The sequence below is a fragment of the Coregonus lavaretus genome (genome assembly GCF_964263955.1).
Source record: "Coregonus lavaretus genome assembly, chromosome: 36".
In the NCBI taxonomy this organism is placed as follows: Eukaryota; Metazoa; Chordata; class Actinopteri; order Salmoniformes; family Salmonidae; genus Coregonus; species Coregonus lavaretus.
In genome coordinates this window covers 12,357,560-12,501,738 of record NC_140023.1, presented here as the reverse complement: position 1 = coordinate 12,501,738, position 144,179 = coordinate 12,357,560, and the positions used below count along the sequence as shown (strand labels likewise).

At 43.8% G+C, this 144,179-nt stretch overlaps 2 protein-coding genes across 2 annotated transcripts; one reads left to right on the top strand and one right to left on the bottom strand.

Annotated features, from left to right (window-relative positions):
* Window positions 1-32,053: 32,053 nt before the first annotated feature.
* Window positions 32,054-123,276, top strand: pcsk2 (proprotein convertase subtilisin/kexin type 2). Its single transcript, XM_084153288.1, has 12 exons — window positions 32,054-32,511; window positions 35,726-35,830; window positions 47,141-47,254; window positions 47,672-47,780; window positions 53,709-53,746; window positions 64,232-64,308; window positions 65,602-65,690; window positions 69,659-69,834; window positions 98,545-98,760; window positions 102,561-102,661; window positions 106,007-106,234; window positions 122,099-123,276. Exons 1-12 carry the CDS (start codon window positions 32,326-32,328, stop codon window positions 122,583-122,585), a joined length of 1,926 nt encoding a protein of 641 aa, XP_084009414.1. The 5' UTR covers window positions 32,054-32,325; the 3' UTR covers window positions 122,586-123,276.
* A 3,027-nt stretch (window positions 123,277-126,303) lies between these two features.
* LOC311110645 (filensin-like) lies at window positions 126,304-140,576 on the bottom strand (the record flags this gene model as incomplete). The annotated part of the gene is made up of 8 exons (XM_084153186.1): window positions 126,304-127,250; window positions 127,593-127,684; window positions 128,154-128,374; window positions 129,274-129,387; window positions 130,082-130,174; window positions 138,451-138,546; window positions 139,448-139,508; window positions 140,206-140,576. 8 exons carry the CDS (start codon window positions 140,574-140,576, stop codon window positions 126,304-126,306), a joined length of 1,995 nt encoding a protein of 664 aa, XP_084009312.1.
* Window positions 140,577-144,179: the final 3,603 nt, after the last annotated feature.

The following is a 144,179-nucleotide window of genomic DNA, read 5'->3' as shown; positions in this document are numbered from 1 at the left end:
TCTCCTGTTAGTGCACCTTCTGTCTCTCGTTTCCATCAGAGCCATGGACAGATGGACAGAGGGCGGTGACTGGAGGCTAAACCCACAATGGGACCATGAGGAATCAGAGAAAGCCAGGGGACACCCCACCATGGAAAAACACACAGGTGCACACACACACACACACACACACACACACACACACACACACACCACACACACACACCTACAGTAACGCAAGATCTTTCAAGGCGTGTATGAAAACAAAGTGGTGACAGCTCCTCAGATGTAGCTACGTGAGGCACAATGTTTGACTGGTGGCACATACATTATGACATTGTATTAGAATTTATCTCACAGCTGAAATGCAAATGGGATGTTATTTACCTTCCTCACGTCTTTCTTGCCTCTATCCACGTTCTAACTTTCCATCATTTCACCTTTCTATTCCCTCCATCCACATGTTTATCAGTGGTGCTAAAAGCCTGTTTTATCATCATACCTACAGCACCATCACAGACTGTATCCCAGGAGCCTGCTTTAGCCATGTTTACCCTCGATTCTTACCTATGAAAAATACCTGCTGTTTACTTTCCTAATGGACTGTGCTCTGTGGCTGCCTGGCTACTGTACATGTGGCGGTACTGGAGAGAAGATGGAAAGCTTGGAGATACCATTACCATCAGGTCTAATGTCCTTTTAAAATGGAAAGACCATCAGGGCCCACACACACACATGCTGCTCTGCGTGCTGCTTTGTGGCGGTTGCGCGATGTGGTACCATCGTCATCTCCTTTTGTACAAGGTCAGCTGCCCTCCCGGTTCCTACCTTCGTCAAAGCTCTCTCACATGAGCAATTAGCCACTTGGCAGAATGTACACTGTGTACTGTATATAAGCTTATGATGAGGCGTTGGGTAATGTAAATAGAACATTCCAGACCCAGTGTTTATTTGCCTTTGTTTAGCTGTGTAATCATTCTATTAGCCCACGGATAATATGTCTTTGTGGACTAAGTTAAGCAGGTGTCGCTTGCTTTGTGGCTTAGGCTGAAAAGCACACACATGCAAACATATACCTACACACGCGCACACAAACACCTACCTAACCGTCAGGTATTGACAGGTGGTGTTCAGCTGGTCATGTGGCCTGAGTGGAAAAGTTCACACCCATCTGGGAGTGACAGACAGATGTAGCAGTAGCCTCCCCAATCTGCCATTAAAATACAGATACAATGGGTATCATAAGTATTCACCACCTTGTATTTTTTCAAATTCTGTTGAAATATATTTAATTGTGATTGTTTTTGTCATTAATTAACACAAAATACTAATGAAATTGAATAACTAAAATATAGTCGTTGCATAAGTATTCAATCACCCCCTTGTTTAGGCAAGCCTAAATTAGTTCAGGAGTAAAATGTGGCTTAACAAATCACATAATACGTTACATGGACTCACTCCATGTGAAATAATAGGGGTTGACATGATTTTTTAATGACTACCCCTTCCTCTGTCCCCCATACATACAACATTTATAAGGTCCCTCAGTAAAGTATTGAACGCCTAATAAAGAAGGGCAGTGATTGGTAGACGGGTATCAATAACAAATCAGACATTGAATATTTCTTTAAGCATGGTCAAGTTAATAATTATGCGGTGGATGATGCATTAAACCACTCAGACACATCAGATACAGTCGTCCTTCTGAACTGAGCTGCAGGACAGGAAGGAAACTGCTCAGGGATGTCATCATGAGGCCATTGGTGATTTTCAAACAGCTACAGAGTTTAATGGCTGTGATAGGAGAAAACTGAGGATGGATCAACAACATTGTAGTGACTCCACAATAGTGACCTAAAAATACACAGAACAAAAATATTCCAAAACATGCATCCTGTATCCAACAAGGCACTAAAGTAATACTGGGGGAAAAAACACGGCAAAGGAATACACGTTTTGGCCTAAATGCAAAGTGTTATGTTTGGGGCCAATCCAAAATAACACAACTGCCTCGTTATTTTCAAGCATGGTGGTGGCTGCATCATGGTATGGGTATGCTTGACATCGGCAAAGACTGGGGGGTTTATCAGGATAAAAAGAAATGGGATGGAGTTAAGCACGGCAAATTCCTAGAGGAAACCTGCTTCAGTCTGCTTTCCACAAGACACTGGGAGAGGAATTCACCTTTCAGTAGGACAATAACCACGAACACAAGGCCAAATCTACACTGGAGTTGTTTACCAAGAAGCCAGTGGATGTTCCTGAGTGGCCAAGTTCATGCCCAACACTTTGAGAGCTTGAAGAATTTTGAAAATAATAATGGACAAATTTTGCACAATCCAGGGGTGCAAAGCTCTTAAGCTTTGTTCACATTGGCAGTTTGAAGTGACTCAAATCCTATTTGTTTGCATATCTGATTCAAATATTTTTCCTGCAGTCTGAACAGCCAAAAAGCACATAGAATCAGATACTTCAAGCCTCATTTCATACAAATCCGATTCCTGGCCATGCGACTTGTGTCGAAACGGTCAAATCTGATTTATTTGCCCTCAAGTGGTTTTTAGATTGTTATTTCGCATATCTTGTTGCTTCCAATCTACTGTGTTGACAGTTTGACAATAACATGTGGTAGCTAACTATCTTGTTAATTGTTTACAAACAAATTAATGAATGTGCTAGAAAGCTAAACAGCTACCGAGCTAGCTAGTTGACGGCTGTGGCTGCCCAAAAAGGACTTGTTTTGAAAGTTGGGTCATCTTACCCTTTGAGGCTTTAAAAGTGTTCTTCCACTATGATTTTGAACATTCAAAGCAACTAGGAAACATCCATGGCAGGCATTGTTATCACCTTAGCTTGCTACATAACTTCTGAGTGCTAGGAAGCACCCCCACCAATCAGCCTACACCTATGCACACACACCCGTCATTACTATGACAACTAGCATAGCCATGTCAGCAAATTACTGCTGTCTGAACACACAAATTCGATTTGGTCACTTGTAACTTGCTGTTTGGACAGTCAGTATTCCAAAAATGATTTAAAACAACAAAAATGATTTGAGCATTAAGGCCTGCAGTGTGATCAAGGCTTTAGAGACTTGCCCAAGAAGCCTCACAGCTGTAAACGCTGTCAAAGGTGTTTCTAACATGTATTGATTCAGGAGGGTGAGTAGATTGATCTAATCAAGGTATATTAGTGTTTTATTTTTCATTAATCTTTTTACAATTATGATTTTTCTTCCACTTTGACATTACAGAGTATTCAGTGTAGATCGATCAATTTTAATCCCGCTTTGTAACAATAAAATGTGAAGATATCCAAGGGGGGTGAATACTTATGATAGGCGCTGTAGAAGAAAATTAAATATACCTTTCTCACTGACAGTAATTCCTGATTTTGTCAATTGTCAAGCGGCTGATGTGGATGTGGTGTAGGAATCAAGCGCAGGACACAGAAGCTTCGTCCAACAGACTTTACTAGACAACAAAAATAACGAAATGGGCCTCAACAAACCCGGAGGCGAACGATTACGCAGCAGTGCGTAAAACACCAAAATACTAACCGCGCACGAAAACAGTGCGACGGTCCTAAACATACAATAGGCAAAAAGAGCAGCACCAAAAGACAGGCGGAACAATTACACACAACTCACGACAAACAAAACGAGAAACTTATAGGAGACATAATTAACACTAAAAGGAAACAGGTGTACAAGGAAGACAAAACCAAACAAACATCGATAACATACAACGGTGGCAGCTAGTACTCCGGGGACGACGAACGTCGAAGCCTGCCCGAGCAAGGAGGAGGAGCAGCCTCGGCCGAAACCGTGACAGTACCCCCCCCCTTGACGCGCAGCTCCAGCCGTGCGCCGACCCCGGCCTCGGGGACGACCAGGAGGACGCGGAGCAGGGCGCGTGGGATGACCACGGTGGAACTCAGTCAGGAGAGATGGGTCTAAGATGTCCCTCCTCGGCACCCAGCACCGTTCCTCCGGGCCGTACCCCTCCCACTCCACGAGATATTGGAGACCCCCCATCCGACGTCTCGAATCCAAGATGGACCGAACTGTGTACGCCGGAGCTCCCTCGATGTCCAGTGGGGGCGGAGGAGTCTCTCCTATCTCACAGTCCTGGAGTGTACCAGCTACCACCGGCCTGAGAAGAGACACATGGAACGAGGGGTTAACGTGATAATCAATAGGCAGTTGTAACCTGAAACACACCTCGTTCAGTCTCCTCAGGACTTTAAAAGGCCCCACAAACCGCCGACCCAGCTTCCGGCAGGGCAGGCGGAGGGGCAGGTTTCGAGTCGAGAGCCAGACTCGATCTCCAGGTGCGTACACCGGACCCTCACTACGGTGGAGATCGGCGCTCGCCTTTTGTCGACGGATGGCCCGCTGCAGATGGACGTGTGCAGCGTTCCACGTCTCCTCCGAGCGCCGCACCCACTCATCCACCGCAGGAGCCTCGATCTGGCTCTGATGCCATGGTGCCCACATTGGAAAGGGGTTAGGTTGGTGGAGGAGTGGCGGAGAGAGTTCTGTGCCATCTCTGCCCAGGGGATATACCTCGCCCACTCCTCCGGCCGGCCCTGGCAATACGATCTCAGAAACCTACCCACATCCTGGTTCACTCTTTCTACCTGCCCATTGCTCTCCGGGTGGTACCCCAAGGTAAGGCTCACCAAGACCCCCAAGCGCTCCATGAACGCCCTCCAGACTCTGGAGGTGAACTGGGGACCTCGATCAGACACTATATCCTCGGGTACCCCATAGTGCCGAAAGACGTGGGTGAATAGTGCCTCAGCGGTCTGTAGGGCAGTAGGGAGACCCGGCATTGGGAGGAGATGACAGGCTTTAGAGAACCGATCCACAACGACCAGTATAGTGGTATTCCCCTGAGAGGGGGGAAGGTCTGTAACGAAATCCACCGAGAGGTGAGACCAGGGTCATTGTGGAACGGGCAGGGGTTGTAACTTCCCCCTGGGCAGGTGTCTAGGCGCCTTACACTGGGCGCACACCGAGCAGGAGGAGACATAAACCCTCACATCCCTGGCTAACGTTGGCCACCAGTACCTAGCGCTAAGGCAGTGCACTGTCCGGCCAATACCTGGATGTCCAGAGGAGGGGGACGTGTGAGCCCAATAAATCGGTCGATCCCGAACCTCGAGCGGAACGTACGTCCGACCCACAGGACACTGTGGGGGACTAGGGTCGGTATGCAACGCCCGCTCGATTTCCGCATCGACCTCCCATACTACCGGTGCCACCAGACAAGATTCCGGCAGTATGGGAGTGGGCTCAATGGACCTCTCCTCTGTGTCATACCGCCGGGACAGGGCATCTGCCTTACCGTTCTGGGACCCAGGGATGTACGTGATTTTAAATACGAACCGGGCTAGAAACATGTTCCACCAGGCCTGACGAGGGTTCAATCTCCTAGCTGCCCGGATGTACTCCAGGTTACGGTGGTCAGTCAAAATGAGAAAAGGGTGTTGAGCCCCCTCAAGCCAATGCCTCCACACCTTTAGGGCCTGTACCACGGCTAACAGCTCCCTGTCCCCTACGTCATAATTTCGCTCCGCTGGGCTGAGCTTCTTGGAGTAAAAAGCACAGGGGCGGAGTTTAGGTGGCGTGCCGGACCGTTGCGATAGTACGGCCCCAATACCGGCCTCTGACGCGTCCACCTCTACCTGAAATGGTAAAGCGGGGTCCGGATGCGCCAGCACCGGAGCCGAAGTAAACAGGTCCTTCAGTCTCCCAAATGCCCTGTCCTGTTCAGAAGGGACGTTATGGGAGCTGCCACCTGTCCAAAACCCCGGATAAACCTCCGGTAGTAATTTGCAAAACCCAAGAACTGCTGCACCTCTTTAACCGTGGTTGGGGTTTGCCAATTACGCACGGCTGACACAGGGTCAACCTCCATCTTCACCCCTGACGCGGACAACTGATAACCCAAAAAGGAGACAGACTCCTGGAAAAACAGACATTTCTCTGCCTTGACATACAAGTCGTGCTCCAACAGCCTCCTCAACACTCGGCGCACCAGGGCTACATGCTCGGCTCGGGTAGAAGAGTACACTAGAATGTCATCAATGTACACGACCACACCTTGCCCCTGCATGTCCCGGAAGATCTCGTCCACAAAGGATTGGAAGACTGAAGGAGCATTCATCAACCCGTATGGCATGACGAGATACTCGTAATGACCCGAGGTGGTACTAAATGCTGTCTTCCATTCATCGCCCTCCCTAATGCGCACCAAGTTGTAGGCGCTCCTGAGATCCAGTTTTGTGAAGAAACGCGCTCCGTGTAATGATTCCGTCATAGTCGCAATCAGAGGGAGTGGATAACTGTATTTCACAGTGATCTGATTGAGACTACGGTAATCAATACATGGGCGCAACCCTCCATCCTTCTTCTTCACAAAAAAGAAGCTCGAGGACGCAGGGGAAGTGGAGGGCCGTATGTATCCTTGTCTCAGAGACTCGGCTATGTATGTCTCCATAGCCCCCTTCTCCTCTTGAGACAGAGGATACACATGGCTCCGCGGAAGCGCTGCTCCTGCCTGGAGGTCTATCGCACAATCCCCCTGTCTATGAGGAGGCAACCACATCGCTCTCGTCTTGCTAAACACGAGTGCTACTTCCTCATACTCAGGGGGAATGTGCATTGCGGGCACCTGGTTCGGACTCTCCACCGAGGTCGCCCCCACGGAAACACCTAGACATCGCCCCACACACTGGGCAGACCACTCCTTGAGAGCTCTCTGTTGCCACGAAATGGAGGGATTATGGGTAATCAACCAGGGAAGCCCCAGCACCACTGGATACGCAGGAGAGTCGATCAGATATAACTGAATAGTTTCCTCATGACCTCCCTGCGTACTCATCCTAAGTGGTGCTGTGACCTCTCTAATCAACCCCGATCCCAACGGGTGGCTGTCCAGTGCATGGACAGGGAAGGGAGCATCAACAGGAAGGAGGGGAATCCCTAACTCTACACAAAAATTCAGATCAACAAAATTCCCAGCTGCGCCTGAATCTACTAGCGCCTTATGCTGAGAATGAGGTGCAACCTGTGGAAAACCTACAGGTATACATAAGTGCACAACAGAGAGCTCTGGGTAAGTGGGGCGCATACTCACCTGGAAGGACTCCCCAGTGCGTGGCCTGTTGTCCCGTCCCCCTGGAGACCCTCCCCAGCACCTAGCCGCAGTGTGCCCTCCACGGCCACAGTTGGTGCAGGGGACGGCCCCCCTCGGGCTCCTTCTCCTCCTATCTCTAGCGCCAGCACCCCCGAGCTCCATAGGGCTCGGCTCGGAGGTGCTGGAGGATGGAATGGACGGCCCCCACTCGGGACGTCCGCGGGTGGCCAGCAGGGTGTCGAGAGGGATGGACATGTCCACCAACTGGTCGAACGAGAGGTTGGTGTCCCTGCAGGCCAGCTCTCGGCGAACGTCCTCCCGTAGACTGCATCGATAGTGGTCGATGAGGGCCCGCTCATTCCACCCTGCATCCGCCGCTAGAGTCCGGAATTCCAGGGCGAACTCCTGTGCGCTCCTCTTCCCCTGTCGAAGGTGGAATAGACGCTCCCCCGCCGCTTTCCCCTCAGGTGGATGGTCGAACACTGCCCTGAAGCGGCAGGAGAACTCCGCGTAGGTGATGGTGGCGGCGTCTAATCCCCTCCATTCGGCGTTGGCCCACTCCAACGCCTTGCCGGTGAGACAGGAGATGAGGGCGGAAACGCTCTCGTGTCCCGAGGGCGACGGGTGTACGGTGGCCAGGTAGAGTTCCACCTGCAGGAGGAACCCCTGACACCCGGCAGCGGTGCCATCATACGCCCTCGGGAGCGAGAGCCGAATCCCACTGGATTCCGGAGCTTGGATGGGAGGACTGACCGATGGTGGTGGTAAGGTAGGTGGAGGTGTGGGTACCCCTCTGGTCTCCCATCGGTGCAGAGTATTGATCACGTCCTGCAGGGCGGTCCCGAGTTGTAGGATCCTGTCGTCCTGCCCGCGGACGTGCTCCTCCAATGACTCGGGTGCTGCTGCTGCTCCTGCTGACTCCATTAGTTGGTGTGTAATTCTGTCAAGCGGCTGATGTGGATGTGGTGTAGGACTCAAGCGCAGGACACAGAAGCTTCGTCCAACAGACTTTACTAGACGACAAAAATAACGAAATGGGCCTCAACAAACCCGGAGGCGAACGATTACGCAGCAGTGCGTAAAACACCAAAATACTAACCGCGCACGAAAACAGTGCGACGGTCCTAAACATACAATAGGCAAAAAGAGCAGCACCAAAAGACAGGCGGAACAATTACACACAACTTAAAACTAACAAAACAAGAAACTTATAGGAGACATAATTAACACTAAAAGGAAACAGGTGTACAAGGAAGACAAAACCAAACAAACATCGATAACATACAACGGTGGCAGCTAGTACTCCGGGGACGAAGAACGCCGAAGCCTGCCCGAGCAAGGAGGAGGAGCAGCCTCGGCCGAAACCGTGACATCAATTGACCTGAAGGGTAAATTAAAGTAATATCTACATTTACTGTCATCATCATGATTCTACATTTTGTCCATGTCAAGCAAGTCAGTGGGAAAAGGCAGAACAAGACTCACACCAGAGACCCCGCAATCGTAGGTCAAGTGCACTCTATGTGCCATATAGGTCGAGACCTCTTCTCGGAAGCCACATACATACAGGAAGGCTACACATTATGACACCTTTCAGCTCGTCTGGTAATTGGCCATAAGGCCTAGGATTGGTGCGGTTGACCTATGCGTTAACTAGGCAGGTGCTGGAATGGGTGCGTTGGCATGAGAGTGCCTATTTCAGTATCAGAGGACCTCATCCAGCTCATAGAGTTAATTAGGAGAAAAATGCTTAGCTAATTAGAGCTGGGCCAGGTATTCAGACTCTGAGGTGCTTGAGCTTGGCAAGCAGGGACATTCGGTATTTTCCACTGGTAATGGCAATTAAAACAGACCACTAATGACCCCGACGAACTCCCTGCCTGATGACAATGGGTAGCAACACATTCCACGGTCATTTTAAAATGCTTTTATAGTGATTGAATAACATGATAGACATTGATTAAATATGAGTGCCAAGGATATAGAGCATTACTGCCCAAACAAGGTGGGTGACAAGCATAATTATCCTATTGCATATTAGGGATCCCCTGTCAAACACTGTAGGCTATATGGAAGCCTCTCCACAAGGTTCAGTACATCAACTGTCTGTCTTCATGAGGTTACTGTCACGATCGTCATACATAGAGGAGGAGGACCAAGGCGCAGCGTTGAATGTGAACATAATATTTATTTGAATGATCACCCGATCAAAACAACGACGTGACAGTCGACGGTCAATACACAACCAAACACGAACAAAAACCCACAACACCCACAGGAAAACATACAGATTAAATATGGCTCCCAATCAGAGATAACGAGCCGACAGCTGACACTCGTTACCTCCGATTGGGAGTCATTGGCCAAACATAGAAATGAACCCAACAGAAATACAAACATAGAAATACACCCAAATAATGAACACACCCTGGCTCAATATACAGAGTCCCGGAGCCAGAGCGTGACAGTACCCCCCCCTAAAGGCGCGGACTGCGACCGCGCCTCAATACGGGCTAAACAAGGGAGGGCTGGGTGGGCATACCTCCTCGGCGGTGGCTCTGGCTCCGTCCTTGATCCCCACCTCCTCTCCAACCCCCCAAAGTACCCCTGGTCCTGTCTAGCCCCGTTGGCCGGAGCCGGACTGACGACACGCGCCCCTGGCCTGATGCGTGGAGGAGGAACGGGCCGGACCGGGCTGACGACGCGCACCACTGACCTGGTGCGGGGAGCTTGGATGGGCCGAACTGGGCTGGCGACGCGCACCACAGACTTGGTGCGGAGAGCAGGAACGGGCCGGACAGGGCTGACGAAACGCACCACAGACTTGGTGCGGAGAACAGGCACGGGCCGTGCCGGACTGACGCCGCACCCCACTGGCTTGGTGTGGGGAGCAGGAGCGGACCGAGCCGGGCTGTCGAAGCGCACCCCTGACTTTGTGCGGGGAGCAGGAACGGGACGAGCCGGGCTGGCGACGCGCACCACAGACCTGGTGCGGAGAGCAGGAACGGGCAGAGCCGGGCTGACAAGACGCACCACAGACTTGATGCGGGGAGCAGGAATGGGCCGGACTGGGCTGGCGACGCGCACCACAGACCTGGTGCGGAGAGCAGGAACGGGCAGAGCCGGGCTGACGAGACGTACCACAGACTTGATGCGGGGAGCAGGAATGGGCCGGACTGGACTGACGACGCACACCACTGGCTTGGTGCGGGAAGCTTGGATGGGCCGGACTGTACTGGGGACACACACCACTGGCCCTACACCGGGATCTGGAACGGGCCGGACCGGACTGGCAACACACGCCAGTACCTCTCGCCGTGCCTCTACTTCTTCCATCCCCTCTTCGACCAGTGGCCCCCGTAACCCGGCGGCCTTCTCCGGCAACCCACTGGGCCGCTCTATCGCGGCCTCCTGCTGGTCCGCCGTCGTGAGCCCCCCCCTAAAAAATTTCGGGGCGTCTCTCCTACCCGTGGCCCAGGTCTCCATGTCCCTCGCCAGCTTCTCGCCCTTCTGCCATAAATTCAAGCCCCTCTCTTCCTCACTCGGCTTGACCCAGTCCAGGAGGCGAAGGAGATCTGTGAGGGATCTCCCCGGCGATGGCTCCTGGACACGCTGCTTGGTCCCATCTTGGTGGGTTTTTCTGTCACGATCGTCATACATAGAGGAGGAGGACCAAGGCGCAGCGTTGAATGTGAACATAATATTTATTTGAATGATCACCCGATCAAAACAACGACGTGACAGTCGACGGTCAATACACAACCAAACACGAACAAAAACCCACAACACCCACAGGAAAACATACAGATTAAATATGGCTCCCAATCAGAGATAACGAGCCGACAGCTGACACTCGTTACCTCCGATTGGGAGTCATTGACCAAACATAGAAATGAACCCAACAGAAATACAAACATAGAAATACACCCAAATAATGAACACACCCTGGCTCAATATACAGAGTCCCGGAGCCAGAGCGTGACAGTTACATGATGCTTCCTCTTGAAGGTACACGCCAAAGTCACAGTGAGTCAGCCAAAGTTAATAAAATCTGACGATTAAATGTCTTTAATTGTCTACCTATAGTAATTTTATTATATCTTAATTGTAATTCTTCCAATTCCTCTCTCTTCTTTATCTCTGCCTGCGCTGTCTTTCTCCCTCTCTCTCTCTCTCTTCTTTATCGCTTTCTGTCTAATCCATCTCTCTCTCAGTCTCTCTCTCTCTCTCTCTCTCTCTCTCTCTCTCTCTCTCTCTCTCTCTCTCTCTCTCTCCAGATTCAACGTCTATTCCAAATCATTTAATTGACATGACGTGAAAACAACGTTGATTCAACCAGTGTGTGCCCAGTGGGATGACTGATTCATTCCCTCTCTTGATTTGCATCTCAAGGTTTTTTCGGAGGCAGTTAATTCATTAAGGGACACAACGTACTCACCTCTCCCGCTTGTTTTTCCCTTTTCAATTATCCTACATTCGTACTGAGAGTGTGTGTGGAATAACAATGGCAGGATTATATCTCTGTCTCTGTCTTTTTCTTGCTCCCACCTGTCTTCTTCCTAACTTCCTCTATTTATCTTTTCTCTCCCTCCTCCACACTCTCTCCTGTGTCTTTCCTGTCTTCCTCCTAGCTCCATCTTTCTCGCTATATCTCCTTTCTTCCTACTCAAACCTCTCCTTTTCTCCCTCTCTTTCTCTCCCATTTGTCTTTCTTTGTCTACCTCTATATCTCCTCTCTCTCTCTCTCTCTCTCTCTCTCTCTCTCTCTCTCTCTCTCTCTCTCTCTCTCTCTCTCTCTCTCTCTCTCTCTCTCTCTCTCTCTCTCTCTCTCTCTCATTCTTTGCCTCTCTCTCTCTCTGTCGGGGGAGAGAGGTTGGGTGAGAACATTACTGCTGCTGGGATGCGTTGGCGGTTGTATGCCAGAGATCATTAATAATGGAAATTGTATGTGAGACAGAGGAGGTTTTCATTCCCGACGCAGGGCTGTATTGATGCAAAGCCTTGGCACAGGGAAAGCAGTTTACATTTCATTTATACTCTGATTTATAGGAAGGCAGGTTAGAATGAAGAAACCAATGCGGTGGAGGAGTTTTTTCAATCCCAAAAAGGAAAACAGAAGTCATAGAGTTGATCTTGCTACCCACTGGGGAAAATAAGGCACAGGCATGTCAGGTGCCTCATATACACTGAGCGTACAAAACATTAGGAATACCTTCCTAATATTGAGTTCTACTCCCCCTTTTGCCCTCAGAATAGTCTCAATTTGTCAGGGCATGGACTCTACGAGGTGTTGAAAGCGTTTCACAGGGATACTGGCCCATGTTGACTCCAATGCTTCCCACAGTTGTGTCAAGTTGGCTGGATGTCCTGTGGGTGGTGGACCATTCTTGATACACACGGGAAACTGTTCAAAGTGGAAAAACCCAGCAGCGTTGCAGTTCTTTACACACTCAAACCAGTGCGCCTCATCTATACTGTTTAAAGTGGATTTAACAGGTGACATCAATAAGGGATCACAGCTTTCACCTGGATTCACCTGGTCAGTCTATGTCATGGAAAGAGCAAGTATTCCTACTGTTTTGTACACTCAGTGAATAGAAAGCCCATTTACACAGTATTGTACTCCTTCGGTATCACAATTACATTCAACACTCATTATTAATATACTTGTAAAAACAGCAAAATATGTGTATTTTGTTGCAAAAATATACGTGTTTTGAAGTTTATGTGAAATCGTACATGATATATTGAACAAATAATTCACATCAACAGATTTGGTGACAGAGGGTTTTAGACCGACATTGACTAGATTACTGCTTTATATGGTAAGAGTCAGAGGTCTTCATTGTGAATACAGTAACATGACATGTCTGTTTAATCCTCACACTAAGGCAAATGAAAACATCTCAGCAGAGGTGAACATCACAAATTAGGTCCCAGCAGGCTATGACAACAAACCAGCGACTCACCCGCTGGACAAAGGAATCTCCCGGCACTCAGTCTGTCTCTGACCTGCAGTGAGGAATATAAATAGCACTGACATTATAGAACAATAATTTACTTTCCAAAGAAGGGAGAAAGAAGTGGAAAGAGAGAATAAGAAGAATGAAGATAAAGAGAGAGAGTGAGAAAAGGGAGAGGAAGAATAAAGAGAGAGAGACAGTCAGAGAGAGAGAGAGAGAGAGAGAGAGAGAGAGAGAGAGAGAGAGAGAGAGAGAGAGAGAGAGAGAGAGAGAGAGAGAGTGATGGGTTCACTTTAATCTAGTTCAGTGCCTCGCTGTGTTCCATTTCAACCATTTAAAAGCACAGCAAAGTTCAAATGGGAGTACAATGTCATATATTGTTTTTATTTATAAAACAGACTAATGTGTTTTCACTGCACTTCATCTAATAGCAGAGACAAATGACCTGGATTGCAGTTGAGAATACAAAAAAAGTACACTGAACAAAAATATAAACGCAACATGTAAAGTGTTGGTCCCATGTTTCATGAGCTGAAATAAAAAATCCCATACATTTTCCATGCGCACAAAAAGCAGATTTCTCACAAATGTTGTGCACAAATTTGTTTACATCCCTGTTAGTGAGCATTTCTCTTTTGCCAAGATAATCCATCCACCTGACAGGTGTGGCATATCAAGAAGCTAATTAAACAGCATGATCATTACACAGGTGCATCTTGTGATGGGGACAATAAAAGGCCACTTTAAAATGTGCATCTTTGTCACACAACAAACACAATGCTGCAGATGTCTCTTGAGGGAGCATGCAATTGGCATGCTGACTGCAGGAATGTTCACAAGAGCTGTTGCCAGAGAACTAAATGTTAATTTCTCTACCATAAGCTGCCTCCAACATTGTTTTTGGATAATTTGGCAGTACGTCCAACCGGCCTCACATCCGCAGACCACGTGTAACCACGCCAGCCCATGACCTCCACTTCCAGCTTCTTCGCCTGCGGGATCTTTTGAGGGGGGGTCGGGGTGGTGCTGAGGAGTATTTTTGTCTGTAATAAAGCCATTTTGTGGGGGAAAACTATTTCTGATTGGTTGGGCCTGGCACCCCAGTGGGTGGGCTTGGCTGCCAAGTGTGTGGGCCTATGCCCTCCCAGGCCCACCCATGGCTGCACCACTGCCCAGTCATGTGAAATCCATGGATTAGGGGCTAATGAAATTATTTCAAATGATCGATTTCCTTATATGAACTGTAACTCAGTAGAATCTTTGAAATTGTTGCATGTTGCGTTTATATTTTTGTTCAGTATACATGGTCTAAGTGATCAATGCTGTTCAAGATTCTGCACAGATTATTACAGCAATTGTGAAGATCTCCTCAGACCTGTGATGACCTATGCATTCTATCTTGAACATGCATGCTTTATATGATTACGTAATAAGAAATGTACAGTTATAGTAACCTCAAAATGTGGCCATGGATGTATTGCTCATTGTAGGGTTGAATGTTACATTAGTTTGTAAGATAGCCTTAACTTCAGGTTATTTACTGTATTAAAAAAGTAATATTGATTGTGTTTGGTTGACAACGCAGCCAAATATCAACATTTAAAGGATAGGCTACTGCTTGGATAGTTTTGTCTGAGCCAATGGCTTTATCCCATTATTTAACTTTTATTTTTGGTTGAGTTGGAGACGTGAATCCAACATATAATTTAATAACTTCTCGACAAGTTAATATGCTATTTATTATATTTCAAACGTGATATTGAATTGTGTTTGGTTGTCAATATCAATGGTTGTCAATATTTCAAAGATATGTATCTTCTGCTTGGAGAGTTCCATCTGTGCCACTGACAGTCTGGAAAAAAATAGGACTAAATAAAATAAAATAAAACTTTAAATGCAATTTAAAAAATAAAGTTTGATTTGATTTAGTCCTATTCTTTAACTTGGATTTTTAGTTGAGATGGAGATGTGAATCCAACATATAAATTATTAATTTGTAGACAAACTGCAATTATACCAGACTAAGTCAGTAGCACAGACATAACTATCCAAGCAGAAGATACTCCTTCAAATGTTGATATTTGGTTGAAATGACAACATCACTTAATATCATTATATTTGAAATCAACCAGAGCTTGAAACCCTAGGTCTATTGTATTGCCTATTATATACACTTTTTTTGGTTACATCTAAGTTTGGACACACCTACTCATTCAATGGTTTTTCTTAATTTTTACTATTTTCTACATTGTATAATAATAGTGAAGACATCAAAACTATGAAATAACACCAATGGAATCATGTAGTAACCAAAAACGTGTTAAACAAATCAAAATATATTTGAGATTTGAGATTCTTCAAATAGCCACCCTTTGCCTTGATGACAGCTTTGCACACACTTGGCATTCTCTCAACCAGCTTCATGAGGTAGTCACCTGGAATGCATTTCAATTAACAGGTGTGCCTTCTTAAAAGTTAATTTGTGGAATTTATTTCCTTCTTAATACGTTTGAGCCAATCAGTTGTGTTGTGACAAGATAGGGGGGATATACAGTTTATTTGGTAAAAGACCAAGTCCATATTATGGCAAGAACAGCTCAAATAAGCAAAGAGAAACGACAGTCCATCATTACTTTAAGACATGAAGGTCAGTCAATACAGAACTTTGAAAGTTTCTTCAAGTGCAGTCGCAAAATCCATCAAGCGCTATGATGAAACTGGATCTCATGAGGACCGTCACAGGAATGGAAGACCCAGAGTTACCTCTGCTGCAGAGGATAAGTTCATTAGAGTTACCAGCCTCAGAAATTGCAGCCCAAATAAATGCTTCACAGAGTTCAAGTAACAGACACATCTTAACAACTGTTCAGAGGATACTTTGTGAATCAGGCCTTCATGGTCAAATTTCAGCAAAGAAACCACTACTAAAAGACACCAATAAGAAGAAAATACCTGCTTGGGCCAAGAAACACGAGCAATGGACATTAGACCGGTAGAAATGTGTCCTTTGGTCTGGAATCCAAGTTGGAGAGTTTTGGTTCCAACCACCGTGTGTTTGTAAGACTCGGTGTGGGTGAACAGATTATCTCCACATGTGTATTTCCCACCGTAAAGCATGGAGGAGGAGGTGTTATGGTGTGGGGGTGCTTTGCTGGTGACACTGTCTGTGATTTATTTCAAGGCACAGAGTTCAAGGCACAGTTAACCAGCATGGCTACCACAGCATTCTACAGCGATACACCATCCCATCTGGTTTGGGCTTAGTGGGACTATAATTTGTGTTTCAACAGGACAATGACCCAACACACCTCCAGGCTGTGTAAGGGCTATTTTACCAAGAAGGAGAGTGATGGAGTGCTGCATCAGATGACCTAGTCTCCACAATCCCCTGACCTCAACCCAATTGAGATGGTTTGGGATGAGTCAGATGGCAGAGTGAAGGAAAAGCAGCCAACAAGTGCTCAGCAGGGGCCTCCCCAGTGGCGCAGTGGTCTAAGGCACTGTATCGCAGTGCTAGCTGTGGCACTAGAGATTCTGTTTCGAGTCCAGGCTCTGTTGCAGCCAGCTGCGACCGGGAGACCCATGGGGCGGCGCACAATTGGCCCAGCGTCGTCCAGGTCAGGGGAGGGTTTGGCCGGCAGGGATGTTCTTGTCCCATCGCGCACTAGCGACTCCTGTGGCGGGCCGGGCGCAGTGCACGCAGACACGGTCGCCAGGTGTACGGTGTTTCCTCCGATGGCTGGCTTCCGGGTTAAGCGGGCATTGTGTCAAGAAACAGTGCGGCTCGTTGTGTTTCGGAGGACGCACGCCTCTCCCGAGTCCATGCAGGAGTTGAAGCAATGGGACAAGACTTTGGATACCATGAAATTGGGGAGAAAAAGGGGTATAAAAATAAAAGAAACAAGTGCTCAGCATATGTGGGAACTCCTTCAAGACTGTTGGAAAAGCATTCCAGGTGAAGCTGGTTGAGAGAATGCCAAGAGTGTGCATTAGCTGTCATCAAGGCAAAGGGTGGCGACTTTGAAGAATATAAAATATATTTTGAACACTTTTTTGGTTACTACATGATTCCATATGTGTTATTTCATAGTTTTGATGTTGTCACTATTACTCTCCAATGTAAAAAATAGTACAAATACAGAAAAACCCTTTAATGAGTAGGTGTGTCCAAACTTTTGACTGGTAGTGTATGTCACACATGCAGTTAACAAAAATATATGGAAATGTCTGCTCTATCTAAATTTACAACCAACTGATTGCAGCATTACCACAAAAAATGTCAATAGGAAAGGGGAGAAGGTAAGGAACTTGGCTGTCAGCTCTGCATTAAAAAACAAATTGGTTAAAGATAATTGTGATAAATAAAAAAGTTTACCAGTTTAATTTAAGGACCAAAAAAGTCACTGTCAATCGATCAATAATATAATAATAATCTTAGCAAAGGTGTTTATCTTTCATTTACAATCTGTAGAAACTATGAGAATAGAAAGGTTCAGAACTTTGTGAAATATCACAGCATAGTGGAAAAATATATGGCAGCTAGAAATCAAAACTGTGTGGTCTTCAGAGATATTTGGGAGTGGTCGAGGTTAGCTGAAAGCTGGGACTAAAAACAAACAAAAGATAACTAATGTAAAATACACTGTCCGTGAAATGTATGTTGTATGTATAAGCTGGAAATGGAAGCCTAAGTAATGAAGTCCGAGTCAATATCACTATGAGGTGCCTTTGGTGTCCTCATCAGACTCACTCAGTCATCATGAAAATGTAGCAGAATAATGAAAGTCTGAGGTCTTATTATAAGTGGCCAAACATTTGCACACATATCAGTAGAATGATAAGTCTCTAAAAAAGTGTTTCCTTCATTTTATAAATTTTTTTTCATTGGATGTACGTGATTTTGGCATGTCCCACACACTGCTCTGCTAACTACAGTGTGTGTAAAAGTGGTTAAATGATACTAAATCCAATTTTTTTTACATGGTTTTACTGTCCACAATAAGTTATTTGATAAAACAAGTAATTTTGATCATGTATATTGTATTTTCATAATCATATTGAACATTTTGCATGTGTCCCTGAAATTGCTGTCCACCCTGTCATTATGGGGTAACTGCCACTTTAAGAAACCCACTGATAATTTCAGTGACATCACTACGAGCATTTTGTCTTTCTTCAATGAAGGCTGAAGCAGTGTCTAGTTGCAGAGTAAGTATTTACACTTATGTTTCATAATTTTCATCATATTATGTGTGTAGTTGGATGTTGTCAACCTTAACATTTCCACTCTGTCATAGTGAAATATCAATTGATAGAAAAACCTATCAGAACTTTGAAATATATTTGTAAAACAGTACACAGTCAGCTTGCTAACTGTAGTATGTTGCTAAGTGAAGGTCCACCATGTGCTCATTAAATGCTAACATTAGCCAAAAATGTCCACCCTGTCATTGTCCACCCTGTCAGCAAGCCTTCCATGACAGGGTGGACATGGTTCATGACAGGAAGGACATGTGCATAGTTTAGGCCACATACTGATAATGTTACACATATTACAACAGCTATTACACACATTTTATAACAGTACATGCTATACATAGTAAGAATGGACAATATGAACAATTTTTTTGGCGATATCGGTATCAGCAAACCTAGTTAGATAATGCAAGCCTAGTTTACCGGGACTGCCAATTAAAGTGTGTAAGGGAACATTTTGAATCGTCTTTTTCAAGGAATGAGATCAAAAGGAGCTGAGATAGCAAGGAGATATCGGAACGTCGTGATGCTGACCCAGACAGAAGAAGAAAGTACCTTGAGAAAGAAAGGGTCAAATGGAAAAAAGACAGAGAGACTGGAAAGAAGAAGGGTGTCAATGAGCTCAGTGAGAGAGAGAGGAGGGCAAAAAGAAAGAAATGGAGAGAGGCAAAAAGTCAAGCCAGAGCCAGAAACAGGGCCAGTGCTTTGCTACAGTCAGAGACACCACCCAACTCCCCTGCTGAAACTCCTGAAAATCAGCATGAGCCAGGGCCCTCCAGGTTAGATCATTGGAAGTTTAGCTGATGAGACTTATTAGAAAGTTTAGATTTATTTGAAGGACAATTATCAACTGTTTATGTCCCCATAAAATGACATATTGATAACTAACTTGCTAAAAAAAATCCTTACAAATATTTTGTGTTTCAGGCAACGGCATCAAGGGGAAAGCATTCGAAGGAGTTCGAAGAGAAAACTGAAAAAACAGATCGAAATATTAGAGGCACAGCTCACAAAAGAGAAAAGTAAAACTGAGAAATATAAGAAGAGGTACTATCGGGCCAAGAAAGAAAGTGCGTCCAAATCACCACGTACAAAAGTCAATGCTTTGTTGGCACATCAAAAAGTGAATTCACCCATCAAAAGAGCTCTTCTTTTCCATACATCCCTGATTGAAGATATTAGAAGAAAATATGAACATGCAAAAACAAACCGAGAGAAGCAGCTGATAGCAAAAGTGGTCAGTGGAAACATTCTTAAGAAGTATAAGTATAAAAAATGCAAAAGAGGTTGCTTACTGATACAATGAAGAACTTGCATAGGAGGTTTCTCTCTGAGCACATTGGCCAAATGTCATACACCTCCTTTTGCCATCTCAGACCCTTTTGGGTGGTAACCCCTTCTTCCTCTGACCGTGACACATGTCTCTGCAAAAAACATGAGAACTTGCAATTCATTGCCAATGCCTTGCAGAGCCAAGGGTTACTGTCCTCAAGAAATATTGAGGAAATGTCTGAAGCAACCATGTGTGACCCGAAAGCCAAGGTCTGTGCTTATGGTGAGTGCAGTGAATGCCTCCTAACTTGTCACCCGATGCTGAAAACCCCTGGGGAAGAGAACATTCGTTTATCTCAGTGGATGACAGAGAAGATCAAGAAGGATGAGAAGGTGTCAACAATAACAGTGAAAAGGGAGATAACAACAACAGAGCATGAGCTTAACACAGATTTCCAGGAGAGGCTTCTCCATTTTAGGAGCCATGTCTTCAACATTAAATGGCAGTTTGATGCCTACAGGGAGCTCAGGAGGAGTCTGAAGCACAATGAGTCCCTCTTGCATATAGATTTTAGCGAAAATTACTCATGTAAGTACAGCGAAGAAATACAATCTGTGCATTTTGGAGGCTCACACAAGCAGGCCAGTCTGCACACTGGAGTGCTCTACACCACTGGTGAACAAGCGCCACACACCTTCTGCTCCATATCACCCTCCAGAAGACACGACCCTGTGGCCATCTGGGCCCACCTTGATCCAGTTCTGAAGGTAGTGAGAGAACGACACCCTCAAGTCAGCACACTTCATTTTTTCAGCGATGGGCCTGCAACGCAGTATCGACAAAAGGAACCTCTCAACGGAACCCTACAAGTATGGCTTCAAATAAATAACGTGGAATGTCTTTGAGGCTAATCATTGGAAGGGGGCACCAGACGGTGTGTGTGGGGCCCTCAAGAGGTCAGCAGACCGGATTGTAGCCCATGGAGGAGACATTCCTGATGCCCAGAGCTTGTATAACAAGCTGAAAAGCCTGGACACATCTGTCGAGCTGTTCTTCATCCCAGAGAGGGATATTGAATCAAAGCCTGAGGTACCTGCAATAGCTGCCATAAAAGGCACTATGAGAATCCACCAAGCTATCAGTCTGACACCCGGCCAAATGAAATACAGAGACATTTCATGTCTGTGTAAAAGGGAGGAAGGTGTTTTGGACTGCCCCTGCTTTAACCTTCAAGAGGTCACTGTAGTTAATGTTCCTGTTTCATCTGACAAGTCCCCAGCATGTGGAAAGACACCAGATAATCCTAGGAGACCAGAAATGATTGAGGTAAAGCACATTGGAGAGTGGTGCGTCGTTAATTATGACAATGAAGCGTACCCAGGTATCATCATGGATGCAGAAGGGCACAGTGTGAAAGTTAAGTGTATGCAACGCCATGGCATAAACAAGTTCAAATGGCCAAGTCTTCGGGACGACATCTGTTGGTACCATGACTGGCAGGTACTTTGCCTAATACCAGAACCACAGGCTCTGAACAAGCGCTCTGTACAGATTGAAGTGTCTGCATGGAAGTATGTGGAACAGCAACTGCAGAACTGAGCCATGTCTCTGCAGAAAGGGAGAGACTGTTTGGAGATGCGTCCAAGTGATCTTTCTGTAATATTCTGTTTTTTCAAATCAACTGTTCTCCACTTAAAAAACATTTTTCTTCTTGTTCTACAGTTGAATGTTTGACTTTCACTGTGCAGAATGATGTACAGAGTTTAACGCTAGAAGGCCACATTAATGTCTCATTTTGGGCATCTTTATTCAGTGGCTGCATGCAGGTAGAGTGGATCAAAAACAGTCTGTTCAACTTGTAATTTCCCCCTACATGGGAAAAATTTTCTTGCATTGTTCCTTGCATTTATGAGGCCATTCAATGACATTTCACAACGTGTCCACCCTGTCATGCCCAGGGTCCACCCTGTCATGTCACTGTCCACCCTGTTATTTTCATGTTCTATGAAAATAAACAAATTATTTTCACAAGTTAGCAAAATCTTTTGTGTGATTCCTTTATAAACAAACGAGGGCCAAATAGTATTGTTTGAAAGTTTGACCAGATATCTTTTTTGTTTAGAAAAGAAAGTGCAACTCTCGCAGATTTTATAGAGAAACAAATAGTTTGCCATAATTTCATTATTATCCAAATACTTTTCCCATAAACTAAAATATATTGTTGAGAAAGTGACTAAATAGTTTTCTGAAAATGTACGTTTTATAATCACTATGTAATTACAATGTATTTATTCTGCTTTGAAATTGTCCATGACAGGGTGGACATATTTTGCTGTTTGCATGTAAATTGTCTGCTTGCAGTTAATTTATAAAAAGTGTGGGAGCTTGACCAATATGCATTTCTAACAGCATAACATATACTTAATACAATGAATATGAAGTTCAATGGAAAATCTCAGCTTTTTTGGGGGGAAATGGGGAAGTCTCAAAGGCACCTTATGGTGATATTGACCCGTCCATTAGTTTACTCCAATTAGGGGTGGTAGGGTTAGGGGAAAATAATAAAGAAGGAAAATATATTACAAAAACATATGTTTAAAATAATATATTGACCAAAAAAGTTTTATGGGGGATTGGAAATGATGCAGACAATTACATTAATAGAAGGCACAATCTATCTGCAATATTAAAGCTGATCTACCCACTAAAAAAATAAAAATAAAAATAATAAAAAAGAACAGTCTTGGAGAGCTGCAGGCTAGGCAATCAGTTAATCAAGGTCTTTTTGATTTAGTTGAATGAGGTGAACACTAATCTAAAGGCTCCAGTTCTGTTGTTGCTCCAGGATACTTTAGTAGTTAATGACTATGTCATTGTCAGATGCAATCTGAGGGGCTTACCTTCCCACCCTGAAGACTTGTATTGAAATCTCTGACTTTTCCCTACGTCCACAAACCACCGCAGACATCAGAAATCCAATCTCACAGAGTCTGAGGCAGTGGTTTCCAAGAGAGAGAAAGGGAGAGAGACAGAGCAAGAGAGAGTGAGAGAGAGCAAGACACCATCGGAAGTGCACTTCCTGTGGCACTTGGGGACCAGTAATCAATGCAGATGGGATATCCATGATCATCCCCTCTACCCTAACACCCCCTCGTCTGCCCTCACTACCCAACAGATACAAAGACCAGTTCATACGGTGAAAGCTTAATAACTAGAAGCAACTGAATTCCCATTGTTTTTTGTTAATCTCTGTGTATGCCTTCTCTCTACCCGACCGTCATAATGCACTTTCATCTGGATACTTTTATTTTCGGAGGGTTACTCATGGTTTCTCCGGCAACAGAAATTGAATAGTTAGATTATTTTGACTTCTCTTTGGTGTGTTGGGTTCTTTTCATTAGGAGTTCAAACAGCAGTCCGTTATGTCTCCTATGAAAAGCAGAGAAGCAGAAAACTCATACTATGGGTTGCAGAAGCTATTGGTAAATTCCCATATAAAAAGATATATCCTTTGGGGAATCTTAGTGAGATCTTGTAGATAGGTAACATTTGGGAGTTATTTGTGATATTGAAACAATATTTTAAGTGTTTGAGGTAATAATGTCTGCTTTCGTCTTTGTTGAATCATTTTAAATCACCCATTCAAACTTAAAGTGGCAGTCTGCAGTTCAAACAACAACAAAAACACTGAGGGATGGGGTTGGAGAAATGTAACCACTGTCAGATTCATAGACAAAGCTAAATATGTGAGGACTGACCATCCATGATATCAAAATTATAGTTTCAACCACATTTTGAGGCTATACATGGTTTGTTTACAATTACATTGTTTACAAACATATTTGGGGTTCTGATGAGTTACGGCAGTTGAACTGAGGCATTTATTTTACATTTACATTTACGTCATTTAGCAGACGCTCGTATCCAGAGCGACTTACAAATTGGTGCATTCACCTTATAGCCAGTGGGATAACCACTTTACAATATGTATATATATATATATTATTATTTTTTGGAGGGGGGGGGGGGGGGGGGGCAAGGGGGGGGAGAAGGATTACTTTATCCTATCCCAGGTATTCCTTAAAGAGGTGGGGTTTCAAGTGTCTCCGGAAGGTGGTGAGTGACTCCGCTGTCCTGTCGTCGTGAGGGAGCTTGTTCCACCATTGGGGTGCCAGAGCAGTGAACAGTTTTGACTGGGCTGAGCGGGAACTGTGCTTCCGCAGAGGTAGGGGGGCCAGCAGGCCAGAGGTGGATGAACGCAATGCCCTCGTTTGGGTGTAGGGACTGATCAGAGCCTGAAGGTACGGAGGTGCAGTTCCCCTCACAGCTCCGTAGGCAAGCACCATGGTCTTGTAGCAGATGCGAGCTTCAACTGGAAGCCAGTGGAGTGTGCGGAGGAGCGGGGTGACATGAGAGAACTTGGGAAGGTTGAACACCAGAAGGGCTGTGGCATTCTGGATGAGTTGTAGGGGTTTAATGGCACAGGCAGGGAGCCCAGCCAACAGCGAGTTGCAGTAATCCAGACGGGAGATGACAAGTGCCTGGATTAGGACCTGTGCCGCTTCCTGTGTAAGGCAGGGTCGTACTCTCCGAATGTTGTAGAGCATGAACCTACAGGATCGGGTCACCGCCTTGATGTTAGCGGAGAACGACAGGGTGTTGTCCAGGGTCACGCCAAGGCTCTTTGCACTCTGGGAGGAGGACACAACGGAGTTGTCAACCGTGATGGTGAGATCATGGAACAGGCAGTCCTTCCCCGGGAGGAAGAGCAGCTCCGTCTTTCCGAGGTTCAGCTTGAGGTGGTGATCCGTCATCCACACTGATATGTCTGCCAGACATGCAGAGATGCGATTCGCCACCTGGTTATCAGAAGGGGGAAAGGAGAAGATTAGTTGTGTGTCGTCTGCGTAGCAATGATAGGAGAGGCCATGTGAGGATATGACAGAGCCAAGTGACTTGGTGTATAGCGAGAATAGGAGAGGGCCTAGAACTGAGCCCTGGGGGACACCAGTGGTGAGAGCACGTGGTGCGGAGACAGATTCTCGCCACGCCACTTGGTAGGAGCGACCTGTCAGGTAGGAAGCAATCCAAGAGTGAGCCGCGCCGGAGATGCCCAACTCGGAGAGGGTGAAGAGGAGGATCTGATGGTTCACAGTATCAAAGGCAGCAGACAGGTCTAGAAGGACAAGAGCAGAGGAGAGAGAGTTAGCTTTAGCAGTGCGTTGAGCCTCTGTGACACAGAGAAGAGCAGTCTCAGTTGAATGACCAGTCTTGAAACCTGACTGGTTTGGATCAAGAAGGTCATTCTGAGAGCGATAGCAAGAGAGTTGGCTAAAGACGGCACGCTCAAGAGTTTTGGAGAGAAAATAAAGAAGGGATACTGGTCTGTAGTTGTTGACATCGGAGGGATCGAGTGTAGGTTTTTTAAGAAGGGGTGCAACTCTCGCTCTCTTGAAGATGGAAGGGACATAGCCAGCGGTCAAGGATGAGTTGATGAGCGAGGTGAGGTAAGGGAGAAGGTCTCCGGAAATGGTCTGGAGAAGAGAGGAGGGGATAGGGTCAAGTGGGCAGGTTGTTGGGCGGCCGGCCGTCACAAGTCACAAGATTTCATCTGGAGAGAGAGGGGAGAAAGAAGTCAAAGCATAGGGTAGGGCAGTGTGAGCAGGACCAGCAGTGTCATTTGACTTAACAAACGAGGATCGGATGTCGTCAACCTTCTTTTCAAAATGGTTGACGAAGTCATCCACAGAGAGGGAGGAGGGGGGGAGGGGGAGGAGGATTCAGCAGGGAGGAGAAGGTGGCAAAGAGCTTCCTAGGGTTAGAGGCAGATGCTTGGAATTTAGAGTGGTAGAAAGTGGCTTTAGCAGCAGAAACAGAGGAAGAAAATGTAGAGAGGAGGGAGTGAAAAGATGCCAATTCCGCAGGGAGTCTAGTTTTCCTCAATTTCCGCTCGGCTGCCCGGAGTCCTGTTCTGTGAGCTCGCAATGAGTCGTCAAGCCACGGAGCAGGAGGGGAGGACCGAGCCGGCCGGGAGGATAGGGGACATAGAGAGTCAAAGGATGCAGAAAGGGAGGAGAGGAGGGTTGAGGAGGCAGAATCAGGAGATTGGAGGGAGAAGGATTGAGCAGAGGGAAGAGATGATAGGATGGAAGAGGAGAGAGTAGCGGGAGAGAGAGAGAAAAGGTTGTGATGGCACATTACCATCTGAGTAGGGGCAGAGTGAGTAGTGTTGGAGAAGAGCGAGAGTGAAAAGGATATAAAGTAGTGGTCGGAGACTTGGAGGGGTGTTGCAGTGAGATTAGTAGAAGAACAGCATCTAGTAAAGATGAGGTCAAGCGTATTGCCTGCCTTGTGAGTAGGGGGGGACGGTGAGAGGGTGAGGTCAAAAGAGGGGAGGAGTGGAAAGAAGGAGGTAGAGAGAAATGAGTCAAAGGTAGACGTAGGGAGGTTAAAGTCACCCAGAACTGTGAGGGGTGAGCCATCCTCAGGAAAATAACTTATCAAGGCGTCAAGCTCATTGATGAACTCTCCAAGGGAACCTGGAGGGCGATAAATGATAAGGATGTTAAGCTTGAATGGGCTAGTGACTGTGACAGCATGGAATTCAAATGAGGAGATAGACAGATGGGTCAGGGGAAAAAGAGGGAATGTCCACTTGGGAGAGATGAGGATTCCTGTGCCACCACCCCGCTGACTAGATGCTCTCGGGTTATGCGAGAACACATGGTCAGACGAGGAGAGAGCAGTAGGAGTAGCAGTGTTTTCAGTGGTAATCCATGTTTCCGTCAGCGCCAAAAAGTTTGAGGGACTGGAGGGTAGCATAGGCTGAGATGAATCTGCCTTGTTGGCTGCAGAACGGCAGTTCCAGAGGCTGCTGGAGACCTGAAACTCCACGTGGGTCGTTCGCGCAGGGACCACCAGGTTAAAGTGGCAGCAGCCACGCAGTGTGAGGCATTTGTATAGCCTGTGCGGAGAGGAGAGAACAGGGATAGACAGACGCATAGTTGACAGGCTACAGAAAATGGCTACAATAATGCAAAGGAGATCGGAATGAAATGAACTAAACATCTGGGAAAGCGAGAGAGCGGGGCCTCCCTCACTTACGTTTCACTGAAACACCCAAATATAACTCTCCCAACTTCCATCTCAGAAACTATAATTGTTGTAAACTACAGCGGTTCAATGTTTTCTAGGAATAGACTAACTTAGTTTATTCAGCTAGCTAACTTGGTACAGTATTCTTCCGTGAAAACCGTCCAGGGCACCGAATCCTATGACGCCACAGCCAACTAGCATGCCATTTATTAGTTATCTTCTTCACGAGTCAATTGTTATATACTACCGTTCAAAAGTTTGGGGTCACTTAGAAATGTCCTTGTTTTCGAAAGAAAATCATTATTTTTGTCCATTAAAATAACATAAAATTGATCAGAAATACAGTGTAGACATTGTTAATGTTGTAAATGGCTATTGTAGCTGGAAACAGCTGATTTTTTATGGAATATCTACATAGACGCCTCACATGTCCTCAACTGGCAGATTGATTAAATAGTACCCGCAAAACACCAGTCTCAACGTCAACAGTGAAGAGGCGATTCCGGGATGCTGACCTTCTAGGCAGAGTTGCAAAGAAAAAGTCCAGTGTCTGTGTTCTTTTTCCCATCTTAATCTTTTCTTTATATAGGCCAGTCTGAGATATGGCTTTTTCTTTGCAACTCTGAAGGTCAGCATCGCCCCTTCACTGTTGATGTTGAGACTGGTGTTTTGCGGGTACTATTTAATGAAGCTGCCAGTTGAGGACCTGTGAGGCGTCTGTTTCTCAAACTAGACACTCTAATGTATTTGTCCTCTTGCTCAGTTGTGCACCGGGGCCTCCCACTCCTCTTTCTATTCTGGTTAGAGCCAGTTTGCGCTGTTCTGTGAAGGGAGTAGTACACAGCGTTGTATGAGATCTTCAGTTTCTTGGCAATTTCTCGCATGGAATAGCCTTCATTTTTCAGAAGAAGAATAGACTGACGAGTTTCAGAAGAAAGTTATTTGTTTCTGGTTATTTTGAGCCTGTAATCGAACCCACAATTGCTGATGCTCCAGATACTCAACTAGTCTCAAGACGGCCAGTTTTATTGCTTCTTTAATCAGCACAACAGTTTTCAGCTTTGCTAACATAATTGCAAAAGGGTTTTCTAATGATCAATTAGCCTTTTAAAATGATAAACTTGGATTAGCAAACACAACGTGCCATTGGAACACAGGACTGATGGTTGCTGATAATGGGCCTCTGGTATGCCTATGTAGATATTCCATTAAAAATCAGCCGTTTCCAGCTACAATAGCCATTTACAACATTAACAATGTCTACACTGTATTTCTGATCAATTTGATGTTATTTTAATGGACAAAAAATTTGCTTTTCTTTTGAAAACAAGGACATTTCTAAGTGACCCCAAACTTTGGAACGGTAGTGTATATTGTTGTGGTTTTACTATAGAGTTATGTAGGCTACAGCTAGCATCCGATTTAGATGACAATTAATACTCACAGGAGGCGCAATATCACACAACAACGTAATATACTGACATGATTCTCCGGTTTATTGCATACCTTTACTTGTACAGGCATGTGCTCTAGCTCTAGCACAAAGGGACATTATCCACCATCATGCACTGCCTTGCGAGCATCATTTTACCTTCATTCAGCCGGATAACAACTCTCTCAGACAGGATACAGTACACAGATAGCACACATGAACACATGTGACCTATGACTGTAACAATATCATTCATTTAAAAGTCAAAAAATGTGTGTACCAATTCCAGATTGCTCCTTTAAAAACAATCTATAGTCTGTCTGTCTGAAAGGTCAACCCTGGAGGGTTCTAGTCTTGAAAACAACAGCAGGGGTTTTGGTGTGTGTGTAGTGTGTGTAGTGTGTGTAGTGTGTGTTGTGTGTGTGTGTGTGTGTGTGTGTGTGTGTGTGTGTGTGTGTGTGTGTGTTTGTGTGTGTGTGTGTGGTGCAGGTCTGGGGCTCTGCTCTTCCTTACGATCGATAGCCAGGATTGCCAGGGTGAGATTCCCCCCCCCCACACACACACACACACACACACACCACAGACACACGTACAAACACACACACATTATCACACATTATCACACACACACAAACACAAACACACACACACAGCTACACCCAATACAGCCATGACCCAGAGCTAGTATTTGAAGGATTGTTGTGAGGGAAGCCATGCATTTCAATGACCTCATACAAGTTGTATGATCTTTTTGGAATGACTTGCTCCGTGCTGAGGTTACACCCAGTTAATAGGCTAGGGTTATAACCTTGCAATGTTCAGACAATGCTCTCTAATGGAACAGTAAAAGTTGATGACTCGGTCATTAGATAGCATTATATGTTATGCATTATCTTCTCTATGGCGACATCGTTGGCATGTTTTATGCATGTTTCAGTATGCATAAAACATCTCTTTGAGGTGGTGAGTTTATTCACAGGACTGAGTTCTCTGGGGAAGGCTACATTAGTACCCCAGCTCAGCTGGTCTATGAGAAACTATAGCATCTGTAGAGCTGATGTTCAGCATTATAGTGCGATTGAAATGTAACAGTTGAGCTGACATATGCACTGTTTTTTCCCGTGAACGCATTCTCCGCTAATGCGGGAAGCCGGGAATATTGCCTTTACATTTCTATCGCGCTGTAGTGCAGCTTTTCAGCGCTACGGATTGAATCGAGCCCTTATAGTATATGAAACCATCACACAGAGTAAGAGAAAAGCCATTTGGTCTACCTAGAGAAGAGGTCATGGTATACTCAAGTCATCCTCAGAAACAAATGTATTTGCTGAGGTGACATAAGAGAAGATTTGAGAAAGATGAGAGAACTAGGCTGTCATGTGTTATGTGACTGAGGCTTTGCTTCCATGGGGATGACGTCTTATCTTCACCTGGATTAGACATGAATGAACACCCCCACACAATGTTAATTGAACTCTGTATTGTTGTGTCATTATTATCAAATAGCTTTTTTAATGAATGGATTAAGGGATCTCAGTCTTTTAATGAGAAACAGACTGACATTTTGTGAGACAAAAGAGTCAAAGAGTTGCTATTTCAGACCTCCAAAACAGAATGTACTGTACACTCCCTGGCAGGTTTGTCAACACTGGTTTGCAGCTGCCTTGTGTGCCTAGTGTGTGACCAACAGTACCAGAGGATGTGCCAATCAAAATGGGAGTGAGCATCAATCACTGAGGAAACCAAGCAGGAGTTTTTTTACCGCAGGAAGAATAAGGAGGCGTATCTTGCCTGGCTAAATAAATCATCGACTCACCAATGTAAAAAGGCAGGTGTGTGGGAGGGAGTCTGCAAGGGTGATGGAAACACTGATTACTGGAGATGATCCTATACTGTATATTTAAACAAAGTCATTAGTAGGATCTATGTCTTTCTCTATGATGATATCAGGCCAGTGTAGGACAATACCACATACATATTCCCTTGCATGATCCATCTTGCCAAACCTTTATGTGGTATGTTGTTTTTTAATGTTATCTACTGTAATTGCCACAGAGTTACTTTAAGTGATCGATAGAACACCTGTGTGATGTTATAATAGAAAAGTCAAAGAAATAAGGAAATTATAGCAGTCCGAGATGACTCATGTCTGGTTTCCTCTGTACTGATTCTCAGATAACCTACACCTTCGTGATTAGGTCACTGTACCTGAGAGAAATACTGCTACAGATATCATGGAATCATTCAATTGAGAATCATGACACACATTTCGGCTTGTCCTTATTTAAGATTGTGTCTGCGAATTGTAATGAGAGAAGTAATCATCGAATAAGCTTGTAGAGCATGAAAACCAATCGCCATTCGGCATGCGCTCAACTCCAAATATCCCCAAACATGCTCAGCAGATAATGCTCTCTCTTTGAGAAAATCGACATTTCAGGGGCAGTCACAATGTGACATGTGGCCTATTATAAAGCAGTGTGGGATGTCATTGATCTACGGCATGTCGTGTACAACACAGCTCTGGAATAATGTGCAAGATATGGTGAAATGATTGCTTTGACTGTTGTTGTGTTGTTGCAAGCTCCTTACATTGTCTCCATTCTCCTGTTGATTCCAGTGCAAGGCCTAAAGAGCACCATTGAGTCTGCCCTTGGCTATAAAGAGTCAAAGACCTGCAAAGATATGCTCTATCGACCGACAAGTGTCCTTTCAATTACGTAATGAAAACAACCGAATTTTCATGGCTGGTTTTAGATGATTCACACCATCTTGTCATTGCAATGAATCGTCTACATGGCATTGTGTTATGGACTCAAAGACCTGTACCCTGGTTTGTTTTGGGTTCAGACGTCCAATCAATGCCCACTTTAGAGAGCTGAGTGGCCAGATGCGGTTCATTTCACACAGCAGAAGATATAGCCTCAGACCCATCACACAGCAAAATATAATCTGTATGTATCTGGGAGCCCAATCCCAAACACACATTCACAAATCTCCTCCACACACACTTGCACCAATATCTACAAAGGACTTGGGTACCAGATAGGCTTTTTTTCTTTGTTTCATTTTACTTCTCATTACAGTCTTCTCTTCTCTGTTTCACCTTTTTCATTCCTCCCTCTCTGGTGCTCAGCTGCAGGAGAAGCTGTCATGTTCCCCTGTTTCTGAGAGCCAGCTGCCCACATAGAGACCACAGCCCTTCTCAGTAATACCACCAGTAAAATATGTTGTCCATTCAAGTATAGGCTACAGTCTACATCCTTGTGCCTAAGATAAATAATTGAGGCACTACTTTTTCTATACCCAAGGCTACAAAGTCTATATGGGCTGGGAGGTAGCCTAGCAGTTAAGAGTGTTGGGACAGTAACTGAAAGGTCACTGATTCGAATCCCTGAGCCAACTAGAGGTGAAAAATCTGTCGATGTGCCCTTGAGCAAGACACTGAACTGTAATTGCTGCTGCAAGTCGCTCTGGATAAGAGCGTCTGCCAAATGACTAAAATGCAGCCAATGTTTATGCCTGGCACTGTACTTGGACACTGATGTAATTTTCTGCACACCAGGAGGTCTAACAAAGCAAGGAATCATACACAAAGTTATTTGAGGAGCACAATGTAGGCCTAGTTGCTGTAGGTGTTTCTATTCAGGGCTTTCCTACCGGGCTTTTCCTACTTAGGTATTCAGCACCAAATCTGACCAGAGAAGGAATTCTCCAGGGTCCTGAAAGTGTCCTCGTGCGCGTGAAAGCGCGGGCACTCCTCTCCACCAAGGCTCGCCAGAGCTCAGAGAGAGAGAGAGAGAGAGAGAGAGAGAGAGAGAGAGAGAGAGAGAGAGAGAGAGAGAGAGAGAGAGAGAGAGAGAGAGAGACACACCCGCCAGCGCCGATTGGTGGAACGTCACGAGGAGAGAACCCGAACGGAGGAGCTGATAAATGATAGATGAAGGAGGAGAGAGAGCTGAGGATGCAGGTTTGGTCCCAAACACAACCACCCATCGACTGGTATCGTAGCATCGCCCACACAGCAAAGAGACGCTAAAACCCGAAGGACGGTCCAACTTCCACTAGCCCTCAGCAGCAGAGGAGATGTATCACCAAAAGGTCTGATTCCGACATTTCTTCAGAGGAGCATCCCGCCCGCAGAATTCACTCCGACAGGCACCCTGATACAAGCCAGACATGATGCTCGGATCTCTCAGATATGGGACAGCAGTTGGATTGATATTACTAAACTTGCTGGTTCTTGCAACACAAGCCACGGAGGAAGGGATCTTTACAAATCATCTCTTGGTTCAGTTGCATGAAGGTGCACACGATGAAGCACACCAACTTGCAACGGAGCACGGGTTTCAAAGCGCCCGGAAGGTAAGACATAGGACATTATGTGCAGAAAATTAGCATCATGTAGGCTAATGGGTTGTTGATTCGATATTCTTATCAAGCCTAAAGCTTGATTTGCATTGATGAACATGCCCAGATTTTATTGCTAAACTCCACTTGAAAAACATTATATTCCCATTTTTCATTTCGAAACGGCCTAGAATATTATAAATATTATTTTGGCTATTATTTTAGAAACATAAATACTTGTTTTGACTTCAATTAAAACATTTAAATAGATTGCATATTATTTGAAATATGCCTAGGCCTATTTGCTTTGTTTTTCAGACGACCATCAATTAAGTTGATCTCCATCATTTATTTTGTTACATAATATCTCGGTTTATGTGGCATTAGCCTAAACTTCATATTCGATACATAAATATGACGTCAGCCTTAATTTATGCTATATTCTAACATTTTCTTCGAATGCTATCACTGAAACTGTCAAACAGTTAAATTTGGTCCAAAACTGCCACCATATTGCCACTACATTTCTTGGCCCCCAGTCATTTTGGAAATTATAAATGTGGCCTTAATAGATTATGTGAATTAGGGCCGGCTAATAGCAGCCTAACATCAGTTCCACCGGGATCATCCTTGAGGACTCTGCCCACTCAAGACATAATTGAAAACTCATTTAGTTAGTTGATGACCTGTAGGGGTGGTAATGCCTCAGCCTAAAAAATAGTTGTTGTCAGTTCATAAATATAGGTCTATGTCAAACACTATACCTACTGAATGCTACATATCTCCAATGGCTTGAAATGAGAAGGCCTTATCTAAGGAATAGTAAAACACATGAGGGAAAAGAGATTCCTAGTCAGTTGCACAACTGAACGCATTTAACAGAAATGTGTCTTCTGCATTTAGACCAACCCATCTGAATCAGAGAGGTGTGAACCAGCAACCTTTTGATTACGGGCCCCACTCTTAACCGCTAGGCTACCTGAGCTGACGCACACCCAAAACATGTAGAGGTGCTGACTAACGGAGGGTAAACTATGAAAAGAAAGAAAGAAAGTTGCACACTCTGAAAATGCTCCCAACAATTTAATGGGTACACCTAACCAACGTATTGGCACAGAGTGCCTTCTTCAGGATTGAATAAATATACGGATATAATCTAAGGAATAAACATACATAAAGATTCTGATGAGGTCACTATGTTTTCACACACACACACACACCTGGTAACAGCTCTACAGACTATCTATAGACTATCAGTAACATTTCAACTATCTACTAACCCTAACCTTAACCCTTGTCCTAACCCTAAACAGAACCCTTACCCTAACCCTAGCCCTAACCCTAACCTTAACCCTTACCCTTATTCTAAACCTAACCCTAACCGTAACCTTAGCAAGCAGTTGCTTATCAAAATATAGTTTGTTGATAGTATGACCATCTGTAGGGCATCTACGGATGGAAAGTCTGGAATATCCAAATAAAGTGTGACCATAGAAGATCCTTTCACTTGCTATGTGAAAGCCTGAGTAAATTCTTATCCTTGAGCCCATTCATTGAGCTTATTTTGCACACACATGTTCAATTGCTAGAGCACTGGTGCTTTGTTTTGGAGTACATGCCAAGGTGTCAAGTAAGCCTACACTGCATTTGTGTGTTTGTTCCATACACTTAGACTGAGCATTTTCCGGGTCAGCAAGATTATCTAAGTATTATTCAGTTGATAATGTGTGCATGCTCTTCATACACTTTATCATAGATCAATTCAATGAATTCTCAATGTAGAAAACCATTTTATCAGAAACCAGCAGAGTACTTTGTCTTCAGATGTGGCAGTTTATAATTTACAGAATAGTCATTTAGCAGACACTCTTATCCAGAGCGACTTACAGGAGCAACTAGGGTTAAGTGCCTTGCTCAAGGGCACATTTTCCACCTAGTCAGCTCAGGGATTCAAACCAGCGACCTTTCAGTTACTGGCCCAATGCTCTTAAACAGCCCAGTGAATGCAGACCTTGTCATCACACATCAAACACCTTAAGCAGCCATTGATGTCTCAACAGGAAAAATTATTCCCCTGACTGAACTGCCTTGTCAGATGTCAGAAGAAGAGGGTGGGTGCAATTGGCTGGGGAGCAAGGCACTGAGGCGAAGCAAAAAATCGAGGGTATTGTGGTGTTGTGAATTAAGATTTTCACTTCGGCATTCAAAACAATGGCATGTCTCTCTTGGCTACTGAAGATTTGATGTGTAGTTTGACATGGATGATTAAATACTGAATGTGTGTTGTTTTGACTGAGGTTTAATGGCAGCATCTCTAACTGGTTTCTGAAAGTGTCTACTTGCTAGTCTTTTTCCTTGTAGATTCTATCATACAGTAGGCTACCCCCCTCCATCCACTCCTTCACTGCTTCACACATACATCTTCTCTAGATTATGTCATCTCCAGCTATATTTGTCTCCATAGCACACACGCCATTAAACAATATCTGTACAGTGACACACACACACATTAAGCCAATTCCCTAATGTTTACTTTGAATCACCAGCATTTACTGTACGTAACACCCTATGAAAAGGGAATCCAGGATATATTCTTGAACATCCTCTCATATCGGCTATTTACTGCCAGTCTTACTGGCTGAGTGGAGGGGAGCCTGGTAAACATACATTACCATAGCTGCATAAGCATACTGATTCACATAGATCCGACAGGCACATTAGACTGTGTTTCATTGAAAACTGTGACCTGGCACCACAGCCTTTATTACAGCGTATGGAGGTCTTTAATCTGACTAAGGAGCCTTAGGCACCGCTCGTACCATGCATCTAATTTCTTCCCTCTGTGATTTATTGTAGTTCATTCAAGCAGTGCACACTTTCTTAAAATAGACCCTGTGATTCCACAGAATGGAGTGGTGCTGACCTCCCCCCCCCCCCCCCCTCGCTCTGTCTCTCTCTCTCTCTCCATCTCTCTCTCTCTCTCTCTCTCTCTCTCCCCTTCCTCCTTTTTCCATTCTGTCATTCACTCCATTACTTTCTATATATATATATATATTTCTGTCCATTGCTTACTCTTTCCTCTCTCACCTGTCTCCTTCCTCCATCACTCTCTGTGCCTCCATCAACCCCTCTCTCTCATTCCCCCATTTTCCTTTCCATCCCTTCATCTCTTTCCTCTCCCTCTCTCTTTCTTTCCTTCTCTCACGCCATTCTTCTCTCTCTTTCCCAGCTCCCCTTTGGAGAGGGCCTTTTTCACTTCTACCCCCAGGACACCCCTCAGAGGAGGAGCAAACGCAGCCTTCGCCACAGACAGCGTCTGGAGAAAGACCGCAGGGTAAGTAAAACGCACTCGCATGCATGCATGCATACACACGCTCACATGCACACACACACACACACAGAGTGGTTCCCATGGAAACGGGCCCGGTTCCCCCGCCACTGCGAAAAAATGATTACAATTTGAGGCTAGCTCGTCAAGGGACATACTAGCCCCTAACAAGCGTATCTATCAAAGGTATCATCTTGTCTTTGCATACAGTTGTATTTTTTAAATCACTCATTCTTGTGCAGTATGAATATGCTGATTAGGAGAGTCTTGGGCTGTAGCAAGCTATGATTAAAACCAATGTTAGTCATGCCACTTGTGTGTTTAGTGCTGAAGTCCATGTGATTTCTTATAGTAGCATACATAATCACTTCAGAAAGCTTCACGGTATTGTTCCATCCAACCCGTGCCGCGAGGAAAGTATTAATTCTTAAATTAAATATTACACTTTTTAATCTCATGTTTCATGTCAAACTGAGAAATTGGTTTTGACACCATACTTTCAATCTAGCCAAGTTTATTCACATCGATATAAAGGTGAAAAAGGCATCGACAGCCCCTGGTTACTGGCTTGGATATAATGCCTACAGAAAATAGGCACCAAAAGTAGGTTATACCAAGTACATGGTAATGGCCTCAAAACTACTGCAGATTTCATTCAGAAATTGAAAAGAATATCAGAATATCAATACTTCTTCATGAATGAGTTGCTTTTAATCTAACCACCGAGTTTCTAAACCCAGAGGCGCAACATCGCAAGACTTCCGGGAACGCTTGCGAAACAGACCAAGCAGCTTCAGACGAGTCCCAAGACGCTTGTGGGGGTCGTAGAGCAAAACGGATGGTTTTCGTGAGAGTCTCATCTTTCCATAATAGGGGTCATAATAGTTTGGCCAAACTGTTGGGACGCTACAGATGATTTTGTGAGAAGACCGATTTTCGGGATGTCTCATGGTCTGACAAACACCACTCAAGCTCTGTCATCTTTCACCGCAGATGCGGAAGTGCTTAAACTGACGGATTTATATGGGACTTTTTATTGTTATGCTAATTAGATTTCCGCGGGGGCGTGGACATCGACTCTATAAATACATTTCCATATAGTGTCAAACCAGTAAGGTCTATATCTGGGATGCTCTCTGCTTGGCATGCTCATATGAAGTCCTGCAGTTATTGATTTCAGCTTTCTGTGGTTCTGAAATGGTGGGAGAGGTTAGCTGCACATTGTTGCTGCCTCCGTCTCTTTTACTAGCTGGTTCTCCTGTTGTCCTTTGCATGTTTCTCCTAGGACAATGGGTTGTATTGTGGAGGATGACCCAGATAGAATCCCCTTCGATTACTTTGAAAGCAATTTTCCATAACGTTCCTTTTTGCCACTCTTGTGCTAGGGAAGACCACATTCAATTATTTTAGGTTCTAGTCATTCATCTGAATTACAAAAAATCTATACCGAAGAAGGTGCAATTTTGTTGCATTTATGAGCGTCTGAAAATACATTTACGCAGACATAAGGAGTCATCATGATCTTCCAGGTTCCTTAGAAAACCAACAGATTGTCAAGTGGCCCTATTGACTGAAGTAGAGTATTGATTAGATTCTGTTTACGTCCTCGGGTAAAAAGTGGGGTTTGGTTTATACATACAGCTCTTTTATCTCTCAGTTTTCCCTAACCACTGATACAGGATCAGATATTTTTCCATCCCTCTAATAGAAATTATTAGGATTGGGGGTAGGACAATGTTATCCTAGATCTGTGGTTAAGGGCAACTCCTTCTTCAAGCTAACTACAGACAGGTCTGTGACACATGTCTGCTTGTGTCTTCATTTTGATATTATCTCTCTTCCCTGTTCGTTCATGTCTTGGTATAAACCTCTCATTTGTTCCAATAGGTGAACATGACCTTTCAGTTATAATCCATAGGGCTACATTTCTGACTACAAATGTAAAAGGTACTCTATCTTTGTACTTTATACCATCTTTGATGTCAAAAGCCATTAAAAAAAACACTCCATTGTTAAGACAGAGTACCATGTTGGAAGGGAATTAATCCATCTAAATGTGCTGTATCTTGGTGCTATGAAATAGAGATCATTTAGAGAGAGAGGGAGGGAGAGAAAGATAGAGAAAGATGGAGGACAGCTCAGCCCTTTGAAATGAGGTGGCGTTTGAAGCCTGGCTTGGTGGTGCTTCTAGCAGGCAGGCAGGAACAGGGAGCAGGCGGAGACTAGGTGGGGAGCGGAGAGCGGGGAGGGTGATGGTGCGCGGGCTCCTTCTGATGATGTGAGTGGGCGATATGACACACTGGGTTGAGGGCTGTCTCGAGGGGAAACACCAGTGCCAGAATCATATAATGGAGGGTATGGATGGAGGGATATGGAGGGAGGAAGGAGGAAGGAAGATAAAGGGAGGGAGGGAGGGAGGAAGGAAGGAAGATGGACGGAGATAGGCGATAGAAGGAGAAAGGGAAAGATGAAGGAAGATGCATGGCTCTTTTACGTTCTCCTTTATGTCACCAGGTATAGATGTTCTATGTGGCACCATAAAATGGCTATACAGCGCACATGAGTCCATTTTCCATCTATGTTGGACAGTTTAGCAAAAGGAAAAGGTATACAGTATAGAAAACATACAATGCTCTGAGTCTGAAAATTATTTTGTGACAAAATGCAAAACGTTTTGCTCGCAACTATCTGTAACATAGGCTCGTCAGGGGCCCAAACTGACTGCTATATCTATCGCAGGTACTTAGGCAGTGAAAGAAGAGATGTGTTTTATGGGCTTGGTCCCTTTTAAAGCCAACAATAAGTGTCTTCTAGCCTTGTAAAGCGAATGCTTAACGGCTGATCCCTTATCTATGGTGGTAAAACACATCGGACAATGCCTAGTCCGCTCTCCACCATGTGTGTTTGCACATGTAAGCACAGGGACGAATTTCTTTCATTGCATATCTGACTCTATTCAACAAGCATGCAGTTGAAAACAAATATTGACTCAATATTATGAACTTAACATCATTGAGAGTTGAGAATGGCGCCGGAGAAGATGGCTGACGTTTTACAGCCCTCTAACCAATTGTACTATTATGTGTGTTTTTTCGTGTTATTTGTAATTTATTCTTCACATAATGTTTCTGCCATCGTCACTTATAACCAAAAAGAGCTTCTGGATATCAGGACAGCGATTACTCACCTCGTATTGGACGAAGATTTTTTCTTCAAAGAGTCGGACGCGAAGGATATTCTACAGACACCCGACAAGGCCCAAATCCCTGTCATTCGCAGGAGAAAGAGACTGAGATATCGTGGACGTAGGTCGGGGTGCCTTGTAAGGATCCGATGGCGAGCGAGTAAACTGCCTCTTCCATCAATCCTATTAGCCAATGTTCAATCATTCGAAAATAAATTAGATGACCTAATATTACGGTTATCCTACCAACGGGACATAAAAAAACTGTAATATCTTATGTTTCACCGAGTCGTGGCTGAACGACGACATGGGCAACATACAGCTGACGGGATATATGCTACATCGGCAGGATAGAACGGCTGACTCCGGTAAGACAAGGGGTGGCGGTCTGTGTATATATGTAAACAACAGCTGGTGCACAAAATCAAATACTAAGGAAGTATTGAGATTTTGCTCGCCTGAGGTAGAGTATCTTATGATAAGCTGTAGACCACACTATTTACCAAGAGAGTTTTCATCTATATTTTTCATAGCTGTCTATTTACCACCACAAACCAATGCTGGCATTAAGATTGCACTCAATGAGCTGTATAAGGCCATAAGTGAACAGGAAAACACTCATCCAGAGGCAGCGCTCCTAGTGGCCGGGGACTTTAATGCAGGGAAACTTAAATCCGTTCTACCTCATTTCTACCAGCATGTTAAATGTGCAACCAGAGGAAAAAAAACTCTAGACCACCTTTACTCCACACACAGAGACGCATACAAAGCTCTCCCTCGCCCTCCATTTGGCAAATCTGACCATAACTCTATCCTCCTGATTCCTGCTTATAAGCAAAAACTAAAGCAGGAAGCACCAGTGACTCGGTTAATAAAAAAGTGGCATTGAGGAGTACACCACATCAGTCACTGGCTTCATCAATAAATGCATTGATGATGTCGTCCCCGCAGTGACCGGACATACCCCAACCAGAAGCCATGGATTACAGGCAACATCCGCACTGAGATAAAGGGTAGAGCTGCCGCTTTCAAGGAGCGGGACTCTAACCCAGACGCTTATAAGAAATCCCGCTATGCCCTCCGACAAACCATCAAACAGGCAAAGAGTCAATACAGGACTAAGATTGAATCGTACTATACCGGCTCTGACGCTCGTCGGATGTGGCAGGGCTTGAAAACTATTACAGACTACAAAGGGAAGCACAGCCGCAAGCTGCCCAGTGACACAAGCCTACCAGACGAGCTAAACCACTTCTATGCTCGCTTCGAGGCAAGCAACACTGAAGCATGCATGAGAGCACCAGTTGTTCCGGATGACTATGTGATCACGCTCTCCGTAGCCGATGTGAGTAAGACTTTTAAGCAGGTCAACATTCACAAGGCTGCGGGGCCAGGCGGATTACCAGGACGTGTACTCAGAGCATGTGCTGAACAACTGGCAAGTGTCTTCAGTGACATTTTCAACATGTCCCTGACTGAGTCTGTAATACCAACGTGTTTCAAGCAGACCACCATAGTCCCCGTGCCCAAGGACACTAAGATAACCTGCCTAAATGACTACCGACCCGTAGCACTGACGTCTGTAGCCATGAAGTGCTTTGAAAGGCTGGTCATGGTTCACATCAACACCATTATCCCAGAAACCCTAGACCCACTCCAATTTGCATACCACCCCAACAGGTCCACAGATGATGCAATCTCTATTGCACTCCACACTGCCCTTTCCCACCTGGACAAGAGGAACACCTACGTGAGAATGCTATTCATTGACTACAGCTCAGCGTTCAACACCATTGTGCCCTCAAAGCTCATCACTAAGCTAAGGATCCTGGTACTAAACACCTCCCTCTGCAACTGGATCCTCGACTTCTTGACGGGCCGCCCCCAGGTGGTAAGGGTAGGTAACAACACATCTGCCACGCTGATCCTCAACACGGGAGCCCCTCAGGGGTGCGTGCTCAGTCCCCTCCTGTACTCCCTGTTCACCCATGACTGCATGGCCAGGCACGACTCCAACACCATCATTAAGTTTGCCGACGACACAACAGTGGTAGGCCTGATCACCGACAACGATGAGACAGCCTATAGGGAGGAGGTCAGAGACCTGGCCGTGTGGTGCCAGGATAACAACCTCTCCCTCAATGTGACCAAGACAAAGGAGATGATTGTGGACTACAGGGGGAAAAAAAGGACTGAGCACGCCCCCATTCTCATCGACGGAGCTGTAGTGGAACAGGTTGAGAGCTTCAAGTTCCTTGGTGTCCACATCACCAACAAACTATCATGGTCCAAACACACCAAGACAGTCGTGAAGAGGGCTCGACAAAGCCTATTCCCCCTTAGGAGACTGAAAAGATTTGGCATGGGTCCTCAGATCCTCAAAAAGTTCAACAGCTGCACCATCGAGAGCATCCTGACTGGTTGCATCACCGCCTGGTATGGCAACTGCTCAGCCTCGACCGCAAGGCACTACAGAGGGTAGTGCGTACGGCCCAGTACATCACTGGGGCCAAGCTTCCTGCCATCCAGGACCTCTATACCAAGCGGTGTCAGAGGAAGGCCCTCAAAATTGTCAAAGACTCCAGCCACCCTAGTCATAGACTGTTCTCTCTGCTACCGCGCGGCAAGCGGTACCGGAGCGCCAAGTATAGGTCCAAAAGGCTTCTCAACAGCTTCTACCCCCAAGCCATAAGACTCCTGAACAGCTAATCATGGCTACCCGGACTATTTGCACTGCCCCCCCCCCCACCCCCAACCCAACTTTTTACTCTGCTGCTACTCTGTTAATGATTTATGCATAGTCACTTTAACTCTACCCACATGTACATATTACCTCAACTACCTCAACTAGCCGGTGCCCTCGCACATTGACTCTGCACCGGTACCCCCCTGTATATATAGCCTCCCTACCGTTATTTTATTTTACTTCTGCTCTTTTTTTCTCAACACTTTTTTGTTGTTGTTTTATTTTACTTTTTTATAAAAAAATAATTTCATTGTTGGTTAAGGGCTGTAAGTAAGCATTTCACGGTAATGTCTACACCTGTGTATTCAGCTCATGTGGCAAATACAATTTGATTTGATTTGATTTGAACCTAGCTGTGGTTGAATTGCTTTTTGGCAAAATTGAGCCACTAGCTGCAATATGTTATATTTTTAAGTCAAGCCTGTAAAGGGAGTTGAAAGATTTTGGAATTCAATAGTAGCGCCGTGATGGAAAATTACCTTGACATTATGCAAAATAATGTTAATTCCATCTGAGGATGAGCTATTAGCTGGAGAGAGCTACATTTAAAGAGCTCATCTTAAGACAGCACAGTGTACTGTACCAGTCATTCTGAGCAAGGAGTTCCAACTAAATTACAGTGTCCTTGAGCAGCTGGTGACAAGTAGACCAAGGTTCTTTACTCTCCCTAATAACTTCCAGATAGAGAGCCCTTCTCCAGTCTGGAAATGAGGCTGTAGCCCGACTCTAGAGAGAATATAAAGCATTACTGTACAGTCACTTGATTTGGCTCTGGTCGCTGTCTGATTCATCTTTCATTGCTATACCTTTACCTTAGTATAACTGCCTCAGAGTCGCTGGGAAGGACAGGGAGAGTGAGAGGATTCAAGGCTTTGATCCGTTAGATGAGGTCCAATATAATATTAAGCCAGGTTACAAGTTCATGTAGCAATATTGGTTATGACATTTTCAGACTCCATTTTATTGACTTGAGCTTTTCTTTTGATTATGTTGTGTACTTTGCTGTACAGTAAATGATAGACAAAAGCATGTGGATTTTAATACATTTGCAAATGTGGAGATACCTGCTTTTTATGCTTGACTGTTCAATTATTTCCTAATGGGATTTTTGGATTTTTGCTACATCCATTTTTGGATGTATACATGAATTATATATGCCATTGGTTCTTGAAGAATATAACTTCTAAATGCCTTGTGAGTTTGGTTCAACTGTCATACCCATCAAAACACAAAATATAAGCTTGTTTTACTGCAATCTTTGTAAACAATGTAAATGTAAACAAACACTGAATAGCCTCAAAACATAGTTAAAACTATAATTCTGATAACATGGATGGATGGTCAGTCATTGAATCCATAGCTCTGTCTATGAATTTGAGAGTGGTTACATTTCTCCAGGCCCATCCCTCAGCTTTTTACCAAAACAGAGGCGGGGTTGTCCCTTTGTTAGTATTTCAATTAAGGACTCTAGCTTTAATACTAAATAGGCTTAAGTTACATTGCTTTCAGCGAAACACACTGCCCCCTCATTAATGTCTCCCTTTCATCTTGAATACCGTTTGTGTCCACAGTCAGTTTATCTTGATTAGACCATATAACCCAGATATTAACAAACCTCTCCTTCAGAAACACCATTGTAAATCTTTATGAAATCATAAGAAAAGAAAACACCCTCTGATGTTGATCCTGTTTTTGCAAAAGTGTCCCTGTTGCAGCAGTGAATAAGCTCTTTAGTCAAAAATCCTAGCACAGATGTATCTTTGATCCACCCCAAAGTGTCTTTGATGATGGGAACAAACGCAAGGACTTTGTCAGGCTAATTGGGGAGTTCTTTTGTCTGCTAGGACACCCTCTGAAACAGCCTCTTTCAAATCGCTGTGTGTGTGTGTGTGTGTTGTGTGGTACTGTAGGGACCCACGTCCCCAGCTGCAGGGCCTGTATGATTCAGATGACACAGACTGGGACAAATAGAATTAGCCTGTTGATTTATGTGACGTTCCCCTCCCTCCCTACACTAGAGACACCACTGGATGGGGTAGGGCATTAGGGATGTACAGTGCCTTCAGAAAGTATTCATACCCCTTGACTTATTCCACATTTTGTTGTGTTACAGCCTGATTCCAAATGGATAAAAAATGAAAATAAATAAAAATCTCATAATGACAAAGTGAAAACATGTTTTTAGAAATGTTAGCAAATTTATTGAAAATTAAATACAGAAATATCTCATTTCAATAAGTATTCACACCCTGAGTCAATACATGTTAGAATCACCTTTAGCAGTGATTACAGCTGTGAGTCTTTATGGGTAAGTCTCTAAGAGCTACAGCACACCTGGATTGTACAATATTTGCATATTATTGTTTTAACAGTTCTTCAAGCGCTGTCAAGTTGGTTGTTGATCATTGCTAGACAGCCATTTTCAAGTTTTGCCATAGATTATTTTCAAGCCGATTTAAGTCAAAACTGTAACTAGGCCACTCAGGAACATTCAAAGAGACGCCTGTATCTTTGTAGAGACTAGGTGTATTGATACACCATCCAAAATGTAATTAATAACTTCACCATGCTCAAAGGGATATTCAATGTCTGCTTTTTTTTTTTTTTACCCATCTCTCAATAGGTGCCCTTCTTTGAGAGGCAATGGAAAACCTCCTTGGTCTTTGTGGTTGAATCTATGTTTGAAATTCACTGCTCGACTGAGGGACCTTACAAATAATTGTACGTGTGAGGTAAATTTTACATTTACGTCATTTAGCAGACACTCTTATCCAGAGCGGCTTACAGTTAGTGAGTGCATACATTTTCATACTGGCCCCCCGTGGGAAACGAACCCACAACCCTGGCGTTGCAAGCACCATGCTCTACCAACTGAGCTACAGGGGACTACAGAGATGAGGTAGTTATTCAGACCCCCTAGAGTCGATATCCCCATCAAAATCCGTCAGTTTAAGATAGAGATACAGTGAGGGAACAAAGTATTTGATCCCCTGCTGATTTTGTACGTTTGCCCACTGACAAAGACATGATCAGTCTATCATTTTAATGGTAGGTTTATTTGAACAGTGAGAGACAGAATAACTACAAAAAAATCCAGAAAAACGCATGTCAAAAATGTTATAAATTGATTTGCATTTTAATGAGGGAAATAAGTATTTGACCCCTCTGCAAAACATGACTTAGTACTTGGTGGCAAAACCCTTGTTGGCAATCACAGAGGTCAGACGTTTCTTGTAGTTGGCCACCAGGTTTGCACACATCTCAGGAGGGATTTTGTCCCACTCCTCTTTGCAGACTTTCTCCAAGTCGTTAAGGTTTCGAGCCTGACGTTTGGCAACTCGAACCTTCAGCTCCCTCCACAAATGTTCTATGTGATTAAGGTCTGGAGTCTGGCTAGGCCACTCCAGGACCTTAATGTGCTTCTTCTTGAGCCACTCCTTTGTTGCCTTGGCCGTGTGTTTTGGGTCATTGTCATGCTGGAATACCCATCCACAACCCATTTTCAATGCCCTGGCTGAGGGAAGGTTTTCACCCAAGATTTGACGGTACATGGCACCGTCCATCGTCCCTTTGATGCGGTGAAGTTGTCCTCTCCCCTTAGCAAAAAACACCCCCAAAGCATAATGTTTCCACCTCCAATATTGAAGGTGGGGATAGTGTTCTTGGGGTCATAGGCAGCATTCCTCCTCCTCCAAACACGGCGAGTTGAGTTGATGCCAAAGAGCTTGATTTTGGTCTCATCTGACCACAACACTTTCACCCAGTTCTCCTCTGAATCATTCAGATGTTCATTGGCAAACTTCAGACGGGCCTGTGTATGTGCTTTCTTGAGCAGGGAGACCTTGCGGGCGCTGCAGGATTTCAGTCCTTCACGGCGTAGTGTGTTACCAATTGTTTTCTTGGTGACTATGGTCCCAGCTGCCTTGAGATCATTGACAAGATCCTCCTGTGTAGTTCTGGGCTGATTCCTCACCGTTCTCATGATCATTGCAACTCCAAGAGGTGAGATCTTGCATGGAGCCCCAGGCCGAGGGAGATTGACAGTTATTTTGTGTTTCTTCCATTTGCGAATAATCACACCAACTGTTGTCACCTTCTCACCAAGCTGCTTGGCGATGGTCTTGTAGCCCATTCCAGCCTTGTGTAGGTCTACAATCTTGTCCCTGACATCCTTGGAGAGCTCTTTGGTCTTGGCCATGGTGGAGAGTTTGGAATCTGATTGATTGATTGCTTCTGTGGACAGGTGTCTTTTATACAGGTAACAAGCTGAGATTAGGAGCACTCCCTTTAAGAGTGTGCTCCTAATCTCAGTTCCTTACCTGTATAAAAGACACCTGGGAGCCAGAAATCTTTGTGATTGAGAGGGGGTCAAATACTTATTTCCCTCATTAAAATGCAAATCAATTTCTAACATTTTTGACATGCGTTTTTATGGATTTTGTTGTTGTTATTCTGTCTCTCACTGTTCAAATAAACCTACCATTAAAATTATAAACTGATCATTTCTTTGTCAGTGGGCAAACGTACAAAATCAGCAGGGGATCAAATACTTTTTTCCCTCGCTGTATTCGTTTTTTGTATTGGATGCGTCTCAGTCCACCACATCCGCCAGTGTCGCACTTCCGGGTCTGCGGTGAAAGGTGGCAGAGCTAGAGCGATGTTTGTCAGACCATGAGACATCCCAAAAATCGGTCTTCTTACAAAAACGTCTGTAGCGTCCGACCGTTCTGACCTACAAACTATAATGACCACTCTATGGAAAGGGGAGACTCTCACAAATATATGGTGTTCTTCCGTTTTACTCTACGACCCCGACAAGTGTAACGGGACTCGTCTGAAGGTAATCGGTACCGGATTAGAAAACAAATGGAAGTATGAAGGTAGTTTTGTGCCTTACCCAAAAAAAGGGATTAAATATGTGTAAAAATATATCTATATATATCTTTCCTGAGTTTTTTAAATATCTCTTGGATTTAGGACAGACACTTCAAAACCTTGTTTCTTATGATGTATTTTTTTACTGTCCTTTTTGCCATTTATGAATGTATTATTCTGTGCGTTTCTATGGGCTTTAGTAGTAAAGGCCAAAATCTATATTTTATCAAATGTTTTTTAAATAATGTCTACACTGTATTTCTGATCAATTTTATGTTATTTTAATAGACTAAAAAATTGCTTTTCTTTCGAAAACAAGGAAATCTCTAAGTGACACCAAACTTTTGAACGGTAGTGTATATTTTTTTATACCTAAAGGGGTCCTAAAATTCAACATCAAATAGCTAAATAATCTATTGTATTACCTTCTTAAAACGATTCCATGTCAGTTGATTCAGATTACTCTCAATATAAAGGGCTAATGGTGTAATATTTCCGTTTCCTTCCTCAGGTAAAGAATGTGTTGGACCAGGAGGGTTTCGGCCGACAGAAGCGAGGCTACAGAAGCATCAACGAAATTGACATCAAAATTACCGACCCCCTATTCAGCAAACAGTGGTATCTGGTGAGTAGTCATCAGCCTCCATTATACTTGTTTACTCACTGACAACTGATCCCAGACATATTCACTGCTGCTCCTTGTATGGAGATGAAGTCTTCTCATTAGGCCAGTCATTATTCCCCACACCATCTCATCTCCCTGTTTATGTTAGCCTCCTCCTCCAGTGTTTACCCTAGACTGGCAAGCGTGACTTTCCTTTCCGCCAGGGCCAACGTGCCTTCCTTCATTCCACTTGACAGATTAAACGCTCCGCAGCAGGATCCCAGCAAAGTGCCATATCCGTGACATTTACCCCCCCCCCCCCCATACCTCATCTCTTCCTCCCCCTATCTTCCTTCATGTTGACTAATTATCTAATGTCCGCTCGGCTGGGTGTCCTGCGTCACGGCCTGTCTCCTTATTGTTTGTGTGACTGATTAGGTCAACACGGGCCAGGCTGATGGGACCCCCGGACTGGACCTCAATGTTGCTGAGGCTTGGGGACTAGGCTACACTGGGAGAGGCATCACAATAGCCATCATGGACGATGGTAGGTACCAGTATTGGCCTTAAGGTTTAAGTTGTATCACTATCTTAATAGAGATCCTCACTGGGAGTGTCGTTCTGGGCTGGAGCTAAAACCTTTATACAGTGCATTCGGAAAGTATTCAGACCCCTTTACTTTTTCACATTTTGTTATGTTACAGCCTTATTCTAAAATGGATTAAATTACATTTTCCCCTCATCAATCTACACATAATACTCCATAATGACAAAGCAAAAACAGTTTTTTTTGCTAATTTATTACAAATAAAAAACAGAAATACCTTATTTACATAAGTATTCAGACCCTTTGCTATGAGACTCGAAATTGAGCTCAGGTGCATCCTGTTTCCATTGATCATCCCTGAGATGTTTCTACAACTTGATTGGAGTCCACCTGTGGTAAATTCAATTGATTGGACATTATTTGGAAAGGCACACACCTGTTTATATAAAGCCCACAGTTAACAGTGCATGTCAGAGCAAAAACTAAGCCGTCGAAGGAATTGTCTGTAGAGCTCCGAGACAGGATTGTGTCGAGGCACAGATCTGGGGAAGGGTACCAAAACATTTCTGCAGCTTTGAAGGTCCCCAAGAACACAGTGTCTGCCATCATTCTTAAAAGGAAGAAGTTTGGAACCACCAAGACTCTTCCTAGAGCTGGCCGCCCAGCCAAACTGAGCAATCGGGGGAGAAGGGCCTTGGTCAGGGAGGTGACCAAGAACCCGATGGTCACTCTGACCGAGCTCCAGAGTTTCTCTGTAGAGATGGAAGAACCTTTCAGAAGGACAACCATCTCTGCAGCACTCCAGCAATCAGGCCTTTATGGTAGAGTGGCCAGATGGAAGCCACTCCTCAGTAAAAGGCACATGACAGCCCGCTTGGAGTTTGCCAAAAGGCATCTAAATGACTCAGACCATGAGAAACAAGATTCACTGGTCTGATGAAACCAAGATTGAACACTTTGGCCTGAATGCCAAGCATCACGTCTGGAGGAAACCTGGCATCATTCCTACGTTGAAGCATGGTGGTGGCAGCATCATGCTGTGGAGATGTTTTTCAGCGTCAGGGACTGGGAGACTAGTCAGGATCGAGGGAAAGATGAACGGAGCAAAGTACAGAGAGATCCTTGATGAAAACCTGCTCCAGAGCGCTCAGGACCTCAGACTGGGGCGAAGGTTCACCTTCCAACAGGACAATGACTCTAAGCCCACAGCCAAAACAACGCAGGAGTGGCTTCGAGTGGCCCAGCCAGAGCCCGGACTTGAAACCGATCGAACATCTCTGGAGAGACCTGAAAATAACTGTTCAGCGACGCTCCCCATCCAACCTGACAGAGCTTGAGAGACTCTGCAGAGAAGAATGGAAGAAACTCCACAAATAAAGATGCGCCAAGTTTGTAGCGTCATACCCAAGAAGAGTCGAGGCTGTAATCACTGCCAAAGGTGCAACAAAGTACCGGGTAAAGGGTCTGAATACTTATGTAAATGTAATAGTTCAGTAAAACCTTGGCAGAAATGTCTAAAATCCTGTTTTTGCTTTGTCATTATGAGGTATTGTGTGTAGATTGATGAGAAAAAATATAACAATTTAATCAATTTTAGAATAGGACTGTAACGTAACAACATTTTCCCTGCTGGTGCATTCCGGGGAGACTTGGTTTGGGCATATTCGGAGCAGGAGTTTACATAGCGGGAGATGTCCTGCTCCAAGGTGGGCCACCAGTACTTAATGGAGATGGATTGAGTGGTGCGAGTGATACCTGGGTGTCCAGCGGCAAGGGATGTATGCGCCCAGGTCAAAAGCCGATCTCTTACCTCTTTGGGAACGTAGGTGCACTCCGAAGGACAGGTAGCCGGTGCGGGTTCCTTCTCCAGAGCCTGGCGGATGTCCACATCTATGTCCCAGAGCACAGGGGCAACGATTCGGGAGGGCGGTATGATGGGACCACTCAGGACAGGAACCTCTCCTAAATCGTGGAGTCGGGACAGGGCATCGGCTTTGATGTTCTTTGAACCTGGGTTGTATGACAAGGCGAGGTTCAATCTAGTAAAGAAAAAGGTCCACCTTGCTTGGCGCGGGTTCAGTCTCCTCGCTGTCAGTATGTACTCCAAGATCCGATGGTCAGTGAGGATGAGAAACGGGTCCGTGGCACCCTCCAGCCAGTGTCTTCACTTCTCTAATTCCAACTTCACCGCCAGGAGCTCCCGATCACCGACGTCATAGTTCCTCTGCAGGGGATAGTTTTTCTGAGTAGTATGCACATGGATACAGTTTTTGTGGATTACCTTGATGTTGTGACAGGACGGACCCCACACCCAAATCTGAGGCGTCCACCTCCACCACGAAGGGGTAGGGTCTAGGTGTATCAGCAATGGGTAGGCGGAAGGCCTCATCAGCTGCAGGATTCCACGCCAACTTACGGGGACCACCTTTGAGGAGAGAGGTGAGATGAGAGGCGATGGAGCTGAAGTTCCTGATGAAGCGGTGGTAATATATGATAAACCCCAAAAACCGTTGTAGTCCCTTTATGGGGGTTGGGACTGGCCATGACCTGACTGCATATACCTTCCTTTCCTTCATAACCACTCCCAGCAGGCTGATCCGATATCCCAAGAAGGAGATGGCGACCTGATGGAACTGGCACTTCTCCGCTTTCACGTACAGAAGCTTCTCCAGGAGGCGTCCCAGGACTACCCAGACGTGGGTGATATACTCCTCCAAGGTGGCCGAGTAGATCAGGATGTCGTCAATATACATGACCACCTTGCGCCCAAGCATGTCCTGAAGCACCTTGTTCACGAATGCCTGGAACACCGACTGAGCATTGGCTAAATCATAAGGCATCACCAAGTACTCGTAGTGCCCAGACACCGTGCTGAAGGCCGTCTTCCATTCATCCCCCTCCTGGATGCAGATCAAATTGTAGGCACTCCGCAGGTCCAGCTTGGTAAAAAACTGGGCCCCACGGAGCTGTACAATGGCGGCCGGCACCAACGGGAGGCGAAAGTAGTACTTGGTGATGATGGCATTGAGACCTCTGTAGTCAATACATGGACGAAGACCCCCTCCTTCTTGGCCACGAAGAAGAAACCAGCCGACGCAGGGGAGGTGGATGGGCATATGAAACCCTGTTGGAGAGCCTCCTGGATGTGCTCCTCCATAGCCTTGGTTTCAGCCACCGACAAGGGGTAGATGCGGCTGCGCGGAGGCGCAGAGTCTGTTAGCAGGTCGATTGGTAAAGTCCCAGGGGCAATGAGGAAGTCCACAGGACTCTCAACCGACGTGGAACCACAAGGTAAGGGAAAGCAGGTCTTCCGGCATCCGGGTGCCCAGGCCATAATCTCCATCCTCGGCCAGGAGATGGTGGGGTCGTGAGTTTGAGACACGGGAGGCTGAGGACGACTTTGTGTACAGATGCCTGGATGATGAGGAAGGGGAGGCTTTCTTGGTGCAGGGGTCCCACGGTGATGGTGAGTGGTGCTGTGATGTGTGTGACTGTGCCAGATCCCAGTGGTCTGTTATCCAGTGCTTGAACCGGAAACAGAGAGGAGAGTGGGTATGATGTTATGATCAGGGAGGAGGCAAGGGCCTGGTCAATAAAATTCCCCGCGGCACCGGAGTCCACAGAGCTGTGTAAACAACAGATGAGGGACAGCCAGCTAGTGAAATCGGTACTAAGAAGGGTTTGGTGGAGAGTGAAGATGATGGAATACTCACACCTACCCCAGGAGACGGATGATCACTGGACTGTCCCTCTGCTCTAGTGGCTCTCGGGTTAGAACGTAACGGACACCGTTGAAGCTGGTATCCCTCCTGGCCACAATAAGGACAGAGCCCCGGTTGTCTCCGACGGCGTCGCTCAGCCGCTGGGAGGTGTGTGGCACCTACCTCCATGGGTTCAGGCTCTGACTCAGATGGGTCAACAAAGGAGGGAGAGAGGCGATGGGAGTGCCGACGCTCCCGAAGGAGGTTATCCAGACGGATGGCGATCGCGATGAGTGCGTCCAATGAGAGAGTGTCATCTCGACATGCCAGCTCCGTCTAGACCTCCTCACGCAATCCTCTTCTGAATAAGGTGCGGTGCGCCGCGTCCAATGAGAGGGTGTTGTCTCGACATGCCAGCTCCGTCTGGACCTCCTCACGCAATCCTCTTCTGAATAAGGTGCGGAGCGCCGGCTCATTCTGGTCCTCCTGCCGTAGTTGGAGTAGGCGCTCACCCCCCTCTCTGCCCTCTGGTGGATGATCAAAGACTCCTCTGAACAGAGCCATGAACCTCCCATAGGAACCCAGCTCCTCCTCTCCTCTCTCCCAGACGGCCGTAGCCCATTCCAACGCCCGCCCAGTCAACAGGGAAATAAACGTGGCAACCTTGGTCCTCTCGGTGGTGGCGATGGCATTTGGATGGAGTCCCGTCATATTTGTCTCGAAGGGACAAACGGGCATCGCTGACCTGGGCAGACTGCTGAATGGTCTGGGGTGCTGGCTCGCTGGGTCGACTCATGGTAGAAGATCCTCCGCTCGTTGGGGGTGATGCCCCTTGTGGAAGATCTAAATGTTGAAGAACACGGAGGACCTCATCCATCGCCGTCCCCAGTTGCGCCAGCTGATCGTGGTGTTGGCGAAGTAGGTCTCCCTGTTCGCTGACCATCTGGGAGATGTCTCGGTTGGTTGCTGCTTCCATTCTGTGAAGCAATATTCTGTAACGTAGATGCAGGGAGTCAGGAAGCAAGTGCAGTTAGTGAGTTTAATGACGAAGAAAACTGAACGATACAAAACAAGAACAGCGTCTAAACATGGAAACATAAACAATATTGCCTGGTGGGTGATAACAACGGAGTGCTATATAAAGGGGAAGTAATCAGGGAGGTGATGAAGTCCAGGTGTGCTTAATGAGGCGCAGGTGTGCGTAATGAAGGTTTCCAGGTGTGCGAAAGGATGGGTTGCCAGGACGGGTGGTTAGTAGACCGGCGACGTCGAGCGCCGGAGAGGGGGAGTGGGAGTGTACGTGACAGCTGGACAGAGTGAAGACACTGTATAATGTAGATCCACTATAATTTCTACACAGTTTCGATTTGGTTTTAGTAATTTAAATGTACAGTAGATTGAGTTTGTTATTTATTTTATTTTTGTCAAACCACCCGCGGGCCTCATTGAAGGTGCTCGCGGGCCAGGGGCTGTATGTTTGATACCCCTGATTTACACCCTGCAGCCAGTGGTGTTAAGGAGCTAAGTAAAAATACTCTGATCTGGCAGACTCACTAAACACAAATACTGTGTTTGTAAATTATGTCTGACTGTTGGAGTGTGTCCCTGGCTGTCTGTGCAAAAGAAAAATACACGAAAATCGTGCCGTCTGGTTTGCTTAATATAAGGAATTTGATGTATAGCATTTACTTTTACTTTTACTCAAGTATGACAATTGAGTACTTTTCCCACCACTTTACTTAAGTACATTTAAACCCAGCTCCTTTTAGACTTTTAGTAGTATTTTACTGGGTGACATTCACTTCATTTTCTATTAAGGTATCTTTACTTTTACTCAAGTATGATAATTGGGTACTTTTTACACCACTGCCTGTAGCTATTCAGGACCAGAGTTGGTAGCCATCGGTGGCCACTACACAGTATGTGTCAATTAGAAATATACAGTACATTTAAAGGTATTAGTCATCCACTTATTAATGTGGTTAATTATAGTTCATGACGACAAGGTATCTACATGTGGTTAATGAACTTAATACCTTTTGAATAAATGACATGTAGAAGTACTGACCAGCTCGACATTAGAATGTAATAAGCACAACGTAAAATAAGTGACCATTTATTGGCTGCGATTTTCTTATAAAAGTCCAAATCTCCATCAAGACCTACATTCCTTTGAAGAAAAATGTGTAGCATTACCTCACTAATTTCTGTTGAAATTATGTTTCAGGGATCGACTATCTCCACCCAGATCTTGCATCAAACTACGTAAGTGCTTAATCTTTGTTCTCATTTCACAATCCTCTCCTCTAATTCCCTGTATTGTTGTTTTGAAATAAAATCAGGCCTCGAAATGACACTTGTCACAGGTTTGTTGTTGAGTGCCAGTGGCGGTGCCAGTGGCAGGTGTATTCCAAGTTTCCTTCATGGTTGGCAAGTCTCCTTGTATCCTTGGAGGACGGGGAGACAGGCATCCGGCCAGCCAAGCTGTTTAATGTTAATGCGTACAGCACTGTGGCAGGCGGGATGACAGGCCGATCTGTCACTGGTACAGATAATGCCAGGGTAGCTAGCGCCACATAATGTGAGATTCCAACTCCAGAATACTGATAATAACACCTCAAAAGACTGCAAGTGTTGCTGGCCAGAAATAGGGAAAAGACTAAGGAGTAAAAGTAAGGAACTCACATTACAAAATATATTATTTAACTCTGACTATTAATACTGCAGTACTAGTGAACATCTACGGAGTATGTACTCAATAAGCTGAGTGTTCAGTGTTAAACAGAAATGGCCAACTGCTGAAATCCTGAAAGGGCTGTTGTTTTGACTGATAGTGAGAGCTTTGAATGTTATCGGATCTGACAGAAGCGTTTACAGCACGGTGCCCAATACTGAGACAGGAAACCAGTCATGTCTTTTGAAACACAGCACCATCCAGTAATGTGTTCTCTCATAGAGACACAGTAATGAACAGTACTGAAAGGCTATGCTGCATCTGTGTAGTGGGACACAATTAGACACACACAAACACACACACACACTCACACACACAGCTTTTCCTCCATCCCTCCATCTCTGCTTCTCCTCTCTTCTCTTTCCTCCCATCTTGGAAAGATTTCAGAGCTTCAGAGATGAGAAGGTGAAAGATGAGACGGCAGGAGAGGGAGAGAGTGAGAGCGAGGGAGAGAGAGGGAGGGAGAGAGAGGAAAGGAGAGAGAGATGATTAAATGTAAACTATTTCCTCTGAGGAAATTGGAAAAAAGGGAATTATTTAAGATAGGCCAGGATACTTGATTTCTTAGAGCCTGATACTGTGTGCAGTTCTATTCAGCTTCAAGGCTTCAAGCCATAATAAGATCTGTGGTTCCTGTGTGATGCCTGTGTGTGTGTGTGTGTGTGTGTGTGTGTTTGTGTGTGTGTGTTTGTGTGTGTGATTCTTGCCTGTGAAGAGGGATGAGTCTTACCCCCAAAATAGCCCATCGTGAGCGTGGCAGTCAGGGTGATGCAGGACAAGCATGCTCTACTGGGCTGATGGATCACGCTGTGTAACGATCTAAAACTGACTTAGTGCTATACACTTCCTGTGTGTGTGTGTGTGTGTGTGTGTGTGTGTGTGTGTGTGTGTGTGTGTGTGTGTGTGTGTGTATGTGTGTGTGTAGGAGGCTGATAATCTTCACTCTCTTCCAGGGCCGAAGCTGTTGTTGGTTTATTTATTCCTATTTCCCAGAAGACTACAAACACTGCAATCAGCCACTATTGATTGGTCTGCATTAGTATGTGCAAGAGCGCACGTTTATACAGTGTATTCGGAAAGTATTGAGACCTCTTCCCTTTTTCCACATTTTGTTACGTTACAGCCTTATTCTAAAATGGATTAAATTAGTTTTTTCCTCATCAATCTACACACAATGCCCCTTAATGATAAAGCGAAAACAGGTTTTTAAAATTTGTGCACATTTATTGAATATTAAAAACAGAAATATTCAGAACCTTTGCAATGAGACTCGAAATTGAGCTCAGGTGCATCCTGTTTCCATTGATCATCTTTGACATGTTTCTACAACTTGATTGGAGTCCACCTGTGGTAAAGTCAATTGATTGGACATGATTTGGAAAGGCACACACCTGTCTATATAAGGTCCCACAGTTGACAGTGCATGTCAGAGCAAAAACCAAGCCATGAGGTCGAAGGAATTGTGTCGGATTGTGTCGAGGCACAGATCTGGGGAAGGGTACCAAAACATTTCTGAAGCATTGAACGTCCCCAAGAACACAATGGCCTCCATCATTCTTAAATGGAAGAAGTTTGGAACCAAGAACCCAATGGTCACTGACAGAGCTCCAGAGTTACTGTGGAGATGGTAGAAACTTCCAGAAGGACAACCATCTCTGCAGCACTCCACCAATCAGGTCTTTATGGTAGAGTGGCCAGAAGGAAGCAACTCCTCAGTAAAAGGCACATGACAGCCCACTTGGAGTTTGCCAAAAGGCACCTAAAGGACTCTCAGACCATGAGAAACAAGGTTCTTTGGTCTGATGAAACCAAGATTGAACTCTTTGGCCTGAATGCCAAGCATCATGTCTGGAGGAATAATATTGTGTGTAGATTGATTCGTTTTTTGTTTTTTAAAATACATTTTAGAATAAGGCTGTAAAGTAACAAAATGTGGAAAAAGTCAAGTGGTCTGAATACTTTACGATAGCACTGTATGTACTCGTGTGTGTACGTGCACATGTGTGTGTGTAGGGACTTCTACGGTGCCATTGTCGTCATTATAATATGATGCCATTATCAAAGGGCACCAGATGTCAGGTAGAGCCGGAACTAATTTGTTTAGCGCCTCTTATGCATCGTTTAGACAGACATCCTACACTTGATAATGTAACTACAGTGATCCCCTGCTGATTTTGTACGTTTGCCCACTGACAAAGACATGATCAGTCTATAATTTTAATGGTAGGTTTATTTGAACAGTGAGAGACAGAATAACAACAACAAAATCCATAAAAACGCATGTCAAAAATGTTATAAATTGATTTGCATTTTAATGAGGGAAATAAGTATTTGACCCCCTCTCAATCAGAAAGATTTCTGGCTCCCAGGTGTCTTTTATACAGGTAACGAGCTGAGATTAGGAGCACACTCTTATAAAGGGAGTGCTCCTAATCTCAGTTTGTTACCTGTATAAAAGACACCTGTCCACAGAAGCAATCAATCAATCAGATCCCAAATGCTCCACCATGGCCAAGACCAAAGAGCTCTCCAAGGATGTCAGGGACAAGATTGTAGACCTACACAAGGCTGGAATGGGCTACAAGACCATCGCCAAGCAGCTTGGTGAGAAGGTGACAACAGTTGGTGCGATTATTCGCAAATGGAAGAAACACAAAAGAACTGTCAATCTCCCTCTGCCTGGGGCTCCATGCAAGATCTCACCTCGTGGAGTTGCAATGATCATGAGAACGGTGAGGAATCAGCCGAGAACTACACTGGAGGATCTTGTCAATGATCTCAAGGCAGCTGGGACCATAGTCCCCAAGAAAACAATTGGTAACACACTACGCCGTGAAGGACTGAAATCCTGCAGCGCCCGCAAAGTCCCCCTGCTCAAGAAAGCACATATACAGGGCCGTTTGAAGTTTGCCAATGAACATCTGAATGATTCAGAGGAGAACTGGGTGAAAGTGTTGTGGTCAGATGAGACCAAAATCGAGCTCTTTGGCATCAACTCAACTCGCCGTGTTTGGAGGAGGAGGAATGCTGCCTATGACCCCAAGAACACCATCCCCACCGTCAAACATGGAGGTGGAAACATTATGCTTTGGGGGTATTTTTCTGCTAAGGGGACAGGACAACTTCACCGCATCAAAGGGACGATGGACAGGGCCATATACCGTTAAATCTTGGGTGAGAACCTCCTTCCCTCAGCCAGGGCATTGAAAATGGGTCGTGGATGGGTATTCCAGCATGACAATGACCCAAAACACACGGCCAAGGCAACAAAGGAGTGGCTCAAGAAGAAACACATTAAGGTCCTGGAGTGGCCTAGCCAGTCTCCAGACCTTAATCCCATAGAAAATCTGTGGAGGGAGCTGAAGGTTCGAGTTGCCAAACGTCAGGCTCGAAACCTTAATGACTTGGAGAAGATCTGCAAAGAGGAGTGGGACAAAATCCCTCCTGAGATGTGTGCAAACCTGGTGGCCAGCTACAAGAAACGTCTGACCTCTGTGATTGCCAACAAGGGTTTTGCCACCAAGTACTAAGTCATGTTTTGCAGAGGGGTCAAATACTTATTTCCCTCATTAAAATGCAAATCAATTTATAACATTTCTGACATGCGTTTTTCTGGATTTTGTTGTTGTTATTCTGTCTCTCACTGTTCAAATAAACCTACCATTAAAATTATAGACTGATCATGTCTTTGTCAGTGGGCAAACGTGCAAAATCAGCAGGGGATCAAATACTTTTTTCCCTCACTGTAACTTAAAGCGGTTATCAATGTTATCATCTGAAGGACTTTTGACAATGTGATTTATGCTCCTATCTAGTCTCTGGGAAGTCTCTAGCAAGCTGGAGGTTTGCCAGTGCCCCTATCTTCACTGGGATGTTGCGTTGGGATGTTGTTACTGGGTTATTGTTGGACGTTGTGTCTTTATATTGTACAAGGATGACTTTCTTTCCTCCAAGGGAAATAACTATGCCAACGCACGGTGATGTCACGTAACCACAAGGGTTCATCTCGTACAGTGTGTGTTTTAGTGTGCGTGTGCCTGTATTTTATTAGGTTGTTAAGGGATTCTGAGTCTCTTTTATTGGCAAGTACTGCATGACGAAGATGTCGTGGTAAAGATACTCATGACATCTGAGTTTTAATAAGGAACCATAGAGCACAATTTTTATTAACACTTAGAATATCAGTTAGTAGGCTATTGAGTTAAATGAATCTACAACAAATTTCATAGTGTGTGTTTCCAAACTGGTATATAAGGACACTCGATATTCAAATGCTTCGGGCCAAGCTTTGGAATATTTTTACTTTTTAAATATCAAACGACCTTCCTTTGTTCATAATGAGAATATCATAAGTGGTACTCTGAGAGAGGCATGAGAGCATGTCTAGTGCATAGTTAATTTGAGGCTGTGGTAATAATCAATACAGCAGGGGATTGAAAATCTAAGCAGGGCTTTGACCTTCTATAATATAAGGGGCCTAATGCAACGAACATTGGCCAGTGAACTAACACAAGGTAATCTCTCGTTAAACCATCAATACGTTGAAAAATCACCCACGCAGGTGATCTCAGTTCACTACTTTTTGGTGTAGCCTATTCTTATTATCATTTTTTGTTTCCAATTTATGTAATCCATTGATTACAACTTGTCTTTAAAAATAAAGTTGTTGTTGAATAGTATGGTCATTACTTATCAAGATCGGGTAAAAATATCCCAGACTGTCCATATTTGAAATGTGTATTAAATCAAGTCAATCGTGATGAGTTAGGTCTATATCATCTATTTTATTAAATGAAAATGTAGTCTAATAAAGTTATTTCAAAAAGCACACATATTATTTTGTCATTTAAGGTGAAATGTTTGAATGAATTATAGGCTTACTACTTCTATATTCTTATACTCTAATAAGTATAATTTTTTTACGGTTTAAAATACTCCTGATACGTTGATATTTCATTGTGTGCGGGAGTAGAGAACCTAGACGTAGCTGTCTAGTATCATAATCACTTGACACGGTAACAGCGAGAGATCAACTGATCTCCTGGTTTATTCTTGTGGGTTTTTGGTTGCAATCAAGTTTGTTTTGTAATCTCCCAAAAGTAGTCCTGTGTAGCTCAGTTGGTAGAGCATGGCGCTTGCAACGCCAGGGTTGTGGGTTCGTTTCCCACGGGGGCCCAGTATGAAAATGTATGCACTCACTAACTGTAAGTCGCTCTGGATAAGAGCGTCGGCTAAAATGTAAGTAGCATTTTAAGAAATCCAGTGGAAACCTTAGGAGCGCATTAAGTTATGCCTGTCCTAAGTGTTTTTTTTTTGTGAGTGTTTTGAATACAACCACCAAGTATTTGTCATTATGTTGAGTGATCTGTACGTTTTGTGCTGATGTATACTCTGTCTCCAAAGCTGAGCTTCCCAATCTCAATTTGAGTTAATGTGTAAGCATTACATCCTGTTTGAACCCGTTCATATGTTTTACAGCTTACAGTAGTATGAGAATGAGCGTGAACAAAGGATCAGTCCAAACCACATCATGTTTGCCCTAACACCAGCATCTAACACCAGTACCTTTTTGCCTAACACCAACCTTCAGCCTCAACCCTCGCTGTATACAGAGCAGAGGAGGCTGGTGGGAGGGAGCTATAGGAGGACAGGCTCATTGTAGTGGTTGGGATGGAATAAATGGAACGGTATCAAACACATCAAACAAATGTTTGACTCCGTTACATTAATTCCATTCCAGCTATTACAATGAGCCCGTCCTCCTATAGCGCCTCCCACCAGCCTCCACTAGACAATCTTACTCATACTACAGCCGCACTGCTGGAGTTCATTCTCTTCACCTTGTTACCACCTTGTTACCTGCTCCACCCGGCTGATACAGCAGAGCAGCAGAATGCAGTGGCATCTCTTTGTCCCTCACTGAGTCATCCCTATATCCTCACTGGGAAATGTCAGCTGGTATCTCGCTAAGGTCTGATCTAGCCAGTCCGCCCGGTGAATGATCTGATGGGTTCAGCACTATACTCCTAATGATCACCGCCACACTTTTACCCCCATCTCCCTCGTGTCCCTGGTGTCTGGGCACACAGCTCTGTAAAAAAAAACACGAGTCACGAATGCCACGCAGACAGACAAGCTACAAATAGAGAAATGAGGGGGAATGGGGATTAGAAAGACAGGGGCTTTTGAATGTGACTGAGCTGAAGGAGAGAGGAAGATGAGAGAGAGAGCGAGAGAGCGAGAGAGCGAGAGAGCGAGAGAGCGAGAGAGAGAGAGAGAGAGAGAGAGAGAGAGAGAGAGAGAGAGAGAGAGAGAGAGAGAGAGAGAGAGAGAGAGAGAGAGAGAGAGAGAGAGAGAGAGAGAGAGAGAGAGAGAGAGAGAGAAAGCCTCGCTATTGAGAAAGGCCGCCGTAGGCAGACCTGGCTCTCAAGAGAAGACAGGCTATGTGCACACTGCCCACAAAATGAGGTGGAAACTGAGCTGCACTTCCTAACCTCCTGCCAAATGTATGACCATATTAGAGACACATATTTCCCTCAGATTACAGCGATCCACAAAGAATTCGAAAACAAACCCAATTTTGATAAACTCCCTTATCTGCTGGGTGAAAAACCACAGTGTGCCATCACAGCTGCAATATTTGTGACCTGTTGCCACAAGAAAAGGGCAACCAGTGAAGAACAAACATAATTGTAAATACAACCCATATTTATGTTTATTTATTTTCCCATTTGTACTTTAACTATTTGCACATTGTTACAACACTGTATATATACATAATATGACATTTGAAATGTCTTTATTCTTTTGGAACTTCTGAGTGTAATGTTTACTGTTAATATTTATTATTTATTTCACTTTTGTTAACTATCTACTTCACTTGCTTTGGCAATGTTAACATACGTTTCCCATGCCAATAAAGCCCTTAAATTGAAATTGAAATTGAAAGAGAGAGAGAGAGAGAGAGAGAGAGAGAGAGAGAGAGAGAGAGAGAGAGAGAGAGAGAGAGAGAGAGAGAGAGAGAGTGATTGTCTAAGATAAAAACAGAGGAAACACAGTGACAACCCACTGGGCACAGACATAATTTCAACATTTAGTTTTGATTTACATTTGGTTGTCAACTAACGTGAATTCAATGGGAAATCAAGAAAATCTGTCACCATGTCATTGGATTTAGGTTAAATAAAATCTATAATTCCTTTATGTTGATGACTCAGTTTTCCATGTTGATTCAACATGATCAATCTCTCCTTGTCCCATTCTGTAATCCCAACATGTTTCAAGCTGACCACCATTGTCCATGTTCCCAAGAACTCCAAGGTAACCTGCCTAAATTACTATAGCCCTGTAGCACGCACATCTGTCATAGCCCCACATTAAAAGTATGTGATTGTGAGTTGAGAAGACAATCAGAAATACTGTTTTGCAATTGACTGCCATAGCCCCAAATAAAAAAAGTTAACATTGGCTGTTAATTACATAATGGTTTTCACATGGTTGGGGTCGCTAGAATTTTCAGATATCAAAATGGGGTCGTGGACGAAAAAGGTTTGGGAACCCCTTGCCTACAGGGTGGAGGTCAGAGACTTGGCAGTGTGGTGCCAGAACAACAACCTCTCCCTCAACGTCAGTAAGACCAAGGAGCTGATTGTGGACTATAGGAGAAAGAGGGGAGAGCACGCCTCCATCCACATCGACAGGGCTGTAGTGGACTGGGTCGAGAGCTTCAAGTTCCTTGGCGTCCACATCACTAAGGACTTAACATGGTCCACACACACCCGTACAGTCGTGAAGAGGGCACGGCAGCGCCTCTTCCCCCTCAGAAGGCTGAAAAGATTTGGCATGAGCCCTCAGATCCTCCAAAAGTTCTACAGCTGCACCATCGAGAGCATCTTGACTGGCTGCATCACTGATTGATATGGCAAATGCACTGCCTTCGACCGCAAAGCGCTACCCAGTACATCAGTACCCCCCCCCCCCCCCCAAAATTGTAAAGTGGTTATCCCACTGGCTATAGGGTGAACGCACCAATTTGTGAGTCGCTCTGGATAAGAGCGTCTGCCAAATGACGTAAATGTGCCCTTGAGCAAGGCACTTAACCCTAATTGCTCCTGTAAGTCGCTCTGGATAAGAGCGTCTGCTAAATGACTAAAATGTAAATGTAAAATCAGTGGGGCCGAGCTCCCTGCCATCAAGGACCTCTATGTCAGGGGGTGTCAGAGGAAGGCCTGATGAATTGCCAAAGACTTAAGCCACCCAAGCCTAGACAGTTAAATCTGCTACCGTCCGGCAAAGCATCGGATCTCGGACTAACAGGCTCCGAGACAGCTTCTACCCCCAAGCCATAAGACTGCTAAATTGTTAATCAAATGGTTACACAGACTATCTGCATTGACAATATATTGCACTGACTCTATGCACACTCACAAGACTATACAGTATATACTGTACTCTTACACACACTACACTGACACTCACACAAAACCCACACACATTGACATATACTACATACACACACACACACACACATCTCCACACAATTTTACACTCATATGCTGCTGCTACTCTGTACTTTAGTCTTACTCTTATTATGATCTACCCTGATGTCTAGTCACTTTACCCTGCCTTTATGTATATACAGTGGGGAAAAAAAGTATTTAGTCAGCCACCAATTGTGCAAGTTCTCCCACTTAAAAAGATGAGAGAGGCCTGTAATTTTCATCATAGGTACACGTCAACTATGACAGACAAATTGAGAAAAAAATATCCTGAAAATCACATTGTAGGATTTTTAATGAATTTATTAGCAAATTATGGTGGAAAATAAGTATTTGGTCAATATAAAAAGTTTATCCTCAAATACCTCGTATCCCTGCACATTGATCTGGTACTGGTACTCCCTGTGTTACTATTTTACTATTAGTTGAGAAGGGCTCATAAGCAAGCATGGTAAAGTCTACACACGTTGTATTCGGCGCATGTGACACATTCTTCTTTTTGATTTTGATCAGCTTACATTTATTGTTGTTGAAATGACATGAAAACAACATTGATTCAACCCGTTTTTGCCCAGTGGGAAGAGACTTGTTGAAGGTGGCTAGTTGATCGTTTTGGGAAAAGAGAAGGGAAGAGGAAAATGAGGCTTTCAGACAATAAGAAAGTTTGAGAGAAACATCCTTTCAAGATGGTTTCTGAAATGGCAATCTCAAAGGGAAGCAAGTGGTATAGAAAAGAGGGAGGGGTGTAAAGAGAGAACGAGAGAGAGAGAGAGAGAGAGAGAATAAAGAATGGATAGAGATTCCTGTAATGGTTGGTGGATTTGTAGATTTGTTTGTGTGTGCGTGCCTACGTGAGTATGTGTGGCTGCAGAGCAGGCCATTTGCTGATTATGCAGCCTGGATTGATGACTCTCCGACAGATGTGTGCGTCTAATGCATCTGTTTTCTCCTGCTTTTCCGCTTGTAATTCCACTCCTATTACTTTTGGCCACATGGAATTAAATGGCGGGAGTAATTGGTGTGTCAGTGTCTCAGCCGCTGTTCCCTGCTATGACCATGCATTGCCATCATATTAGTACAGTGTGTGTGTGTGTGTGTGTGTTTGTGCGAGTGCGCGTTGGACATTTTCTTCATATTAATCTGTTCCACGTGACATGCAACCATCAGACTGAAAGGTCTTCATTATAGCATGATTTGCATGAGGACATTCTACAAGAAAATCCTGGAAGCAATCAACCTTTAATTATTCTGCCAGGTTAAGAACACATGGACTCAGCATTGTCCAGAAAAGTATTTTACTCACATATATTGCATAACTGAGAGGAAAATTCATAGAGGAATCTGAAACGTCACAACTCAGTGAAACACAACATCCAATATACAGAGGCAGCAACAAGAACATCAGTTGAGTCGTTAGTAAAGCAGCCACATCAGCACAGTCTAGGTTGGGTCTGGACAAGACAAGACTAGATTTGAGAAGGCCTGCCTGATTAAACTGTTTGTTTTCGGTCTTTTCAGAACGCTGAGGCCAGCTATGACTTCAGCAGCAATGACCCGTACCCGTACCCCCGTTACACGGACGACTGGTTTAACAGGTAAAAACCAGCTGGCCAGCCCCTCGCACCTCTAAAGTCGTCTGCCCCATAAGCATTCATCACGCAGCTGTAGGCCATGGTATAGCAAGTCCCCTTGTCTGTATTGATTTTCTCGCCACGTAGCTCTAGTCATTCATATCTGTGGACACTCACAGCTACTGCATTACTGCAGTCCACAACATGTACCGCCCAGACTAGTTATTAAGGAGATATATCAGGGGAGGTAGGTACTGTGGGTTACAATATATTGTGTGTTGCAATTTATTCCTGCATATCTGTACGAGTTGAAGTGAAGATTGGCTGATAAATGATGGATTAACTTAGTTTGATAGCTTGTCATCTGTAGAGTATTTACACACAGTTTATATTTACTCTTTATTTGGATGAGTAGGCAACCTTGCGTTACATTTCCTGGGCCTTTCCTTCCAGTGATGTAAATCTGCCTAGACAATGCACTCTGTGAGATCTTCTACAGGTATGAGAGATACACAGAGATACGGTGGCTAGATTGGCATTGGTTCACTCTCTCCTGTCTGCAGTGCTCACAGGGGCAACCTTATGTCCGATAGCGCCGTATCTCTCTCCCATCGCTAACTCACACTGCATGACCCACTGCTGCCGAGGGCACCTCAAGGACTAGACGATTAAACATAGAGAACACCATCCACCCTCACTGCTCCTCTCTCCGCCACACATATCTCTGTGTGTGTGTGGTGTAGCGTCGCCGCTGCTGAATTAGTGCAGTGCAGGACTCGGTGGCTAATTAGCTGTTTGTTTATAAATAGCATACTTTCTGTGGCAAAGCATGCTGGGAAAGCCGAGAGGGCTCACTGCAGCTACCCTGTGAGAAGCCCCCCGCCCACACACACACATACACACACACAGACACATAGGCATGTGCACACACACAACGCAAGACTGTCTTCGTATGACCTTTTAAAATGCCAACTCCTTAACCAACCATCAGATCTTAATGCAAATCGGAGATTCTACCAATTTCTTAATCTTCTTTCAAATGGATGAATGTGGTAGGAATTGTTCAAGCTAATGTTATCCAGATGGCACAATGGACTGATTCCTCATGCTAATTCTTATTGATTTGTGCCCCAAAATGCCATGCGCGTCTTCCAACCGGTAATCCTATTCCAGATAGCCATAACAGGTTTACATAGAAGTCACAAAGTCTACAATAGGTGGTAAAAGATCTGATACATTGACCTGATACATCGATTCCCAATATGTTTTCCAACCTTATCCCCGTTCCCCAATCTACATGTGTGTTTCTGTGTGTAGTCATGGTACAAGGTGTGCTGGTGAGGTGTCTGCAGCAGCCAACAACAACATCTGCGGAGTGGGAGTGGCCTACAACTCTAAAGTGGCAGGTATGTAGACTACTCTAATACTGTGGTAAATAACAGCTGGCTTGGATGTAAAAGTACTAGTGATCACAGTAATTTTTGAAAACTTGTAAAAGTGGCAGTCATACTAACCGAGACTGCTGCAAAACATATTTACATTTACATTTACGTCATTTAGCAGACGCTCTTATCCAGAGCGACTTACAAATTGGTGCATTCACCCTATAGCCAGTGGGTTAACCACTTTACAAATGTTTTTTTTTTTTTTTTTTTTTTTAAGGGGGGCGGGTAGAAGGATTACTTTATACAATCCCAGGTATTCCTTAAAGAGGTGGGGTTTCAAATGTCTCCGGAAGGTGGTGAGTGACTCCGCTGTCCTGGCGTCGTGAGGGAGCTTGTTCCACCATTGGGGTGCCAGAGCAGCGAACAGTTTTGACTGGGCTGAGCGGGAACTATGCTTCCGCAGAGGAAGGGGAGCCAGCAGGCCAGAGGTGGATGAACGCAATGCCCTCGTTTGGGTGTAGGGACTGATCAGAGCCTGAAGGTACAGAGGTGCCGTTCCCCTCACAGCTCCATAGGCAAGCACCATGGTCTTGTAACAGATGCGAGCTTCAACTGGAAGCCAGTGGAGTGTGCGGAGGAGCGGGGTGACGTGAGAGAACTTGGGAAGGTTGAACACCAGACGTGCTGCGGCATTCTGGATGAGTTGTAGGGGTTTAATGGCACAGGCAGGGAGCCCAGCCAACAGCGAGTTGCAGTAATCCAGACGGGAGATGACAAGTGCCTGGATTAGGACCTGTGCCGCTTCCTGTGTAAGGCAGGGTCGTACTCTCCGAATGTTGTAGAGCATGAACCTGCAGGATCGGGTCACCGCCTTGATGTTAGCGGAGAACGACAGGGTGTTGTCCAGGGTCACGCCAAGGCTCTTCGCACTCTGGGAGGAAGACACAACGGAGTTGTCAACCGTGATGGCGAGATCATGGAACGGGCAGTCCTTCCCCGGAAGGAAGAGCAGCTCCGTCTTGCCAAGGTTCAGCTTGAGGTGGTGATCCGTCATCCATACTGATATGTCTGCCAGACATGCAGAGATGCGATTCGCCACCTGGTTCAGAAGGATATGACAGAGCCAAGTGACTTGGTGTATAGGGAGAATAGGAGAGGGCCTAGAACTGAGCCCTTGGGGACACCAGTGGTGAGAGCACGTGGTGCGGAGACAGCTTCTCGCCACGCCACTTGGTAGGAGCAACCGGTCAGGTAGGACACAATCCAGGAGTGAGCCGCGCCGGAGATGCCCAGCTCGGAGAGGGTGGAGAGGAGGATCTGATGGTTCACAGTATCAAAGGCAGCAGACAGGTCTAGAAGGACAAGAGCAGAGGAGAGAGAGTTAGCTTTAGCAGTGCGGAGAGCCTCCGTGACACAGAGAAGAGCAGTCTCAGTTGAATGACCAGTCCTGAAACCTGACTGGTTTGGATCAAGAAGGTCATTCTGAGAGAGATAGCAAGAGAGTTCTGAGAGAGAGAGAGAGAGAGAGAGATAGCAAGAGAGTTCTGAGAGAGATAGCAAGATAGCAAGAGAGTTGGCTAAAGAGTTGGCTAAAGAGTTGGCTAAAGACGGCACGCTCAATGGTGGAAGGAAACTTTCTCTCGTTTACACCAATCCGATGCTTTTTAACTTTAGTAGTAGATGTAAGAAGAATCAAGTTGGCTACATAGGCAATGTTTTCCCTTGTAGCTAGTGACAGCTGGTGACAGTGATCAAAGATTATCTACATTGAGTATACCAAACATTAGGAACACCTTCCTAATATTGAGTTGCACCTTCCCCTTTTGCCCTCAGAACAGCCTCAATTCGTCGGGGTATGGACTCTCCAAGGTGTCAAAGGCATTGCACAGGGATGCTGGCCCATGTTGACTCCAATATTTCCCACAGTTGTGTCAAGTTGGCTGGATGTACTTTGGGTGGTGGACCATTCTTGATATACGCAGGAAACTATTGAGTGTGAAAAACCCAGCAGCGTTGCAGTTCTTGACACAAACTGGTGCGCCTTGCACCTACTACCATACCCTGTTCAAAGGCACTTAAATATTTAGTTTTACCCATTCACCTTCTGAATGGCACACATACACAATCCATGTCTCAATTTTCTAAAGGCTTAAAAACCTTCATCTACACTGATTGAAGTGGATTTAAGTGACATCAATAAGGGATCATAGCTTTCACCTGCATTCACCTGGTCAGTCTATGTCATGGAAAGAGCAGGTGTCCTTAATGTTTTGTACAATTCGTGTGACAAGATACTGGACTGACCGCTCTAACAACGGGAATAAATGTCCGCAAAGGCGGAAGCAAAATGTCAACAACATCGATAGAGTCAATTCCTTGCTTCCACTGCTTCCACTGCTTCCACTGCTTCCACTGCTTCCACTGCTTATTGAGTTCCCCCTATGATTTGGCTCTATAGAGTACAATAAAATTACTTTTGCCGATTTGATTTGTCCTCTATCGTCCAGAAACCTGGTATCAGTTCAGTTCGTCGTCTAGTTTATCTACAAACTGGCAACACTTTGCTTTGTTTGGAATTATAATTTCCAGTGGAGAGACATCTTCATCATTATGTTGTTATTATAACCTTGAATTCATGAATTTCCATAGAGGTTGAAAGGAGAAAGGAAAGCACCCTTACGAAGGCTTTGATGTTAATATTAATTGGTTTGGAGATTTCATTATGTTAACATCACTTTTCCTCCAAATAGATTAATCAAGGGTGTCTGAACATGTTTTGTACAGTGAAGGCTCCTCAGAGGAGGAAGCTGTTTTTTAAAATAGTGAAACATAAAATCCTCCTTTTTAGATAAAACTATACTAAATATATTCACGTCACCAAATAACTTATTAAAACATACTGTTTTGCACTGTTTGCTACTCTCTGGGGTAGCACCATGGTGTAACCGGAGGACAGCTATTTTCCGTCCTCCTCTGGGTACATTGACTTCAATTCAAAACCTAGGAGGCTCATGGTTTTCACCCCCGTCCATAGACTTACACAGTAATTATGACGACTCCCGGAGGACGTCCTCCAACCTATCAGAACTGACATGTCCACCCAATCAAAGGATCAGAGAATGAAACTAGTACTGAAAGCATAAGCTACAGCTAGCTAGCACTGCAGTGCATGCAATGTAGTGAGTAGTTGATTCAAAGAGAGAGAAAGACAATAGTTGAACATTAATTTCTTTTAAAAATTCAGGAGAGAGAGAGAAAGATATTTTGTTGTATTTTATTCACTTTCACTTACTTAGCTAGCTAATGCAGCTAGCTAATTTAGCCTACTCAAACACCTGGCTCAAACAGAGAGGAATGCTATTTATGTTAGCTATGTTAGTTATTATAATTATACACAAGATTGCCAGCTAGCACATAACTTTCTGAGAACCATATGTTACTTAGAGCTTGATGAGAGCGTGGTTGTCTTATGGTTATTTTGCATACAACATTCCCACAACTTTCTGGAAATGGTGCAGGATAGTTGCTTGACTTTGGCGCATTCTCAGCACATTTAAGGAACTTGATAAAAAAAAGTTATTTTCTTGGTATTTCAATACTTTAACAGAAGGTTTCCTAAAAGGTCAAACATGGTTACATTTAATTTCAATGTTGGTAACCTATAATTTCCATTCTCAGAGTGTTAATAAAACGTCCCAGGAAGACTTACAAGGAACCATAATGAAACTTTCTCAGAACCTCCCTGCAAACTATCCTCAGAACGTTAAAAAAACTTTCTGATTTACCAGTCAGGAAACGTATGGTTTGTTCCCACAGCCAATGTGAAACCAAAAACAGGAACCAAATGTGCTAGCTGGGGTTATTCGGTCAACAGTGGCTTAGCATTTTAATAATGTGAAACCAATGGCTTGACTGATCTATACAGTGGACAATGTGTACCTTACACTCCCTGTCTCTCCCAACCTGCTCACCGTTCTCCTCTTCCCCAGGTATCCGTATGCTAGACCAGCCCTTCATGACGGACATCATCGAGGCATCGTCCATCAGCCACATGCCCCAGGTCATTGATATCTACAGTGCCAGTTGGGGACCCACCGACGACGGCAAGACAGTAGACGGACCCCGAGAGCTCACTCTGCAGGCCATGGCTGACGGAGTCAACAAGGTACACACACACACAAACACACGCACATGCACACACGCACATGCATACACACACACACACACACACAGACACACACACACACACACTGGGCTGACTGGGGATGGCAGGGTTGTAGAGTACTTGTCTTACTCAGGTAACTGGGTTCTTTGAAGAGGCACACAGTACATGAGACTCAAGTCACATAATAGGAAAAAGAACAGCTTTACACAAGAACAGCCTTGCTGTTACACACGTTCACAGACACCCCCCCGACACACAGTCATTTAGCATACTGCCAGTGCCAGTGGCAATTAGCGTCTTGATTAATCATAATACCACATGCAGGGGGGTGGTCTGGTCTGGTCTGACCTGATCTCAGGCAGCGTTGCTGAGTAGGTGCAAAATGTGCTCTAAGCCTGGCTAAGATAAGCACAACTAATCAAGCAGTATTTCACTCAGCCTCTCTCATGCTATGTATGCTCGTCAGGATGCACATGCAGAAAAGTACTTTATTTTCCACCAACCCAAGATGAGAATAATTCAATTAGCATTTTTTCCATTGAACAGACATGCATGCTTTCTTAATTCTCTTCAATAGTTAGGGAACACTTGTCACCCCCACACTAGTCCAATCACTTCCCTCTAAGCGAGTCACTTAGTTTGCATCTTGAGCGAGGCGGCTTTGTTTTGCAAATTGCTGTGGATAATGGAAATAAATCACACGGAATGTTCCGGGACGGCGCTAGATATATGAGAGTGGTTTATTGGTGGAGCACCGGAGACAGAAGCCGTGCACATATGTGATCTCACCGAATTTCAAACAGCACTTTGCAATTTAAATGGAGAGGCAGGAATAGATGTGTAGAGAGCGACACGTACGTAACTCTGGTGAACCTAGATCCTCCACAAATAAACAGAAGGGTTTTGAGATGCAGACACCTCTTGTGCTAAATCTTAAACTGGAGTTGGATACTAAGTGTTTCATATCATCCGACTGTGCACAAACTGGTTGAATCAACATTGTTTCAACGTAATTTGTCAACATATTGTGATGTGGAATCTACATGGAAAATACTGTACATTGGATTTGAAAAAAAGTAATCACCGTAAACTGTTGTTCTGAGGGTGAAATTGAAACCACAGGATTATGTCATTATGATAATGAAACGTCAACATAGACAAACCTTTTACAAAATCTGTTGAATTTGTACCTTTAAACCAGATTTTCAACATTATATTTATATCAGAAAGTAAACTATAGGCTTGGCAGCACCTCCTACTGGAGAATGGATCTTTCTACAGCTACCCTTTGGTCTCCCATCCAAAGGTTCAACCAAGCCCAACCTTGCTTAGATTTTTTTCCCTGACTATTACCAATGTACTATTGTGAGAATGATTGTTGAGCAATCTCCACTTAAAAAACTAAATAGATTCACTGTTGCTATCAAAGCATTTGTAAAGTCATCAACAATAATTTCAATTCAACCCAGAATTCAACTAAAAATAGACAATACAATAGGGCTAAGGTTTCAAGCTCTGGTTGATTTAAAATGTAATAATATTTAGTGATGTTGAATTGTGTTTAGTTGTCAACGCAACCAAATATAAACATTTGAAGGATATGTATCTTCTGCTTGGGAAGTTCCATCTGTGCCACTAATTAGCCTGGCTTTAATTCCAGTTTGTCTACAAATTAATCATTGATATGTTGGATTCACATCTCCATCTCAACCAAAAATCCAAGTTAAAGAATAGGACTAAATCATATCAAACTTTATTTAAAGTGCATTTAAAATTTGATTTAATTTAGTCCTATTCTTTTACAGACTAAGTCAGTGGTTACTGTAACTATACATTTCTTCTTATGTAATCATATAAAGCGTGCATGTTCACGATAGCATACAAAGGTCGTCGCAGGTCTGTGGAGATCTTCACAATTGCTGTAATAATCTGTGCAGAATCGCGAACGACATTGGTAACTTGAACCATACACTTTTAATGTAATCTCAATTGCAATCCAGGTCATTTGGTTCTTCTATTAGGTGAAGCACAGTGATAACATTTTCATTTGTTGTATAAATAAACAGAATATCTGACATTGTTTTCCATTGAATTTGGTTGTGCATTTAGATGGTTGAAAGCATAGTGATAACACATTGGAAATTCAACTAACTTTTTGAGTGGGTGAATCTAGGTTGTAATCTCATTGATCAACGTCTCAACCAAAATAGACCCAATTATCCATGTTGAAATGACATAGTGTGCCCAGTGAGACCCCATTTGTCATCCCCAAAAAGTTTTATGGTCCGGACATGTTGTTTGCTCTTCTTCAATTCACATGGTGTATCTGTATCGTATCTGCTTGTTATGGTCGAGAAGAGAGTCGCTATAATAGAGAGAGAGAAAAAACAAGATGGATTGGAACAATATAATACAATGCAATACCTTATGATTGAAGACAGAGAATACCCTCTTGGAACACTTAGTTCCCCTTTCTCATCCCCTTTCTCAACCAACCAGTATGCTCATTCGGGTTAGATTGGGATTGAGTTCAACAGGGCTCAATTAGATTTGTAATTTTACACCCATGGACAAATTCCATATTCAATTGCATTAACAGGAACTGGAACTGACCCTGGCTCTGATGCTGAGGGTCAAGATCAGTGGCTTTTCCACCACATTACCTCTCTGTATCCACTCCTGTGAGCTCAGTGGCCATACATGCAAAAAGAGGAGAGGAGAAAATGAAAACAATTAAGAAGACTAATAGCATCCCACTGGGCACACCACATAATTTCAACATGGATAATTGGGTAATATTTGGTTGAGACGTTGATCAATGAGATTAAATCAAATCAAATTGTATTGGTCACATAAACATATTTAGCAGATGTTATTGCGGATGTAGCGAAATGCTTGTGTTCCTAGCTCCAACAGTGCAGTAGTATCTAACAATTCACAACAATACACACAAATCTAAAAGTAAAGTAATGGAATTAAGAAATATATAAATATTAGGACGAGCAATGTCGGAGTGGCGTTGACTAAAATACAGTAGAATACAGTATATACATATGAAATGAGTAAAACAGTATGTAAACATTATTAAAGTGACTAGTGTTCCATTATAAAAGTGACCAGTGATTCCATGTCTATGTACATAGGGCAGCAGACTCTAAGGTGCAAGGTTGAGTAACCGGGTGGTAGCCGGCTAGTGATGGCTATTTAACAGTCTGATGGCCTTGAGATAGAAGCTGTTTTTCAGTCTCTCGGTCCCAGCTTTGATGCACCTGTACTGACCTCACCTTCTGGATGGTAGCGGGGTGAACAGGCCGTGGCTCGGGTGGTTGATGTCCTTGATGATCTTTTTGGCCTTCCTGTGACATTGGGTTCTGTATGTGTCCTGGAGGGCAGGCAGTGTGCCCCCGGTGATGCGATGGGCAGACCGCACCACCCTCTGGAGAGCCCTGCGGTTGCGGGCGGTGCAGTCGCCGTACCAAGCGGTGATACAGCCCGACAGGGTGCTCTCAGTTGTGCATCTGTAAAAGTTTGTGAGGGTCTTAGGGGCCAAGCCAAATTTCTTCAGCCTCCTGAGGTTGAAGAGGTGCTGTTGCGCCTTCTTCATCACACTGTCTGTGTGGGTGGACCATTTCAGATCATCAGGGATGTGTACGCCGAGGAACTTGAAGCTATCTCCACTGCAGTCCCATTGATGTGCGTAGAGGCATGCTCCCTCTGCTGTCTCCTGAAGTCCACTATCAGCTCCTTGACATTGAGGGAGAGGTTAATTTCCTGGCACCACTCCGCCAGGGCCCTCACCTCCTCCCTGTACGCTGTCTCGTCATTGTTGGTATTCAGGCCTACTACTATTGTGTCGTCTGCAAACTTGATGATTGAGTTGAAGGCGTGCGTGGCCACGCAGTTATGGGTGAACAGGGAGTACAGGGGGGGGGGGGGGGGGCTGAGAACCACCCTTGTGTGGGCCCTGTGTTGAGGATCAGCGTAGTGGAGGTTTTGTTTCCTATCTTCACCACCTGGGACGGCCCGTCAGGAAGTCCACGACCCAGTTGCACAGAGCGGGGTTCAGACCCAGGGCCCCAAGCTTAATGATTAGCTTGGAGGGTACTATGATGTTTAAGGTTGAGCTATAGTCAATGAACAGCATTCGTACATAGGTATTCCTCTTGTCCAGATGGGATAGGGCAGTGTGCAATGGGATGGCGATTGCATCGTCTGTGGATCTATTGGGGCGGTATGCAAATTGAAGTGGGTCTAGTGTGTCAGGTAAGGTGGAGGTGATATGATCCTTAACTAGCCTCTCAAAGCACTTCATGATGACGGAAGTGAGTGCTACAGGCCGACGGTAATTTAGTTCAGATACCTTTGCTTTCTTGGGTACAGGAACAATGGTGGACATCTTGAAGCAAGTGGGGACAGCAGACTGGGATAGGGAGAGTTTGTCCGTAAACACTCCAGCCGTCTGGTCCGGCAGCCTTGCGAGGGTTAACACACTTAAAAATCTTACTTAAGTCGGCCACGGAGAACGAGAGCCCACAGAAGGTGTTTAGCTTGTTCGGGAGCAAGACGTCGGTGATTACTTAAGAAGACATTTATAGTTACACTAAACTTCAAAATGTGCCATGGATGTGTTAATCATTTTAAGGTTGAATGTTACATTAGTTTGTAAGGTAGCCTTAACTTTAGGCTATTTACTGTATTACGAAAGTAATATTGAATTGTGTTTTGTTGACATGAAAATATTAACATTTAAATGAGATTATCTCCATCTGAGCAACTGGCTTCATCCCATTCTTTTACTTTTATTTTTGGTCGAGACGTGAATCTAATGTATATGTCAGTGTAGCTGTAGGTGGGTGTGGTGGTGGAATCAGGCGCAGGACACAGAACGTTAGTCCAAAAGACTTTAGTAGATGCACAAAACACAAGCACGAATAAATGCCCTGAGGCGAGAACTCCGCACGTAGGCGAAAACAAACGGGCGCACTAACAGCGTGCGACAAAACACTCCAAACACTATGGAGAATAGCTCAACCGAGCAAACAGTAGAATACTAGCCAACCGCACGACAGTAAAACAATCACACACAACACTTGACAAACACAACGAGAACTTATAGGACACTAATGACACTAAACGATAACAGGTGTAACAACAATCAGACAAAAGCAAACGAACATAGAAACATGCAACGGTGGCAGCTAGTATTCCGGAGACGACGAACGCCGAAGCCTGCCCGAGCAAGGAAGAGAGGCAGCCTCGGCCGAAACCGTGACAGTACCCCCCCCTTGACGCGCGGCTCCAGCCGTGCGCCGACTCCGGCCTCGGGGACGACCAGGAGGACGCGGAGCAGGGTGCGTCGGGTGCCCACGATGGAATTCCGTCAGGAGAGACGGGTCCAAAATGTCTCTCCACGGCACCCAGCACCGTTCCTCCGGGCCGTACCCCTCCCACTCCACTAGATATTGGAGACCCCCCATCCGACGTCTCGAATCCAAGATGGACCGCACGGAGTACGCCGGTGCCCCCTCGATGTCCAATGGGGGCGGAGGAGTCTCCCTGATCTCACTTTCTTGGAGTGGGCCAGCTACCACCGGCCTGAGAAGAGACACATGGAACGAGGGGTTAATACTTTTATACTCAACAGGTAGTTGTAATTTGTAACACACCTCGTTCAATCTTCTCAGGACTTTAAATGGCCCTACAAACCGCCGACCCAGTTTCCGACAGGGCAGGCGGAGGGGCAGGTTTCTGGTAGAGAGCCAGACTCGATCACCAGGTGCGTACACCGGTCCCTCACTGCGGTGGAGATCGGCGCTCGCCTTTTGACGACGGAGGGCCCGCTGCAGGTGGACGTGTGCAGCATTCCATGTCTCCTCCGAGCGCCGCACCCACTCATCCACCGCAGGAGCCTCGGTCTGGCTCTGCTGCCAAGGTGCCAGAACCGGCTGGTAACCTAACACACATTGGAAAGGGGTTAGGTTAGTGGAGGAATGGCGTAGGGAATTCTGGGCCATTTCGGCCCAGGGAACGTACCTTGCCCACTCCTCCGGCCGGTCCTGGCAGTATGTTCTAAGAAACCTACCCACATCCTGGTTCACACGTTCCACCTGCCCATTACTCTCCGGGTGGTAACCCGAGGTGAGGCTCACCGAGACCCCCAACCACTCCATAAAAGCTCTCCAGACTCTGGAGGTAAATTGGGGACCTCGATCAGACACAATATCCTCGGGTACCCCATAGTGCCGGAACACATGGGTGAATAGCGCTTCGGCGGTTTGCAGGGCAGTAGGAAGGCCCGGCATAGGGAGCAAACGACAGGCCTTAGAAAACCGGTCCACAACGACCAGTATTGTGGTATTCCCCTGTGAAGGAGGAAGGTCAGTTAGGAAATCCACCGAGAGGTGAGACCATGGTCGTTGTGGAACGGGCAGGGGTAGTAACTTACCCCTAGGCAGATGTCTAGGCGCCTTACACTGGGCGCACACCGAGCAGGAGGAAACATAAACCCTCACATCCCTCGCCAACGTGGGCCACCAGTACTTGGCACTAAGACAGTACACTGTCCGGCCGATACCAGGGTGTCCAGAGGAGGGTGACGTGTGAGCCCAATAGATCAATCGATCCCGAACATCGAGCGGAACGTACTTCCGACCCTCCGGGCATTGAGGTGGACTAGGGTCGGTGCGTAACGCCCGCTCGAGTTCAGCATCGACCTCCCACACTACCGGTGCCACCAGACAAGACTCCGGCAGTATGGGAGTGGGCTCCACGGACCTCTCCTCCGTGTCATACCGCCGAGACAGTGCGTCTGCCTTACCGTTCTGTGACCCAGGGATGTACGTGATCTTAAATGTGAACCGGGTCAAAAACATATTCCACCTCGCCTGGTGAGGGTTCAGTCTCCTCGCTGCCCGGATGTACTCCAGGTTACGGTGGTCCGTCAAAATGAGGAAAGGGTGTTGAGCCCCCTCGAGCCAGTGCCTCCACACCTTTAGAGCCTGTACCACGGCTAACAGCTCCCTGTCCCCTACGTCATAATTTCGCTCCGCCGGACTGAGCTTCTTGGAATAAAAAGCACAGGGGCGGAGTTTAGGTGGCGCGCCGGACCGTTGCGAAAGCACGGCTCCTATACCGGCCTCTGACGCGTCCACCTCTACCTGAAATGGTAAAGAGGGATCCGGATGCGCCAGCACCGGGGCCGAGGTAAACAGGTCCTTCAGCCTCCCAAACGCCCTGTCCGCCTCGGCTGTCCACTGCAGACGCACCGGACCCCCCTTCAAAAGAGACGTGATGGGAGCTGCCACCTGTCCAAAACCCCGGATAAACCTCCCGTAGTAATTCGCAAACCCCAAAAACTGCTGCACCTCCTTCACAGTGGTTGGCGTTTGCCAATTACGCACGGCTGACACCCGGTCTACCTCCATCTTCACCCCTGACGCAGACAACTGATAACCCAAAAAGGAGACCGACTCCTGGAAAAACAGACACTTCTCTGCCTTGACATACAGGTCGTGCTCCAACAGCCTCCGCAACACTCGGCGCACCAGGGCCACATGCTCGACTCGGGTAGGCGAGTACACGAGAATGTCATCTATGTACACGACCACCCCCTGCCCCTGCATGTCCCTGAAGATCTCATCCACGAATGATTGGAAAACTGAAGGAGCGTTCATCAACCCGTATGGCATGACAAGATACTCGTAATGGCCCGAGGTGGTACTAAAGGCTGTCTTCCATTCATCGCCCCCCCTAATGCGCACCAAGTTGTACGCGCTCCTGAGATCTAATTTCGTGAAGAAACGCGCCCCGTGCAATGACTCCGTCATGGTCGCAATCAGCGGGAGTGGATAACTGTACTTCACCGTGATCTGATTGAGACCACGGTAATCAATGCACGGGCGTAACCCACCATCCTTTTTCTTCACAAAAAAGAAACTCGAGGACGCAGGGGAAGTGGAGGGCCGTATGTATCCTTGTCTCAGAGATTCGTCTATGTAAGTCTCCATAGCTCTCTTCTCCTCCTGAGACAAAGGATACACATGGCTCCGTGGGAGCGCAGCTCCTGCCTGGAGGTCTATCGCACAATCTCCCTGCCTATGGGGAGGCAACTGCGTCGCCCTCGACTTACTGAACACAATAGCCAAATCCCCATACTCAGGGGGAACGTGCAATGCGGGCACCTGGTTTGGACTCTCCACCGAGGTAGCCCCTACGGAAACGCCTAAACATCGACCCACACATTGGGCAGACCACTCCATCAGAGCCCTCTCCTGCCACGAAATAGACGGGTTATGGGTACTCAACCAGGGCATGCCCAGCACCACCGGATACGCAGGCGAGTCGATCAGAAATAGCTGGATCATCTCCTGATGACCCCCCTGCGTACACATCCTAAGTGGCGCCGTGACCTCCCTGATCAAGCCCGCACCCAACGGACGGCTATCTAGGGCATGAACGGGGAAGGGGACGTCAACAGGGAGAAGGGGAATCCCTAAGGCTAAACAAAATCTCTTATCAACAAAATTCCCAGCCGCGCCTGAATCTACCAGCGCCTTATGCTGGGAATGAGATGCGACCTGTGGAAAACGCACAGGTATACAGAAGTGTGCAACAGAGAGCTCTGGGTGAGTGGGGCGCCTACTCACCTGGAAGGGCTCCCCAGTGCGGGGCCTGTCGTCTTCTCCCCGAGGAGGCCATCCCCAGCACCTAGCCGCGGTGTGTCCTCCCCGACCACAGTTGGTGCAGGAGATGGACCCCCTCGTACTCCGACCCCTCCTCTCTGTAGCGCCAGCGCCCCCGAGCTCCATGGGGCACGGCTCGGAGGCGCTGGAGGGTGAAATGGACGGACCCCCCTCGGGACGTCCGCGGGTAGCTAGCAGGGTATCCAGCCTGATGGACATGTCGACTAACTGGTCGAACGAGAGGCTGGTGTCCCGACAGGCCAGCTCCCTACGGACGTCCTCACGTAGACTACAGCGGTAGTGATCAATGAGGGCCCGCTCATTCCACCCTGCATCCGCCGCTAGAGTCCGGAATTCCAACGCGAACTCCTGGGCACTCCTCCTCCCCTGCCGGAGGCAGAACAGACGCTCCCCCGCCGCTTTCCCCTCCGGGGGATGGTCAAACACCGCCCTGAAGCGGCGGGAGAACTTGGCGTACGTGATGGTAGTAGCGTCTATTCTCCTCCACTCAGCGTTGGCCCACTCTAACGCTTTGCCGGAAAGGCAGAAGATCAGGGCGGACACGCTCTCGTGTCCCGAGGGCGCCGGGTGCACGGTGGCCAGGTAAAGCTCCACCTGGAGCAGGAAGCCCTGACACCCGGCAGCGGTCCCATCGTAGGCCCTCGGGAGCGAGAGTCGAACTCCTCTGGGTTCCGGAGCGGGAAGGGGCTGACTTGCCGACGGTGAGGGCAGGGAAGATGGCGTTGGGGGTGTCCCTCGGGTCTCCCAGCGTTGGAGGGTGGTGATCACCTCCTGCAGGGCGGACCCCATCCGCAGGATCTGGTCATTCTGCTCCCGGACTCTGTCCTCCAACGTCTCCTGTGCGGCTGCGGCTCCTGCTGATTCCATTCGAGCTGGTGTGTGATTCTGTCAGTGTAGCTGTAGGTGGGTGTGGTGGTGGAATCAGGCGCAGGACGCAGAACGTTAGTCCAAAAGACTTTAGTAGATGCACAAAACACAAGCACGAATAAATGCCCTGAGGCGAGAACTCCGCACGTAGGCGAAAACAAACGGGCGCACTAACAGGTGCGACAAAACACTCCAAACACTATGGAGAATAGCTCAACCGAGCAAACAGTAGAATACTAGCCAACCGCACGACAGTAAAACAATCACACACAACACTTGACAAACACAACGAGAACTTATAGGACACTAATGACACTAAACGATAACAGGTGTAACAACAATCAGACAAAAGCAAACGAACATAGAAACATGCAACGGTGGCAGCTAGTATTCCGGAGACGACGAACGCCGAAGCCTGCCCGAGCAAGGAAGAGAGGCAGCCTCGGCCGAAACCGTGACAGTATAATTTGTTAAAATGTTGCTTTCCGCCTAAATAGACATACCCAAATGTAATAATTTTTCATGAGATGGCCATAAACAATAACTGGAAATGTTGCATAGTTTTAAAAAGGTCTGGAACTCACCTTTTTGGTAAAAATAGTTATAATTTACTGAGGTGTACTCACTTTTGAGGACAAAAGCTCAAGTATATAGTAGAAATATGATGAAAATAAATGTTTTCCATTTCAATAAAAGTGGGGTAATAGGGCTTGAAATGACTGAAATACTTTCTAAATATTGTAACAATCTAATTATAAACAACTTACTGTAAGATTTCACCTTTCTTATACAGTGCCTTGCAAAAGTATTCATCCTCCTTGGCGTTTCTCCTATTTTGTTGCATTACAACCTGTAATTTAAATTGATTTTTATTTGGATTTCATGTAATGGACATACACAAAATAGTCAAAATTGGTGAAGTGAAATGAAAAAAATGACTATACAAATAAATAATGGAAAGGTGGTGCGTGCATATGTATTCACTCCCTTTGCTATGAAGCCCCTAAATAAGATCTGGTGCAACCAATTACCTTCAGAAGTCACAAAATTAGTTAAATAAAGTCCACCTGTGTGCAATCTAAGTTTCATATGATCTGTCACATGATCTTAGTATATATACACCTGTTCTGAAAGGCCCCAGAGTCTGCAACACCACTAAGCAAGGGGCACCACCAAGCAAGCGGCACCATGAAGACCAAGGAGCTCTCCACACAGGTCAGGGACAAATTTGTGGAGAAGTACAGATCAGGGTTGGAAAGAATATGGCACCACAACAAACCTGTCAAGAGAGGGCCGCCCACCAAAACTCACAGACCAGGCAAGGAGGGCATTAATCAGAAAGGCAACAAAGAGACCAAAGATAACCATGAAGGAGCTGCAAAGCTCCACAGCGGAGATTGGAGTATCTGTCCATAGGACCACTTTAAGCCGTACACTCCACAGAGCTGGGCTTTACAGAAGAGTGGCCAGAAAAAAGCCATTACTTAAATAAATAAATAAGCAAACATGTTTGGTGTTTGCCAAAAGCCATGTGGGAGACTCCCCAAGCATATGGAAGAAGGTACTCTGGTCAGATGAGACTAAAATTGAGCTTTTTGGCCATCAAGGAAAATGCTATTTCTGGCACAAACCCAACACCTCTCATCACCCCGAGAACACCATCCCCACAGTGAAGCATGGTGGTGGCAGCATCATGCTGTGTGGATGTTTTTCATCAGCAGGGACTGGGAAACTGGTCAGAATTGAAGGAATGATGGATGGCGCTAAATACAGGGAAATTCTTGAGGGAAACCTGTTCCAGCCTTCCAGAGATTTGAGACTGGGATGGAGGTTCACCTTCCAGAAGGACAATGACCCTAAAGTTTTGACTTTGGGGGGGGGGGGGTAAATAGTTATGCAAGTTTTCTGTTTTTTTTGTCTTATTTCTTGTTTGTTTCACAAAAATAAATATTTTGCATCTTCAAAGTGGTAGGCATGTTGAGTAAATCAAATGATTCAAACCCCCCAAAAATCAATTTTAATTCCAGGTTGTAAGGCAACAAAATAGGAAAAATGCCAAGGGGGGTGAATACTTTCGCAAGCCACTGTAACTGTGAAATATAATTGATGACAGATACTTTTTTCCTAAGTGTCCACTGAGTGGCGCAGAGACACCATTCAAATGTGTGTAGACGCGTTATAACTTCAGCTTTAGGCATGAAGTGATTTTGTCTGTCTGTGACTAAGAGAAAGTGGTCTTGTTTAAATTCTATGAATGATTTAGTATTTGTTCATGTTGAAAGCTCAAAATCCAGCTGAGAATATCACAGCTAGATTAAACCACAACTGTTGGATTCGCTCGACTGAAGCCTTTGCAGTCTCCCAGGCTGGGCTCCGTCTCTCAGAGGGAGAGTGAATCGATTCTTTGTCTGGATAGGCCAGAAAATTTGACGCGTCACTCCCTATGCAAATGTGTGATCTGAAACCTGACACTTCAAATCAGCTCCGCTGAGAGAGTGGTAGTGGAGAGCAGACAGATGGGGCTTTTTGGCATTATAAGGCACGGGACCCTACGATGTTCACCGAGCGCTTCATACACCAAAATGTCAGTTGGAACCGGTCCAGAAACTCTAAAATTCCCCCATATGGGACTTAATGCCTAAGCAGTTTTAACTTGTCGACAAGGTAACAGGCTATTTATTGTATTTCAAAAGTGATATTGAATTGTGTTTGGTTGTCAACACAACCAAATATCAACAATTGAAGGAGATTTATCTTCTGCTTGGATAGTTCCATTTGTGCCAGTGTCTGGCTTTACAGTGCCTTCAGAAAGTATTCATAGCCCTTGACTTATTCCAGATTTTGTTGTGTTACAGACTGAATTCAAAATGGATTTAATCGATTTTTTTCTCAACCATCTACACACAATACCCCATACTGACAAAGTGAAAACATATTTTTTTGACATTTTAGAAAATGTATTGAAAATTAAATACAGATATACTCTATCACATTTACACAAGTATTCACACCCCTAAGTCAATACTTTGTAGAAGCACCTTTGGCAGCGATTCCAGCTTGGAGTCTTTCTGGGTAAGTCTCTAAGAGTTTTTCACACCTGGACTATGCAACATTTGGCCATTATTCTTACAAAAATTCAATTGGTTGTTGATCATTGCTAAACAACCATTTCAGGTATTGCCATAGATTTTCAAGGAGATTTAAGTTAAAACTGTAACTCGGCCACTCAAGAACATTCAAGGTCTTCTTGGTAAGCATCTCCAGTGTAGATTTGGCCTTGTGTTTTAGGTTATTGTCCTGCTGAAAGGTGAATTCATCTCCCAGTGTCTGGTGGAAAGCAGACTGAACCAGGTTTTCCTCTAGGATTTTGCCTGTGCTTAACTCCATTCCGTTTATTTTTTATCATGAAAAACTCCCCAGTCCTTAATGATTACAAGTACTGTATACCCATACCATGATGCAGCCACCACTATGCTTGAAAATATGGCGAGTGATACTCAGTATTGTGTTGTATTGGATTTGCCCCAAACATAACACACAGTATTACTTTAGTGCCTTTTTGCAAACAGGATGCATGTTTTAAAATATTTTATAGTGTACAGGCTTCCTTCTCATCACTCTGTCAATTAGGTTGGTATTGTGGAGTAACTACAATGTTGTTGATCCATCATCAGTTTTCTCCTATCACAGCCATTAAACTCTGTAACTGTTGGTCTCATGGTGAAATCCCTGAGCAATTTCCTTCCTCTCCGGCAACTGAGTTAGGAAGGACGCCTGCATCTTTGTAGTGACTGGGTTTATTGATACAACATCCAAAGTTTAATGATTAACCTCACTATGCTTTAAGGAATATTCAATGTCTGCCTTTTTTAACCCATCTATCAATAGGAGCCCTTCTTTGCGAGGCATTGGAAAACCTCCCTGGTCTTTGCGGTGTAATCTGTGTTTGAAATTCACTGCTCGATTGAGGGACCTTACAAATAATTGTATGTGTGGGGTACAGCGATGAGGTAGTCATTCAAAAATCACGTTAAACAGTATTATTATACTGTCCATGCAACTTGTTTACTCCTGAACTTATTTAGGCTTGCCATAACAAAGGGGTTGAATACTTACTGCTTGAAGACATTTCAGCTTTTCATTTTTAATTAATTTCTATATATATTTTTAAATAAACATAATTCCAGTTTGACATTATGGGGTATTGTGTGTAGGCCATTGTTATGACGAGTTTCTCTGGTATCGAGTACTTCAGGATGTAAGAGAATAGTTAAACACTTAGATGGAGAGTTGATTCCGAGTTATTTAATATTACAGTACTGGATTCGCATGACAAGTGGTACGGGTGTAGGCTATTGTCATCTGAATGACTTACATAGAAAACCTCTCAGTTTATATACGGCTTTGCAAGCTAATTCCAACAGTTGCCAACCATTATTGAGTGTCACTCATCACCTACAATAGGATCCCCCTACATGGTATCGTGTTGTATACCAACAATATGAGACATTTTGTATTTGAACAGATCTCTCTCCATCCTCACTCTGCGAGAAAAGCATGAGATAAAATCCTTTGATAGCTTCGATTGGCAGTTGTAGACCGGTTGCAGGTAGAAGTGGTGCTGTACAGGAACGTCTTCAACGCATCTGATGTTCATCTTCAGCCGGTTCAGAGTTTTTTTTATTTTTAGGTTTACAACTTTCTAAGCCAAATTATCCCTGCTATGCATCAAGACACCATCTGATTCTTGTCAGCTCCAGCGTCCTCAGCCTCGTAGTACTCTGTTGCAGTGGATTAGATGATACCAGGTCGATCTCCCCTCTCCCCGTACATCCGTTGGCGTAGCCTGGGTGATGATGTATGGTCCCTTGAGCTCTGAACCTTCTTCCGTCATTAGGGTCTCGGATCATGCAGAGTCCTTCTCCATTCATCAACATCGTTCTGTGGAGTGTGTCCATCTGGCAGCATACCAATAGGGAAGTTGAGAGTCCCTGCTGCAAAGACAAACAGACACAGACAGACACAAAAGAAAACAATGCTCCACAATGGCGGTGCCATCTTCCTCCTTTGGGTTTGAACACTCCTACAGTGGGACATATGGATGCAGATATCTCTCTCTGCTACCTTCCCCTCCATCGATGTAGTCAGCAGTACTGACCTCCCCACCTAGGTTTGGTCCATCTCTTACTTCTGTAATCCTTTACCACCAATCTCCAGGGCGCAGACAATGCCCAGATTCTCCTGTTAGGTTGGGCAGAGAAGCCTTCACCTGTGGGAAGAAAGTCTTAAGAACATTGTTAGGTGAGACACCGTATGCTACTATACCCTGTCTTCTTATCAGTCAGGAGAAGCCTTGAGATTAGGAAGTGCACATTCTTGCAGCATGTTGCAGTCCACTAGTTTCCTAGACAGGCCTCCTCTACACCCTGCCTCCTACCACAAATACACTTGCACCTAAAACATTTAATCTAACCCATAACATATTCATCACTACTGCTCATATTCTTAATACAATTTGCACATTTACCAAAAAGCCCCATGCGACCAGTACTTCCCCCCTTTGGACACATTACTCACATCGTGATTCATGCATTCAAAAAACAAAACAACAACATTGCCTGTTAAACCAAAATAATTAATGAAATTAAAATGACAAAATTTCCTCTTCCTATGCCTCTTGGCTTTCCAGTGTGGGTGATCAATTCACACTAGAAAGTCAGGACAGAGTTCAGAGGTCATTCACACCCTTCAAATAAGTGTTTCATTCTATAGTATATACTAATCAATAACAACAGCCAAAACATTTCATAAATGTTGTATCCCAAGTTTACAATAAGTCCTCATTACATTTCTTCTCAAAAGAAATCACGTGTTTACCCAAAACTCACTCATAAAACAAAAAACTTCTGAAACTTAAAGTCCCTTTAAGTCTTATCATCTCTATCCCATTAAAACCCCCTAAAATAAAAATAAAAACCCTATATAACCATTATAATAGGTGGGTTGTGTGTGGTTATTGGAAAACAACAAACAACAAACAAAAATGGCCAGGCCTTATTTACTTTGGTAGCACCCTCTTATGACCTAATTATAAGACTGCCAAATTTTACTAACTGCTCCCCGTAGCTCACAGACTTTGGAAACATTCCAAGGAGAGATAAGAAAATCCCAATTTTCCTAGAAGAGAGAGTATACATTTCGTTAACATTCAATTATAATCAGCAATCCAAAAATATTCATTACACACAAAACATGATGCAGATATACACTGTTCTACCTCACATCAATAATCGTTTGTTACAATCTAATTCCTCATAACTACTCCAGAAGAAGATTACATGAAATCTATCAAAAGATGAAAAATGCTCAAGGTTCTCTGAGTTTACAATTACAGTGATCCCTCGCCACTTCGCGGTTCACTTATCGCGGATTCGCTATTTCGCGGATTTTCATAATGCATTTTTTTTTTTTTGGTGCATTGTGCTCTGCATTCTGATTCGCTAAAAACTCACTCCCGCTTCTTGTATCAAAACATGCTACGAATTGTGCTATCATTTTGTCGTCTCGTGCAGTTATGTGTATGTACATAAAACAGCTTGGCAAATTTACATTAAGTTGGCCAAATTATCTTGTAATTTCGAACATCTCCTAAACCCATAATGTCGACGAAACGGCCTGGACCGACAAAAGCACCTGCGGATGGGCCCAAACGGCGGAAGATGCTACCTATCTCAGATAAAGTTAAACTTCTGGACATGCTAAGGGAAGGTAAATGACAAAGCCACAAAGCGACGATGAAAGAGAAGAGGGAGAAGAGGACACGAGAGATGAGGAGGAAGGACTAACGCTTGGTCGCTTAGCAACCATGGTGCGAATGGCCACTGAACTTAAGCGAGTAGCTGAGGAATGGGACCCTTTGATGAGCCGTTCATTACAGTTCTCCAACGTAATCGATGGTGGCATGTCGGTGTACAAGGATCTTTTTGCAAAGAAGAAAAAAGAGCGACAACAGCTGCCTATCACTATGTTCTTCTCCCGAACAAACACACCTGCACCGCGGGCTTCAGAAGAAGAGAACACTGCAGAGCGCAGTCAGGATGCAGCGGCCCAGTCTGAAGAGCAGTGAAACGGCCTACACGTGAGTCACTGTATTTGTATACATGTAATAGTTGCTAATTGTAAAAAAAAAAAGTTTTCTATTTCGCGGATTTCACTTATCGCGGGTCATTTTCGGAACGTAACCCCCGCGATAAACGAGGGATTACTGTAGTCTTTTTAATTGATTACCCTTTTGTTATGATGAGTTTCTCGGGTGTCAAAGAATCAAGGATGCAAGGCTATACTTAGACACTTTGTAGATAGTTAATGCAAATGTTTAATGATCGGTACCGGGTTCGTTACAACAATGACCAGAGCTTTGCCCCTTGATGTTACGAACCAACTTGAACAAAGAAGACACTCTACCTTATATACCCTTCTGTTACCCTCTTACTGGCATACATTTGGCAAGTCTCCATGGGCACTCCCTGTCTTTGATGTTCATCACTCTTTACCCCAAGTCACTATCCTGCCCATCACTCATGCTATCCTAAACATCAGTAATCTCCTTTGACACAATGGAATGTAGACTTTCTGTCTCCTAACCACTTATCTAGTAACTCTAACCTGTTCCCCATGATACTATGACATGACATCATTATACCATAAAAACATCATATCACCTTTAGACTTCATTCTTTTTAATTCTCACAATGATTATTACACCCCAAAATCGGCTCCATTTGATCCCATATCAAATTATCATGGTATTGTTACTGGATAAATTTTCACCGACATAGTAAATATCTGTTTCCCCTTAGATTGTTCCTGTCACCCCTCTAAATGTAATATTGGAGACATTTGCAAATATAATCAATTACTACGCGTAAAGAATTAGTGATATTTGATTCCAAGCGTCTATTAAAAAGGTGTTTGAGATGTGATCTCCTACGTCTTCCTTAACATACATACTGTAGGGTACTTCCACCAATCCTATAGGAAATAATCCTACTCAAAACACATCAGATAATACCATGTTTCATTAAGTTGACTACACCTTCTAATATAAACCTATAAACCCTTTCCGGTAATTTAATCATCTCAACTTGTTGCATTGATGTATTAAAATATAAACCTATTGTTTAATAAATCCAGAACTTACAAAAAATAAAAATAAAAATACTTATTCATCAGCATAAAAGTAAAAACTACCTCCCATTGTTCAACGTAACAGAAACAGATTATCGTTTCTAGCATGAATTAACTATTCAACTATTCAGACCTCTGCTTCACATTACCCTCTGCGTCCTTTACATCCCGATATAGCCCAGCGAGCACGACTCTCTTTCACCCGCGGACTAAATCATGGCATTAGTAAATTCTATCCACAAACCACTACTACCTAATAATATATTTTCATTCACATAACTAGAAAGCCTTATTTTAATACCAGTCTACTCAAACAATCCAATTCGACATTTCTCATCTCCCAATTAACCTACTTTCCTTTTAACACAGAAAACCCTCTACAATCTCTATTATCCTCTACCGCTGTCTTTCCATCTAACGGTACTTTAGCAGGTGACAAATTATTGTTAAGTTATAGTGAAAAAAAACCAACATCCATTCACAGGGATGCCACTTAAAGTATTATGTTATCCTAGCCGCCATGGGTTAGTAGTACAATCCCTTTCGTATAATCGTATCAATTCAACCAGTGATCTGGGTCAACAGCATCAGTGTAACAGTTTGCTTCCTTCCCTACATGGGCTTGAACCAGGGACTCTCTGCACACATCAACAACAGTCACCCTCGAAGCACCGTTACCCATCGTTCAACAAAACCTGCAACCCTTGCAGAGCAAGTTAAACACTTACTTCAAGTTCTCAGAGCAAGTTATGTCACCAATCGAAACGCTACTAGTTCGCACCACTAACTAGCTAGCCATTTCACTACGGTAACACTCACCCCCCTTTTTACTTCCTAATTTTCCGCAGCAACCAGTGATCCCAATAAACCAAACTTAACCCATTATGACACTTACAGCTCTCTCACGTTCACCGAGCCCCAGTTGCTAACACCCGCAGACCAACACCTGGAAACTCTCCAGACAACAAAGAAAAAACATTCTCAAACAGCGTTCTTCATTTACCTCTATCGTAGGGTTAAAAAGTAACTTGACAACTTTCACAATCCTATATTGCTGTAGTAGCTTCATGTTTGGTTCAGTGTCTCTGTTACCATATTGAGTCAGTAATATTTCTGTAGTGATCTCAGCTAAAAGTTTCTATATTCCTCAGTTAATGTTATCTTTCATACTCTGCTTCTGTCCAACACTGCTTCATTATTCCTGGTGTTTTTTAATACTCTTTTTATTCTCTTTGTCCCCCTTGCTTCACTTCCCATTAAGATACAACACTCACTTCCCAGATTTCAGTCTATGCCATTGAATGACAAAGAAATCCCGCAAATAGCCCAAATACACTGGTTTATCGTCTTACCATCTCATACAAAATGAAGTTCCTTCACTTCATCACGTTAGCTCCGCAATGATAATTAGTTTAATGGAAACCCTAAATTGGCTTTGTACTATGTTATAAGTTACTTCTATAAATTCCAGTCCTTATGGGCAGTTCATTTCTTAAACCGTATCTCTATCAAATGATCCATCAACGGCACAAACTCAGAAAACCTTTATTTACTATTTCCCAACCCTGACGTACGTCTACGTTTGGGTGAGGAAGTTAATACATATATATTATTCTAATTATTACTTTATCACCTCTCTAGTAATCGATTACACACACATAAAATTCATCCTATTTTCATATCTTCACATAATCCATATAGAAAGTTAGAAACTCCTAGGTACTCACATCAAACAATCCCTTCGTGTTTTTTTAACGATTCTCAATCGACACAAATCAACTTCTTCAAACATATTCCCAGCGGAACCAAAAACAACAACTTTATTTTCCCGGATACTGACTTTCCTGTCATGGGATCCTCACCGGTTCTCTAACCTCCAGGAAACCCTGTCAAAGTCAAGCCTCTCATTAAAACATAGACTTTTCCACTACACTCTAAAATAACCTCACGCTCTCCATACCACTCCTTGATATTATATGATGGGCATTGATGTACGGAACCACAATATAATGTTATATCAAAGCTTATTATACAAATGTATATCAAATTGTCAAAACTTCTATAATTTATTATGCACCCTTGAGATTAAAATTACTTTCTGCTCTTTGTTCATAATATAGCCTATGTTGTGCCATTCAATTACTTAACTTTGTTAGCTGACTTTTTGCGCTATCTTTAACCTATCCCCTTTAAAAATACCTTCTTGAGGATCCTCATTATCTGTCCTTGCTGATAAATCACTGATATATGGTTCCCCATATAAAAATCCTAATTTACTTAACATCCATTCACACATTGTCTGTTTTAAATGCGGATTTGTCTGTAATCATTTCGTCATTTCCTTTCTCTCTCTTCGAGGTAAATGAAGCTCTGATTTACTCTTAATGGTGACTGTCTTTCCAGATACCAGTCTACTAAGTTGGCTATCCATTACTTTTATTAGTTCATGCAATATTAGTAATCAAATACTTGAATCAAATCCCCAACTTGATCTTTAATAATATTTTGTTTGCCTATTTTGTAATTGGTGCCATGATTCAACATGCTTAATTGTATCTTCTCTGATTCTTTATGCAGAATGAGTTATTGCTCTCTCTCTCTCCTGACCCTTTTGAGTAATTTCACAATGGATTCATTTTCTCGTAGGGCTTTTATAATATGGTTGAGGCCTTGAACCTCTTCACATCTAACTCTTTATGATGATTCTTTCACACCACAGGACTGAAACCTATTTATCACACTTTATGATAATTCTTTCACACCACAGGACTTAAACCTCACTTTATCACACTTCATGATCTCGTCATGTTGAGGACTTGAACCTCTGAACAACTTTATAATGTTTTTTTTCACATTACAGGACTTTATAATGTCTTACCCATTAAAAGACCCTATGCCCAATCTTGTTAAACCCACTCTCCTTCTCCTATTCATTACTCTGAACAAACCCTGTTTAGAATCATAGCACCATGTCATTGTCTAATTTGATACATACTCGAATACCACTAATCTGTTCCCCTCAAAAAATTTTTGAATTTTAAATGTTTGTCACATCACAGCTTTACCACAGAGAAGCAGAATTTAACCAAATCAAAAAATGAAAGTCTGCTTACCTGTTAGTTCGGCTCTGAACTGCATGCTGTTCGTGACGACAATCTGTTATGACGAGTTTCTCTGGTATCGAGTACTTCAGGATGTAAGAGAATAGTTAAACACTTAGATGGAGAGTTGATTCCGAGTTATTTAATATTACAGTACTGGAATCGCATGACAAGCGGTACTGGCGTAGCCTATTGTCATCCGAATGACTTACATAGAAAACCTCTCAGTTTATATACGGCTTTGCAAGCTAATTCCATCCAACAGTTGCCAACCATTATTGAGTGTCACTCATCACCTACAGTAGGATCCCTCTACATGGTATTGTGTTGCACCCTAGCCAGGATATTCCATCATGTACTCCTTCTAAGGTTAGCACAAGTGGCCCCCAAGCTATCTTGGCACGCAGACCTTCTGGCACCCATACAGCTCATGATCAAAGACATGAACAAATACTGTATAAAAAACATTATATCAGCCATATAATATTAATTTAATCCATTTTAAATTCAGTCTGTAACACAACAAAATGTGTAAAAAGTAAAGGGGTGTGAATACTTTCTGAAGGCACTGTAATTCCAGTTTGTCGACGAATTGATAATTTATATGTTGGATTCACATCTACAAAAATCTAAGATAAAGATTTGGACTAGATCAAATAAAATCAAACTTTCAATGCACTTTAAATAAAGTTTGATTTGATTTCATCCTATTCTTTAACTTAGATATTTGGTTGAGATGAAGACCTGAATCCAACATATCAGTTATTAATTTAAAAACAAACTGGAATTAATGCCAGACTAAGTCAGTGGCACAGATGGAACTATCAGCCATCCATCTTCAAATGTTGATATTTGGTTGCATTGACAACCAAACACAATTCAATATCACTACATATCATTACATTTTAAATCAACCAGAGCTTAAAATCCTAGGCCTATGCATTGTATTTCTTTAGTTGAATCCTGGGTTGAATTGAAAGAATAGCGGTTGATGACTTTCAAACACTATATACTGTAGTCGTAAATAACATCATTGATGATATACTGTATGAATGATAGGGTATGGTCACATTTCATTTGCTCTGTGAAACCTACCCTTTGGAATGACTTTGATAGCAACAGTAAACCTATTTAGTTTTTAAGTGGAGATCACTCTACAATCATTCTCACGCACATTGATAGCACATTGTACAGTAGGAGGTGCTACCCAGCCTATATATCGTTTTTTTCTTTTCTGATAGTGGATATAATGTTGAAGATCTGACATTGTTTTAAAGGGACAAATTCAACATATTTTATATAAAGTAAGGTTTGTGTATGTTGACATTTGGTTACCATAATGATATAATCAGGTGGTAAAAATGTTACCCCTTTTTCAAATACAATGTGTTTTCCACATACATTCCACGTCACAATACGTTAACAAATTATGTTGAAACAATATTGATTCAACTAGTTTGTGCCCAAACAAACGGGTATTTGTTTGTGCAACCGGGAATGGCTCCCTCCCACATCTCTACACATTATTAGCTCAACAACTAGAGCTAATGAGTAAACAATTATAGTGTTTGACTAAACCTGGGATTTGTTTTGGTTGGTTTGTGACACTAGCACTAAAATACACTTTATCTGTACTGTTGCTGGAGTGAATAAAAGACTGTCTTTCTCTCCATCTCCAACATGCATTTTTCCCCCTCTCTAACAGCTTTCCTCTGCACGACTCTGAAAAAACTCCCACCTCTGTCTCGCTTTCTTTATGTAACTGATTGTTAGCAAAGAGGATGAGAGCTATCATTACACAAAGATGTGTCAGGTATTAGAGCTGGATGAAAATAAACTACAAACTAAAAGCCTGACACTGGTGTTTCTCTACATTATAACGTTATGGATGTCTTTCTGACAAGGTAGCTACAGGTCGTGGTATAAAAACCTTAAAATATGAGCATCCAGAGGTGGAAATAACTTAACACAACTATGAAAGCTGCCAGAGAGCATGGGAACATTGCTTACATCCGCTATGACAGACTCATTTTCCACCCTCCCAAACGCCTGGCAGGAATGAGAGAGCCTCAGGGTCTGTAGCTTCAGCCCAACATCACACACACACACACGCATACACACACACTTACACACACTTAAACACACACACACACACACACACATATGTATTTATGTTTTGTCCATATTATATCTATCGCTGATAAGCTACCAAGGAAAGGGCTAAGAATAGCCCATATAAATATATGTAGCCTTAGAAATAATGTTAGTGAAATCATTAACTTGCTAACATCGGATAACATTAATAAACTTGCCATCTCTGAAACTCACTTAAATCATTCCTTTGATGATACAGCAGTAGCAATACAGGGATATAACATCTATAGAAAATACAGGAATGCCCATGGAGGAGGTGTTCAGAGCCTTATTCATGTAAAGCTTAGCGAAGATCTCATGTCAAATGTTGTTGAAGTGTTGTGGTTGCAAGTTTACATGCCTCATCTTGGATGGCTGCTTTAGGCCACCAAGTGCTAACAGTCAGTATTTGGATAATATTGTATGTGTGCAATGCTTGATAATGTGTGTGATGTTAACAGATAGGTCTATTTCCTGGGTGACCTGAACACTGACTGGTTAGCAACTAGCTGTCCTCTCAAGAGGAAGCTTGTAACTGTGACTGATGCCTGCAATATTACCCAGGTCATCACTCAACCAACTAGAGAGCATACCAATAGTGTTGGATCTGTGACATCCACTTGTATTGATCATATCTTCAATAATGCTGCAGAGCTTTGCTCCAATGCAATATACATTTCCATTGGCTGTAGTGACCATACAATTGTGGCAATAACAAGGAAAGCCAAAGTGCCAAAGGCTGGGCCTAAAGTAATTTATAAGAGATCATACAAAATGTTTACTCAGGATTATTTTGTTGAAAATGTACAGTTTGTTGGTCTGATGTGTATGAGGAAGGGATTCCAGATGCAGCACTGGAAGTATTTGTAAAATGATTCATACCAATTGTTGACAAGCATGCACCTGTTAAGAAACTAACTGTGAGAACTGCTTAAAAAAATGCAAAGGAGGTGGCAAACAGGTCAGGCTGCTCAAAATACTGTAAATTGAGAAATGTTGTGACTAAACTTTACAAAAATAAGAAGAAATGACATTGCCAAACAAAGATAAATTACATAAAACACAATGGAAAAATACTTTGGATGACCTTAAATTATATCATGGGCAGAAAACCCAATTCATCTCTATCGTTCATTGAAGTTAATGGGCTATTTATATTGCCAATCATTTAAACTATTTCACTAATAAAGTGGGAAAACTCAGAAGTGAAATGTCCACATTGAACAGTGAACCATCATATTTTTGTATAAAATATCTACTAATGAAAGAGAAGGATTACTGTTTTGAATTTGGTCAAGTTAGTATGGAAGAGATGGAAAAACGATTGTTATCCAAATAATGATACGCCACCAGGTGCAGACAACCTTGATAGGAAACTATTGAGAATGGTAGCAGACTGTCTTGCCACCCCTATTTGCTAAATCTTTAACTGAAGCCTAAAGGAGTGTGTGTGTCCACAGGAGTGGAAGGAAGCTAAAGTAATTCAACTGCCTAAAAATAGGAAAGCACCCTTTGCGGGGTCTAAAAGCCGCCCAATCAGTTTGCTGTCTGTTCTTAGGAAACTGAAGAGGATTGTGTTTGACCAAATACAATGCTATTTTTCACAGAACAAGTTAACTACTGACTTTCATGATGCATATAGAGAAGGGCACTCAACTTGTACTGCACTTACTCAGATGACTGATGATTGCTTAAAATAAATGCATAACAAGATGATAGTTGGAGCTGTATTGTTAGATTTCAGTGCAGACTATGATGTTATTGATCATAGATTGTTATTAAAAAACTCACTTGCTATGGCTTGCCTGCCATCACATGGTTGGAAAGTTATTTATCCAATAGGACCCAGAGTGTTTTTCAATGGAAGTTTCTCTAACATCACATATGTACAGTGCGGTGTCCCTCAGGGCAGTTGCCTTGTGCCATTACTCTTCTCTATTTTTACAAATTATTTGCCACTGGTCTTACACAAAGCTAGAATGACTATGTATGCAGATGATTCCACACACTAAATGTCAGCACCAAAAGCCAGTGAGCTCACTAAAATTCTAAATAAGGAGTTACAGTCAGTATCAGAATGGGTGACTAATAATAAACTGGTCTTAAATATATTCAAAGCTAAAAGCATTGTATTTGGTTCCAAACATTCTCTTAAGACCTAAAGCTCAACTGGAGTTGTACATAAAGGGTGTGACCATTGAGCAAGTTGAGGATGCTAAACTCCAAGATATAACATTGGATGGTCAATTATCATGGGCAAGTCATATTGACAAAGTTGTTGTGAAGATGGGGAGGGATACTGTAATAAAAAGAGATTCCGCATTTTTTACAAAAAAAATAAACTGTACTAGTTGTTCAGGCTCTGGTCTTGTCCCATCCTATTTTTAAAAAATTATCACTTTGGTACTATTTTCACAAGTATGTGGTACATTTTCACAGCTCCTAGTACAAAATTCCAAACTGATCATACTTGTTTCACAGCCAGTCTTTCATTCAAAACCTGTCATTGTGCATTCATTTGGATTGTAAACATCTCTCACCACACAACCATTGATTCAAAATATAAGTTTATTGTGAAATGTAATGAGAAAATTGGCTTAATCACCAAAATGCAACATAATATATTTTCAATTTAGTCATTTTAACTCAAAGTTAGCAAACAATGCAAGATACACATTTCAAATTGCCCTTAGAAGTGTTGAAAGTAATATGCAGTACTGTAAATAACACAATTTTCACATTAGGCAATACACTTACATTACCCAACAAAATTGACAGAAAATCTAAGACATCCTCTACAATCATTCATGCAACAAAAAAATAACATTTTATTTTTCAGATATAATTGCAACATAGGTGTACTGTCTGTAATCAAATGTAAGAAATTAAATGAAACAAATTAAATGAATGAAAATAAAACATAACATTTAGCACGCATTAATTTGCATGAAGCCTGCATGTCGTCACATGCCTCATCCATGGCAGAATGAGGGATGGCGATCATACACCTTCAACCTCAATGCTGAAAAAAAATCCTCAATAGGGTTGAATAAAGGAGAGTACGAGGGCAGGTATAAGGTCACGAATCGGAGATGGGCCCGAAACCATGCCTGAACTACCTCTGTATGGTGGACCTGACATTGTCCCACAAAAATGACATAGGTGACCTCTTCACCTTGACAGGCCTGCTCGAGTTCATTGAGAAACACAATGAGGTGTGCAGCGTTGTAGGATCCAAGTAATAGTCTACGTCCTACCGCACCATCTTCAGTGGTAGCTGTGCACATAGAGATGTTTCCCCAATGATGTCCAGGCACTTGGACGGTTGGCTGATGAGGTTCTGCCTATGGCGCTGAGTTTTGGCCAGGTTGAAGCCTGCTTCATCAACAAAGATATACTTGTGATGGTTCACAGCAACATCAAGCACCATCACCCTCTACACATATATTTTGGTTAGTTCTTTTTACAGTATAGTTCCAATATGATATTGTGAAGTAGCATGTGCATCAAATAGTAACAGTAATACAGTATATAGTGCTGTACCTGAACATACTCTGCCCGCAATTGTTTCACCCGGTCGTTATTTCTCTCAAAAGGCACCAGGTAAATGTGTTTCATAGATACCTGGTACCTCTTCAAAAGGCGGGCGATTGTTGGTAGGCTGAGGGATGCCACATTGGCAAAGGTGTCATCGTTCTCCTCAATGGCCTGCTTTATTTTGGACAGCTGGTTGTCATTCCTGGCCCTCACCATTTCCACAACTGCCCACCCCTGCTGGTCGGTCAGCACACGGCCACCACCATGGGGTCTTCTGTCAATTCTGAGGGTAAAACTGTCAATAGATCATACTGTAAGAATACTGTAACATGTTTTGTGAATTTACATGCATTACAATATGTAATTAACTGTAAATATAATGGTAAAGCATAGTCCATATCCTGCAGACTTTGAGTAGTCATTATGTATGGTTATCATGTATCATACATGTAATTTACATGTTTATACTTTACAAACACATATTTTATTTCTGTAGTTCTCAATATCCATATATAGTAGACAAACCAGTTTAAAATCTATAGGTTTACCAAACAGTTAAGTGATTAACCATTAAGCGCAGTTGGATTAAGTGATGGTAAAATGTGTTTTAACAAATGAGAAGAGAATCATTTGAAAAGTATTGTGAGCATTGCATTGTGAAAGGCAATTACTTTATATGAAAGTTATTTCTAGATGAAACACTGATTAGCTTTGGTGATAAAGTTACTGTGTGATTTTGTGTGTTGTACTTAGTCATTGGAAAAAGTGCTTAAAGTTTAGGAAAAACAACCTTTTTGATGATAATAATCAAATAACATTCAGCCCAGACACCCATACATACAGTTCCCCACAAGACATGCCACCAGGGGTCTCTTCACAGTCCCCAAGTCCAAAATGAATTCACAGCAACGGACATTTTTATACAGAGCCATATCACATAGAACTCCCTTCCATCTCCAATTACTCAAGCAAACAGCAAAATAACCTTTAAAAAAACTGATTAAAAAACAACACACAGACACACTTTAACACACACACTATAATTGAGTTGTATTGTTTGTATATATTTTTTAGTTTTAATTGTTTGTATATCGTTGAATTTTACATTTGTTTGACTTTCCTTGTCTATCAATGTTTTGTTACTTGTCATGTTTTGTGTTTTTTTGTGGACCAAAGGAAGAGTAACTGCTGCTTGTTCAAAAGCTAATGTGATCCAAATAAACAAATAAACAACAGCAAATGTTTTGCTGTGTTATTTGACAGTAGTAGCAGTGGTAATAGTCATAGTAGCAGTTGTAGTGATAGTCAGGCAACGTTGAATTATACTGAACAAAAATATACACGCAACATGTAAAGTGTTGGTCCCATGTTTCATGAGCTGAAATAAAAAATCCCAAAAATGTTCCATATGAACAAAAAGCTTATTTCTCTGAAATTTTGGGCACAAAGGTATTTACATCCCTGTTATTGAGCATTTCTCCTTTGCCAAGATAATCCATCCACCTGACAGGTGTGGCATATCAAGAAGCTGATTAAACAGCATGATCATTACACAGGTGCACCTTGTGCTGGAGACAATAAAGGCCACTCTAAAATGTGCAATTTTGTCACACAACACAATACCACAGTTTCGAGGGAGCATGCAATTGGCATGCTGACTGCAGGAATGTCCAACAGAGCTGTTGCCAGATAATTTAATGTTAATTTCTCTACCATAAGCCGCCGCCAATGTTGTTTTAAAGAATTTGGCAGTACATCCAACCGGCCTCACAACCACAGACCATGTGGGGCTGAGGAGTATTTCTGTCTGTAAGTAAGCCCTTTTGTGGGGAAAAACTAATTCTGATTGGCTGGGCCTGGCTCCCAAATGGGTGGGCCTATGCCCTCCCAGGCCCACCCATGGCTGCACCACTGACCAGTCATGTGAAATCCATAGATTAAGGACATTTGTTTATTTCAATTGACTGATATCCTTCTATGAACTGTAACTCAGTAAAATCTTTGAAATTGTTGCATGTTGCGTTTATATTTTTGTTCAGTATAGCATGATTGTAATCATCAATATTAGCAGTTTTGTATGTTAATTGTTGGACCACTACTGCTAATGTACTGCTACCACTACCACTACCACTACTTCTACCACTATCACACATCCTGAAGTCAGTTGATGTGTTGTCTCGTAGGGTCGAGGAGGGAAAGGCAGTATCTACGTGTGGGCCTCTGGAGACGGCGGTAGCTATGACGACTGTAACTGTGATGGTTACGCCTCCAGCATGTGGACCATCTCCATCAACTCAGCTATCAACGATGGCCGCACGGCTCTGTACGACGAGAGCTGCTCCTCCACCCTCGCATCCACCTTCAGCAATGGACGCAAGAGGAACCCTGAGGCTGGCGTGGTGAGTGTGTGAGAAAGAGAGAGAGAGAGAGAGAGAGAGAGAGAGAGAGAGAGAGAGAGAGAGAGAGAGAGAGAGAGAGAGAGAGAGAGAGAGAGAGAGAGAGAGAGAGAGAGAGAGAGAGAGAGAGAGAGAGAGAGAGAGAGAGAGAGAGAGAGAGAGAGAGAGAGAGAGAGAGAGAGAGAGAGAGAGAGAGAGAGAGAGAGAGAGAGAGAGTACTCGCATGCGTGTATGGTTGACCAAGTTCATATCATTGTTATCCTCAGTCTGAGTACATTGAGTACACTGAGTGCTCAGATTTGTACGATTTCCATCCTTGAATCCAACCCAACAAAGACAAGGTTGCATAATGAAATGGTCTTTTCAGCCAACTTTCCATTGTTCTGTGTCGCTACGAGACATTAACTATTCACTGAAGACTGAATACCTGTCCTTAGTTGTATGCAGTCTTTCTCTGTGATTGATTGAGGGATTGTTCTATCCTCTTTAATTTGAACAATCCGCAGAGATGGAAACAGGGCATTCAATCTATTCCTTATTCAGATGTATCTCAGCCCATTCAGCAGAAGAAAGGCTCTGGGATGAGACAGGGGAGGTTATAAGCCTGTGATTTCACTTTGGATGTGAAATACCAGGTGGAGATTGAGGGGGCAGATGTGTGATCAGTTATACATCCATCTTTCTAACACAGTGTAACAAAGAACATCTGGGGTCCTCGAAATATCAGGCACTGAGATAGACAGCTCACAATCTAGTGGTCCCCGATTAAGGTCCCCTCATGGTCTAGTTTTCATGGATAATAAAGGAAGATAGAAAAGAGGACGGGAGGGAGATTGTTAAACCCTTTTCATCTCTGCTTACTGTCAAACAGGACATACAAGTATAAAATAGGATTTTGCTATAAGGAAGATGTAGACTAGACACAGTACATTTTACTATTGTTCCCCATTTGTAGATTGTATGTGGTCTGGGATTTGTTCAGGTTATTGTTCTTGTTAGAATACATAGAAGATATAGAAGATATATTGAAAACAAACTCTGTCACTGAAATGATCTGTAGGTCTAGAAGACAAGCCAGTTGCTCAACAACCCTGTGACTGTTTCATATCTGTCATCAGAGTAGAGGATTGGGACAATGACTTAGCAGAGACAGATGGGCTATAACTCTCTGCTTTGTTGTTATTACGGTATTTATCTGGGGAATTGTGTCACCGGGCAGAGTTATCACAAGACAAAGTGTGCATCATCTGTGCCATAGATAAATGCTCTGAGAGAGAGAGAGCGAGAGAGAGAGAGAAGACCATCTGACCTTGATGGTCATACTATAGTCATTCTGGTCACTTCACTTACTCTTTTGAGTTTTCTCTTGCCACTTTGCCCTACAGTAGCTTGTTCTTCTGTTTTTTTTTGTTCTGTAATTCGTAATTCGTAGGCAACTTTTTAAGACTATACAAATACAATTTGATTTGATCATGTTCAGTCAAGGCTACTCAATCACAGAGAATATTCTGACAAATAAATCACCCTCTCAGTGTATTGATTTTCAAGAGATGTCTCTCTCTTATATGAGAACCGCATTTAGTGTTTTGACTTTCACCAGGAAGCCAATGACGGTTGAGAGAGCCAGGAATTCCCTCATGGGCTTCTCTCTCTCTGACTAATTGTATATGATTACCTTAATTACCTCGACTAACCGGTGCCCCCGCACATTGACTTTGTGCCTGTACCCCCTGTATATACAGTGGGGAAAAAAAGTATTTAGTCAGCCACCAATTGTGCAAGTTCTCCCACTTAAAAAGATGAGAGAGGCCTGTAATTTTCATCATAGGTACACGTCAACTATGACAGACAAAATGAGATTTTTTTTTCCAGAAAATCACATTGTAGGATTTTTTATGAATTTATTTGCAAATTATGGTGGAAAATAAGTATTTGGTCAATAACAAAAGTTTCTCAATACTTTGTTATATACCCTTTGTTGGCAATGACACAGGTGAAACGTTTTCTGTAAGTCTTCACAAGGTTTTCACACACTGTTGCTGGTATTTTGACCCATTCCTCCATGCAGATCTCCTCTAGAGCAGTGATGTTTTGGGGCTGTCGCTGGGCAACACGGACTTTCAACTCCCTCCAAAGATTTTCTATAGGGTTGAGATCTGGAGACTGGCTAGGCCACTCCAGGACCTTGAAATGCTTCTTACGAAGCCACTCCTTCGTTGCCCGGGCGGTGTGTTTGGGATCATTGTCATGCTGAAATTTAATAATAATTTAATATGCCATTTAGCAGACACTTTCATTCAAAGCGACTTACAGTCATGCGTGCATAAATGTTTTTGTGTATGAGTGGTCCCGGGGATCGAACCCACTACCTTGGCGTTACAAGCGCCGTGCTCTACCAGCTGAGCTACAGAGGACCAGCCACGTTTCATCTTCAATGCCCTTGCTGATGGAAGGAGGTTTTCACTCAAAATCTCACGATACATGGCCCCATTCATTCTTTCCTTTACACGGATCAGTCGTCCTGGTCCCTTTGCAGAAAAACTGCCCCAAAGCATGATGTTTTCACCCCCATGCTTCACAGTAGGTATGGTGTTCTTTGGATGCAACACAGCATTCTTTGTCCTCCAAACACGACAAGTTGAGTTTTTACCAAAAAGTTATATTTTGGTTTCATCTGACCATATGACATTCTCCCAATCCTCTTCTGGATCATCCAAATGCACTCTAGCAAACTTCAGACGGGCCTGGACATGTACTGGCTTAAGCAGGGGGACACGTCTGGCACTGCAGGATTTGAGTCCCTGGCGGCGTAGTGTGTTACTGATGGTAGGCTTTGTTACTTTGGTCCCAGCTCTCTGCAGGTCATTCACTAGGTCCCCCTGTGTGGTTCTGGGATTTTTGCCTACCGTTCTTGTGATCATTTTGACCCCACGGGGTGAGATCTTGCGTGGAGCCCCAGATCAAGGGAGATTATCAGTGGTCTTGTATGTCTTCCATTTCCTAATAATTGCTCCCACAGTTGATTTCTTCAAACCAAGCTGCTTACCTATTGCAGATTCAGTCTTCCCAGCCTGGTGCAGGTCTACAATTTTTTTGTTTCTGGTGTCCTTTGACAGCTCTTTGGTCTTGGCCATAGTGGAGTTTGGAGTGTGACTGTTTTAGGTTGTGGACAGGTGTCTTTTATACTGATAACAAGTTCAAACACGTGCCATTAATACAGGTAACGAGTGGAGGACAGAGGAGCCTCTTAAAGAAGAAGTTACAGGTCTGTGAGAGCCAGAAATCTTGCTTGTTTGTAGGTGACCAAATACTTATTTTCCACCATAATTTGCAAATAAATTCATTAAAAATCCTACAATGTGATTTTCTGGGAAGAAAATTCTCAATTTGTCTGTCATAATTGACGTGTACCTATGATGAAAATTACAGGCCTCTCATATCTTTTTAAGTGGGAGAACTAGCACAATTGGTGGCTGACTAAATACATTTTTTCCCCACTGTATATTACCTCGCTATTGTTATTTTACTATTGTTATTTTACTGCTGCTCTTTATATTATTATTATTATTATTATTACTTTTTTTAGGGTATTCTTTCGTAAAACTGCATTGTTGGTTAAGGCTTGTAAGTAAGCATTTCACTTTAAGGTCTACACCTGTTGTATTCGGCGCATGTGACAAATAACATTTGATATGATTTGATTTGATCTCTAATTATCTGTAATTAAATTACTCATTATGAATCACATGTTTACTGAAGAATTTGCATTTTTGAAGTGTCCTCTTCTCTTCTCCACTCTCCAGGCCACCACGGACCTGTATGGAAACTGCACCCTGCGCCACTCTGGGACATCAGCAGCAGCTCCTGAAGCAGCCGGAGTGTTTGCCTTGGCATTGGAGGCCAAGTATGTACACACACACACACATTACTAGTCAGTGTCTGAAGGTCTTACAATTAGAGGAGAATATGGCTACAGCTGTTCTAACTCTATTAACATGGATGAGATGTGTTTCATAACTTCAGCTCCACATTGACTGAAACCATGGCTGTGTCATTACAAACTACCTATTCCCTTCACTGTCTTTCTCTCCCATATTCTCTCTCTCTCTCTCTCTCTCTCCCCCCTCCATTTCTATCCTTCTCTCCAGACCACTTCATATGTTCCCTCTTCACAGAATCACTTATTTACCAAAGCTACCATTAAAACCAAAAGACCTACTCCATGAAACAGGGAAAGCTGTTTGTTGTCTCGCCCAGTTATTAATAATTCTCTGCGTTCATGCCAGGGATACAAATCATATTTGGCCCAGCGTGTGTTCTTTATACCTCGTTACATGGCTGAAACACAAGGTTTATATTGTAGATTTGGCCCAAAGTGCACGTTCATGTTTTATAAATTACCGAATGGCCCATATACATGAACCAGAGCGACTCAGCGCTAGCTGGTGATGTAAGATGCTGGTGGAGTATTCTCCCAGCATAGCCAGCCGTGACGTGTATGTCACGATGTTGCTGAGTGAACCGGACAAATACCTCAGCCCATTTAGACAATGATAAAATCCATAATTAATAATGCATCATTTTGTTTTGGGGTTTTATTATGTTCAACAAAGATTAGCACTGTGGCAACAGCAACATTTACGAGTCTTTCATTTCATTCATCATGAATTCACAGCCAATGTGAAAACGTAGCTTCATTTGGTCCTTATGGTCTCGAAAATGTAAAACATATGCTAGTGAAGTCAATTGGCACATTTGATCTGAATAATATAATAGATTTGACTTGATCGTTACTTTAGATACTGTGGGAGCATGTAGGGTGGAGTCCTGCCACAGACCAGAGCTAGGCCAGGATCCAGGGTACAGCTGCTCCCAGAAGGCTGGGATAAGGTCCAAAAAACTATATAAAAGTAGTATATTCGGAACATTCTATCTCAAGTACAAGAAGCAAGTACAAGGGTTTCTAGACAGGTTTCACCCACTGTCCCCAATCGTTTTCAATCTTTTTAACTCAGACAGCCTTTTTGTCATATTAAGGGCTGGTGGTTTTGTTCTCTATGCCATTAGCCAATGGCACAGACCAGGATTGTGTAAAGAGAAGCTGTTTGCCTAACACACAATAATGATGTTAGTGTCAGAGGCAGCGGATGCTAGCACTGGCTAGAGGTATAAAGCTGGTGTGTATTAGTGAGTGCCGAGACCCTTTTTACTGGCCAAACACACTTGGACTGTGTGGTATCAGGATTCAGTGAGTCAGCACAGAATAAAACTGTTGTTTCAGAGTAGAGGTAAGCAGTAGAGACGTGCTGCCAGCTGTCTCAAAGCAGACACCCTTTAATGTTCACACATCTGAGCCGTTATCATCAAAGTGTATCAAGAGATCAGACCTTCATTCCATTCATCACTTTTATGATAAAATGCACCAGAATCCATTCAGTCTCTTCTATCGGATGTGTTGATCATTTCCTTTACTTTGTGATCTAGAAGGCGAAAGTATTCACACCCCTTGGCATTTCTCCTATTTTGTTGCCTTACAACCTGGAATTAACATGGATTTTTTTGTATCATTTGATTTACACAACATGCCTACCACTTTGAAGATGCAAAATATTTTTGATTGTGAAATAAACAAGAAATAACACAAAAAAAACAGAAAACTTGAGCGTGCATAACTATTCACCCCCCCAAAGTCAATACTTTGTAGAGCCACCTTTTGCAGCAATTACAGCTGCAAGTATCTTGGGGTATGTCTCTATAAGCTTGGCACATCTAGCCACTGGGATTTTTGCCCATTCTTCAAGGCAAAACTGCTCCAGCTCTTTCAAGTTGGATGGGTTCCACTGGTGTACAGCAATCTTTAAGTCATACCACAGATTCTCAATTGGATTGAGGTCTGAGCTTTGACTAGGCCATTCCAAGACATTTAAATATTTCCCCTTAAACCAATCGAGTGTTGCTTTAACAGTATGCTTAGGGTCATTGTCCTGCTAGAAGGTGAACCTCCGTCCCAGTCTCAAATCTCTGGAAGACTGAAACAGGTTTCCCTCAAGAATTTCCCTGTATTTAGCGCCATCCATCATTCCTTCAATTCTGACCAGTTTCCCAGTCCTTGCTGATGAAAAACATGCCCACAGCATGATGCTGCCACCACCATGCTTCACTGTTGGGATGGTGTTCTCGGGGTGATGAGAGGTGTTGGGTTTGCGCCAGACATAACGTTTTCCTTGATGACCAAAAAGCTCAATTTTAGTTTCATCTGACCGGAGTACCTTCTTCCATATGTTTGGGGAGTCTCTCACATGCCTTTTGGCGAACACCAAACGTGTTTGCTTATTTTTTTCTTTAAGCAATGGCTTTTTTCTGGCTACTCTTCCGTAAAGCCCAGCTCTGTGGACTGTACGGCTTAAAGTGGTCCTATGGACAGATACCCCAATCTCCGCTGTGGAGCTTTGCAGCTCTTTCAGGGTTGTCCATTTTTTAATAAAGGATTTAATGGTGCTCCGTGGGATGTTCAAAGTTTCGGATATTTTTTAATAACCCAACCCTGATCTGTACTTCTCCACAACTTTGTCCCTGACCTGTTTGGAGAGCTCCTTGGTCTTCATGGTGCCGCTTGCTTGGTGGTGCCCCTTGCTTAGTGGTGTTGCAGACTCTGGGGCCTTTCAGAACAGGTGTACATATACTGAGATCATGTGACAGATCATATGACACTTAGATTGCACACAGGTGGACTTTATTTAACTAATAATGCGACTTCTGAAGGTAATTGGTTGCACCAGATCTTATTTAGGGGCTTCATAGCAAAGGGGTGAATACATATGCACACACCACTTTTCTGTTATTTATTTTTTATTCCACTTCACCAAGTTGGACTATTTTGTGTATGTCCATTACATGGAATCCAAATAAAAATCCATTTAAATTACAGGTTGAAATGCAACAAAATAGGAAAAACGCCAAGGGGGATGAATGCTTTTGCAAGGCACTGTAGCACATGATTTGCTAGATACGCCATATGATACTTTCCTGTACTGTGCTGTAGATGGGTGGTTTTGATAGCTTGCTTGCTTGTCAAGGTGAATAGAATAGATTAATTAACATGTTATCATCTACTGCCCCTGTCTGTGAAGTACTGTAGTGATGAAAGCTTATATTATATCCCTAATGCCTGATCAGACACCAACTGGTACACACATATAACTCTCCTCTCCCCCCCTACACCCCCTCCTCTACCCTCCTCACTCCCCAGCCCCAACCTGACATGGAGGGACATGCAGCACCTGTCCGTTCTGACCTCCAAGAGGAACCAGCTTCATGATGAGGTGCACCAGTGGCGGAGGAATGGCGTGGGCCTGGAGTTCAACCACCTGTTTGGTTACGGTGTGCTGGACGCTGGCGGCATGGTCAAGATGGCCAAGGAGTGGAAGACCGTCCCTGAGCGTTTTCACTGCGTGGCTGGATCATTGCAGGATGTCCAGTAAGTGACTGGGCGCTGTTCAGACTTAGTAAATTACAGACCAGGCTGAAACTAGAATTAGTACTAAGATGTTAGTTTGTTTCAATAGGTTTGTTTGTATTTAGCTAAGTCTGCTCCAGTACCTGACTGTGTGGTCCGTCTGCAGTTAGACCCAAATAGTTAGCTCTATCTGTCTGCATAATATGCCTGTGGGTTACAGAGTGCTTTGATGCTGATTACAGTGGGTTTATCTGGTGTGTGCTGTGGGGGATAGCCTCTGTGATATGATCCATACCTACCTGTTACAGCTGCGTGTCTGCCCCTGGTCTCCCACTACCTCCCACTCTCTTTCTCATTCACTGTACTGCATCAGCCTGTTTCTGGAGCTTTGGACTTCTGTCCTCCAGTGTCTCCCTGCGTGAGGCTCACAAGCACCCACACACACACACTATAATTAGACCCCATCACATCGCTTGGCACAGCTTGCTCTAGCAACCCTGTCAATAAGACTGAGTAACAGGCGTGGAGGGACATCATGCCTGTCTGTGGGTGTGAGGGTGGATTCTCTGTGTGTGTCTGGGGGGGCAGTCAGTGTTTGTGTGTGTGTGTGTGTGTGTGTGTGTGTGTGTGTGTGTGTGTGTGTGTGTGTGTGTGTGTGCGTGCGTGTGTGCGTGCGTGCGTGCGTGCGTGTGTGACTGCCCACATCTTCCCATGCTGACCTTTCAATAGAATATCACCCCTCTCATTTTCCTTCCTAATCAGTGGTCCACAGTTGGGACAGCCATGGCAACACAGCAGAATGAGAGTGTGTGTGTGTGTGTGTCTCAGAGGAGCCCAGTCATGGCAGAGTCCGTCGCTGGTATGTGTATGTGTGTGTGAAGATAAGGTGTGTATCTAAGCTCCTGTAATGAAAGCCTTTAAGTCCAGTGTACAGGAGGCTGCTTTTACACTCTTGGGAACAATACGAATACGGTAGAAATCACAAGCATTCATTAGTGTGGAAAAGCACAGAGAGAGGACACAAAGAGAGTCTGCCCTCACACACGTACACACACACACACACACACACACACACCTCTGGTGAATAGACATGTGGGTGGAATGTGCTCTGCTCATACGTGGGTTGTTTGAGTCAAATACAGTGGCATGGCCATCTTCAGCCACAATGGATGTCTCTCTCTATCCATACAGTCATGATATTATGAATAACATAAAGGATAACGTTGTATGGTGTCTGAGCTCTTTGTAGTTCAGATACTGGGAGATTCTAATGAATAAAATATTCATTATTCTTACGGGAAAGATGGCAGAGATGCCAGAAATGTCCCAGTTTGAAATGCAGAGGGTCTTTGATCAGAGCATTATTTTGGGCTGAGATGAGGGAAAGGGAAAGTGCAGCAGTCCCCATTGTGACCGAGAAGGAATTATAATACAGAGCATCAGGACTGGATAGCCCCTCTGATAATGGAGAATGTATCACATCACACACACACACACACACACACACACACACACACACACACACCACTACTTAACATCACCGACTGCTGTGTGCGTTTCGGTCCAGCTACAGTGAGGGAAAAAAGTATTTGATCCCCTGCTGATGTTGTACGTTTGCCCACTGACAAAGAAATGATCAGTCTATAATTTTAATGGTAGGTTTATTTGAACAGTGAGAGACAGAATAACAACAAAAAAATCCAGAACAACGCATGTCAAAAATGTTATAAATTGATTTGCATTTTAATGAGGGAAATAAGTATTTGACCCCCTCTCAATCAGAAAGATTTCTGGCTCCCAGGTGTCTTTTATACAGGTAACGAGCTGAGATTAGGAGCACACTCTTAAAGGGAGTGCTCCTAATTTACATTTACATTTTACATTTACATCATTTAGCAGACGCTCTTATCCAGAGCGACTTACAAATTGAGTTGATGTTATATAGAAACTACATAGTAATCCTCTTAGTAACAACAATGTAGGTAAATAGTAATTGCAATGTAATTACAGTTTGACACATTATTACAGAACGCCTCCCCTTGAGTCCTCCCTCCCCCATACCTTGTTCCACCTGTGTAATAACCTATGGCTCTAAACAATATTACCATGTAATTACATCCCTCATATGTTTCTACTGCATCTGGACCTTGTTTCAGAACTCTTCCCATATGACAGGAGGGTAACCCAAGCAACGAAACAAGGCTAACTCATGCTAGCTCAAAGTTTACAATCTAACGCCCCTTTGCCGGCTAGCCTGTGCAGGAGGGAGCTAGCTGCACTTCAAACTGATTTTATTAAATGATCAGGAATATGTGTTGACATAAACAGTAGGCAATGTATGTATTCACATGTATGCAGACTATATATAATATGCTTTTGTTGAAATAGCTGACAGCAATTAAGAGACATATGACCTTAGTTGTAAAACGTAAAAATTTTTGCATTGGAGAGAGAGGGAGCTGGCCGCTTTTGTTCCACTTACAATCATCGGGCCTTTCCGACGTGACCTTGGGATTTTCCATGGGTGTGGGCAGTTATTGTTGAATTTCTACTCTATGGTAGTATTGAGAGAGCTTTACATTAAAACTTTTTCTTATTAGTGTTCCATGAATATACAGTTGAAGTCGGGTGGAGTCATTAAAACTTGTTTTTCAACCACTCCACAAATTTCTTGTTAACAAACTATAGTTTTGGCAAGTCGGTTAAGACATCTACTTTGTGCATGATACAAGTAATTTTTCCAACAATTGTTTACAGACAGATTATTTCACTTATAATTCACTATATCACAATTCCAGTGGGACAGAAGTTGACTGTGTATGCTTGGAACATTCCAGAAAAAATCTAATCTAATCTCAAATAAATAAATAAATAAATAAATCTAATCTCAGCTTGTTACCTGTATAAAAGACACCTGTCCACAGAAGCAATCAATCAATCCGATTCCAAACTCTCCACCATGGCCAAGATCAAAGAGCTCTCCAAGGATGTCAGGGACAAGATTGTAGACCTACACAAGGCTGGAATGGGCTACAAGACCATTGCCAAGCAGCTTGGTGAGAAGGTGACAACAGTTGGTGCGATTATTCGCAAATGTAAGAAACACAAAATAACTGTCAATCTCCCTCGGCCTGGGGCTCCATGCAAGATCTCACCTCGTGGAGTTGCAATGATCATGAGAACGGTGAGGAATCAGCCCAGAACTACACGGGAGGATCTTGTCAGCTGGGACCGTAGTCACCAAGAAAGCAATTGATAACACACTACACTGTGAAGGACTGAAATCCTGCAGCGCCCGCAAGGTCCCTCTGCTCAAGAAAGCACATATACAGGCCTGTCTGAAGTTTGCCAATGAACATCTGAATGATTCAGATGAGAACTGGGTGAAAGTGTTGTGGTCAGATGAGACCAAAATCGAGCTCTTAGGCATCAACTCAACTCGCCGTGTTTGGAGGAGGAGGAATGCTGCCTATGACCCCAAGAACACCATCCCCACCCTCAAACATGGAGGTGGAAACAGTATGCTTTGGGGGTGTTTTTCTGCTAAGGGGACAGGACAACTTCACCGCATCAAAGGGACGATGGACGGCGCCATGTACCATCAAATCTTGTGTGAGAACCTACTTATTTCCCTCATTAAAATGCAAATCAATTTACAAATTTTTTTACATGCATTTTTCTGGATTTGTTTGTTTTTATTCTGTCTCTCACTGTTCAAATAAGCCTACCGTTATAATTATAGACTGATCATGTCTTTGTCAGTGGGCAAACGTACAAAATCAGCAGGGGATCAAATACTTTTTTCCCTCACTGTACCTGGGTCAGAACTTCTGATTATCAGTGCTGCTGATGTAGTGGCCTCGGCTCTGCTTGGCTGGGTTTGTGTTTTTCAATCTTGCCTGGTGTCTCATTTCAGAAGCCTCTTCTCTCCTCTATTCTCCTCTGTATTTATTATGGATCCCCATTAGATGCTGCCAAGAGACCTTGGTGGCATGTCTTGTGGGGTGTGCATGGGTGTCCGAGCTGTGTGCCAGTAGTTCAAACAGACAGCTTGGTGCATTCAACATGTCAATACCTCTCATAAATACAAGTAGTGATGAAGTCAATCTCTCTTCCACTTTGAGCCAGGAGAGATTGACATGCATGTTATTAGCCCTCTGTGTACATCCAAGGGCCAGCCATGCTGCCCTGTTCTTTGCCAATTGCAATTTTCCTAAGTCCCTCTTTGTGGCACCTGACCACACGACTGAACAGTAGTCCAGGTGCGACAAAACTTGGGCCTGTAGGACCTGCCTTGTTGATAGTGCTGTTAAGAATGCAGAACAGCGCTTTATTATGGACAGATTTCTCCCCATCCTAGCTACTGTTGTATCAATATGTTTTGACCATGACAGTTTACAATCCAGGGTTAGTCCAAGCAGTTTAGTCTCCTCAACTTGCTCAATTTCCACATTATTCATTACAAGATTTAGTTGAGGTTTAGGGTTTAGTGAATGATTTGTCCCAAATACAGTGCTTTTTTTTAGGACTAACTTATTCCTTGCCACCCATTCGGAAACTAACTGCAGCTCTTTGTTAAGTGTTGCAATCATTTCAGTCGCTGTAGTAGCTGACGTGTATAGTGTTGAGTCATCCGCATACATAGACACACAGGCTTTATTCAAAGCCAGTGGCATGTCATTAGTAAAGATTGAAAAAAGTAATGGGCCTAGACAGCTGCCCTGCAGGAATTCCTGATTCTACCTGGATTTTGTTGGAGAGGCTTCAATTAAAGAACACCCTGTGTGTTCTGTTAGACAGGTAACTCTTTATCCACAATATAGCAGGGGGTGTAAAGCCATAACATACAGTGGAGAGAACAAGTATTTGATACACTGCCGATTTTGCAGGTTTTCCTACTTACAAAGCATGTAGAGGTCTGTAATTTTTATCATAGGTACACTTCAACTGTGAGAGACGGAATCTAAAACAAAAATCCAGAAAATCACATTGTATGATTTTTAAGTAATTCATTTGCATTTTATTGCATGACATAAGTATTTGATACATCAGAAAAGCAGAACTTAATATTTTGTACAGAAACCTTTGTTTGCAATTACAGAGATCATACATTTCCTGTAGGTCTTGACCAGGTTTGCACACACTGCAGCAGGGATTTTGGCCCACTCTTCCATACAGACCTTCTCCAGATCCTTCAGGTTTCAGGGCTGTCGCTGGGCAATACGGACTTTCAGCTCCCTCCAATGATTTTCTATTGGGTTCAGGTCTGGAGACTGGCTAGGCCACTCCAGGACCTTGAGATGCTTCTTACGGAGCCACTCCTTAGTTGCCCTGGCTGTGTGTTTCGGGTCGTTGTCATGCTGGAAGACCCAGCCACGACCCATCTTCAATGCTCTTACTGAGGGAAGGAGGTTGTTGGCCAAGATCTCACGATACATGGCCCCATCCATCCTCCCCTCAATACGGTGCAGTCGTCCTGTCCCCTTTGCAGAAAAGCATCCCCAAAGAATGATGTTTCCACCTCCATGCTTCACGGTTGGGATGGTGTTCTTGGGGTTGTACTCATCCTTCTTCTTCCTCCAAACACGGCGAGTGGAGTTTATACCAAAAAGCTCTATTTTTGTCTCATCAGACCACATGACCTTCTCTCATTCCTCCTCTGGATCATCCAGATGGTCATTGGCAAACTTCAGACGGGCCTGGACATGCGCTGGCTTGATGAGGGGGACCTTGCGTGCGCTGCAGGATTTTAATCCATGACGGCGTAGTGTGTTACTAATGGTTTTCTTTGAGACTGTGGTCCAAGCTCTCTTCAGGTCATTGACCAGGTCCTGCCGTGTAGTTCTGGGCTGATCTCTCACCTTCCTCATGATCATTGATGCACCACGAGGTGAGATCTTGCATAGAGCCCCAGACCGAGGGTGATTGACCGTCATCTTGAACTTCTTCCATTTTCTAATAATTGCGCCAACAGTTGTTGCCTTCTCACCAAGCTGCTTGCCTATTGTCCTGTAGCCCATCCCAGCCTTGTGCAGGTCTACAATTGTATCCCTGATGTCCTTACACAGCTCTCTGGTCTTGGTCATTGTGGAAAGGTTAGAGTCTGTTTGATTGAGTGTGTGGACAGGTATCTTTTATACAGGTAACGAGTTCAAACAGGTGCAGTTAATACAGGTAATGAGTGGAGAACAGGAGGGCTTCTTAAAGAAAAACTAACAGGTCTGTGATAGCCGGAATTCTTACTGGTTGGTAGGTGATCAAATACTTATGTCATGCAATAAAATGCAAATTAATTACTTAAAAATCATACAATGTGATTTTCTGGATTTTTGTTTTAGATTCCGTCTCTCACAGTTGAAGTGTACCTATGATAAAAATTACAGACGTCTACATGCTTTGTAAGTAGGAAAACCTGCAAAATCAGTAGTGTATCAAATACTTATTCTCCCCACTGTATATGTTTTTCCAGCAACAGGCTATGATCAATAATGTCAAAAGCCACACTGAAGTCTAACAAAACAGCCCCCACAATCTTTTTGATCATCATTTGTGTAAGTGCTGTGCTTGTTGAATGTCCTTCCCTATAAGCGTGCTGAAAGTCTGTTGTCAATTTGTTTACTGTAAAATAGCATTGTACCTGGTTAAACACAATATTTTCCAAAAGTTTACTAAGGGTTGGTAACAGGCTGATTGGTTGGCTATTTGAGCCAGTAAAGGGGGCTTTACTATTCTTAGGTACGGGAATAACTTTTGCTTCCCTCCAGGCCTGAGGGCACACACTTTCTAGTAGGCTTAAATTTAAGATATGGCAAATAGGAGTGGCAATATTTTCCACTATTATCCTCAGGAATTTTCCATCCAAGTTGTCAGACCCTGGTGGCTTCTCATTGTTGATAGACAACAATAATCTTTTCACCTTTTCCACACTTACTTTACAGAATTCAAAATTACAATGCTTGTCCTTCATAATTTGGTCAGATATACTTGGATGTGTGGTGTCAGCATTTGTTGCTGGTATGTCATGACTAAGTTTGCTAATCTTGCCAATGAAAAAATTATTAACGTAGTTGGCAATATCAGTGGGGTTTGTGATGAATTAGCCATACAATCATTCAATTCCTCATCAATCCACTGGGATTTAACCGTTTTTACAGTCATTTTCTTAATGGGTGCATGCTTATTAGTAACTGGGATAAGCGATTTCACAAATGTGTCTAGTGCAGCGTCTGGTTGCTCCTCATTAACACCACGGACCAACAAATATTCTTTACATCAACAACATACAGTGGGTAATAAAAAGTATTTAGTCAGCCACCAATTGTGCAAGTTCTCCCACTTAAAAAGATGAGAGAGGCCTGTAATTTTCATCATAGGTACACGTCAACTATGACAGACAAATTGAGGGAAAGAAATCCAGCAAATCACATTGTAGGATTTTTAATGAATTTATTTGCAAATTATGGTGGAAAAAAAGTATTTGGTCACCTGCAAACAAGCAACTGTGGGAGCAATTATTAGGAAATGGAAGACATACAAGACCACTGATAATCTCCCTCGATCTGGGGCTCCACGCAAGATCTCACCCCGTGGGGTCAAAATGATCACAAGAACGGTGAGCAAAAATCCCAGAACCACACGGGAGGACCTAGTGAATGACCTGCAGAGAGCTGGGACCAAAGTAACAAAGCCTACCATCAGTAACACACTACGCCGCCAGGGACTCAAATCCTGCAGTGCCAGACGTGTCCCCCTGCTTAAGCCAGTACATGTCCAGGCCCGTCTGAAGTTTGCTAGAGTGCATTTGGATGATCCAGAAGAGGATTGGGAGAATGTCATATGGTCAGATGAAACCAAAATATAACTTTTTGGTAAAAACTCAACTCATCGTGTTTGGAGGACAAAGAATGCTGAGTTGCATCCAAAGAACACCATACCTACTGTGAAGCATGGGGGTGGAAACATCATGCTTTGGGGCTGTTTTTCTGCAAAGGGACCAGGATGATTGATCCGTGTAAAGGAAAGAATGAATGGGGCCATGTATCGTGAGATTTTGAGTGAAAACCTCCTTCCATCAGCAAGGGCATTGAAGATGAAATGTGGCTGGGTCTTTCAGCATGACAATGATCCCAAACACACCGCCCGGGCAACGAAGGAGTGGCTTCGTAAGAAGCGTTTCAAGGTCCTGGAGTGGCCTAGTCAGTCTCCAGATCTCAACCCCATAGAAAATCTTTGGAGGGAGTTGAAAGTCTGTGTTGCCCAGCGACAGCCCCAAAATATCCCTGCTCTAGAGGAGATCTGCATGGAGGAATGGGCCAAAATACCAGCAACAGTGTGTGAAAACCTTGTGAAGACTTACAGAAAACGTTTGACCTGTGTCATTGCCAACAAAGGGTATATAACAAAGTATTGAGAAACTTTTGTTATTGACCAAATACTTATTTTCCACCATAATTTGCAAATAAATTCAATTAAAAATCCTACAATGTGATTTTCTGGATTTTTTTTTCTCATTTTATCTGTCATAGTTGATGTGTACCTATGATGAACATTACAGGCCTCTCTCATATTTTTAAGTGGGAGAACTTGCACAATTGGTGGCTGACTAAATTTTTTTTCCCCCCACTGTATACACTATATTAGGCGCAGCCTTTGGAACTTTGGTTTTCCTAGATATGGCTACTATATTGTGATCACTACATCCGATGGATTTGGATACTGCTTTCAAACACATTTCTGCAGCATTAGTAAAGATGTGATCAATACATGTTGATGATTTCCTTCCTGTGCTGTTTGTAACTACCCTAGTAGGTTGATTGAAAACCTGAACCAGATTGCAAGCACTAGTTACAGTTTGAAGCTTTCTCTTGAGTGGGCATCCTGATGAAAGCCAGTCAATATTTAAATCACCCAGAAAATATACCTCTCTATTGATATCACATACATTATCAAGCATTTCACACATTATCCAGATACTGACTGTTAGCACTTGGTGGTCTACAGCAGCTTCCCACCATAATGGGCTTTAGGTGAGGCAGATGAGTGAGTTTCAGAGATTGTCAGAATATGAATGTAATCTGTTACTAGCTAATTATTGTTTTCATGAACCGTGTTTCTTCAGCTACATATGTTAACGTGGGCTGTTTTTAACACTTTTCTGGGATTCTTAATCATTTTTCTTGCTTTACTGGGAAGCTTAGCAGAGGTAGACGGGCTCAGGTTATTTATGTTAGTGCAGGGTGAGCTGCACACAGTAGACTTATTGCTAGGGCACACTGCCTCAGTGCTAACAGTATAACTCTGGTTCATAGGCACATGATTACTGCATACAATAGCTGTAGGATCAGCAGAGGCATTCATAGGGTAGCGCACAATTGGCCCAGCATCGTCCGGGTTTGGCCGGTGTAGGCCGTCATTGTAAATAAGAATTTGTTTTTAACTGACTTGCCTAGTTAAATAAAGGTAAAATAAAAAAAGTAAAATAAAAATTCAGGGCAGTAAGAGGGACATAAATTTGGTTACTTTCATTGTGTCTACTAACGCCCCTGGGATAATGTACATTTGCTGAAGCATTATGACAACTCAGCAGCACATTTACATTTACATTTACGTCATTTAGCAGACGCTCTTATCCAGAGCGACTTACAAATTGGTGCATTCACCTTATAGCCAGTGGGATAACCACTTTACAATATGTTATTTTTTTCTTTCTTTGGGGTGGGGTAAGGGGGGGTAGAAGGATTACTTTATCCTATCCCAGGTATTCCTTAAAGAGGTGGGATTTCAAGTGTCTCCGGAAGGTGGTGAGTGACTCCGCTGTCCTGGCGTCGTGAGGGAGCTTGTTCCAACATTGGGGTGCCAGAGCAGCGAACAGTTTTGACTGGGCTGAGCGGGAACTGTGCTTCCGCAGAGGTAGGGGGGCCAGCAGGCCAGAGGTGGATGATCACAATGCCCTCGTTTGGGTGTAGGGACTGATCAGAGCCTGAAGGTACGGAGGTGCCGTTCCCCTCACAGCTCCGTAGGCAAGCACCATGGTCTTGTAGCAGATGCGAGCTTCAACTGGAAGCCAGTGGAGTGTGAGGAGGAGCGGGGTGACGTGAGAGAACTTGGGAAGGTTGAACACCAGAAGGGCTGTGGCATTCTGGATGAGTTGTAGGGGTTTAATGGCACAGGCAGGAAGCCCAGCCAACAGCGAGTTGCAGTAATCCAGACGGGAGATGACAAGTGCCTGGATTAGGACCTGTGCTGCTTCCTGTGTAAGGCAGGGTCGTACTCTCCGAATGTTGTAAAGCATGAACCTACAGGATCGGGTCACCGCCTTGATGTTAGCGGAGAACGACAGGGTGTTGTCCAGGGTCACGCCAAGGCTCTTCGCACTCTGGGAGGAGGACACAACGGAGTTGTCAACCGTGATGGCGAGATCATGGAATGGGCAGTCCTTCCACGGGAGGAAGAGCAGCTCCGTCTTGCCGAGGTTCAGCTTGAGGTGGTGATCCGTCATCCACACTGATATGTCTGCCAGACATGCAGAGATGCGATTCGCCACCTGGTTATCAGAAGGGGGAAAGGAAAAGATTAGTTGTGTGTCGTCTGCGTAGCAATGATAGGAGTGGCCATGTGAGGATATGACAGAGCCAAGTGACTTGGTGTATAGCGAGAATAGGAGAGGGCCTAGAACTGAGCCCTGGGGGACACCAGTGGTGAGAGCACGTGGTGCGGAGACAGATTCTTGCCACGCCACTTGGTAGGAGCGACCAGTCAGGTAGGACGCAATCCAAGAGTGAGCCGCGCCGGAGATGCCCAACTCGGAGAGGGTGGAGAGGAGGATCTGATGGTTTAAAGTATCAAAGGCAGCAGACAGGTCTAGAAGGACAAGAGCAGAGGAGAGAGAGTTAGCTTTAGCAGTGTGGAGAGCCTCCGTGACACAGAGAAGAGCAGTCTCAGTTGAATGACCAGTCTTGAAACCTGACTGGTTTGGATCAAGAAAGTAATTCTGAGAGAGATAGCAAGAGAGTTGGCTAAAGACGGCACGCTCAAGAGTTTTGGAGAGAAAAGAATGAAGGGATAATGGTCTGTAGTTGTTGACATCGGAGGGATCGAGTGTAGGTTTTTTGAGAAGGGGTGCAACTCTCGCTCTCTTGAAGACGGAAGGGACATAGCCAGCAGTCAAGGATGAGTTGATGAGCGAGGTGAGGTAAGGGAGAAGGTCACCGGAGATGGTCTGGAGAAGAGAGGAGGGGATAGGGTCAAGCGGGCAGGTTGTTGGGCGGCCGGCCGTCACAAGTCGCAAGATTTCATCTGGAGAGAGAGGGGATAAAGAAGTCAAAGCATAGGGTAGGGCAGTGTGAGCAGGACCAGCAGTGTCATTTGACTTAACAAACGAGGATCGGATGTCGTCAACCTTCTTTTCAAAATGGTTGACGAAGTCATCCACAGAGAGGGAGGAGGGGGTGGGGAGGGAGAGGAGGATTCAGCAGGGAGGAGAAGGTGGCAAAGAGCTTCCTAGGGTTAGAGGCAGATGCTTGGAATTTAGAGTGGTATAAAGTGGCTTTAGCAGCAGAAACAGAGGAAGAAAATGTAGAGAGGAGGGAGTGAAAAGATGCCAGGTCCGCAGGGAGTCTAGTTTTCCTCCATTTCCGCTCGGCTGCCCGGAACACTGTTCTGTGAGCTCGCAATGAGTCATCAAGCCACGGAGCAGGAGGGGAGGACCGAGCCTGCCGGGAGGAAAGGGGCATAGAGAGTCAAAGGATGCAGAAAGGGAGGAGAGGAGGGTTGAGGAGGCAGAATCAGGAGATTGGAGGGAGAAGGACTGAGCAGAGGGAAGAGATGATAGGATGGAAGAGGAGAGAGTAGCGGGAGAGAGAGAGCGAAGGTTGTGATGGCGCATTATCATCTGAGTAGGGGCAGAGTGAGTAGTGTTGGAGAAGAGCGAGAGTGAAAAGGATACAAAGTAGTGGTCGGAGACATGGAGGGGAGTTGCAGTGAGATTAGTAGAAGAACAGCATCTAGTAAAGATGAGGTCAAGCGTATTGCCTGCCTTGTGAGTAGTGGGGGACGGTGAGAGGGTGAGGTCAAAAGAGGAGAGGAGTGGAAAGAAGGAGGCAGAGAGAAATTAGTCAAAGGTAGACGTAGGGAGGTTAAAGTCACCCAGAACTGTGAGGGTTGAGCCATCCTCAGGACAGGGAGAGGTAGCTGGAGGGGCATCCACAGCCATGGAGGGAACATCTAAGTCCCCGGCAGAAGCTCTAAGCGATTTGAAAGTCCGGACGCGGGGTAAGAAGGCAGGGGCGCCGAGAACGATTCTTCTCCTTATCTCTGCTTCCGACGCATCCATTTACACTCACCTGGAGTCGAAGGCCACCTGAAGGCTGGGTCGGTTGACAGTGGCAGGTCGCTGGCTGTTCCTTGCTACGCACCGGCCCGGCTGCGTGGTAGAATTTGGTGTAGCCTCTCACAGTTGTGTCGGGTGTGTCCCCAGTTTCTGTAGTAATTGGGGACACAAAACATACAATTACAGCATGTACTGGCCAACAATTGTAGTCAGACTCACTCGCTAGAAATAAGCGCTTTCCTTTAGTAGTTCTATATAGAGCGTTGTATGAGTTGAGCTCTTGGTAGCCTGGCTCGGTTGTTGGTATCTAGGTACTAAAGCGTCCGTGGTGAAAAAGTTGAATGAAAAATGTTGACAGAATCAGCCCCTGGTGACTGATGCACAGCCTCGGGAAGCAACCTGGTGATATCCTGAACTTTTGCCCCAGGAAAACATAAAGTCTTTGCCCCAGGTACAGATATATAGCTCACCATCGAACTCCACCAAAAACTAAGACATTGATAAATGTGTTAAATGCAGAGGTTTGATTAAACGGTTATTAAATGTAAAAACCGAGGTAGTCGAGACACAACAAACAGCACAGCAGCACGGAGACAACATGAAAGTGTGACGTTGTTGTGACGAGGCGTGGGAAGCACTAGTGGTGTGGTTTATAACCATAGGGATTCATTATTCTCACACATTATCTGATGAGATCGCTGCACCTGCTGTTCAGGAAAACCATTTTGACGACAAATTGAATTCTGCACACATTCATGAGCCCAGACACGCAGAGCAGCACATATTATGTACTTGTGCACACACATACACAGACAGACACACATACACACACACACACACACACACACCCACATTCTGCTTTTCAATGATAGATACTGTCATATCAGTGCAGAATGCAATATCCCTCCTGTCTCAGGATGTGATGTGATCCGGTGACATTTTGGTGGCGGACAGGGGCCACCAATGAGGTTCACAGTTCGACTCATTAACTTCCCAGCTGGGCCACCGGGCTGAAATGCATTCTGGGTTATGGGTCTACATGATACAGTCACATCAAAGCATCTACATATTACATAGTGGCCTGAAATGAGTTCATACAACATTAACTTTTCATTCAATTTGTATTTCTATTGTAAAGGTATATTGGAATAAAAAACATGTAAGAATCTACACATAGAATGTATTTATTATTATCTATGATAACATCTATTAAAAACAGTTTTGAAGGTATTGTTGATAATATCTCATATGAATTATCAGAAAACAAGAAAAGCACTCAGCTAATTCGCTGATAAAACTCATTAACTGTAGGTCAGAGCCGTAACAGACTCCATCCGGTTTTCTATGAAACCACACGACAGTGTATTGTACTGAATCCCATTGACCCACTAAATCACCCCTAATATAACCACCTTACCATCAGACCTCAGCACCCCTCTCTGCTCAGGATATTATTCTACCAATGTGCTTCCCAGAACATACCTCTCTCTCTCTCTCTCTCTCTCTCTCTCTCTCTCTCTCTCTCTCTCTCTCTCTCTCTCTCTCTCTCTCATGTGCTGTGCTCATCTGAGAGAGCTGTAATGGCCCAGAGATGTGGCCCCTGACTCTAATAATGCCATTAGTTCCACTTTACCCCCATCGTCCTCTCCTCAGCTCTGCTTTCCAATCTCTCTATCTACCCAGTGGTCCACCCCTGCCCGAGTGAGCTCTAAACCCCCTCACCCCCTCACCCCCTCACCACAAAGCAGGGAGTCAGCAGGGTTCCTGTGTGTGCCTCTGAACCAGAGAATAACAACATAACATCCCTGCCCCTAAGGCTTTGGCTGGTGACCCTCAATCTGGACAAGGCGATCTCCCTGCACCAGCTCTCTGCCATGAGTTGAATAGGAATGAAGATAATAGAATTCTTAGGTGGTCCAATATGATTGTGGGTTGCTAGGCCCTTTTAACCCTGGAGGGATAAACAGTGAAAGGCTGTAGGCGTGATTGTGTAGTACAGCCTGTTGCTTTGGACAAGATGGAGAAAAGAACTGTTGAAAAGAGTGACATTTAGTTTTCTTTTTTTTATTCTGTCCTTTTCTTGTTTAATCTAAGTCCATTTCTAAATACATTAAGTAGGATGCAAGTTCAATGTTTGAAAGGAAAATAAACCAGAAGTCCTCTTTAATCCTAAACATTACATAGCATAGTAAGAATACATTTCATGAGCTTTCATGCCATGACAAATGATTCTGAATTACATATTATGAAGACGATTTCTTAAATGGACCTAGATTGTTTATCCATCCATTTATTAATATCTGTTAGAACTACATGGTAGGCAATAGGAGGCAGGCTCTGTCATAGTATTGTTCTTTCTAGGGTGGTCCTAGTGCCTGTGGCTGGCCTCAGGGCGTCTCCATGGAGTTCTACTGTGCTACACACTTTCTCATTCTCCTCTATTCATTATTCACCACTTAGTCATTAACATTTTCGTAACAGTTCTTGCTTATTCAAGAACCGGTCTCTCTGGGCAAGGATAATGGTGTTGTCGATGGTATTGCCTTGGGCACAAACAGTGATGTGTCCTTGAGAGAAACATCCTCAAAGCATTTTGAAATGCATGAGTTATTTCAGGTACTAGCTATAGTATTTAAGATCTTTATTTTTCTGGAAGAAATTCATACAATTACATATTTTATGATGTAGTAATGCTTTATTTTGATGGATCAAGTGCATTTCAATCTCTAATAAAGATTGCCAGCTAAGATAGTGGTAGCAGGATGGTAACATATTAGTCTAAGCCTAACCAAAAAGCCTGCACGCTTCGGTTTATTCTAATAATTGTAATGGCAAAGAAAGCGTGGTTTCTGTCATTGTTGTGTTTCTGTGGGGGAGCAGGATTTGAGGCACAACCAGTGCTCTGTCAGGGTCTACTGGGTCCATGCTAAGTAGGTCAGGTAATAGCAGGATATTTGAGGGCGGAGGTGTAGACAGAACTAGACAGACTGGGCTATGGTAAATACTCTGCACCTGCAGGCTAAATCTCAGATTGAATTAGATACAGGGACACCAGCGTTCTCAAGGAGCTGACCAGAATACTGATAATGTTACTATTTCTCTCTCTCCTCTCTCTTCCTTAATACATGTTTATATTTCACTCTCTTTTTTTGCTACCGCCATCTTCCTTTACTTTCTCCATTTCCCGGTATTTCTCTCATTCTCTGACCCTGCCTTTCCGAACTTTCGTCTCCCTTTCCACAAGTCTTGTTCATCCCTCTTTACATCCCTCTTTACATCTCTCTTTACATCTCTCTTTACATCCCTCTTTACATCTCTATTTACATTTCTCTATACATCCCTCTTTACATCCCTCTTTACATCTCTCTTTACATCTCTCTTTACATCCCTCTTTACATCTCTCTTTACATCTCTCTTTACATCCCTCTTTACATCTCTCTTTACATCTCTCTTTCTGTTGTCCCTTCTCATTATCTTACCTTTATCACCTTCTTATTTCCCTTTGTCTCTCTCTTCTCTCCTCTCTCCTCTCTCCCCCCAACCCTCTCTCCCTGCAGTAAGATCCAGTCGGGTGACAAGCTGATCCTGGCCATCTCCACTGACTCCTGCCAGGGGAAGGACAACTTTGTCCGCTACCTGGAACATGTTCAGGCCGTAGTCACCGTCAATGGCAGTCGCCGTGGTGACCTCAACATCAACATGACCTCCCCCATGGGCACCAAGTCCATCCTTCTAAGCCGCCGGCCCCGGGACGACGATGCCAAGGTGGGCTTCGACAAGTGGCCCTTCATGACTACCCAAACCTGGGGAGAGGACCCCCGCGGGACCTGGGTCCTGGAGGTGGGCTTCCAGGGAAACGAGCCACAGAGGGGGGTCCTGAAGGAGTGGACCCTCATGCTGCATGGAACACAAAGTGCCCCTTACATAGACCAGATAGTGCGTGACTACCAGTCCAAATTAGCCATGTCCAAAAAGGAGGAGCTGGAGGAAGAGCTGGACGAGGCGGTGGAGAGGAGTCTGAAGAGCCTGCTGAGTAAAAACTAGCTGACGTAGCTAACTAAACACCATCTGGTCAGGTCTGCATGCCGGGCCACTCTGTCTCTCTCTCTACTTCTTTCTCTCACTCCCCCTCTCTCATCTCTACAATCTTTCTCTCACTTTCCCTTTCTCTCATCTAAATCACTTTCTCTCCTCTCTCCCTCTCTTTCTCTTGCTCTCTCTCACACTTTCTCTCCTCCCTCCCTTTCTCACCTCTCTCTCATTTTCTTTCTCTCCTTCTCTCCCCTCCCACTCTTTTCTCTCTGCTTTTAGTTTTTCTGTGTTTAGCCCTCCACTTCCGATAGATGTTTCTTGTAATCCGATATGATAAAAGTGTAACCTTCAAATAATCTGTTCTATAGAGAAAACTAAAAGATCCCATCTTGCTTTCTGTCTATGTTTTTTACACTTTACTAAAATGTATATAAACAGAATATATCCACTATATGGTGTTCTTGCTTTTCCCCGCCCCTCCACCTCTGGTAAAACAACTGTTGTACAGTTTGTGGCTGTAAACGATTTTCTGTGTCATTCTTAAAGTTTAATATCTTGCAAACAGAGCAGTGATACTTCTTTCTGTTTATATTTTTGTGACAAGCAACTGTTTCTATATAAACAAGACAAGGAACGTGTGATTAATTTTGCCGCCTGTGCTCCTCAAAGCGTATGCTATAATAAATCTATTCAGCTGTTTGTTAAAGCACTTGAGTGATTTGCCTCACTCGGCAATGCACAGGCAGTCTCTTTGTCATTTGAATAAGGATCAGAAATAAGACCAACACAGAGATAGAGGTCAGAACCTGGGTACGTGGCTCTGTATTCCAATTCCACTTTTTAAGGTAAGTCATTTTGCCTTACAATGGTCATTGCCAGTCAACTGAACCCTATGCAGAAATGGGAAGCCCTTATCTGTTAACCCAAGAGCACAAAGTACAGGGACATTTAGTTCACACACTGGGTAAAGAGACCGGGAATATAGTGTAAAACACTATTAGTTTCTCCTTCTCCCCCTTTTTTTGTCTTACTTTTGTCTCTCTGTCACACGCACAAACACACACACTCTCTATCATTCTCTTTTTCTCTCTCTCTTGTCTGTCCCTCTAAGGGAGAGTGGATTATGCAGAGTTCAGAGGTCGCTGTCTGCTCCTCCAGATCACCTCAATGAAACATTTATGTCTTTCCTTCAGTAGCTGCAGAGTTCAAAGTAACACCTTTCACTCCGGGCTGAGAGACTCCCGAAGTTTCCTAAACACTGCACTAGCTTACTTAGTCTAGTGTCATCACTCTGGTGCAATTAATATTCCTCTAGTATCTAAGTCAAACAAGGTGATCAGTTAAAAAACGAGGCATCCATCGCCTCTACCCTTCTATCCTCTTTATAAATTAAGTAAAGTGTGCTTAAACTGCATACAGTACATAGAAAGTACAAATATGAAACATCAGCTGTTATTATTCAAAGAATATACACTACCGGTCAAAAGTTTTAGAACACCTACTCATTCAAGGGTTTTCTTTATTTTTACTATTTTCTACATTGTAGAATAATAGTGAAGACATCACAACTATGGAATAACATATACGGAATCATCTAGTAACCAAAAAGTGTTAAACAAATCAAAATATATTATATATTTGAGATTCTTCAAATAGCCACCCTTTGCCTTGATGACGGCTTTGCACACTCTTGGCATTCTCTCAACCAGCTTCACCTGGAATGCTTTTACAACAGTCTTGAAGGAGTTCCCACAAATGCTGAGCACTTGTTGGCTGCTTTTCCTTCACTCATCAGTCTGACTCATCCCAAACCATCTGAATTTGGTTGAGGTCAGGGGATTGTGGAGGCCAGGTCATCTGATGCAGCACTCCATCACTCACCTTCTTGGTAAAATAGCCCTTACACAGCCTGGAGGTGTGTTGGGCCATTGTCCTGTTGAAAAACAAATGATAGTCCCACTAAGTCCAAACCAGATGAGATGGCATATCGCTGCAGAATGCTGTGGTAGCCATGTTGGTTAAGTGTGTTCTAAATAAATCACAGACAGTGTCACAAGCAAAGCAACCCTACACCATAACATCTCCTCCTCCATGCTTTACAGTGGGAAATACACATGCAGAGATCATCCGTTCACCCACACCGCGTCTCAACAAGACACAGCGGTTGGAACCAAAAATCTCCAATTTGGACTCCAGACCAAAGGACACATTTCCACCGGTCTAATGTCCATTGCTATTGTTTTTTGGCCCAAGCAAGTCTCTTCTTCTTATTGGTGTCCTTTAGTAGCGGTTTCTTTGCAGCAATTCGACCATGAAGGCCTGATTCACACAGTCTGCTCTGAACAGTTGATGTTGAGATGTGTCTGTTACTTGAACTCTGTGAAGCATTTATTTGGGCTGCAATTTCTGAGGCTGGTAACTCTAATGAACTTATCCTCTGCAGCAGAGGTAACTCGGGGACTTCCTTTCCTGTGCCTGTCCTCATGAGAGCCAGTTTCATCATAGTACTTGATGTTTTTTGCGACTGCAGTTGAAGAAACTTTCAAAGTTCTTGAAATGTTCCGTATTGACTGACCTTCATGTCGTTTCTCTTTGCTTATTTGAGCTGTTCTTGCCATAATATGGACTTGGTCTTTTACCAAATAGGGCTATCTTCTGTATACCCCCCCTACCTTGTCACAACACAACTGATTGGCTCAAACGTATTAAGAAGGAAAGAAATTCCACAAATTTACTTTTAAGAAGGCACACCTGTTAATTGAAATGCATTCCATGAAGCTGGTTGAGAGAATGCCAAGAGTGTGCAAAGCTGTCCTCAAGGCAAAGGGTGTCTATTTGAAGAATCTCAAATAGAAAATATATTTTGATTTGTTTAACACTTTTTTGGTTACTACATGTGTGTTATTTCATAGTTTTGATGTCTTCACTATTATTGTACAATGTTGAAATACAAAAAATTAAGAAAAACCCTTGAATGAGTAAGTGTTCTAAAACTTTTGACCGGTAGTGTAATATGAATAATTTAATCTTTTTTGGAATGAAATGAGATAATGAGAAGTACTGGGGATGTTCGTTTGTAAAGCAACAGTGTGTCATAACAGCGGTCTTAACATTGAAACACAAAGACAGTAGAGCTTTGTGCTTTTGAAATGTGATTCTTTTTTATTATTAAAGCAGTTTTATACACAGCAAGACTGTGTTGAGGGCAGTCAATGGCATCCAATTGAACAAATTAAGTATTGGGTGGAAGTTTGGGGCAAGGTTTGATTTGGAAGGGTGGCAAACATCCATGAGGGCAGTAGCATGTAATCAATGTATAAATGGCAATTGTATACTTTTTTTTCACACATCAGTCATGTTTGTATTTTTTTTTTTTGGGGGGGGGCTGTTTGTACTTTGAGTTTTCAAACATTAAAGGCATAATGTATCGGCGTAGGTAGAAACAACAACAGCAGCATTATGGAACCAGCTAACTCTTGCTGAACACAAAGCCAGATAGCATGAGTGAATGGAGGAGCAGTATCAGGAATGTTGAAGGAGTCTTTAGCAGTCTCCTACGTGAGGACTGGCTCTTAGCGGTTAGTCTCATTCACGGTGGAACAGTGTCTTTAGAATGTCTTTAGCAGAGTCTCATATTGTACTCAGTGTTTTTTCTTGCTGGCATAAGGTGAGGCGGAACTTGTGAGGAGTCTGTCCAGCTCTTTTGGTCGAGGTCAATCTTATCTCAGACTCAGTGCTTCTTCTTGCTGGTCTTCTCAATCATGGTCTCCACCACCATGGCCGTCTCCTCATAGCCCTTGGTCTTGCGGTCGTTGGAGAACTTTTCCACTGACTCCACCATCTCCACCTTCTCGTAGCTCATGGAGTCAGGCGGCATGCTGCTAGCGCCGCGGGGGGAGGGCATGGGAGGAGGGCCCCTGCGGCGACTGTCATCTTTACCCCCCTTGGGTCCGGAGGGATTGCTGGGGCATTTGGGGTCTTTGGGGTCAGGGCCTGGAGCTGGAGCTGGAGCTGGAGCTGGAGCAGGGTTGGGCTGTGGGGGGGGAGTAGGGTCTACGCCCCTAGATTTCCCCTTCCCACCACCTTTTCCGCCTTTATCGTCACCCTTGCCTCCCTCTCCGTCGGAAGGTGGGGTGGGGATACGGGGGCCAGGGGGTGGCATGGGCTGTGGATGAGGGGGGTCAGGGGAGGGGGTGTATGGACTGAAGGGGTCATAAGGGGAGACCATGCCGTCGCAGATGGTGACGAAGACGTGTCCGGCGGAGGGGCTGGAGGTGTAGAAATGGGGGTGGGGGTAGCTGCCGTCGCCCGTCACCAGCACATAGCGCCCCTTAGTGTAGAAGTCAGCGATTGGCTCGGGCTTCTTATACTTCCTCATACGGTCTCTGACGATGTTACAGAGCGTGTCGAAGGCCTTGCTGATCTGAGCCCCGTCTGGGACGTCCTGGGGGGACACGCCCGTGTACTGGGACTTCTGCTCCTCTCTATTCACCTCGTCCTCCTCCTCCGCCATCCCTCGCTTCTCATCCTCCATTTGTTCAGCTCCAACAACTCTTTCATCCTGGCTGCTGTCCATCACGTCTTTGGGGCTGATCTCCTTCTTCTTCAGGACCTTCTTGGCCAGGTTCTTCTGGCGAGGCTTGACACTGCTGATGTCCTGGATGGCTTGGGTGATGTCTGGCAGATAAACAAAATAAACACCTTATATAAGACAAAACACTCTTTAAACATTCTAAACACATTATAGAACGGGGAGAGGACTCCCGCAGGACATAGATCATCCTAACCATGATCACCATTATCTGCCATGAATAGATCTCAGGAAGATCTATTGTTTGTTGTTCTAATGTCTTTGTCTCTGAGTGGGTGGGAATCACATGACTGTGTGGCTGTATTCATTAGGGCTCTAGCTAGTGTGGTTATAGCCTATGATGACGATGAGCTGTTACGTGTCTGCTCTGTATGTATGGAGACTATCAGTGTGAAGAAGCTGTGGAACGAGATGTGGCATGTCCTCACCTCTGCCTCTGCTCGACACGGTGGGTGTGTGGGTAAAGCGGTAATTGGTGGTGAACAAGGTAATGGGAGTCCCAATTATCGCTGAATTCAACCTGTGGAAGAGAATGACGAAGAAACATCAGTTAGGTCACCACCACAGCAGCAGCATGTGATAGTGAATTTGCATGTGTTAGTACTAAACACTATACTAATAATTATAAGAGGAAAATTCCTTTGTCCTTTTTCTAATTACTTTCCCATTTTCGCATTGTGGGACTGAATTTAAAATATGTGTTGATAAAGTAAACAAAAGAAGGATTAGGCCATATTAAAGGGGATTAAATATTATATTAAAAATAAATAACCCTCTGAAGAGATATTCAACCATCATTTAACAAATCTGAGGTGGAAAACACACAAATATGCTAAATGACTCAAATGTCAATGTAAATATAATATCCAACACTGCCATCAAGTGGCTGATATATTCTCCTACAGGATTTCGCAGCGTCAATACATTGAAGCGCTTCCTAATGTCCAGTAGCAGGACACTGGTCACTGTGTGTTGTGGTTAGTAATTACCTGTTGTCCTCGTTCTCGATGATCCTCTTGTACCTCTCCAGCTCATTCTCCAGGGAGATCTGGTACATGGCCAGGTGGCGGCACTCGTTGGTGTATTTCTCCAGGGACCTCTCGGCCTCCTCGATGTCCTTCCTCAGAGACTCAATTTGCTCGTTGTACAGCTGGATCTCATCGTCATAGCTCTCCTGGGTGCTCTTGATGGAATTCTCCAACACTGACGTCTGACACACACACAGAGAGAGAGAGAGAGAGAGAGAGAGAGAGAGAGAGAGAGAGAGAGAGAGAGAGAGAGAGAGAGAGAGAGAGAGAGAGAGAGAGAGAGAGAGAGACAGAGAGAGAGAATCTGATTAGCATTTCAATATAAATGTGGGAAACATTTTATAATATGGTATGCTACTGTAACCTGCTTATAAAAAAAAGAATGGATGTCATATAGAAAAGTTAAACTTAATTTTTTGCCTAACTCTTATTTATGCAATCGTTGTCATTCCTGCATCTGAACGTGAATAAACTTCAGTTAAAGGATTACCGTGGTCATCAAACTACGCTAACGTGCCAGCTGTCTGGCTATAAAAATACTAAATAAATCAGAACATCATGACGACTGTACTCTCTGGGGATGTTGTGGTGACAAATGTAGTACTACATACTTTGTTCAACCCATGTATTCAACCTTTCATGGCAACCTGTCTCTGAATGAAAATGGAACCTTTAGAGTTTTTAGAGAAATATATGATAATTATTTCAGTAAAATATTCAGATTTCCTACAATTATATTCACACAATTTTACTTCTATGTCTTTTAGTTTTTACTAGTATTTTTCTAAGAGATACACCTGTATTTTCCTGCTTCTCTGTTGCTTGTATCATCTTTACTCACTAATCTAAAGGTGATGACTGGCACCTACTGGCGCCCCTGTGCAACTACAACCAATGTATGTACTGTACTCCATGCGTACATATAAACTGTCTACCTCAAGTCAAGTGGCTACCTCATCTCCCATCCTCACTAATATGCATAGGGAGTAGGGCCTAGGGGTTGATTTGGAATGTGACACTTTCAAACACTTGAGCATGAGATGGTCACTAAGTCATCATAGTGATGGAGACAGGGACCTACCTCGGTCTGCAGATGCTGCTTCTGTGCCTGGAGCAGGCAGAGGGCGCTCTTGTACTCCTCCAGCTGACTCTGCAGGGCTGGAACTCTCCTCTGGGCCAGCTGCTTCTCCTGCTCCTTCACACAGAGCCAGTTACAATACACAATGATCACACAGAGACAAGACAGGCGAGTTATAACACATAGTGATCACACAAAGGGACCACTCACCAGTTATAATACACACTGAACAACTAGACAGGTACATGTACACTGAGTATGCCTAACATTACGAACTTCCTAATATTGAGTTGCAATTGTCTCAAGGCTTAAAAATCCATCTTTAACCTGTCTCCTCCCCTTCATCTACACTGATTAAAGTGGATTTAACAAGTGACATCAATAAGGGATCATAGCTTTCACTTGGATTCACCTAGTCAGTCTGTCATGGAAAGAGTATGTTTTGTATTAGATTACAGTGCTTTACTTGCAACTTCATAGACAGACAAGCAAACAGCTTACAGACTGACAGCATCAACATCATTTCTGTAGAGGGACAACATGACACACAGAGCTGGGATGAACTGTCATATTAACAAACAGAAGCTTATTATAAACGGCAGTCGCACTTCACAGAAATGTCAGTACACATTAACACATTTGAACACATCACAACACATTTTCCAGTCACAGACACATGGTTATCCACAAAGTTCAGCACACGTAGCTGATTCCACTGGGCGTCCTTGCGGCTCTATTGTTATCTGGTCTGACACCCCTGGTCTGACACAGCTGGTTCCCCTGGACACAGAAAGATGCCTGGTGACCTTACCTCAGAGATGCCCACGGCCACGTTGGGCACCAGGGTTATTGTCTGGTTGATCTGGTGCAGGATGTTCACGTAGGTCTGGATCTCTGCCAGGTTCTAAGGGGGGGGGTGGGGGGGGGGGGGGGGTTGGGGGGGGGGGGGGGGGTGAGTTAACATTATATTTTACTTGAAGGGGAAATTGTCTTGGACACATACTGCTGCTGTATCAAATGACATATGAACTTTGCCTTTAAAACACAAACATTGCATTTCAGACGTTCCCCAAGACAATATTAGATCCTGGACTATAAAAAATAAAGGGGACTGTCATACAGGGTGGGGGTGTTTTTCATTAGGTTGGGATTAGAGTACAGTACACAACGTCTATGTACTCTAATCCCAACCTTATGAAATAAATCCATCCTGTATGCCATCCCTTTATTTTCCTCAGTGTTATGTGTGCATTGTGTATTTGGAATCCAGGGTCAGTACAGTACACAATATCCATAACCAACTCAGTGGCCGTGTGGTTAGGGTCCGCCCTGATATTGAAGGTTGGGAGCAGGGCTGGTCCTTGCCATTCTGCCGCCCTAGGTGAGACCAAATAAAAAGCCACCCCCACAAAACTACATTGAAAAGACATCTAAAATACGTATTTTCCAGACGTTGAAGTTAGCTTCAATTTAGGTTCTGAATGAAAGGTGAAAATACTTATTTTCCGGATGTTGAAAATACGTATTTTCCAGACGTTGGAAATATGTATTTTCCAGATGTAGAAATCAGGCTCATTTTTGGTTCTGAATGAAAGTTGAAAATAAGTAATTTATAGACGTTTATGTTTGGGCCAAATCAAGGCTGGTCCAGACCGGACAAAATCTGAACCAAACATAGATGTCTATGATTGGTTAGATTTGGTCCGGACCGGATCAAAAACCAATGTCCGTGGATGTGGAAATCAAGGCCGGTCAAGACTGCACAAAAAAAAGACGTCCAAAAGGCATCACCGTGCCCATCTATGAATGCCCATCTATGTGGAATCCTAACATTTGTAAAACACCCCACAAAAAATGTCCGGTCCAAAGACGTTGGCTCATGCTTACTGGGGTGTAGCCTACCATGTCGCCCACAATGGAATTTTATGAATGCCCATCCATGTGGTAGGCCCACAATTTGTAAAACAAAAAAAGTATTTTCTTTTTCGCTATGATCAGCTTGTCAAAAATGTACGGATACAAACTTGAAACCACTGATCATAACAATGGGGCGAAACTCCTGGACAACAGTTGTGATTGTCCATTCCATATTTTCCATTTTACTTTGACCTGTCCTGTTTTTAGGATATGTTGTTTGTTAACATAACAGCACTTTTTTGGGGGGGATTGAGCGCCATTTAGGTTTATTTAGGCTATTTGATCGGAGAAACCTGCATGATGTAAAAAGTGTCTATCTCATTACATTGCATATATTTTATCTCCAGCCTGTAGGCTACAGAAAAGGCCACAAACTCTTTCTACCATATCCTATCAGCTACATGATTTATGTTAGAGGATTTTTTTGACGGAACGTTGGTGGACGCCGCAGCGATTAGTCTCTCCAACAGCACCCTGGAGAGACACGCTGGGAATGGACAAGCAAAATATTTTGCGCCCCTGACAAAGTGGGCACTTGGGAGCCAGGTCCACCCACTGGGGAGCCAGGCCCAGCCATCAGAATGAGTTTTCCCCACAAAAGGTCTTTAATACAGACAGAAGTACTTCTCAGTTTCATCAGCTATCCAGGTGGCTGGTCTCAGATGATCCCTCAAGTGAAGAAGCCGGATGTGGAGGTCCTGTGCTGGAGTGGTTAAAACGTGGTCTGCGGTTGTGAGGCCGGTTTCTCTAAAACGATGTTGGAGGCAGCTTATGGTAGAAAAATTAACATTCAATTCTCTGGCAACAGCTCTGGTGGACATTCCTGCAGTCAGCATGCCAAGTGCATGCTCCCTCAAAACTTGAGACATCTGTGGCATTGTGTTGTGTGATAAAACTGCACATTTTACAGTGCCTTTTATTGGCTCCAGCACAAGGTGCACCTGTGTAATGATCAAACTGTTTAATCAGCCTCTTGATATGCCACACCTGTCAGGTGGATGGATTATCTTGGCAAAGGAGAAATGCTCACTAACAGGGATGTAAACAAATTTGTGCACAAAATTTGAGATAAGTAAGATTTTTTGTGCGTATAGAACATTTCTGGGATCTTTTATTTCAGCTCATGAAACATGGGACCAACACTTTACATGTTGCGTTTCATTTTTTGTTCAGTATAATTTCAATTTTGGTAATGTTCTAGGAACATTCTCCAACTGGTTTGACGTTGGGAATGTTCTCAAATAGTTTAGAGAATGTTAAGAAACAATGTTATTCTGTGCCAATGTCAGTACTTCAGCATAACTCTGCCTACAGGTTTCCTCATGGTTATATTTAAAGTAATATTCTCAAATTCTTCTTAGAACTTTAAGAAACAACGTTCTTCTGCGGGAATTTCAGTACTTCCACTGAACATTCCACACAATTTACCATGTGGTTCTATTTAATGTCATATTTTTACAACATTCTGGGAATCTTTTAACAATGGTGTCAGAACGTTCAGAGCACTTTGAAAAAAAAGACAATATACATGTATATTACAGATGATTTTTTTGGGGGAGAAATACAAATATTCTCTTCATGAAGAAAAATTTCCATAAAAACCACAAGAAAACTTTTGTAATGTTCAGAAATGTTCTAAGAATGTTATTTAAAAACATTTAATTTTTAGCATCAACAAAACTCTCTCTATCCTCTATCTTGTTAAGTGTGTTCAGGTGTGTTGGCCGCACCCACTAATTGGCCACACCTGATTTTAATGAGTGCTTGTTTCCTTTGAAATGGGGTCTGTTTGATTAGACTACAATGAACAGCTTCATATGCTTTAAAAAAACATAGCATGCTAGCTCCATCCTGGTGGTGCAGTGGACTAATTCTAGGGATAAAGAACTGAAAATCATAGTCACCGACAGGGAATTCATAACAAGCACCCCTAAATATGTGTAGCATATTTACCATGACAAAGAATTCCACCTGCCAGAATGACAGGAGTGAGTCAGGTAGTAGGGCAGAGTCAGCCACTCCATGTGGCCACCCCGTCAACAACTTCCAGGGGACCTTCACAGCCAGCCAGCTCAACCTGGCTGAACAATCATGCCCTGTCGCCACTCTGAAAACGTGCTATGGGTATCTCAGGGGGCTACGACTCCGGGCCTTTGACAGGGTGCACCCTGGCCTCCTCATAGGCTCAGACTTCCCCCACCTCATCATTCTCATTGAGCCGGTCTGAACGGCCCCGTGGCTGTTGGAGAGCCTCCCCCAACACCTGCCTGGGCACCGTGGACTAGCCCTGCCTTCAAGTGCCATCCTTATGGACACCTCTGCCCCCTGTCTTGCTGTTGACAGGGTGGCCACATGGAGTCGCGGACTCTGCCCCACTACCGGACTCTCTCCTGTCATTCCAGCAAGTGGAATTCTTTGTCATGGTAAATATGCTACACATATTTAGGGGTGGCTGTTACGAATTCCCTGCCGGTGACTCTTAGCACACCATCTCATTCTCACAGCCCTTTCTCAAGGACACAAACTCTGCAACTTTCTAATCCTGCAGTAGGCTCCCCTCCCCCTCTGGAGCCTAGCAGGCTAGGGTTCATGGTTGCTAGGGACCTTATTACACAGTGGGGTCAGCCAATCACAAGATGTCATCTTGGGTCACAGTTCCCAATTCCTGTCCCCCCCCCCCCCTCTCAGCCTCCTTCAAGTAGTCACAGAGAGAGCAGCAAGCTCATCTCTGTCCTGCACAATAACAGCTGGACTCATATCTCTGGGCTTGTGGGATGGTGTGCATTTGTATATTGTTCTTCATAGTTAGTTGTTACTATTGATGTATGCTGCCTCGCAGAACGTGATCCGCACATGCACAGAAGCTTCGGGAAGCTCCGGAAAAGTTACATTTACGTAATTTTGCAGACATTCTTATCCAGAGCGACTTACAGTAGTGAGTGCGTACATTTTCATACTGTTCCCCCGTGGAAATAAAATCCACAACCTTGGTGTTGCAACCGCCATGCTCTACCAACTGAGCCACACAGGACCAGTTATCTGTGCCAGAAGGGCGTGGGCCGGAATCAAACCCACGCCGACATTATAGACCTATATGTGGGCGCTGAAGGCAGTGGCCCTAACCACTAGACCACCCCAGGCCACTATTGAACTAAGTGTTGACAGTTCAATCGTAACCTTAGGATACACATGACACTTGTATGTCGTAGCCTAGTGGAGACCAATATCTAGCTTGTGTCATTAAGCTATATAAAACGATGGTTGTTGATGTGTATGGCTGCATTTCAGATACATTTCTGTACATTTGAATGTTGTACTAATAGGACCTAGGCCTACCGTTTGAGTGAGCGAGAGAGAATATTATTTTGATAGCAAGCCATGATCCCAATGACTCGACTGCCCCCACATGGAGAGAAAGAGAACTGCTCATTTTCAGAGAATCACAAGGCTCATTTCAATTTCCTGATGCATCAGGAAAATTCTCTGTGACAAAAGAGTGATCAAGTTAAGATCCGACATCTGTAGCGTACTTCAACAAGGGACTACCGTTATATTTTTTTTGTTGCTAAATGTGGTACGTGGCTAAAGTATGTGGCTAAAGAGGCGGTGGCAATATTGTCTGTTTACAAGGGGCTGTTAATGACCTCGCAATACCAGCAGCCTCTGTAGCCTCTTTAAATGAGGGCAGTGGTGTGAAGAGTTTGGTAGGCCACTGGGCTCATCATTACAACCTTTAAATGTGTGTAATTGTTTGACTCTTTGAGGTGTTCTGCTTGACTTGCATCAGTATAGGCCTAACATGATTAAGAATTCAAGAGTACATATGTGTGCAATTGCACATTTAATAGCCTCGTTAAGAATGTTGCCTAAGCAGATAAAATGTGTTTGCAGGGTAAACACCAACGCACTGAGGGGGGTTGTTAAATTCATTTGTCATTGATTGGGTTTCAGTATGTATTGGATTTATCCGGTCCATCTGGTGGATGTAAACAAAGCATTAGGGATGATCTTTTCTCTATACAGATGTGGTATCTTCATTTCATCACATCATTTTCATGTGCGGCAGGAAATTCAAATAAGCCTTGTGTTTTACCAAAATTCACTGAAAACCTCCAGTTCTCTTTCTCTCTTGCTCGCTTAAATGCTAAAGCACCAGACAGAAAAAATGTCCTACTACTTTAGATCCTACTACTGCCACATTCAAATGTAAAATGTTTTGTCTGAAATGCCAGCCTTGTCTCATAGACTAGACATAACATAGTAAATGTAAATGTGGGACACTTAAATTAGTATTATACAGTATGCTACGTTTGGTATGGTTACATAAGACAGAAGATTACTTAAGGCAAAAACGAAAGTAAGGTTGTTTGGTCGGGGTGGATGGGTGGCCATATAACACGAACGTCTAGCATCCCAAAGGTTGCATGTTTGAATCTCATCACGGACAACTTTAGCAACTACTTACTACTTTTTAACTACTTTACAACTGCTTAGCATGTTAGCTAACCCTTCCCCTAACGTTAACCCTTTAACATAACTCCTAACCTTAACCCCCTAACCCTAACCACTAGCCTAGCTAACGTTAGCCACCTAGCTAACGTTAGCCACAACAAAATTGGAATTCATAACATATCATACGTTTTGCAAATTCGTAACATACACATCAACAATTGTAGTTTTATATAGCTTAATAACACAAAATAAATACACTCCTCTCTTTATATATTGGGACAGTGAAGCTAAAACTTTTAATTTGGCTCTATACTCCAGCATTTGGATTTTTACTTTGTGAGAAAGTTACAGAGGGATAAATATCATACCACCCAAAAATGCTAACCTCCCTGTTATTGGTAATGGTGAGAGGCTAGCATGGTTTGGCAGAATGATCTTTGTGCCTCTAACCTTCTCACTTATCGTTATTTACGATTCATTCATGATTATCCGTGATCATAGTAGCATTCACATGAATGTAGATGTGTTCAGAAACATATTATATTCTTATTTACAATAAAAGTGAGTCCAAAATGACACAATACACTATTTACCATTCATTTCTATTTGGCACAACATAATCCAAAACACAACCCAAACTAACTGCAAATGCATCCAACAAGTTTGTAGAGTCACAAGCTTGATGTAGTCATTGCGTGCTAGGAATGTGGGACCAAATACTACACTTTTGACTATTTTAATACACTATAAGTAAATTTGTCCAAATACTTATGACACCTTAAAATGGGGGGACTATCTACATAAAGTGATCTCAAATCCAAAAAGCTGGAATATAGAGCCAAATTAAAAGTTGTAGCTTCACTGTCCAAATACATATAGAAGGCAGTGTATTGGTCTCCACTACGACATACAAGTGTATCCGAAATGCAGCGGTAGGCTACACCTAATACAGTGAGGGAAAAAAGTATTTGATCCCCTGCTGATTTTGTACGTTTGCCCACTGACAAAGACATGATCAGTCTATAATTTTAATGGTAGATTTATTTGAACAGTGAGAGACAAAATAACAACAACAAAAATCCAGAAAAAAACATGTAAAAAATGTTGTATTTTAATGATGGAAATAAGTATTTGACCCCTCTGCAAAACATGACTTAGTACTTGGTGGCAAAACCCTTGTTGGCAATCACAGAGGTCAGACGTTTCTTGTAGTTGGCCACCAGGTTTGCACACATCTCAGGGGGGATTTTGTCCCACTCCTCTTTGCAGATCTTCTTCAAGTCATTAAAGGTTTCGAGGCTGACGTTTGGCAACTCGAACCTTCAGCTCCCTCCACAGATTTTCTATGGGATTAAGGTCTGGAGATTGGCTAGGCCACTCCAGGACCTTAATGTGCTTCTTCTTGAGCCACTCCTTTGTTGCCTTGGCCGTGTGTTTTGGGTCATTGTCATGCTGGAATACCCATCCACAACCCATTTTTAATGCCCTAGCTGAGGGAAGGAGGTTCTCACCCAAGATTTGACGGTACATGGCCCCGTCCATCGTCCCTTTGATGCGGTGAAGTTGTCCTCTCCCCTTAGCAGAAAAACACCCCGAAAGCATAATGTTTCCACCTCCATGTTTGACGGTGGCAAAATGCCAAAGAGCTCGATTTTGGTCTCATCTGACCACAACACTTTCACCCAGTTCTCCTCTGAATCATTCAGATGTTCATTGGCAAACTTCAGACGGGCCTGTATATGTGCTTTCTTGAGCAGGGGGACCTTGCGCGCACTGCAGGATTTCAGTCCTTCACGGCGTAGCATGTTACCAATTGTTTTCTTGGGGACTATGGTCCCAGCTGCCTTGAGATCATTGACAAGATCCTCCCGTGTAGTTCTATGCTGATTCCTCACCGTTCTCATGATCATTGCAACTCCACGAGGTGAGATCTTGAATGGAGCCCCAGCCCGAGGGAGATTGACAGTTATTTTGTGTTTCTTACATTTGCGAATAATCGCACCAACTGTTGTCACCTTCTCACCAAGCTGCTTGGCGATGGTCTTGTAGCCCATTCCAGCCTTGTGTAGGTCTACAATCTTGTCCCTGACATCCTTGGAGAGCTCTTTGGTCTTGGCCATGGTGGAGAGTTTGGAATCTGATTGATTGATTGCTTCTGTGGACTGGTGTCTTGTATACAGGTAATAAACTGAGATTAGGAGCACTCCCTTTAAGAGGTGCTCCTAATCTCAACTCGTTACCTGTATAAAATACATCTGGGAGCCAGAAATCTTTCATATTGTGAGGGGGTCAAATACTTATTTCCCTCATTAAAATGCAATTCAATTTATAACATTTTTGACAAGGGTTTTTCTGGATTTTGTTGTTGTTATTCTGTCTCTCACTGTTCAAATAAACCTACCATTAAAATTATAGACTGATCATTTCTTTGTCAGTGGGCATACGTACAAAATCAGCAGGGGATCAAATACTTTTTTCCCTCACTGTAGCCTACTGTAGCCTATGAAAACGAATTTCCCGTTAGAAAATATGATAAAAAAAAAAATCAAATCAAATCCTCCTGCTGCAGGATTATTTTACTCCTGTTACGAAACTGGTCAAATTAAGATCCTACATCTGTAGGTTGAAAAGGGAATATGCTATGCACGCACATTGTACCGGTTTCTTTTGCAATAAATATTTTTTTAAATTATTAGTACACTCCACTGACCTAAAATACTTCCCCTAGGGCCAAGTGTATGAATGTACAATATTAAGGCAGAATGAGTTTGTAATAGATTGCAGATGATGTGTAAGTTGGACACCTCTTACCTTCCTGTGTCTGTCTTTGGTGGAGTTGATGTCATCCTGAAGGAACTGGGACTGGATCTGAAACTCCAGGTTCCTCAGCAGGGCATAGTCAGCCTCCTAGGAGAGGAGAGGAGAGGAGAGGAGAGGAGATAAAAGAAGAGAAGAGAAGAAGATGGGAGCAAAAGAGAGGAGAGAGAGGCGAGTCGATAGGTAGATATCCACTCCTCATAAAGCCTCACAAAGTATTACATTGCGGTTATTATTCATCTGAACACCACACAAAGCCTTTTCTTCACTAGTACATTCCTTCATTATGTCTAAAGCCTCTGAGATCAATTGCTTTGATTACACTAACCCAGAAAGATAGAGATATGAGAAGCAATTTTAATTCAGTTCCATCATCTCACTGTATTGTCCTGATCTCATAAACTTTGTCTCTCAGACCCAAAGTCCTATCAGGATTGCAGTTAAATTATATAATAATAATATAATAATAATATGCCATTTAGCAGACGCTTTTATCCAAAGCGACTTACAGTCATGTGTGCATACATTTTTTCGTATGGGGTGTCCTGGGGATCGAACCCACTACCCTGGCGTTACAAGCACCATGCTCTACCAATTGAGCTACAGAGGACCACATAATTGTGGTTGTACCACTCTGGACAAAGCTTGTAGATTATTGACCAGACAGATTATTTATTACATATTTTTTGTTGTGCCGCATTGCAAAGTCCCTTTCATGCACAGGTGGTATGCAGAAAACTCTACTCACAAGTTGAGTTCACAACCAGTTTTTTATGGTTAGGCCGCTAACAATGCAGCATGACAGTTTAGCAGTTGTATTACAGTTTAACATATGGGGTGGTTTCCCGTGAACAGATTAGGCCTAGTCCTTGACTAAAAACCAAGTTCAATGGAGAATGTCCATAAAATTATTTTAAGTCAGGACTAGGCTTAATTTAGGTTTTTACCTTAATTTAAACAGAGGAAATTGTCATAGGACTCACACACATACCTTGTTGAGTTGTTCCAATGTACCTCGCAGCTGTTCTTGATACTCACATTCGTTTCTGTATCTTTGGAGGACAAAAACATAATCACAAAACATAAATTCAGGAATTCCACATTTATGTGTGGCCTACCTTGTATTGCTCTGTCATTTACATGAGTTTGTGTATTGAGCACATTGAGAGGATCCATTTTTCTCTATAGGCTTTTCTGACTTTACAATGTCTGTAAAACAAAACATGTCACTGCACCTATCCATGTGACAATAAAACATATTTTTTTCGTTTTTATTAACTCTTCATTGTCCTTAATCAACCTGCCTACCCCTGAGAGCACTTGAAAGGGCTGTTGGTTGTCTTTTTTCAGCACACAACCACCTGTGCAGCATTCCTCTGAGTACTGTCTTGGTGTTAGAAGGTAGAAATCCATGACACTTACCATGACTGAACTCACATCACATGCTCATTTCCATGACAATAAACCCCTTTATTGAAGACAGACTTTCAACAGGTGGACAATGTATCACAGTGGTACAGTCAGATTATCTGGGAAACGCAGCCTTCACCAGCATACAAACCATTTACACTGCATCTGGTCTAGAGAAGGGCACCTCACCACTGCACTGTTTACGCACAGGCGGTGGCCCATGCGCACTTTCCTTCTATCTGACCCACACATCAGTTTCAAAAACACACTAGCCCTACTGATGCACGCACGCACATAAACACACGCACCCACACCTTCAAAAGCACGAACATCACTTACTTGTTGGTGAACTCGTCCAGCATGCGGCATGAGTCCTTCAGCTCGCGCTCAAGCTTGCCACGGTCAGCGGAGAGCTCGCGGATGCGCTGCCGGTTCAGGCCGATCTGTTCGGTAAAGGCCTCCTCGAGCCCGCTAGCCTCCTCCATCCGCTGCAGCGTCTCTAGCTGTTTGCGAAACACGGCATTGCGCTGCTCCAGCACGCGTGCCCGGTTGATGTAGCGGGCGAAGCGGCTGTTAAGTTCCTGCAGGCTCTCCCAGCCCTGGATGGCCGAGGCGCCCGCAGACGCGTCAGGGCCGTATGGTTCCTCGAAGACATCGGAGCGCTCATACTTCTCCTTGCGCACCTCGTGCAGGTAAGTGAACTGGTGCATGGTGGTGGTTGTCGCTATCCCGCTGCCTCGGTTGGTGTTATTCCCGGAGTGCGTTCTCCACTGCGGCACCTTTAGTGTGTGAAAACTCAGGTGCTCACCCTCGGCTGTCTCATGCTAGACTGAAGGCTGCCCGGCCCCTGCCGGCTGCGAAATAGACCCACACAAATCTCCTGCTGGCCTGATCCCATGCAAGCTGCGTGCATGGGGCCTTCCAGAGTCTGAAGCCTTTGTGGCTGACATTACAAAAGCTCTGCCAATGATGATCGGGCAAAAATACAAAAACAAACAGCAGACAGGCGAGGGGGAATATTGCTGTGTCAAATGGACCATTATGAGAAGCCTCATTGTTTCCAATCAAACGTTTTTCTAGATCTCAGTTTGATTTATGAGGAATTTTGGACTATGGCCTAGCTTTACCACATGACAAAGTGGAAAGAGCATGCTGTGCAGGTTTTTGTTACAGGCCATAGACAATTACTAATGTGCCAAAAGTACCCTAGTAACCCCGAGAGCAGACTCTAGCTATTTTGTTCTCCTATTGGTTATTATACAAACTGTTACAAATTGGCAAGCCCTGTCACATCATTCATCACACAAGTGAATTGAATATTCATAGATGTCCGCAAACATACAATTATTACACACAATAACCCACAGAAAGCATTGGCCAAGATCCAGCTCAAATAATGAAAATGGTCAGTCAGACATTATGCAAACCGGTCCAATTGCATAAAGATTATATGAAATTACAATCCCACTGATGGGAGTCACAATAATTGACTGACTGCCCCATGGGGCAAAATACATTTTTATCAACTGCATGAGAAAAATATATAACAGACCGAAGGGCAACTATATTTAAGCTGTGTGTGTGTGTGTGTGTGTGTGTGTGTGTGTGTGTGTGTGTGTGTGTGTGTGACCTCACATTGCAGCAGACCAGTGTTGGTTGAGTAGCACAGGTTGAGTGCATAAATGACTCATCTTGCTCAAGGGCGATAGCTGTGCTCTGCTATGTACGTTTACATGACTTCATGACCTCAAGACCTAACCCAGCTGTGTCAGTGTATGTGTTTACATATATTGTATGTGTATATTGTTCATATGGTGTGTGTGTTTGTGCATTAGGACATTGTCCTGTGTGGTGGGTGGTCACACTCGACAGATCTAGAGGGGCGGTCTGCCCGTATAAGGCTGAATGGAGCACATGCCACAATGTATTACATCAGCACTTCTGACCCTAGAAAAGCCAGGGGTTCAGAGGAAAAAACAGTTCTGTAGTGCAGGCAGCTTGAACTGGACATAGGCTCTGAGTTCTGGAAAAGATAAGTGTGTTTTACTGAGTTAAAGTTCATAGAAGAAAATCAGTCAATTGAAATAAATAAATTAGGCCCTAATCTACAGTGCATTCAGAAAATATTCAGACACCTTGACTATTTCCACATTTGTTATGTTACAGACTTATTCTAAAATTTATGAAATAGTTTTTTCCCCCTCATCAATCTACACACAATAACCCATAATGACAAAGCAAAAACAGGTTTTTAGACATTTTTGCAAATGTATTAAAAATAAAAAACGGAAATGTCACATTTACACAAGTATGCAGACCCTTTACTCAGTACTTTGTTGAAGCACCTTTGGCAGCGATTACAGCCTCAAGTCTTCTTGGGTATGATGCTATAAGCTTGGCACACCTGTTTTTGGGGAGGTTCTCCCATTTTTCTCTGCAGATCCTCTCAAGCTCTGTCAGGTTGGATGGGGAGTGTCGCTGCACAGCTATTTCCAGGTCTCTCCAGAGATGTTCGATCAGGTTCAAGTCCGGGCTCTGAATGGGAAACTCAACGATATTCAGAGACTTGTCCCGAAGCCACTCCTGCATTGTCTTGGCTGTGTGCTTAGGGTCGTTTTCCTGTTGGAAGATGAACCTGAGCTCTCTGGAGTAGGTTTTCATCAAGGGTCTCTCTGTACTTTGCTCCACTAATCTTTCCCTCGATCCTGACTAGTCTCACAGTCCCTGCCGCTGAAAAACATCCCCAAAGCATGATGCTGCCACCACCATGCTTTACCGTAGGGATGGTGCCAGGTTTCCTCCAGACATGACGCTTGGCATTCAGGCCAAAGAGTTAAATCTTGGTTTCATCAGACCAGGGAATCTTGTTTCTCATGGTCTGAGAGTACTTTAGGTGCCTTTTGGCAAACTCCAAGTGGGCTATCATGTGCCCTTTACTGAGGAGTGGCTTCTGTCTGGCCACTCTACCATAAAGTCCTGATTGGTGGAGTGCTGCAGAGATGGTTGTCCTTCTGGAAGGTTCTCCCATCTCTACAGAGGAACTCTGGAGCTCTGTCAGAGTGACCATCGGGTTCTAGGAAGAGTCTTGGTGGTTCCAAACTTCTTCCATTTAAGAATTATGGAAGCCACTGTGTTCTTGGGGACCTTCAATGTTGCAGACATTTTTTGGTACCTTTCCCCAGATCTGTGCCTCGACACAATCCTGTCTCAGAGCTCTACGGACAATTCCTTCAACCTCATGGCTTGGTTTTTTCTCTGACATTACTGGCAAAAGTGGGACCTTATATAGACAAGTGTGTGCCTTTCCAAATCATGTCCAATCAATTGAATTTACCACAGGTGGACTCTACTCAAGTTGTAGAAACATCTCAAGGATGATCAATGGAAACATGATGCACCTGAGCTCAATTTCGAGTCTCTTTTCAAAGGGTCTGAATACTTATGTAAATAAGGTATTTTTGTTTTTAATACATTTGCAAACATTTCTAAAAACGTGTTTTCGCTTTGTCGTTATGGGGTATTGTGTGTAGATTGATGAGAATTTGCATTTATTTAATCAATTTTAGAATAAGACTGTAATGTAACAAAATGTGGAAAAAGGGAAGGGGTCTGAATACTTTCTGAATACACTGTATGTATTTCACATGACTGGGCAGGGGCTCAGCCATGGGTGGGCCTAGGAGGGCATAGGCCACCCACTGGGAGCCAGGTCCACCTACTGGGGAGCCAGGCCCAGCCAATCAGAATGAGGTTTTCGCCACAAAAGGGCTTAATTACGGACAGAAATAATCCTGAGAAATCTCCCCCAGACTTGTAAATAGCAGAAACTTCCAAAGGAAGAAAACGTTCAAATGACTTTTTTTTTTTTTTTATTCTGACCTGATCGTCTACTGTATCGCCACACTTACATGGAGCCTATGTATCTTTAGTGCTGATTCATTCAGCTGTTGACCATTTTCTCAAATGTCTACTTTCACATGTAAATGTCCCAGAGTGATTGTAAATTGGGTAAGTAAAGAGGAAAGAGTAAAAAATATGTTATAATTTGTGTGAAAAGGAAATAATGACACAAAACACTGAACGGTGGCATATGACTCATTCCTAATGGTTAATCATCCAAAATTATGCTCTTCCCACCTTATGAAGAGTATTCTACTCAGTCCAACGCAACCTCCAAAGAAAACTGCTGGCAACAGATACTGTATATAGTGTGTATTGTCCTTTTAATTATGGCGTATTTTGCCATGTTAGCTGTCAGTCAAATTGTGCAAAAGTGAAACCGAAACATAAGTTTAGGCATACATTCCCAATAG

What these genes read in the sequence shown, in the direction of transcription:
- pcsk2 (XM_084153288.1), top strand. Translation starts at nt 32,326, where the DNA reads ATGATGCTCGGATCTCTCAGATATGGGACAGCAGTTGGATTGATATTA. An exon ending in GGTTTCAAAGCGCCCGGAAG is followed by an intron (nt 32,512 to 35,725) that starts GTAAGACATAGG and finishes TCTCTTTCCCAG; the next exon opens with CTCCCCTTTGGAGAGGGCCT. An exon ending in CTACAACTCTAAAGTGGCAG is followed by an intron (nt 65,691 to 69,658) that starts GTATGTAGACTA and finishes CCTCTTCCCCAG; the next exon opens with GTATCCGTATGCTAGACCAG.